General features: G+C 40.0%; 1 protein-coding gene across 1 annotated transcript; it reads right to left on the minus strand.

Moving 5' to 3' along the window:
* Positions 1-56,075: 56,075 nt before the first annotated feature.
* LOC142166027 (uncharacterized) lies at positions 56,076-108,278 on the minus strand. The gene is made up of 3 exons (XM_075224430.1): positions 107,962-108,278; positions 107,679-107,877; positions 56,076-56,171 (listed from the first exon to the last, which is right to left on the minus strand). The coding sequence occupies exons 1-3, from the start codon at positions 108,276-108,278 to the stop codon at positions 56,076-56,078; spliced, it is 612 nt and encodes a 203-aa protein (XP_075080531.1).
* Between the last annotated feature and the right edge of the window lie 35,901 nt (positions 108,279-144,179).

Genomic DNA, 144,179 nt, shown 5'->3' on the forward strand with positions numbered 1-144,179 from the left:
TGTTGAAGCATTCAGTCCCTAAGGTGGGTCGTTTAGCAAATCTCACGACCCTCCCGGAATAATAACGCGATAGCCTCTTTAAGCGCGTATTTAATAATTTTACCTTCCTTAATTCGGGTGCACATTTATGTGACCCAAATCCAAATCTCAACCGAGTCGAGATATATCGATAACCACGGGTACATTGATGTAACGTGGTTCGAGATATGTTTTCACGACGTTGCAATTCTCGTAAAAATAATAATAATGACAAAAGCGGTTAAAAGATAAAATTTGCACATGGTTCATAATTGTATTTAAAATCAGATAGTCAAGCCAAATATAGCAGTTGAGCGACCGTGATAGAACCACGGAACTCGGGAATGCCTAACACCTTCTCCCGGGTTAACAGAATTCCTTATCCAGATTTCTGGTACGCAGACTGTAACATGGAGTCATTCTTTTCCTCGATTCGGGATTAAAATTGGTGACTTGGGACACCCTAAATCTCCCAAGTGGCGACTCTGAAATAAATAAACAAATCCCGTTTCGATTGTCCTTTAATTGGAAAAACTCCCTTGTACCCTCTCGGGTGCGGAAAAAGGAGGTGTGACAGTAGTGTTAGCAAGATACGTTAGTGCACCAATTGCACTAAGATATGGTACTTCATGACCAAGTAGCTCTTCATTTTCTTCTTGAGGTCGGAATGAGTCCTTATTTACATGAAGTGATCGAACAACCATCAGAGTACTTAATGGATGTGCTCCATCCATGTAAAATCGTTTCAATACCTTTTCTATGTAGGCAGATTGATGAACAAAAATTCCGTTTGCGAAATGTTCAATTTGCAAACCAAGACATAATTTTGTCTTTCCAAGATCTTTCATCTCGAATTCTTTCTTTAAATAATCAATTGCCTTTTGGAGTTCTATAGGAGTTCCAATAAGGTTTATGTCATCAACATATACGGCAAGTACTACAAATTCCGATGTTATTTTCTTTATAAAAACACATAGGCAAATGACATTATTTATATAGCCTTCCTTTAATAAATACTCACTAAGACGATTATACCACATTCGTCCTGATTGCTTTAGATCATACAACGATCTTTACAATTTGATTGAAAATATTTCCCGGGACTTTGAATTATTTGCTTTAGGCATTTTAAATCCCTCGGGAATTTTCATGTATATCTGATTATCAAGTGAGCCATAAAAGTAGGTGGTAACCATATCCAGTAAATGCATGTCAAGCTTTTCATGGACAGCAAAACTAATGAGATAACGGAACGTTATAGCATCCATAACAGGTGAATATGTCTCTTCATAATTGACACCAGGCCTTTGTGAAAATCCTTGTGCAACAAGGCATGCCTTATATCTTTGTACCTCATTTTTCTCATTCCTCTTGCGTACAAAGACCCATTTATAGCCAACAGGTTTAACACCATTAGGTGTTTGGACTACAGGCCCAAAAACTTCACGTTTTGCAAGTGAATTCAACTCTGATTGGATTGCTTCTTGCCATTTTGGCCAATCACGTCTTTGTCGACATTCTCCAACAGATTGAGGTTCAAGATTCTCACTATCTTGCATAATGCTAGATGCTGTGAGCACGTGATTTTTGCCTCACATGAATTACTCCAAAAAGAATTTCCAAAATTAGATTTTTATCTTATTATTTGCTAAAATTAGGAATTACTGTGCAATTTGCCTGAGTGTTTGCATATTTTGTGCATATTTAATTTTATTAATGCATTGAAAATACAAAAAATATAACATCTGCATTTAGAATTTAGTTTTACATTTTTTGATTAATTAAATAAATTGTTATCTTACAAAAATGAAAATCCCCAAAAATAACGTATTTTGCATTTTAGTGTTTAATGTCAAAATTGTGTGATTTTCTTGGTATTTAATTATTGGTGATAATTATTATTTAGAGATAATTAAGTTAATTTGATAGAATGGTTTTGTTTGGGGATTAATTAAGTTTTTATTTTAATTTTGAGAGGAGAAAATAGTTTTGAAATAAATAGGAAAAGGAATGAATAAAAGAGAAATCGGAATTCTTGGGCCATGTTTAATTAATTCAAAGCCCAAATCAAATTACCCCAAAACCCGTCCGGTCCAGGCCCAAAAACATGCCCCATACCCGGTCCAAACTTCCAGTCTCTGAGACCATCGAAACGACGTAGTATACGGACAGAACTACGTCGTTCCGATTTCAACAGATCTCAACCGTCCATTCATCTACATCCAACGACCAGAACTTCGCCCCATCACCCGTATCCGACCCCGACCCATTTGCATCAGAGACCGATCCGATCTTTAATGTATCTAAATGTCGTCGTTCTATGTAGTCAAATGATCCAAGCCGTTGATTTCGTTTGATCGAACGGCCTGGATTCAATTCCACCCCCAATATATATTTATCCATACAAACCCCACTCCCCTCAGAACACCCCCCCTCTCACCCGTCTCACATCGTCTCTTCAAAGACGAGTAACCCTAGTAGACGCTACCCTTTCCACCGTTATCCAGTGGCGACGCCGACCCCAATCCGCCTGAAAACCACACCCCATAAACGTCACAACCTCCTCTACCCAAATCCCTGCTCCAGTTCCCTCGAACATCCCTAGAACTGTTCGAATCTCGATTTAAAGGGATGAACCCTAGCAACCTCCACCATTCACCACAACCTTCCGGTGGCGCCGCCGCCTCCAATCCCTACCAAATTAACAGCCTGAATCCACCTCACTCTCCTCTTCCCTAATCCATAATCCGTTACCCTCGAATCAAACCAGAACTTGTCGAATAATGAATATAAGTTTTAAACCTAAAACTGCAGAGTCAAGATTCGTTGATACTTTAAGCTAATTTTGACTTTATCTGTGTGTTCTTGATAAGAACACATAGTTAAAGTCAAAATCTGGTTTAAAAATTGAAGATTCGAAGGTTTTCTTCAATTACTACTGACCGGTGAGTTTTTGTCCTGCTTCTATGTTTATATTTTATTAGTATTATTCTGATGTTTGTCTTCCTCGTCTCTTTTTCCTTTTCTAGTTAATTTCAACTGAAATTCGATCAGTTCTCTGGTATAAATTATTTCTGTTCACTGTTTGTTTCTTTAGATTGGTTTTGTGGATTTGTTTCGTATAATTGGGATATCAATTTGTTTTAAGACTTTGAAATCGTATCTCGTTTAATCACTTAGTCAGAATAATTAGGATTAAGTTCAATAGTTTGGTTTAACTTCTGGTTTAATTATGTTGATAAGAATTGATTAGTATAAGTTTAAAATGTTCACCTAATTAAGAAGCTTCTCAATAGTGGTAGGGTTAGAATTACACTAATTAGGTTAAGTGGACAATTAAGAAATGAAAAGGTAAATTGGTAATGGAGAAGGCACTAAGCTGAATGCTTATTTAAAGGGGCTGAAAATACTGAAAAAGGGGGGACATTCTGAGAGACAGGGTGATAGAATCAGAAGTGAGGAAAAACTGAAACTACTAAAAAAAATTGCTACTGTTCCATTGAGCTTTTCTTTGATTTCTGAAGTTTTCGATTTCTGAAACACTTTCTGATTCATCTGGGTTTAATGGATGGAATTTGAGTTTGTAAAATCTTGGTTTGAAGTTCTGGCCGTGTTTTGTTGAGTATTGCACTTCATTTCTTGGTTTAAAGCTGGTTTTCTTGGTTGTCTCTGCTGCTGACCACTGTTCTTGCTACTGTTCTGCTGCTGTCTCCTCATTTCCTGTGTTGTTTTTTTTTCAAATTCTAGGTATTTTTAGATCTCTGAATACATGAGCTGCAAGTTCGGAGTGTTGTAATTGATTGGAGATTTCAGAAATGAATACTATCCTTTTCTTATGGGATGATAGCTATAATTTTTAGGAATTTCTGAAATAGTGCAATGTAATTATGATTTATTGTATTCATTCATATCCTTTATGTTACATTTTGTCTTAAGGTGGGTTTGGAGTTTGTTAATCTGTCGAGTTTACTTGTTAAAGCGATTTTGGCTAATTCTGTTGATAAAATGAGCATATGTGTAAGATAAAATCCATAAGTTCTGACTGTAGTTCTTTTCTTAGTTTCGTATCTATGTGAGAAGTTTAGCTTCAGATGGTATTGTGGCATGTTTGCTTCCCAGTAGAAGCATATTCCGTTGTGTTTGACTGATAGACTTTGGTAAAATTTCCTATAGCTACGTTTATATTTAAGCTAAGGGCTGTTTCTTTCGTTTGCTCCCTTCTTCAGTTGGCTTTATGAATGGTTGGATTAGCCACGTTATTTTGAGCTCAAAATCTATGCTATGGTGTCTATACTATTTATGCTTCAGCATCTATAATGAATACTTGTTTGGTTTCCATTTGAATAAAATAGCGCAATGAGTCAAGAAATGTTTATTTGAGTTACTACGCCGCCTGTTTTGTCAAGGGAATGAAGTGCTTCATTGTGATTTCAATTTTGTTTAAATCTTTTTCAAGTAGGTTAATTGTTTCACGTATTCAGAGATTCAGTATATATGGCTTAAGTATCTTAGATTGGGCTTTAAATTCCTTAGCTCTTAATATTAATGGTTGAGAAGTGGGTTCCTGGAGTTTGCACGGGTCACGTTTAAAGTCACATACGGATGTAAGGGCATAAAATAACAAGTTTAGTTTATTAGTGGGGTCGACTCATTAGTTAAAGAAATTAAAATTCCTTCAAGCTTTCCTTAATTAGTTAATTAGTTCTTTAATTGATTGGGGCGTGTCATTTTAGATAAGTTATAGTTAGTGGCCCTCAAAGTTTAGTCTAGTTTTCCTTTAAATTTGGGATCGAGGTGCGTCGTGCCAAATAAAATCTAAAATGCATGGCCCTTACTTAATTAATTTGAATCCTTAGAAATCGAGGCATGCCATTTAGTTGAATTTGTCATGGCCTTCGCAAATTTGAAAGTGCGTAGTTGCTTTAGGCGCGCTGTTTTAATAATACCTTTCTAAACTCGGGTCTGCATTTCATGTAACCCAAATCCAAATCGTGATAGCGTTGAATAAAATGTGTTTCGGATTGCGGGTGCATTTCATGTGGCGCGGTCCAAAGACATGTTTTAGACGACGCTAAATTTTCTTTAAAATAAATAAAAGCGGTTTTAAGTTAAAATGCACGTAGGTTCAAAATGTTTTAAAATCAGATAATAGGCTAATCATAACAGTTGAGCGACCGTGCTAGAACCATGGAACTCGGGAATGCCTAACACCTTCTCCCGGGTTAACAAAATTCCTTACCCGAATTTCTGTGTTCGCGAACTGTTAAATAGAGTCAATCTTTTCCTCGATTCGGGATTCAACCGGTGATTTGGGACACCATAAATCTCTCAAGTGGCGACTCTGAATTCTTTTAATAATAAATCCCGTTTCGATTGTCCTTTAATTGGAAAAACTCCCTTATACCTTTCGGGGTGTAGGAAAAAAGGAGGTGTAACAACTCTGGCGACTCTGCTGGGGACAACGAACCCAGAATCTCCGGTTCAGGGTTCAAGAATTTGAGCTTAGAATAACTGTTATATTTGGCTTTATCTGAACCTAATGTGCTAAATGCTGCTTTTTACCGCTTTGATATTGTTGAACTGTATATAAAACTGTTACGAAACCCTCTTCTCTCCGAGTCTTCTAAATCATCTGGGAAGTGTGCACTTCGTGTGACTTCTTTTATGTTAGAGTCATATCCCAATTTTAGAACGAGGTTCGGACAAGTTGCAAAGCCGGTGAAGCTTCTGTATTCCCAGTACACTGCCCCCCCCCCCGGCTCGAGCTGTCCGCTCGGGTAAGCCAGTTCTAGAACAATAAACCCAGGTTTTAAAACCTAGTATAACAAAACCTCATGCCGGATCCCTAGTAGGAACGTTTGTTTGTATCACGTGCATTTGACTTTGGAGACTTAACACATGGGTTGAGTCTGTCTAGGACATGTGTACCCGAAATAATCAAAGACCATACTGATGCATATTTTACGTGCTACTTGTGCATTTATTTGCTTTTGGGCTCGCATGTTGACCGGCTTTTGAATGATGAGAGAAAAATTGGAAAAGAAAAATAGCGGTATAAGAGTTGAGTGAGTTAATCACCTGTTTTGAAAAAAACCAATGTCCAAATAGTACTGAAACTCCGCCGAAATTTTTTTGAGAAAAATGAAATGAAAAAAGAGAGTTTTGTTTTCAAAAAACAGTTTTATTTGCCAAAACTACGCTCGGTCTGATTCATGAGGGGTCATGATACGTAGGCAATCTCCATAGGATTCGACCACAACCAAAAGAAAAGAATAAAATGGAAAAAGAAAAAAAAGGGAATAAAATATAGGCGTGAGTAACAATAAAAGGGAAAGGTCAGGAAAAGCCGGGATGACACAAGCAACCGAGCAAATACATGATAGAAATGACTAATTGCCTAGGTGCATTGCATTCCTATGTGCAGTTGCCTATTTGTTAAAACTCTAATCACTAACAAGTTTTGTTGTTATTATCCAGATTTCAAGCAGTTAGTTCACCTAAGCATACTGGCAACCCACCAATACCAAACCAGATCCAAAGGTGAAATAATCATGTCTATCCCAGATGTAGACACCAGTGTCATCGATCCTTCGAGAAAAGAAGAAGAGTTGGATGTCAACGCCATGAAAGAAGATATGTACAAATTGAAACAACAAATGGCCGAAATGTATCAGGCCTGGGATAAAGGACAACCGCCATCCGCTTACCCTTCTAACCCTACCTTCACTCCACCACCCGCTCAAACTCAGGATCATCCTGCCACCGATCTATCCCCGAGATTTCCCATTTACCAACACTACCGGGGCACCACTTCTCATACACCACAATCTCCACCCCCCTAAACCAATTCCATACCCTCCTCCACTAGTAACTCCTGTCTTCGTAGTACCTCCACCAGCTAAATGTTCCAGGCCTAGGACAATCAATACTACCCCTCGGAGCCCACTTTTAAAGCTCCAGAAACCTATTCCTATACTCCTCGCTTTGACTTCCCGATAGAAGCTGATAAACCATCCAAAAATCCTGAACATGAAGAGATGTTCAGGAAAGTCAAGAGCTTAGAACAATCATTCAGGGACATGCGGGGATTGGGAGGTCAAGTGAGTGTGGCCTACAAGGACCTATGTTTGTTTCCGAATGTTTAATTGCCGGCAGGTTTCAAGATGTCCAAGTTTGATCTATACAACGGGCACGGTGATCCAGTAGCCCACTTGAGGGGTTTATGCATCGAGATGAGGGGAGCGGGAGGAAAGGATGAATTGTTAATGGCTTACTTCAGTCAGAGTTTGAGTGGATCAACATTGGAATGGTATACCCGCCAAGACCACAGAACATGGTACACATGGGATGATCTGGCGCAAGCATTTTCTTGTCACTTCCAATACAATCTTGAGATCATTCCAGATCGACTGTCCTTGACTAAACTTGCGAAGAAGCACAGTGAAAGCTTCAGAGAATATGGTTTCCGATGGAGGGAGCAAGCAGCAAGAGTAGATCCCCCAATGAAGGAAAGTGAGATGGTAGATTACTTCCTACAGGCTTTGGAACCTACTTACTATGGCCATTTGGTCTCAGCTGTGGGAAAGTCATTCAACGAAGTAGTAAAGATGGGGGGCATGGTAGAAGAAGGCCTCAAGTTGAATAAAATCATGAGCTATTCGGCTATCAAAGCGACTACTCAGGCTATTCAGGACATCATAGGAGGGATTGGGAAAAAGAAGAGAGAGGAAACAACAATGGTTGATTCAGGAACTTGGTCCGGATCCAGAGCTTCACCTTACCACTACAATCAACCTCGACCCCACCAACAAACTTATCACCACAATCCATCCCAACACTACTATCCCCCACCAGAACCTCATTTTTCCGTCCACCATGCACAAGCATACAACCAACCTCCTGCCCACACTCAATGGCGTGATCCCGTCCTACAAAATACTTATCCACATCCACGAGCCTACCAAAACACTCCCGGACCAAGTTTCCGGCCTAGTAAAGCATTCAAGGGTGAAAGGTTGCAGAAAAAGAAAACCTTTACTCCGTTGGGAGAATCATACACTAGTCTGTTCCACAGGCTAAAACAGCTAGATATGCTAAGGCCGATACAGTCCAAACTGCCAAATCCTCCTCCAAAGAATCTTGACTATACTGTCAGCTGTGAGTATTGTTCTGGTACTTTGGGTCATGATACAGAGAAGTGCTGGCACTTGAAAAGTGCGATACAAGAGCTTATTGATACCAATAGAATTGAAGTTCAAGCTCCCGAGGCGCCCAATATTAACAGGAATCCAATGCCAGCCCACCAGGAGGCAAATATGATCGAAATAGTGCATGCGGAGGGAGATCCCCAGAAGCCATCACAGACCGTCATGATGATTCGGTCTAGTGGAGTCAAGACAGATGAACAATCAGCAGATGAGAAGTTGGTGCTCAAGCTGAGCAAAAAGAGTGTTGAGCCAGCTGTGGCAGTTGAGAAAGGGTCTTCGAGCAAGGTTGCAACGAAACAGGAAGGGATAAAGGTGATTGTACCAGGAGCGGTCAGCCAACCTGTCATAATCGTGGAAGGTGCCCGCGCAGATCGGGTTATTATCAAGCTAGTAACCTAGTTACCAATAATCAACAGCAAGGCCGTTCCTTGGAATTATGAATAAGTGGTAGTGATGTACAAAGGGAAGGAAGTCAAAGAAGAAGTCTGTAAAGCACAGGGTTTAACTCGCTCGGGAAGGTTTTTTACTCCCGAGGAGTTAAGAAGAGTAAAAGATAATCCGGCACTGGTAAAAAAAGCCGTAACTGAAGAGGAAGCAGAAGAGTTTTTGAGGAAAATGAAAGTGCAGGACTATTCAGTTGTAGAGCAGTTGAGGAAAACGCCTGCTCAGATCTCATTGCTCTCATTGCTAATCCATTCAGATGAGCACCGTCAGTCGCTGATGAAAATCTTGAATGAGGCCCATGTTCCCGACAAGATCTCGGTAAACCATCTGGAGAAGATAGAAAACAAAATATTTGAGGTAAACAAAGTTACTTTCTCCGATGATTAGTTGCCCGTGGAGGGTACCGAGCATAATAGGGCTCTTTATCTGACGGTAAAGTGCGAAGATTCTATGGTTACCAGAGTTCTAGTCGACAATGGGTCTAGTGCAAACATTTGTCTCTCCACGTTGAACAAGCGGAAAGTGGACAATGATAGAATTCACAAGAATAGCATTTGTGTTCGGGGGTTCGACGGCGGGGGCAAAGATTCAGTAGGTGATATAATACTGGAACTGACGATAGGGCCCGTTGAGTTCACTATGGAATTCCAAGTGTTGGACGTGGCAGTTTCTTACAATCTATTGCTGGGGCGACCCTGGATCCATGCCGCCAAGGCAGTACCGTCTACTTTACATTAGATGGTTAAATTCGAATGGGACAGACAAGAAATTGTGGTGTACGGTGAGGATAATATATGTGCCCAAAGTGATACCATCATACCTTTCATAGAAGTTGAAGACGATAAAGGGCCATTGGTATATCAAGTCTTTAACGCAGTATTAGTTGAAAAGATCCCAGAGGGGAAAAGCATTCCAGTTCCTAAAGTAACAGCCGCGTCAGTCATGGTGGTTTCCGAGATGTTGAAGAATGGCTTCATACCTGGCAAGGTTTGGGTGTTTCGTTGTAGGGCATCGTACAACAAGTGTCTCTGCCCAAAAACTTGGATACCTTTGGTTTGGGGTTTAAGCCCACAGCTGCGGATGTAAGAAGAGCCAGAAAGTTGAGGCAAAGGGCGTGAGTCCTTCCAAAGCCCATCCCGCGACTGTCCAGATCATTTGTTATGCCCAATGCCAGAAAGTGCCCAACAACAATAGTTACCGGTTAATTGGTTGATGTTGATGGAGATTTGGATAAGGGGTTCGAGAGGTTGTTCAGTGATGTTAACGTGGTGGAAACTGGAGAAGGATCAAGTCATGCGGATGTGTAATTCATTGGGCCAAATGCAAAGATCGGTAATTGGGAAGCTATTCCTCTTCCTACTCGGAAGGAGCTTTGGTAGTGGGCTTTGATTTTTCTTTCAGTTTATCTGGATTATTCCAGGGTTGTAATCTAGATTCTATGTTCCGTCCATTTGGATGTGTTAAACCCTGTTATCTTTAAAATTCAATGAAATGCAATTTCCCCTTTCTTTGTCATTCCTGATAATTACCTTTTTGTCTTTCTTTTATTTTCTGTACAGTTCTTTTTACGCTGGCTCTAATGACATGGCATGCATAAGGAATCCTCAGCCCAGTCTTAAAAATCAATTTGATTCCGAAATAATAGTTCAAGAAGTAGATTGTGACTACAAATCAGAATACGATGAGGATGAAACCTTCGAAGTGATTAGTAAGGAGTTAATTCAATTCGAAGAAAAACCCAAACCCAACCTGAATAAAACAGAAGCTGTCAATTTAGGGGACACAGATAATATCAGAGAGACTAAAATAAGTGTCCATCTCGAGCCAAAGATCCGGGAAGAGTTAATCAAAGCACTCATCGAATACAAAGATGTTTTTGCATGGTTGTATGATGACATGCCGGGTTTGAGCACTGATTTAGTGGTCCACAAATTGCCCATTGATCCAGCGTTTCCTCCCGTCAAACAAAAGTTGAGAAAATTTAAAACTAATATGAGTGTGAATATTAAAGAAGAAATCACCAAGCAGTTGGATGCAAAGGTTATTCCGGTCACTCGATATCCTGTTTGGTTGGCTAATGTCGTGCTTGTGCCGAAGAAGGATGGCAAGATCAGAGTATGCGTCGATTACCGCAATCTCAATAAGGCAAGTCTGAAGGATAAATTCCCACTACCCAATATCCACATTTTGATCGATAATTGTGTCAAGCGTGAGATTGGATCTTTTGTGGATTGCTATGCCGGGTATCATCAGATTCTAATGGATGAAGAAGATGCAGAAAAGACATCATTCAACACGCTATGGGGAACTTATTTCTACTGGGTAATGCCATTTGGTTTGAAGAACACCGGGGCAACTTACATGAGGGAGATGACTACTGTGTTTCATGATATGATACACAAGGAGATTGAGGTATACGTAGATGGCGTGATCATAAAATCAAAGCATCAGGCCGACCACGTTGGAGATTTAAGGAAATTCTTCTAGAGGCTTCATAGATACAACCTCAAGCTTAACCCTGCCAAGTGTGCATTTGGTGTTCCATCCAGAAAGCTGTTGGGGTTCATAGTCAGTCGGTGAGGCATCGAGTTGGACCCATCAAAGATCAAAGCCATCCAAGAATTGCCACCTCCGAGGAACAAGACTGAAGTGATGAGTCTGTTAGGGAGGTTGAACTACATCAGCAGATTTATTGCTCAACTCACAACAACTTATGAGCCTATTTTCAAGTTGCTGAAGAAGGATGCTGCGATAAAGTGGACTGATGAATGTCAAGAAGCATTTGATAAGATAAAAGGATACTTGTCAAACCCACCCGTGTTGGTTTCGCCAGAACCAGGGAGACCTTTGATTCTTTACTTGACAGTCCTGGAAAATTCATTTGGCTGTGTACTGGGGCAGCATGACATCACCGGCAGAAAGGAATAGGCCATATACTATCTTAGCAAGAAGTTCACGGCTTATGAGGTTAAGTACACTCATATGGAAAGGACATGTTGCGCCCTAACTTGGGTGGCTCAGAAATTGAAACATTATTTGTCATCCTACACTACTTACCTCATTTCGCGCTTAGATCCATTGAAGTATATCTTTCAAAAGCCTATGCCGACAGGAAGACTTGCGAAGTGGAAGATTTTGCTCACAGAGTTTGACATCATCTATATGACTCGGACTGCGATGAAAGCCCAAGCATTGGCCGATCATTTGGCCGAGAACCCGGTCGATAAAGATTAGGAGCCATTGAGAACTTATTTTCCCGATGAAGAAGTGATGCATATCGATGAACTGGAGCATATTGAAAAACCAGGCTGGAAACTTTTCTTTGATGGGGCTGCCAACATGAAAGGAGTCGGAATAGGAGCTGTGCTTATTTCTGAAACAAGGTATCACTATCTTGTTACGGCTCAGCTTCAGTTTTATTGCACCAACAATATGGCTGAGTATGAGGCTTGTATTTTGGGTCTAAGGCTAGCTGCAGACATGGATATCCAGGAAGTCTTGGTCTTGGGAGACTCGGATCTTCTGGTACATCAAATTCAAGGAGAATGGGAAACGCGAGATTTGAAGCTCATACCGTACAAACAATGTTTGAATGATCTTTGTCAACGGTTTCGATCAGTGGAGTTCAGGCATATTCCAAGGGCCCATAATGAGGTCACCGATGCTTTGGCTTCCACGGCGTCAATGTTGCACCATTCGGACAAAGCTTATGTCGATCCTCTGCATATTCAAGTCCGAGACCGACATGCTTATTGTAACATGATTGAAGAAGAACTTGATGGTGAACCTTGGTTCCATGATATCAAGGAGTACATCAGAATGGGGATATATCCAGTGCAAGCCACGGGGGATCAAAAGAGAACAATTCGACGGTTGGCAAGTGGATTCTTCTTAAGTGGAGGAGTTTTGTATAAAAGAACACCAGACCTTGGATTATTAAGATGCATAGATGCTCGACAAGCTACGACTGTCATGTCCGACGTACATTCGGGAGTCTATGGACCACATGTGAGCGGATATGTGCTGGCAAAGAAAATTCTCCGAGCAGGTTATTATTGGCTCACCATGGAGCAAGATTGTATCAATTTTGTGCGCAAATTTCATCAGTGCCAGATACACGGAGATTTGATTCATTCTCCACCATCGGAATTACACACAATGTCGGCACCATGGCCCTTCGTTGCTTGGGGCATGGATGTCATTGGACCAATTGAGCCAGAAGCATCCAATGGGCATAGGTTCATTCTGGTAGCCATTGATTATTTCACCAAGTGGGTTGAGGCTAAAACTTTCAAGTCTGTAACCAAGAAAGCAGTGGTTGATTTTGTTCACTCAAATATCATCTGTCGATTTGGAATCCCAAATGTGATCATCACGGATAATGGCGCTAATTTACTAGCAATTTGATGAAAGAGGTATGCCAACAGTTTAAGATTACACACCGCAATTCCACCCCATATCGTCCCAAGGCGAATTGAGCAGTTGAGGCAGCCAACAAAACATAAAGAAGATACTTCGGAAAATGGTAGAAGGTTCCAAGCAATGGCATGAAAAATTACCATTTGCGTTGCTGGGTTATTGCACTAATGTCCGTACTTCAGTAGGTACAACTCCTTATTTGTTGGTATATGGAACTGAAGCAGTGATACTTGCGGAAGTTGAAATCCCATCCCTTCGGATTGTCGCTGAGGCTGAGATTGATGATGATGAGTGGATCAAAACCCGTTTGGAGTAGTTGAGCTTGATTGATGAAAAAAGATTGGCAGTTGTGTGTCATGGCCAGTTGTATCAAAAGAGAATGGCAAGAGCATACAACAAAAATGTGCGTCCTTGGAAGTTTGAAGTGGGCCAACAAGTGCTAAAACGTATCCTTCTACATCAGGATGAAGCAAAAGGCAAGTTCGCCCCGAATTGGAAAGGGCCATTCATTGTGTCCAATGGTGCTTTATGTTTAACGGATATCAAAGGAAAATGCATAACATGACTATCAATTCTGATGCAGTCAAGAGATATTATGTATGATTTCTTTGGTATATTTGTTGATTGTTTGTATTTGGCATTGTTTCGAAGATTGGAATGATGAAGGCAATTTCTTCTGCTATCTAAACACTTTACCCTTTGTTTCCCCTTTTTGAGCCTTATTTATTTCTTCCATACCCCTCTTTTGGAATCAATAACGAAAAGAGAGAAAAGAAAGAAAAAAGAGAGATAAGAAAAGAAGCAAAAAGAGAAAGTACAAGAAAACAAAGAAATTCAGGTGTGAACTACGTTTGACCTGATTCCTGTTAAGGATATGTAGGCAGCCTCACAGCTCGGTCATAGTAAAATAAAAAGTCAAAAGATCCCCAAGCAAGAAACTGGGGCAGAAGTTGTGATTGTAATAAGAAATGTGATTCCAAAAGTTGTAATTCTAACCCATTTGAAGTTGTTTTCAGCCCGTTTTATACCCTTTTCTTTCCAAACATATCCAAGAACCCACATTGCTGTCTAAAGAAAGACCTCCCGATCAGTCTTCGAGAGATACCAAGTCAAGCAATGTAAAGAGAATTCATATCAGGGGCAACACTCCGGTTTAAAACAAGAGAAATCAAAAAATGAGAGAGTCTTATTGATGAAAACCCTCATGGGCATTATGAGACGCCGAAAGTCGAGAGAAAATAAAAATGAGAGAGTCTTATTGGTATAAACCTTCGCGGGCACCATAAGACGACAAGGAATTGAGGAATAAACAAATGAGAGAGGTTCGTCGGTGAAAACCCTTCAGGGCACTGCATGTCGAACAAGGTCCGTAAGTTGGCGGAAAGTAAATTGGGTTGTGGAGAGAACAAGTAAAACAATTGGAAAAGAGATTGGTTAAATAGACTGGGCTAATTAATCCAAAATGCATACCATGATCATTGGTGCCAGTGACTCCACTCAGATAGGTTCCTCTTCCTATCTCCAACAGTCATCCAAATTTGGATTTTCTTCTTTATTCTTAATTCTCAAAATCGTTGCATTTCATTGCTATTAATTTTTACTCCTTTAAAGCTCTCCCAAGGTTATCCTTGTTTCAACAAATAAGAAGGAATGTCAAAGTGTACTACCAGATTCAAAATTGCACAAAGCAAAATGCATGCTGAAGATAGTATGATGAAAAGTGGGACATAGGGTGTAAGCAAAGGTTAAATCGGTGGAATGGTTCAGTAATGCCATGGGAGATGTATGGTTACGAATAAAAGGGTCAGAAGTGAAAAACAACAATTGGGGATCCTACAGTTAAGGATCAGTCAGGAGATCAAAACAATTCTCGACCAGTTCAAGGCAGTCGGTCGAAGTAAAACATGGCAAAGAGAAAACCATCCCCAGCAAGAATGCCACAACTAACCACCACGTTTTAAACTGACAAGATTTTTCTTTGATTTGAAACAGGGGCAAAGATGGCATTTGTTTCAGGAAGCACCCGGTAAGGAAAGCAAGTACCATGCAGGTTTGATCGCAGAATTCTCAGGACCCTCCTGGAAAATGGGACTTAGTTTAAGATCTAAAATAATCATTGTAAGCACGTGATTTTTGCCCTATATGAGAATTACTCCCAAAAAATTCAAAAATAAAATGATTTTTCTTTGGTGTGCAATTTTGTGATATTTTGTGATATTTTGAAGAATTATTTGTATTTGTCTGTGCGTGTTTATTCGCTAAATTAATAAAAAATACAAAAATATGTCGCATTTTGCATGTAGGATTTAATTCTACAATTTTTAGTAATTAAAATTGTTTTACAAAAATTAAAAATTACAAAAATAGGCATCGTTTGCATTTTTAGCATTTAATGTCCAAATATACAATTTTATGCTTAATTAATACTTAATTGTGCGTTAATTGTTATTGGGAGTTAATTTGCGCCTTTATAACTTAATTTAGTTCTTAATAATAGTTTTAGTATTTTTATAATTTAGTTTTAGAAAAATAAAAGAAGAAAAGAGAGCGAAAATATAAAGAAAGTCGGAATTGAGCCTCTTCTTCAATTTCAAGCTATAGGCCCAAAAAATGGCTCAATCTTCCCTACGACCCAGTCCATTAACCCAACACCCCTTCTTCATTTTTGTCCAACACAAAACAAAACCAAAAAAAAAATAAAAAATAAAAAGTGAATTATCACTATTAATAGTTTTATTTTTTGTTTTTTTATATATATAAAAAAAATCCGAAAATATTTTATTTTATTTATTATTTTTATTTTTAAAAAAATATATATATATATATATATATATATATATATATATATATATATATATATATAGTAATTTCGGAAATGATTTTAAAAAAAATAAAAAATAAAAAAATAAAAAAAAGTAAAAGAATGTAGAAAATTTAAAAAAAAAGTAAAAAGTTTTAAAAAATTTAAAAGTAAAAGAAGGATGGAATTAAAAAATAAATATAAATATATCTGAAAATTTAAAAAATTTAAAGTAATTGAAAGTAGCATTTTTAAAAGAAAAAGAAAAGATAGTGGTTTATTTTTTAAAGAAAAGTTAAATAAAGTGAGATTCTCTTTTAAAAAAATAAAAAGTGGGATTTTAAATAAGATAAAGTAATTAAAGTTGGAATTTTAAAAATAAAAGTAAATAAAGGTGGGATTTCTTTTTCTAAAAAAATAAAAGCAATTTGTAAGTGGGATTTCTTTTAATTAAAAAATAATAAAATAATAAAAAAACAAATCTGAAAATTTCGAAAATTTTGTTATAAATAGAAGAGAAAATTTAAGAAGAAGTGTGGAAAAAAAGAGAGGAAAAACTAGATAGAGAGAAGAAAAAAAGAGGGGGCGGAGTGAGAAGTATACACCCGATATACATTCTGGATACACTGAATATACAGGGGCAGAATTCATTTTGGAGAGTTTTGAAGTTGAAAAAGAATAGTTACTGCTTCATTGCCTCGCTTAAGATCTGAAATAGTCAGAACCTTCCTGCCTTTTACTTCTTCACTATACTTGGAGTCGTTTATAGTCTCCTGGGTTTTCTGCTATTCCTACTGTACTGGTTTGCGATGTTGCTGAATCTGCTGTTGCTGTGTTATTACTGCTGCTGACTTCTCCTTCTTTTGTTCTTGTACTGCTGTTTTCAGGTACACATTTGTACAATCTCGGCTTGAAAAAAAAATGAAATATTAATCAGGCTTTGTTCCTGTTGAATTCCTCCTGTTTAGATTTGTGGTTGAATATAATTTTTCTTTCTTCGTATAAAGACGTAGTTGAATGATTAATGAATAATGAGGTTGCATATGTATACTTTCTTCATCTAATAATGTTAGTTTAAATTACGGAGAATAATTAATCTGTTTTGATATTATGGTCAATCTCATGTTCTAGTATTATTGAATAACAGAATATAAAATGAAATCAGTTTTTCTTTGTACAAACTCGATCGCAATTTTCCATTCGCATTAGCCGTAAACTAATAACTAATAAGTTACGTTTTTCAGCATGTAAATAATTAAGAGATTTTCTTTTATTTTATAGACGAACTTAATAGAAAATATAGTCATTGTAGGTTTATCCTTTAAAAATAAAAATGAGACGAGCCTCGCCAAATAAAACGTATAGATTGCGGGGCCCTCACAAAATGTATGGTTTAATTAGAATTCGGAAGGACCGTTTAGCGAATTTCACGGTCTTCCCCAAAATAATAACGCGATAGTCTCTTTAGGCGCGTGTTTAATATTTTACTTTCTTAAGCCTGGGTGTGCATTTCATGCGACCGGAATCCAAATCCCAAAACATCAAATAAAACGTGTTCCGGATTGTGGGTGCATTTCATGTGACGCAGTCCAAAGACGTGTTTTAAGCGATGTTCATATTTCTTTTAAAAACAATAATAATAAAGCGGTTAAAAGATAAAATTTGCACATAAGTTCATATTTGTATAAAATCAGATAATCAAGCCGAATATAACAGTTGAGCGACCGTGCTAGAACCACGGAACTCGGGAATGCCTAACACCTTCTCCCGGGTTAACAGAATTCCTTATCCGGATTTCTAGTACGCAGACTGTAATATGGAGTCATTCTTTTCCTCGATTCGGGATTAAAATTGGTGACTTGGGACACCCTAAATCTCCCAAGTGGCGACTCTGAAATAAATAAACCAATCCCGTCTCGATTGTCCTTTAATTGGAAAAACTCCCCTTGCACCCTCGCGGGTGCGGAAAAAGGAGGTGTGATAGCTCTGGCGACTCTTCTGGGGAATGATATCCCAGAACCACTGGTTCAGGGTTCAAGAATTCGAGCTTAAAATAATTGTTATAGTTGGCTTTATTTATTATCTGTTTTTTTACATGATATATGCCCAATGTGCTAAATGACACTTTTACCGCTTTAATATTATTTGAATTATGAATATATACAACTGCTACGAAACCCCCTTCTTTCTGAGTCTTCTAAATTTATGGTGCACACGTGCGCGTGGCCCACCTTTCTGTTAAAGTCATACCAAATAAGACGAAGTTGGGACAAGTAACTAGGCCGGGTAGACTTTCGTGCTCCCGGTACGTTGCCCCCGCTTCGGCTCAAACTGTCCGTTTGGGTAAGCCAGGGCTAGATCAATATGCCTCAGGTTTTTTCACTTAGAATAACTCAGCTTCATGTGGGATCCCTAGTAGGAGCGATTGTTTGCATCACGTGCATTTGACTTTGGAGACTCAACACAGGGGTTGGGTCTGTCTAGGACAGGTGTACCAAAAAAATGACCATCCGGATGCATCTTACTTGCTGCTACTTGCGCATTTATTTGATCCGGATTTGTGTGTTGACTGACTTTTGAATATCATGAATAATATTTTAAAATTGAAAAAAAAATAGCGGTTAGGGAATTGACTGTTTATTTTTGAAAAAAAAAACCAATGCCCAAATAACTGTCAAAACTCTGCCAAAATTTTGAGAAAATGAAAAAAAAATGTTTTATTAGTTTGTTTTATTAAAAGCAAAGGAAAAATAGAAAATGAAAATAAAAAAAGAGTCTTATTTTTAAAATGGTTTTTTTTATTTTATTTGCTTATGAAAATGCAAAAAATAAAAAAAATAAAAAATAAAATAAAATAAAAAAAGGTCTTTCATTATTTGTCGCATAATATATATATAAAAAAAAAATAAAAAAAGGTCTTTCATTATTTGTCGCAAATATATATATATATATCCGAAAAGTTTTTTTATTTCCAAAAGATATATATATCTTTATTTGTTGCAAAGAGTATTTGTCTTGCCAAGAAAATTCAAAATAAAATTCCAAAAAATATGTCTTGCAAAAAATAATATAAATATCTTTATTTTCCATTGTTGATAAAACAAAAATAATAAAAATGTTTTCTTTTAAGAAAAAAAAATCCGAAAATATTTTGATTCCTCTTTCAAAATTGAAAAGAAAATTCAAAATTCAAAAAATATTTTTTAGAAGCATTTCTTTTATCAAAAGTAAAATTCCAAAAATATTTTTTTTCTTTAGAATAAAAAAAAAAGACAAATGGAAATTCGAAAAAAAAACTTCCTTTTACTTTTGAAATTCTCAAAGTTCAAATCAAAAGAAAAGGAATTTTTACGAGTTTTTCTTTCAAAAAGAAATCAATCAAAAAAAAATATTTATACTTCCTTTGAGCAGTTCTTTCACAGTTCCAATAAAAAAAAATTAGTTCATTTACTTATTCACGAGGCCCGAACTACGCGGGTTTGATTCTCACCGGATGTGAGATACGTAGGCAACCCTCATCGGGTCCAACCCCCCCTTTTTGCTAAAATAGCCAAAAACCAATAAATAAATAAATAAATAAAAAACGTGTCAAAATTTTAATCTTGTCATAAATAAGTCGGGTGGTGTCCAACCTCCCCTTTTGCTAAAATATAGCCAAAAATAATATGTCAAATTTTAATTTTGTCATAAAGAAGTCGGGTGACGATGTTTTATCGAGACATAGCCGAATGTTCCCGAAAGGGACGCCGGAAGGCTGACTTTGCATAAATAACCACCTTTGGGTCATTTTTTAAGATTTGGTCCAATCGACCCACACAGCCTTAAAAATCTTCGTCCCCGAGGCGCTGAAGGGCCGTGTTTGCAACACCCGATTTTTATTGTAATTTGAAAAAAAAAAGAGTTAGTGGTCAGGTGAATACCGTTTGGATTTTTGGTCAAAATAAGTCGAGCCAGCTTCGACCGCGTCTTAAACGGTTCTTGCCGAAATAGCCTTAGAGTATCTTTCAGTTGTCGAAAGGTTATTTTCGTAAAAGAATAGACAAGTTTGTAAAGTGTCAAAATAATCCTCTCCGGCCTCAAAATTCATGTGAGATTTGGAAGGGGCCACATTTGCAAAAATAGCCGTTTGGTTGCATTTGTCAAACGGGGAAAGGAAGCTGGCCTTTCTTTTTTTGAGAGTATAAATCTTTTGATTAAAATATGTGGGTTGTTTGATTTTCAAGTTTGTAGGTAATCTTCAAACCATTGAAACCCAGTTTGTTTTAATATGAAAATTGAAAAAAAAATGATTAGTATTGTTCATCTTTTATTGGTCCGAACTACGCAAGGTCTGATTCATGCGGGGTCATGATACGTAGGCAATCTCCATAAGATTCGACCACCACAATAAAATATATATAATAAAATAAAATAAAATATAAGTGAATAAAATTTTCAAGAAAACTGGGACGACACAAGCAGTCGAGCAAATGCATAATAGAAAGGGGATATTTGTCTAGGAGCATTGCATCTCAACGTGTAATTATATATGTGTTAAATTCTCAAAACTAACAAGTTTGTTCATTTCCAGAATTCAAGCAGTTAGTTTCTCTAAAGAGTATACTGGCATATTATCATTATCACACGAGATCAAAAGGACGAATACCCGAAAGTATGTCTATCCCAGATGTTGACACAGGTATTGAGCTAGAGGAGATGGATGTCGGGAAAATGAAAGAAGAGATGTTTAAACTCAAACAGCAAATGGCTGAAATGTACCAGGCTTGGTCTACAGGGCAGTTACCCCTATCTTACCCAACTAACCCTGCTCCATCAATGACCCAAACTCAGGATAATATTACCACTGAATTATCCCCAAATTTCTCCATTTACCAACACTACCGAGGAACCACCTCTCAAACACCGCAGTCTCCACCTCCAAAACCAGTTTCATACTTTCCTCCACCTGTGACTCCTATTTTCGTAGCACCTCCCCCGGCTACATTCCACAAATCTCCTAGTGAGCCTACATTCCAGGCCCAGGACAACCAATATTACCCCCGGAGCCCACACTCAAAGCCTCCGAAATCCATTCAACTGCTCCTCGTTTTGATATCCCAACCGAAATTGACAAGCCAGCCAAAAATGCTGAACAAGAAGAAATGTTCAGGAAGGTCAAAAGTCTAGAACATTCATTCCGAGACATGCGGGGATTAGGTGGGCAAGTCAGTGTAGCTTACAAGGATTTGTGCTTGTTCCCAAATGTGTAATTACCAGTTGGTTTCAAGATGCCTAAATTTGACCTATACAATGGGCACGGCGACCCAGTAACCCACTTAAGGGGTTTCTGCAGCAAGATGCGAGGAGCTGGGGGAAAGGACGAATTATTGATGGCTTACTTCAGTCAAAGTTTAAGCGGATCAACTTTGGAGTGGTATACACGCCAGGACCATGGGAGATGGTACACCTGGGATGACCTAGCACAGGCATTCGCACACCATTTCCAATACAATCTGGAAATCATCCCAGATCGACTATCTTTGACAAAATTTGAGAAGAAACACAATGAAAGTTTCAGAGAGTATGGCTTCCGGTGGAGAGAACAGGCAGCAAGAGTGGATCCTCCTATGAAGGAGAGTGAAATGGTAGACTACTTCCTCCAAGCCTTGGAACCAACTTACTATGCCCATTTGGTTTCAGCGGTAGGGAAATCATTCAACGAGGTAGTGAAGATGGGAGGTATGGTGGAAGAAGGCCTCAAGACAAATAAAATTATGAGCTATTCAGCAATTAAGGCAGCTACTCAAGCTATTCAAGGCAGGGTAGGAGAAATCGGAAGAAAGAAGAGAGAGGAAGCAGCGGTAGTTGATTCAGGAATTTGGTCGGGACCCAGAGGTTCACCGCCTTACTATAATCAACAACGACCTCGCCAATCAACTTACCACCACAATTCATCCCAACACTACTATCACCCTTCAGAGCCCCATTCTTCCATTAACCAAGCCCAAACATATACTCAGCCTCCGGTTCGCTCGCAATGGCGCGCACCGGCTCCCCAGAACACACATACACCACTGCAAAACACCTATTCACCACCAAGAGCCTACAAGAACCCTCCAGGGACAGGTTTCCGGGGAAATCAGGCTTTCAGAAGTGAAAAAGTACAAAGAACATTCACTGAGTTGGGGGAAACCTATACTGCCGTGTTCCACAAATTAAGGCAGTTAGGCTTGTTGAGTCCTGTTGAGCCCAGATTGCCAAATCCCTTTCCCAAAAATATGGACCACTAGGTAAGCTGTGAGTATTGTTCGGGGGCTCTCGGTCATGATACTGAGAAATGTTGGAAGTTGAAACATGCAGTACAAAATCTTATTGACACCAACAAGATTGAGGTTCAGACACCAGAGGCACCCAACATCAATCAGAACCCGTTGCCGGCACACCTTGAAACCCACATGATTGAGCTAATGCACGAAGAAGGGAAGCTAAAGAAACCCTCACAAACAGTGATGATGATCCGTGTCGGTTCAAAATAAATGTTAACCAGTGGGAAAACGGTGGTATAGTTGGAAAAGGTGGATAACAAGCCAGTTATGGTGTTGGGAAAAGGGTCCAATGAGGCAGATGTATAGTTTGTGGGGTTGAAAGCAAAAATCAACAATTGAATGGCTACTCCTCTTCCTATACGAAGGGAGTCTTGGTAGTGGGCTCTGATTTTCTTTTTTGTTGTCTGGATTATTCCAGGGTTGTAATCCAAATCTTTCTTGTGCTCGCCAAAGTGTGAAACCTTGCTATCCCGTATTTTAACAAAGTGAAAGTTTTTTTTCCCTCATTCCGTATTTTGTTTTAATTTTTCTTCTTATTTTTCACTTTTGAACAGTTCTCTTTCTATTGGTTCTAATGACATGGCATGCACGACGGATCTTCAACCTAGTCTAAAAAAGAAATCAATCAATCTGATTTCGAACTTATAGTACAAGATTGTGATGATAAGTCGGAATACGATAAGGATGAAGCCTTCAGAAAAATTAACAGAGAGTTGAGCCAAGTTGAAAAAAAAAAGAGCCCAACTCAAATGACACGGAAGCCGTCAATCTAGGGGATGCGGATGACATCAGGGAAGCTAAGATAAGCATCCACATGGAACCAAACATCAGGGAAGAACTAATCAAAGCACTTACTGAATTCAAAACATTTTGCATGGTCATACGACGACATGCCGGGCTTAAGCACCAATCTAGTGGTTCAAAAATTGCCCACTGACCCGGCATTACCCCCGTCCAGCAAAATTCAGGAAGATCAAAACCAACGTGAGTGGGAAGATTAAGGAAGAAGTGACCAAACAGCTGAATACTAAGGTTATTCGGGCCGCTCGATATCCTGATTGGTGGGCTAATGTGGTACAATGTTAAAAAAAAAAAAACGGAAAATCCGAGGTATGTGTTGATCATCGCAATCTAAACAGAGCAAGCCCGATGACGCTTTATGATCCACAGATATCGAAGGGAAATGCGTCGACATGGCTATCAATTCTGACGCAGTTAAGAGATATTATGATTTCTGGTAATTGTAATTGTTGTTTGTTTGTACTTAGCATTTATCAGAGAATGAAATGACGGAGGCAATTCTTTCTTCTATCCAAACACTTTGACCTTTGCTTCCCCTTTTGAGCCTTATTTACTCTTTCATACCCCTCTTTTGGAATCAGTAATGAAAATGAAAAAAGTAATGATAATAAGAACAAAAGAAAAGTCAAGGATTAAAAAAAAGAGGAATAGGAACTACGTTTGACCTGATTCCTCAAAGAAGGATACGTAGGCGCATCACGGCTCGGTCATAGTGTAGCATAGTGTGCATAAGGTAACATATTGTGACAAAATAAAAATCCCCAAGCAAGAAAAACTGGGGCAGAAGTTGGCGCTTGTAATTTTGGCAAGAAAGTTTGATTCCAAGAGTTGTACTATTTTACCCCTAAAAATTACTTTTGAACTTTTGATACCCCCTTCTCCTTTCAGCCATACACAAAAATCCCTATTGATGTCCAAAAAAGATCTCCCGATCAGTATCTGAGAAGTGCTAAGTCAATGCAAATGGAAGTCGGGAATAACACTCTGATCCCCAGCAAAGAAGAAGATCATAAGTTGGAACTGAATTGATAGCCGAAAGAATCCCCAACAGAGAGAGTCATATCGGCAACACTCCAATTCCCAGCTGAAAAATAAAATAAAATGAGAGAGTCTTATCGGTGAAAACCTTCACAGGCACCATAAGGCGACGGGAGTTGAGAGAAATGAGAGAGTCTTATTAGTGAAAACCCCTCGAAGGGCACTATGAGGCGACAAAACAAGATTGGCGGGAAGGATACGCAAAGAGTTGAGTGCATGTTTATCCCCAGCAACATGAGGCCGTCTGGAAGGTTGATTGATACAAATAGACTGGGTTGATTAATCCGGAATGCGCGACATGATCGTTGGAATCGGTTATATCATTCAGATAAGTTCTTTTCTTTCCTTTTCCCTAGCATTTGTTCAGAAAGACTTCTTCTTTTTTCTATTTTTTGAAATCATCACTTTTTCATTTCTTGGTTTAAAAGACTTACCTTCCCAGCAGTTTGTTTTTGAAAAGGATTTTCAGAGCTTACTACCAGTTGCCAAAATGATGCAAAACAAAATGCGAATAGGACACGCCAAAGATAAGGCGATAAAGAGAAAAGAAGTTGGTTGCAAGACCAAATGATGAAAGGGCCCTAGATCCCAATAAGACCAAATTTCCAGGGGAAGTTGGAGAAAAACAGGAAAACAACAGTTGAGAAAATTGTGGACCTAATTCCAAGAGGGCCCCCGGCAGATCATCGAGATGTAGGAGCATCCCCGACAGATTTTCGACCAAGTTCCAAGAGGGTCGGACAACATAGAGTGGGGAAGGGAGAAAGGGAAAAAACCATCCCAGTAGGAGTATCATAACCAACCACCGGGTTTTTAAACTAACAAATTTTGTTTGGTTTGAAACAGGTAAATGGAATGGCAGTGAAGACCATAAGGGAAAATGCAAACTGGGGCAGAAAATTTTCTGGAAATCAGGTACCCATTTGGGGAAGAATAAAGATAGCACCAAGGAAGTGGTCTTTGAACCAGGGTTTCCCCCAACATAATAAGCTTCCAATGGAGGAAGTTGATCCCCAGCAGACAGAACAAAGAGATGACATTTGTGCTCAGAAAAGCAAAGAGCCATTATCCTTCCCAGCAGCTTCCAAAAGAATGAAGCATCGATTTGAAGGGATAAAATTCCCCAGCAGCGTTATCCTCAACAACGTTATCCCAAGAAGATAACACTTTTATCCCCAGCAGTGTTAAGAAAGAAAAAAAAAATTTGAATTTGAAGGAAGGAAAGAAAGGAGACTCCCTCAGTGGTATTATCCCCAGCAATCAGGCGTCCACCTGGAGAACAAGGAAGAGAAATGGAAGTATTAGCAGTCAGGCGTCCACCTGGAGAACAAGGAAGAACAGTTGAAGTATCAGCAATCAGGCATCCACCTAGAGAACAAGGAAGAACAGTTGAAATATCAGAAGTCAGGCGTCCACCTGGAGAACAAGGAAAAGCACCAAAACTGGGGCAGAAGATTTTCTGCCATTGTCGAAAATTTTCTCGGAAGAACGAGGAAATCAATTCAAGTTTTAAGAGATAGCAAGACAACACGATTCGAAGAAAAACAGTCGGAGGTAAGACAATTCCAAGATTTTGAAAATGGGATCATCCGCCCTCGAATAGGATATTTTGGGTTCATCCGCCCTCGAATAGGATATTTTGGGTTCATCCGCCCTCGAATAGGATATTTTGGGTTCATCCGCCCTCGAATAGGATATTTGGGTTCATCCGCCCTCGAATAGGATATTTTGGGTTCATCCGCCCTCGAATAGGATATTTTGGGTTCATCCGCCCTCGAATAGGATATTTTGGGTTCATCCGCCCTCGAATAGGATATTTGGGTTCATCCGCCCTCGAATAGGATATTTGGGTTCATCCGCCCTCGAATAGGATATTTGGGTTCATCCGCCCTCGAACAGGATATTTTGGGTTCATCCGCCCTCGAACAGGATATTTGGGTTCATCCGCCCTCGAATAGGATATTTGGGTTCATCCGCCCTCGAATAGGATATTTGGGTTCATCCGCCCTCGAACAGGATATTTTGGGTTCATCCGCCCTCGAATAGGATATTTGGGTTCATCCGCCCTCGAATAGGATATTTTGGGTTCATCCGCCCTCGAATAGGATATATGGGTTCATCCACCCTCGAATAGGATATTTTGGGTTCATCCGCTCTCGAATAGGATATTTTGGGTTCATCCGCCCTCGAATAGGATATTTCGGGTTCATCCGCCCTCGAATAAGATTTTATTTTTTAAAGTTGTTGAAATCAGGAGCCCCCCCTGAAGAACAGAATGTCGATGTATTGGTTGAAGTCAGGAGCTCGCCTGAAGAGAGGAATGACGATTATTTTCAAAGTTGTTGTTGAAGTCAGGAGCCCGCCTGAAGAGAGGAATGACATTCATTTTTAAAGTTGTTGTTGAAGTTGGGAGCCCGCCCATAGAACAGAGGCATACATTTCAGTCTTTAATTTTCAAGCATTGAACTTGGGAGCCCGCCCAGATAACAGAGGCATACATTTCAAGTCTTTAATTTTCAAGTATTAAAATTGGGAGCCCGCCCAGATAACAGAGGCATACATTTCAAAATCAAGTCAAAGGACAATAAAACAGAGGGTTACAATAGGAATCCCCAGCAGGAAACAATAAAATTCCCCGGCACCGGGAAACAGAAGGATGCAACAAGAGGTCACAGTACAAACTCAAGTACATGTGTCAAAAGAAGTAAAGCACCGAAAGAAATGCAAGCAGACAAGGAAGCAAGGCAACAAAAACAAATTGTACTCTAGCCTAGCTTCTTGTTTTTTTTAAGCACGGTGTAACAAGGAGATCGCTAAGCAGTAGTAATAGCATGCTACAACAGTAACATTGCAGTCCAATGGTAGTCCCAGCTACCAAAATTTCTCGAACTACATTGACCTGATTCTTGTTTAGCCCAGGATATGTAGGAAACCTTTGAAGCAAAGGTTCGGTCAAATCTTTTTCAAAAAATGCTTCAACGGAGTACTCGGATGGGCAAAAATCGCTCGCTTTATCTTTGCACGAAAACCCTTCGTGTCTCCGGGCAAAGAGGGGCAGCTGTAAGCACGTGATTTTTGCCCTATATGAGAATTACTCCCAAAAAATTCAAAAATAAAATGATTTTTCTTTGGTGTGCAATTTTGTGATATTTTGTGATATTTTGAAGAATTATTTGTATTTGTCTGTGCGTGTTTATTCGCTAAATTAATAAAAAATACAAAAATATGTCGCATTTTGCATGTAGGATTTAATTCTACAATTGTTAGTAATTAAAATTGTTTTACAAAAATTAAAAATTACAAAAATAGGCATCGTTTGCAATTTTTAGCATTTAATGTCCAAATATACAATTTTATGCTTAATTAATACTTAATTGTGCGTTAATTGTTATTGGGAGTTAATTTGCGCCTTTATAACTTAATTTAGTTCTTAATAATAGTTTAAGTATTTTTATAATTTAGTTTTAGAAAAATAAAAGAAGAAAAGAGAGCGAAAATATAAAGAAAGTCGGAATTGAGCCTCTTCTTCAATTTCAAGCTATAGGCCCAAAAAATGGCTCAATCTTCCCTACGACCCAGTCCATTAACCCAACACCCCTTCTTCATTTTTGTCCAACACAAAACAAAACCAAAAAAAAAATAAAAAATAAAAAGTGAATTATCACTATTAATAGTTTTATTTTTTGTTTTTTTATATATATAAAAAAAATCCGAAAATATTTTATTTTATTTATTATTTTTATTTTTAAAATATATATATATATATATATATATATATATATATATAGTAATTTCGGAAATGATTTTAAAAAAAATAAAAAATAAAAAAATAAAAAAAAGTAAAAGAATGTAGAAAATTTAAAAAAAAAAGTAAAAAGTTTTAAAAAATTTAAAAGTAAAAGAAGGATGGAATTAAAAAATAAATATAAATATATCTGAAAATTTAAAAAATTTAAAGTAATTGAAAGTAGCATTTTTAAAAGAAAAAGAAAAGATAGTGGTTTATTTTTTAAAGAAAAGTTAAATAAAGTGAGATTCTCTTTTAAAAAAATAAAAAGTGGGATTTTAAATAAGATAAAGTAATTAAAGTTGGAATTTTAAAAATAAAAGTAAATAAAGGTGGGATTTCTTTTTCTAAAAAAATAAAAGCAATTTGTAAGTGGGATTTCTTTTAATTAAAAAATAATAAAATAATAAAAAAACAAATCTGAAAATTTCGAAAATTTTGTTATAAATAGAAGAGAAAATTTAAGAAGAAGTGTGGAAAAAAAGAGAGGAAAAACTAGATAGAGAGAAGAAAAAAAGAGGGGGCGGAGTGAGAAGTATACACCCGATATACATTCTGGATACACTGAATATACAGGGGCAGAATTCATTTTGGAGAGTTTTGAAGTTGAAAAAGAATAGTTACTGCTTCATTGCCTCGCTTAAGATCTGAAATAGTCAGAACCTTCCTGCCTTTTACTTCTTCACTATACTTGGAGTCGTTTATAGTCTCCTGGGTTTTCTGCTATTCCTACTGTACTGGTTTGCGATGTTGCTGAATCTGCTGTTGCTGTGTTATTACTGCTGCTGACTTCTCCTTCTTTTGTTCTTGTACTGCTGTTTTCAGGTACACATTTGTACAATCTCGGCTTGAAAAAAAAATGAAATATTAATCAGGCTTTGTTCCTGTTGAATTCCTCCTGTTTAGATTTGTGGTTGAATATAATTTTTCTTTCTTCGTATAAAGACGTAGTTGAATGATTAATGAATAATGAGGTTGCATATGTATACTTTCTTCATCTAATAATGTTAGTTTAAATTACGGAGAATAATTAATCTGTTTTGATATTATGGTCAATCTCATGTTCTAGTATTATTGAATAACAGAATATAAAATGAAAGCAGTTTTTCTTTGTACAAACTCGATCGCAATTTTCCATTCGCATTAGCCGTAAACTAATAACTAATAAGTTACGTTTTTCAGCATGTAAATAATTAAGAGATTTTCTTTTATTTTATAGACGAACTTAATAGAAAATATAGTCATTGTAGGTTTATCCTTTAAAAATAAAAATGAGACGAGCCTCGCCAAATAAAACGTATAGATTGCGGGGCCCTCACAAAATGTATGGTTTAATTAAAATTCGGAAGGACCGTTTAGCGAATTTCACGGTCTTCCCCAAAATAATAACGCGATAGTCTCTTTAGGCGCGTGTTTAATATTTTACTTTCTTAAGCCTGGGTGTGCATTTCATGCGACCGGAATCCAAATCCCAAAACATCAAATAAAACGTGTTCCGGATTGTGGGTGCATTTCATGTGACGCAGTCCAAAGACGTGTTTTAAGCGATGTTCATATTTCTTTTAAAAACAATAATAATAAAGCGGTTAAAAGATAAAATTTGCACATAAGTTCATATTTGTATAAAATCAGATAATCAAGCCGAATATAACAGTTGAGCGACCGTGCTAGAACCACGGAACTCGGGAATGCCTAACACCTTCTCCCGGGTTAACAGAATTCCTTATCCGGATTTCTGGTACGCAGACTGTAATATGGAGTCATTCTTTTCCTCGATTCGGGATTAAAATTGGTGACTTGGGACACCCTAAATCTCCCAAGTGGCGACTCTGAAATAAATAAACCAATCCCGTCTCGATTGTCCTTTAATTGGAAAAACTCCCCTTGCACCCTCGCGGGTGCGGAAAAAGGAGGTGTGACAATCATGAGTAGCAGAATTTGGCATAAATGCACCCCAAAGGATTATAAGTGGAGCTTCGAAGTTTGCATGTTTGAGATACACTTTGGACATTACCCCAGAGACCTCGGATTTCAAAGTAATTTGGGGAGACTCTCATAGCCTCTATCTCTCGGGTTGGCCAACAAAGGGACCGAAAAGAACCCGTTTCCACTTTACTTCCTCAAGAAAGAATAAACACCATCTTTTCCCGCCTTTTTACCCCATGAGAACAAAGATTCTGACTTCTCTTCTTTCCCAGACTGGTGGCTATGATTTTCTGCTTCCTCAACTTTTTCCCTAAGCAGAAACACCATCTTTTTCCATCTTTTTACCCTATAAGAACAAAGATTCTGACTTCTCTTCTTTCCTAGACTGGTGGTTATGATTTTTTGCTTCGTCAACCTTTTTCCCCAAGAAGAAACACCATCTTTTTCCACCGTTTCCCCCGATTTAATTGGAAATTTTCAGGACCCTCCTGGATAATGGGACTTAGCTTTAATTCGAAATATTCATGAGTACAATATCTAGCATAAGATCTACTTTGTGAAAATATAAGTTGGTTTGAATTTTTCATTTTTTAAGACAAGACTCAATTCGAAACTTCAGGACCCTCTTGGAAAATGGGACCTAGGTTAAAATCCAAAACAATCATAAGTAGTAAATATAGGACAAATGTGCACCAAAAAGAATATAAATTGACTTCAAAGTTCGCATAAGAGTTTTCAGTACCCACCTGAATAATAGGACGTAACTTTAAGCATTCCATTAGATAAGTAAGTGTTGTTATAAGAGAGTACAATTTAGCATTGAAATTGTCATTCGTAAGGTAAGCTTTAATTCGAAATTTCAGGACCCTCCTGGATAATGGGATGTAGCTTTAAGACTGTCTTAAGTAAAAGATTCGATGGAAATTATACCCCTAAAAAATATAATGTAACTTTGGAAACTTGCTAGAGATTTTCAGGACCCTCCTGGATAATGGGATATAGCTTGCAGATTGTTAGAGATGTTTGGTAAAAGGATTCAATTAACACTTACAGATGCGCCCGGTTACCAAACTAGGGCAGAAAATTTTCTTTTGTTTTGTCTATTTTGTTGAAAGTCAGATACCCATCTGAAGAACAGGGAAGAGCAACACAAATGTTAAGGACAAAAAGCAGCTCAGGATCAAATAATCAGGAGCCTACCTGGAGAACAAGGGGAAAACAAATCAAGTTTCAAGGAAGATTGGCACAAGTATTGGTAATCAGGCACCCACTTGGAGGAACGAGGGAGAACAAGTCAAAGAAAGGCAGTTGCGAGAAGAAGATGGACCAAGTTTCAGAAATCAGGCATCCACTTGGAGAACAAGAAACGACAGTTGTAGTATCAGCAATCAGGCGTCCACCTGGAGAACAAGGAACAACAGTTGAAATATCAACAATCAGGTGTCCACCTGAAGAACAAAGAACAACAGTTGAAGTATCAGCAATCAGGCGTCCACCTGGAGAACAAGGAACAACAGTTGAAGTATCAGCAATCAGGCGTCCACTTGGAGAACAAGGGAACACATTTCAAGTTTCAACAATCAGGAGCCCACCTGGGGAACAAGGGAATATATTTCAAGTTCAGCAATCAGGTGCCCACCTTGAGAGCAAGGGAGTACAATTCAAGTTTCAGCTTTCAAGTTCTTATTGATATTTGGTAATATGATTCGGGTTAACACTCACATATGTGTCCAGCTACCAAACTAGGGCAGAGAATTTTCTTTGTTTTGTCTATTTTGTTGAAATCAGGAGCCCACCTGGAGAATAAAGGAATACATTTCAAATTCAGCAATCAGGATCCCACCTGGAGAACAAGGGAATACAATTCAAATTTCAAGTAGTCAGGAGCCCGCCTGGAGAAAGAGGGGAAGAAACAATTCAAGTTCGAGTAATCAGGAGCCCGCATGTAGAACAGAGGATATGCAACAATGGTCAAAGGAAGACGTTTAAAGGTTCAGCAATGAGGTGCCAGCCTGGAGGAAAGAGAAAGCATCTCAAAAATACAATTCAAGTAAGCAGCAAAGGAACTTCCGTTGGAAAACACAAGTCAATGAGGCAACAAGAATCACAAGATCAAGCTTAAGAAGTATAGAGTAGATCTTTGTAATGCATAGATCATATTTTAGTCTAGCTTCTTTATTTTTGTCATGGTGTAATAAGGAGGTCAGTAAGCAATAGCAGCAGCAACAACAACAGTAAAATCACAGCTTCATGGTAGTCCCAGCTACCGAAACTTCCCGAACTCCATTGACCTGATTCCTTTATAGCCAAGGATATGTAGGAAACCTTTGAAGTAGAGGTTCAGTTAAATCTTTCAAAAATGCTTTCCACAGAGTATTCAAACGGGCAAAAATCGCTCGTATCCGCTCACTTTATCTTTGCATGAAAACTCTTTATGTTTCCGGACAAAGAGGGGCAGCTGTGAGCACGTGATTTTTGCCTCACATGAATTACTCCAAAAAGAATTCCCAAAATTAGATTTTTATCTAATTATTTGCTAAAATTAGGAATTACTGTGCAATTTGCATGAGTGTTTGCATATTTTGTGCATATTTAATTTTATTAATGCATTGAAAATACAAAAAATATAGCATCTGCGTTTAGAATTTAGTTTTACATTTTTGGATTAATTAAGTAAATTGTTGTCTTACAAAAATGAAAATTCCCAAAAAATAATGTGTGATTTTCTTGGTATTTAATTATTGGTGATAATTATTATTTAAAGATAATTAAGTTAATTTGATAGAATGATTTTTTTTGGGGATTAATTAAGTTTTTATTTTAATTTTGAGAGGAGAAAATAGTTTTGAAATAAATAAGAAAAGGAAAGAATAAAAGAGAAATCGGAATTCTTGGGCCATGTTTAATTAATTCAAAGCCCAAATCAAATTACCCCAAAACCCGTCTAGTCTAGGCCCAAAAACATGCCCCATACCCGTTCCAAACTTCCAGTCTCTGAGACCATCGAAACGACGTAGTATAGGGACAAAACTACGTCGTTTCGATTTTAACAGATCTCAACCGTCCATTCATCTACATCCAACGACCAGAACTTCGCCCCATCGCCCGTATCCGACCTCGACCTATTTGCATCAGAGACCGATCCGATCTCTAATGTATCTAAACGTCGTCGTTCCATTTAGTCAAATGATCAAAGCCGTTGATTTCGTTTGATCGAACGGCCTAGATCCAATTCCACCCCCAGTATATATTTATCCAAACAGACCCCACCCCCGTCAGAACACCCCCCTCCTCTCACTCGTCTCATATCGTCTCTTCAAAGACGAGTAACCCTAGTAGCCGCCACCCTTTCCACCGTTCTCCAGTGGCGGCGCCGGCCCCAATCCGCCTGAAAACCACACCTCATAAATGTCACAACCTCCTCTTCCCAAATCCCTGCTCCAATTCCCTCGAACATCCCTAGAACTGTTCGAATCTCGATTTAAAGGGATGAACCCTAGCAACCGCCACCATTAACTACAGCCTTCCGGTGGCGGCGCCGCCTCCAATACCTCCCAAATTAACACCCTGAAGCCACCTCACTCCCCTCTTCCCTAATCTATGATCCGTTACCCTCGAATCAAATCAGAATTTGTCGAATAATGAATCTAAGTTTTAAACCTAAAACTACAGAGTCAATATTCGTTGATACTTTAAGCTAATTTTGACTTTATCTGTGTGTTCTTGATAAGAACACACAGTTAAAGTCAAAATCTGGTTTAAAAATTGAAGATTCGAAAGTTTTCTTCAATTACTACTGACCGGTGAGTTTCTGTCCTGCTTCTATGTTTATATTTTATTAGTATTATTCTGATGTTTGTCTTCCTCGTCTCTTTTTCTTTTTCTGGTCAATTTCAACTGAAATTCGATCAGTTCTCTGGTATAAATTATTTCTGTTCACTGTTTGTTTCTTTAGATTGGTTTTGTGGATTTGTTTCGTATAATTGGGATATCAATTTGTTTTAAGACTTTGAAATCGTATCTCGTTTAATCACTTAGTCAGAATAATTAGGATTAAGTTCAATAGTTTGGTTTAACTTCTGGTTTAATTATGTTGATAAGAATTGATTAGTATAAGTTTAAAATGTTCACCTAATTAAGAAACTTCTCAATAGTGGTAGGGTTAGAATTACACTAACTAGGTTAAGTGGACAATTAAGAAATGAAAAGGTGAATTGGTAATGGAGAAGACACTAAGCTGAATGCTTATTTAAAGGGGCTGAAAATACTGAAAAAGGGGGACATTCTGAGAGACAGAGTGATAGAATCAGAAGTGAGGAAAAACTGAAACTACTAAAAAAAACTGCTACTGTTCCATTGAGCTTTTCTTTGATTTCTGAAGTTTTCGATTTCTGAAACACTTTCTGATTCATCTGGGTTTAGAATGGATGGAATTTGAGTTTGTAAAATCTTGGTTTGAAGTTCTGGCCGTGTTTTGTTGAGTATTGCACTTCATTTCTTGGTTTAAAGCTGGTTTTCTTGTTTGTCTCTGCTGCTGACCACTGTTCTGTTGTTGTCTCCTCATTTCCTGTGTTGTTTTTTTCGAATTCCAGGTATTTTTAGATCTATGAATACATGAGCTGCAAGTTCGAAGTATTGTAATTGATTGGAGATTTCAGAAATGAATACTATCCTTTTGTTATAGGATGATAGCTATAATTTTTAGGAATTTCTGAAATAGTGCAATGTAATTATGATTTATTGTATTCATTCATATCCTTTATGTTACATTTTGTCTTAAGGTGGGTTTGGAGTTTGTTAATCTGTCGAGTTTACTTGTTAAAGTCGATTATGGCTAATTCTGTTGATAAAATGAGCATATGTGTAAGATAAAATCCATAAATTCTGACTGTAATTTTTTTCTTAGTTTCGTATCTATGTGAGAAGTTTAGCTTCAGATGGTATTGTGGAATGTTTGCTTCCGAGTAGAAGCATATTCCCTTGTGTTTGACTGATAGACTTTGGTAAAATTTCCTGTAGCTACGTTTATATTTAAGCTAAGGGCTGTTTCTTTCGTTTGCTCCCTTCTTCAGTTGGCTTTATGAATGGTTGGATTAGCCACGTTATTTTGACCTCAAAGTCTATGCTATGGTGTCTATACTATTTATGCTTCAGCATCTATAATGAATACTTGTTTGGTTTCCATTTGAATAAAATAGCGCAATGAGTCAAGAAATGGTTATTTCAGTTACTACGCCGCCTCATTGTGATTTCAATTTTGTTTAAATCTTTTTCAAGTAAAAGGTTAATTGTTTCACGTATTCAGAGATTCAGTATATATGGCTTAAGTATCTTAGATTGGGCTTTAAATTGCTTAGCTCTTAATATCAATGGTTGAGAAGTGGGTTCCTGGAGTTTGCACGGGTCACGTTTAAAGTCACATACGGATGTAAGGGCATAAAATAACAAGTTTAGTTAATTAGTGGGGTCGACTCATTAGTTAAAGAAATTAAAATTCCTTCAAGCTTTCCTTAATTAGTTAATTAGTTCTTTAATTGATTGGGGCGTGTCATTTTAGATAAGTTATAGTTAATGGCCCTCAAAGTTTAGTCTAGTTTTCCTTTAAATTTGGGATCGAGGTGCGTCGTGCCAAATAAAATCTAAAATGCATGGCCCTCACTTAATTAATTTGAATCTTTAGAAATTGAGGCGTGCCATTTAGTTGAATTTGTCATGGCCTTCACAAATTTGAAAGTGCATAGTTGCTTTAGGCGCGCTGTTTTAATAATACCTTCCTAAACTCGGGTCTGCATTTCATGTGACCCAAATCCAAATCGTGATAGCGTTGAATAAAATGTGTTTCGAATTGCGGGTGCATTTCATGTGGCGCGGTCCAAAGACATGTTTTAGACGACGCTAAATTTTCTTTAAAATAAATAAAAGCGGTTTTAAGTTAAAATGCACGTAGGTTCAAAATGTTTTAAAATCAGATAATAGGCTAATCATAACAATTGAGCGACCATGCTAGAACCACGGAACTCGGGAATGCCTAACACCTTCTCCCAGGTTAACAAAATTCCTTACCCGAATTTCTGTGTTCGCGGACTGTTAAATAGAGTCAATCTTTTCCTCGATTCAGGATTCAACCGGTGACTTAGGACACCATAAATCTCCCAATTGGCGACTCTGAATTCTTTTTATAATAAATCCCATTTCGATTGTCGTTTAATTGAAAAAATTCCCTTATACCTTTCGGGGTGTAGGAAAAAGGAGGTGTAACAGATGCAACATTATATGCAAAGACATAATCTACCACTATATCCACTCGATTCAAATTTGTCTCAATATCGATTGGATTTATTGATAGTTCCTTATTTTTTTGAGTCTCGATCTCAATGGATTCATCATGAATCTCAGAATTTATTAAATCATGGATTTCTTCGTGAGACTCTTTCATAGTGTCATTTTGATCATTCATTTTTCTTTTTCTAGGATTTCGATCCTTAGAACCTAATGGCCTGCCACGTTTTAGGCATGTTTTTGACTCATTAGCTATGACACTAGAAGATTGTCCAACAGGGACACCAATACATATTGATTCTCTGCAAGGATATGTGATTTTGTTATCCTTTTCAGATCCGTAAATGCATCTGGCATTTGATTTGCTATTCTCTGCAAATGGATAATATTTTGTACCTCTTTTTCACAAGTAGAGACACGTGGATCAAGATGAGATAATAATGAATTTTTCCACAAAATTTCCCGTTTGGTTTCACCATTTTCTCCCCCTAATTTTGGGAAAAGTGTCTCATCGAATCGACAGTCTGCAAATCGTGTAGTGAACAAATCCCCCGTTAATGTTTCGAGGTAGCGAAAAAGGGAGGGCGATTCAAACCCAACATATATTCCTAACCTTCTTTGGGGACCCATTTTGGTGCGATATGGCGGTGCTACAGGCACATATACTGTGCATCCAAAAATTCTCAAATGGGATATATTAGGTTCATGACCCAAAACTAATTGCAACGGGGAATATTTATGATAATTTGTCGGTCTGAGACGAACTAGCATTGCTGCATGCAAAATGGCATGACCCCAAACAAAAGTGGGCAACCTCATTTTTATGAGTAGCGGTCTTGCTATCAATTGCAGACGTTTAATTAAAGACTATGCAAGACCATTTTGAGTGTGAACATAAGCTACAAGATGTTCCACTTTTATCCCAATTGATAAGCAATAATCATTAAATGTTTGGGATGAAAACTCAGCAACATTATCAAGTCTAATAGACTTAATTGGATTATCAGGAAATTGTGCCCGTAATCGAATTATTTGTGCCATTAATTTTGCAAACGCGAGGTTGCGAGATGACAATAGGAACACATGGGACAATCTAGAAGATGCATATATTAAGACCATGAAATATCTAAACGACCCACTAGGTGGGTGAATAGGTCCACAAATGTCCCCTTGTATACGTTTCAAAAACGCAGGGGATTCAATTCCAACCTTTGTTGGTGATGGTCTAATAATTAACTTGCCTTGATAACAAGAAGGGCAAGAAAATTCATTATTTAAAAGAATCTTTAAATTCTTTAATGGATGCCCATTTGAGTTTTCTATAATTCATCTCATCATAATTGATCCAGGGTGTCCCAATCGATCATGCCATAGTACAAAAGTATTGGAATCAATAACCTTTTTGGTTTACGGTAGAATGTGCCTCAATTGCACTAATTCTTGTCCAATACAGGCCACAAGATAAAGATGGGAACTTCTCAATAACCCTCTTTTGGCCAGAGACATTCTTGGTAATGATGAGATATTCAAGATTATTCTCATCTATTGTTTTAATATGATATCCATTTCGGTGGATATCTTTAAAACTCAACAAGTTCCTCTTGGACTTGGAGGAGAACATTGCATTCTCTATGATAAGTATTGTTCCCTTGGGCAGAGTTATAGCAGCTCTTCCAGAGCCTTCAATTAAATTATACTACCAGAAATTGTAGTAACAACTGCCTTACACATACTTAAATGAAAGAAATATTTCTTCTCTTTGAATATTGTATGTGCCGTACATGAATCAATTAAACAAATATTTTTACAATTGAACTTTGATCCAAGTTTGCTTTGTGAAGTATCCATATTTGCTTCCCATGGTTTGACATACGAAAGAAATATACAAATAAACATTAGTATATTCTTGTCTATTAAATAAATTCGTGAATTTATTCTAGCATTTAACAAAAAAAATTGAATGAATTAATATGCTAAAACAATATCTATTGATTTATTGTCATTGACGTTGGATAAAACAATCTCTAATATTAGTTGTCCCTCCATCTGTAGATAACTGTGAAAATGTAATATGCTCTTAAAGAAAGGTAGATGTTCTTTCTTTTAATACAGGAGCTAACGTAAAAAGAGAAAACTCAAGAAAATACCGAACGAAATTAACATGCAACCTTTTGCAATTCAAAGCTCATTTTAAAGTTTCAGGGGAAAACGATTTTATCGTTATGTATATTTTGTTATATAGATATATTATATATGTAAAAGTATAGTATATCATAATTTCTGAAAACTACCATATTTTATTTAGTTGTTTCCGACAATAAAGAATACTAGAATTATATTTAATCAAAACGAACAAAGTCTATTTAATAAAACAAATAATATTAATTGATACTAATCACTACTACTCATGTAAAGAACTATGATTACATGATGTTTATTCACTAACTACTACGAACTGGCAAAAATAAAATTTAAACTACTCAATCATCTTTAACCACGTATCCATCACCGATCAAGTGGTCTATTTTCCCATCAGGGTGTTCAAAGAGGTCTGCCACATCTAAGTGGATGATGTCAAAATCATTGTCAGAGACAAAATAAGCTTCAGGGACTTTATTCTTTAGAGATGCTTGATAAAGCTCAACCAAATGTCTTGGTACACGACAAATATTTGCCCAATGCACTTTTCCACCACAACGATAACATTCAGTTTCTGAACCATTTGCCTTTGGCTTCTCGTCTTTCCCTTTCCACTTTTGGTGGTTATTTTTCTTTGGAGGGTGACTAACACCAAGAAAATTTCTTCCTTGTCCACGACCCCGGCCACGACCATGACCACGACCACGACCACGAATAGGGCCACGACCTTTTCCACGCTTAGCATAATGGGAATACACCTCATCCACTTCGGGCAATGCTGTAGACCCAGTGAGTCGATTTTCGTGATTTCTCATGAGCAAATCATTGTTTCGCTCAGCCACAAGGAGAAGAGAAATCAGCTCAGAGTATTTCTTGAAACCTTTCTCTTTGTACTGCTGTTGCAGGACCATATTGGAGGCATGAAACTTTGTAAACGTTTTTTCAAGTATATCATAATCAGTGATAGTATCTCCATAGAGTTTCAATTTAGAAGTAATTCTGAACATCGCAGAATTATATTCAGAAACAGACTTAAAGTCTTGGAGCCTCAGATGAGCCCAATCATATCGTGCTTGTGGAAGAGTGACCAACTTTAAGTTGTCATATCTTTCCTTTAAGCCATTCTACAAAACAAGTGGATCTTTGACTGTGAGATAATCTATTTTCAACCCTTAATCAAGGTGATGTTGTAAGAAAATCAAGGCCTTAGCACAGTCTTGGGTAAATGCTTTATTTTTGTCTTTAATGGCGTCTCCAAGACCCATTGCACCTTAATGGATTTCAGCATCCAACACCCATGTCATATAGTTCTTGCCCGAAATTTCAAGGGCAACAAACTTTCTTTTCATATTGTCAGTCATAATTAAAAAGAGAGAAAAGTTATACCTTAATCTTCTCAAAGAGCTTCTTGAGACGGTAGAGTCTCGTGCTGATAACGTGTGATGAAACAATAAAAGTAGAAGAACAATACTGCAGAGAAAGAGAGAGTAATTCTTATTGAATTTTGGGATGATTTACAATGAGGAAAGACCCCTCTATTTATAGGGGAAAAATGACTTAGCCATAAAGTAAAACTCTCTACAAGATAGACATTCACTCTAAATAGAATTCTATTCATAACAGTTTTACTTTTTTTTCCTAAAGTTTTTGCTTTTTGTTTGTTTGTTTGTAGAATTAGAGTTTGACCATGAAAATTTTAAATTTCATCTGAAGTTTTCAGAGTTTTTCGAAAATTTTAAAAACTCCAAAAAGTTATTTTTAAAATTTTTCACTTCAAATCACTCACAAAAATTCAAAAAGAGCTCCGAATTGTTTTCATGTCCCAATACAACTATAATTATCAAATACTATTTTCACTTGATTTTTTTTCACTTTTTTCGAAATTTCACAATTCTTATGTCCGAACGCCCACTATACCTGTTTGGCAAAAAAATTACTTTTTCAAAATCACTGTTTGATTATGAAAATTTTCAATTTTAAATTTCAATTGCAGTTGAATTTTGAAATTTTGGAAAACTCCAAAAAGTTATTTTTCAAAATTTTCATTTCAAATCACTCAACTTTTTTATTCAAACAACTTCAAATTGGGTTCATGTCCAAACATAACTCTAATTTTCAAATATTATTTTAACTTAATTTTTTTTCGTGGCACTTAGGTTCTTAATTTTCTTCGTGACCATATGTACTGTTCTATTTACTTTTGTCCTTTTTAGTACTAATCTTGTATAGAATTTCCACTGAAGTCTATGTCAAAATAGCATTCATGAAAAGAAATGTTAAAGACACAAAACAGATAAGTCATTATCACGAGGGTGACTGGTCAAATATAGCTAAAATCGTACTATCTGCTTTTACCCTTTACGGTGCATTTACTTCTTCTTCTTCTTCTTTTTTTAATCCTTTGAATTAAAAAATTAATGCGCTTACTCTTTTTTATTTCTTAATCTTATTATTATTCCGGTCCAAGTAGTAAAAGTAAGTAGTAAGTTAGGACGATTATATTGGACCACAAGCAACAAAATTGGTATTGTGACACGTCGTTGCCATAGTTGTTGAAATTCGAATACAAACACAAGCCGACGCAGTGGAAATTAATCAAGAAACATACCTTCAAGCCATTAATATTGTTCAAGCGATGTATGGAATTGTTTATGTAAAACTTGACAGAAAACCTATGAGCCTTCTAGCTTGTGCATATTATAGAATTTTAGACTGAAGGAGTCACACGCGTATTTATAGGTAAGCTAGGACTCTAAGGCAAATACTTTAGTCATAGGGACTTCTCCATAAATTATAATTGCCCTAGGGCCTCCTAATAAAAATTATTTTTTTCCATCAAAGAAAATACCATATATGCATAACTATAGAATATTATTTGATATATTATTTCCTTTGGGAGATAATGTAAATAATTTGTTACCTTATATGTGGGCCACACTAGAAGTCTCTAGAAGAGACGGTAAATTTCCAACATTCTCCCGCTTGGCCAACATATTAAAATCAGATAATCTTTTATGAGAGATAAACATATAATATGGCCATAGACTTTATCATTCAACTAAAAGTTATGCAACAATCATTTTAACTAGAATATATTATTACACGAATCATGACGGTCATGCTTTTAAACAAATACTTCCTTCCATGCATTATAATGCACAATACATTCTAACAAAGTGTCTAACAACTTTATGAATTAACTTAATATATGTCATTCAGAGTCTAACTTTATTGATACAATGATCACAAATAATACATGAAAAACCAAAAGTGTGCATTGTCATGTATATCAAAATAAACATAATGTCTAGACAAACTGTTAGAGAGAAAAGCAAGACTAAATTGAGCTACTAAGCCTCATATGGGTTACACGATCCTTGAAAATATTAGCCGGCAGACCTTTAGTCATGGGATTAGCAATCATCAAAGTAGTACTAACATGCTCAAAATTCACATCTTGCTTCTTCACATAGTCTCTAACCATCAAGTACTTTATATTGATGTACTTGTTTCAACTGCTATTTTTATTGTTCTTAGAGAAGAACACTGCAACTGAATTGTCACATAAGATTCTTAATGGCCCTGAAATGGAATCGACAATCCTAAGGCTGGAAATAAAGTTTTTTTAACCTCAACGCCTGTGATGTAGCTTCATAGCATGCTATAAATTCAGCTTTCATTGTGGATGTTGCAACAATGGTCTAGCTTGACACTTCTCCAAGACACAGCACCTCCAGCAAGAAGGAAAATGTATCCTGAAGTGGATTCACCAGTGTCTTTGCATCCACCCAAATCAGAGTCTGAATATCCAATCGCCTCCAACGAGTCAGAGTAACTTAAAATCTTTGGTTCCTTGCAAATATCTCAAGACCCTTTACCAGCTTTCCAATGGTCAAGACTAGGGTTACTTTGATATCTGCCAAGCATTCCTACCGCAAAAGCAATGTCAGGTCTAGTAATGACATGTGCATACATAAGTCTCCCAACAAGCAAAACATATGGAATATATTTCATTTGCTCCTTTTCCCAATGTATTTTGTGGACATTGATTCAATGAGAATTTGTCACCTTTAATTATGGGTGTTGCTATAGGTGAACAGTTCTTCATCCCGAATCTTTCCAAAATACTTTTAATGTAGACATTTTGAGACAATCCAAGTAATCTTTGGGATCTGTCTCTGTGAATATCTATGCCAATGACATAAGAGGCTTTACCCATATCCTTTATCTCAAAATTCTGGATAAGGAACTATTTAGTCTCGTACAACAATCCCAAATCACTATTTGTAAGCAAAATATCATCCACGTATAGGACTAGAAAAATTATATTTGCTCTCACTTATCTTAAGGTATATACAATGATCAATGATATTCTCCGTAAATCCAAATGAAGAAACAACATTATGAAATTTGATGTACCATTGGAGGAAAGCCTGTTTTAGCCCACAAATGAATTTATTCAACCTGCAAACAAGGAGACTTTTGTCCTTATCACAAAATCCTTCAGGCTGACGCATATATATCTCCTCCTCAAGAACTCCATTCAGGAAATGTCACGACCCAAAACTCCGACCAGGTCGTGATGGCGCCTTTCGTGAAGACAAGGCCAGCCGACACAATACCCATTTTAACCCTTTAATCATTAAGAGTCATTTTTAAGCCTTTAATTAAACAAATGTTTCATAATATAATTCTGAATGAATAGTGCAGAAATAATATACAACCCCGACATCGGGGTGTCACTAACCATGAGCAACTACCAAGGTCTGAATACAACAAGAGTCTAAAAATATACTAAATACAGTAATAAAAATGAGAGGAGGGAAGCAGTGCAACGAACGTCGTGCAACTACCTTGCTAACTCTAATGACTCCGCATCTGAGCAATCAACACCCGCTACCAGGTTCCGAAATACCTGAATCTGAACGCGAGGTGCAGGGAGTAATGTGAGTACTCCAACCTAGTAAGTAATAAGAGTAAATAAAGACTGAGCAGTAAGAAACGATGAATCCATGTTATGATAAACTCAGTAAGCACAACAAGCTTTCAAATCAGAATATGAGTAAATCGTCTCATTTAAAATTCAGCTTTTGGGTAAAAATCATTTGAAGATGCTTTCCAACAGTTTCAATAGAGGTTCAATACAATTTATAATTAAAGAGATAAAAATCATAATCGGCCCCTCGGGCAAAACATAGTTCGTATATAGCCCCTCGGGCAAAACAGAAATCATAAACACCTCCTATCATAAAAGTCTCAGTGGAAATAACAAAGCCAAATCAGTGATTAAATACCGAATATCTCATAAAAATTCCAGCTTAAATGAAAGTTGTTTAAAAACATTTGTTCAACATTTTCAACAGAGGCTCAATATAAAGAGGAGTGGAAACAACAATTTCATAAAAACAAGCCCCTCGGGCAAATCATCACTCATTTATGTATATAGCCCCCCGGGCAAGCCTCTCAGTCACTCGAGATTCAACTCTCATCAATCAGCGCTCACACTTAATAAGTACCATATAGTAACCACTGCAGCGCGTAGCCCAATCCATATATCGCTGCGGCGTGCAGCCCAATCCATATATCTCGTCGACAGCGCTCACTGGGGGTATGCAGACTCAGGAAGGGCTCCCACAACCTAAGTGCTATATCGCTGCGGCGTGCAGCCCGATCCAACATGTTGCGGCGATGTGCAACCCGATCCATACACACACTACTATACACACATACACACACACACACACACACACACACACACACACACACACACACACACATATATATATATATATATATATATATATATATATATATATATATATATATATATATATATATATATATATATATATATATATATATATAAATGTATAATCCTCACAACCAGGCCGTCGACCTCTCTCAGTTATTAACCTCACAATCAGACCCTCGGTCTATCTCAGTCATCAACCTCACAATCACTCGGACCATCAGTAAAACAGGGAACTCAGCCCAAACAGTTTTTACATTTTAAGAAGTAAAGTGATAAAATCAGATTTAAACAATAAACAGGTAAATCATGACTGAGGATATGCTTTCAAAACAAATAGAGTGGGGAAAAAATAGTGAAAATGCCCCTAAGGGTCTCAACAGGTAGGCACAAGGCCTCAAACATGGCATACAACCCAAAATATAATATCAATCTCTAAAATATGGAATATCATAAGATTTCAAATCAAATACGTGACTTAACAGTCATATGGGACGGACCAAGTCACAATTCCCAACGGTGCACAACTCCATGCTCATCATCTAGCATGTGTGTCACCTCAAAATAGCACAACGATGTGAAATCCGGGGTTTCAAACCCTCAGGACAGTATTTACAATCTTTACTTACCTCGATCTGGTCCAAATTCTAGCCCGCGATGCCTTTGCCCTCACGAATCAACCTCCGTATGCTCTAAATCTAGCCACGATCAGTACATAACTATTAAAATATGCTAAGGGAACAAAGCCCACTCGAAAATATCCAATTTAGATAAAAAATCCCGAAATTGCTCAAACCCGGCCCCCGGGCCCACGTCTCGGAATCTGATAAAAGTTATATCAATAGAATCCTCGTCCTCTCACGAGTATATACATACCAAGAACATCAAAATTGGATCGCCCTTCAAATTCCCAATTTACACTCTCTAAATCCAAGCCCTAATTCCCCAATTTTAGGCTTTAATTTCCACATATTTCATGATTAAACAAGTAAGAATCAACATAGGATCGAGTATAGAGTTCAAAAATCTTACCTCCAAGTGTTATCCTTCGATTCCCTCTCCAATCTTTCTCAAAAGATCCAAAAACCGTTTGACAATGGAGAAAATAGACCAAAGCTCGCGAAACTCACTTTAAAACATTCTGCCCCAGGTAAAATTACCTTCTTCGCGAACGCGACAAGTCTCTCGCATTCGCGTAGACCAAATTCACTGCCTCTCCATTTTTCCCTTCGCGAACGCGGACAATTTCTATGTGAACGCGATGCTTCGCCTTACCAGGCTTTCGTGAACGCGGTCCAACTTTCGCGAACGCATAACACATGGGCCTGGGGTGCCCAACGACCTTACTCCTCTTCGCGAACGTGACCCCAGTCTCGCGTTCGCGATGCACATGAAGCCTCCACCTTCGCTTTCGCGTCCCCTTTCTCGCGAACGCGTAAAAAAAAATATCAACATATAAAAACACCCTTCGCGAACGCGAGTCCCTGACCGCTAACGCGAAGAACAATTTGTCTGCAAAACAAAACCAGCAAAAACTGCCAAGTCCAAAGTCCAAATTTGATCCATTTAACCATCCGAAACTCACCCGAGGCCCTCGGAACCTCAACCAAACATGCCAACATATCCCATAACATCATTGAAACTTGTTCCAACCATCGGAACACTCAAAACAACATTAAAACACCAAATTTGCATCGAATTCAAGTGTAAGAAATTCCAATATCTTCCGAATTACGCTTTTGATCAAAACCCGACCAAACCATGTCCGAATGACCTGAAATTTTTGCACACACATCACAAATAATACAACAGAGCTACTACAACTTCCGGAATTCCATTCCGACCCCTATATCAAAATCTCACCTATCAACTGGAAACGCCAAAATCTCAATTTCGCCAATTCAAGCCTAAACCTTCCACGGACTTCCAAAATGCATTCCAATCACGCTCCTAAGTCTCAAATCACCTAACGGAGCTAACCGAGTCATAAAAATTCTGATTCGAGATCATATACAAACAAGTCAAATCTTGGTCAAACCTTTCAAATTTCAAGCTTCAAACTGAGAACTGTTCTTCCAAATTCATTCTGATTACCCTGAAAACCAAAACCAACGATTTACATAAGTCATAATCCATCACATGGGGCATGTCATGCCCGAGAACTGACGAGCAAGGTGCAAAATCTCAAAATGACCAGTCGGGTCGTTATATCCTCCCCCACTTAAACATACGTTCGTCCTCGAACGTGCCCAGAGTTGTTCTAAAAGCCAACCAATCGCTGAATAACCTTACCATGCACATACCCGGGGGTGATCCCGCGTCACCCTATCTCATATAGGTCCGATAACAGAATATAACTGAAATTTCACAATCCATCCTAGCCCATAAAACTTAGAACCACATTTCCACCACCGAAATCATCCACAAGATCAAAATCTCACATCTATACTCTGACTAAGCCTGAACAAGCTGTAATAACCCATACCCGCAACTTCGGTGTGATTACACGATATACCACATAACTCAAACGCTTGCAGCGATAACTTCTAATCACAACAGCTGCACACAACAACCGAATATCGATTGGAAACCTCCTATCAACTAAAGTCTTATTTCAACACTTTCATATACTGCCAATGATAAATGAAACACGCAGTAAGCCATAATCGTTTTCTCATATCAACCATTCATGAAGCTACTTCTCCTTTGGCAAAGACCATAGCAAATTTCTGCGCCGAACCTCGATGTTATCCTTCCAACATGATGAAATCAAATCCGTTCGCAGTCATTAAAGATCCCAACGATCTCATATAATCTAACACAACTACTCTGGTGACATTGATACATCAATACAGACTAAAGCCATGACTTGTGCAATCCGTGCACCAATAAGCCACAATCCGAACTTACTCAAATCATAAAAATGACTCAAATGAAAGAGTTGTACCGCAAGCTCACCGGTACCACCCCACACAATGCTGAGAACCTATCGCACATCATAGAAACAAAACACACGAATCTAACCCGCAGGATCATACCTCCACATAGCTTCGCTCTAGTGCGCGACCTCATCCAAACACTGGTCCACGTAAAAACACCTTACATCACTATGCTCAAAATCGACAGTCGTGCGTAATATGATGTCTAAAACCAAAGCAATCATCATCACCACCGCGAAGCAATTGATATAACATTACATATACCCGAAGGGACACCACCGATACGCTACCCGCCAAGCAATACCTGGTACTCTTCCTGCTCAAATTCCACTGAGAGGCTCCAATACACCGCACCACATGTGCCTATAACCGACAAAACCTAACATCCCACAACACGAAAAGATAACTCATATATCCCCCTGATTACTAATAGCTCAATAACAACTGAATCAACACATCCTTCACTAATGGCAACTCGAAGTCAACAAAGCCGTCTCGATGCAAAACACACATTCATATAGGTCTACCAATGAACCACACACCATCTCTAGTCACACATAGCAGATAAATAATCCTCCGAAGGTTCACAATGACTGAATCACAGCACACACTATCATCTGACTAACTTACCCACATCTTTGCCGTCCACAACCACGAGCTAACCTGTATATGAGAACTTCTAGTCTTCAAGTCCATAAAGCAAACGAGTTACCATATCTGATCCCAATTCCGCCGCTCGCATATATAACACACCTCTAGTACTCAATCATCTCATGAGAGGTACACCTATAATTCTTCCGAGCCACCAAGCAAACTCGAATATCATCCGCGATCAGACAAGATAGTGCCGCAATACCAATAAAGCATCCGTAACTCAAACACATCGCCCTTTTAGAAATGTTATACCCTCATCAAGCCACACCAATCAGTGATCTCATTTATCTAGCCACCTGAAGCTGCCCATGATATCTAAGAATTTGTGACCTTCCTTTAAAATCTGAACCGTGTCCTTACACATGCAAATCTCAATCCTACACAATATATCGCATAAACCGTACCATCCTAGGATCACCACGAGAACTTCATATCCCTTCCGGGCCACAAGAAGCTATGTACTCAATTAGCCAAGAACTTTCCATTGATCCCATCTAGAAGAAAATCACTATACATCCCATGCTCCTCACGCCAATAGAAAATGTACTCCTCCAAACCGTGGCAGAAAGCCATCAAGAACTCTCCGAATTTCATTTGCACAAAACTAAACCATCAGGACTAAATCCTTCTAACTCAACCAAGCTACGCAGACCACTAAAACCCAAGAGCATTGTCGCAAAGCACCTGTATAAACTCATTACCTTATAATCATCCAAAGAACTAATCATATCCTTACCACACCGATCCGACCTACTACCAAGCTATCCCATCTATACGAGTTCCCTTTTGATTTACCTTCAACTTGATACTCCTTCTTGCTATAACATCACCATTCCTCAATCTAGACTTACCACACGAGACCCAAGCATAAAGCCACACCGTCCTACGGTCCATAAGCCGCTGAATACCCTTTAGATATTCCCAACAGCACCACGTTCAAAATTCTTACCCTGAAGAGACTTCCTATGATCCAAAGCCATTACCTTCACCTTACTAATACTGATATATAGAATCCCATAATTAATATAGAAAATACAACAAGTCTTGACATCTTCCAATGAAAACTCAGTTTCTAGCCACACATACAACTTGAAAATACCCAATTATTGCATGTAAAATCTTGAACACATTAGAACTATTCTCGAGAGTCATCCACTCTACTCAAACCGCAATTAGCCCGATCAAAAGAACTGAACAACCTGTGCCTCATTAGCACTTCAGACATTGCAGAATGCAACCTTATCCCAATATAACCAAGCAACTTCCTGCTCTATGTACCAAGCATCCTTTACCAACGACAACACAAGACATTCCATGATTTTCATACACCTATGAAGCATAATATAACCTTTGTAAAAATTTTCCTCTACTCGAGCCATCCTCGGTCTCAATCTCCGTAGGCCATAACTGATTCACCAGTACGCCTCAAACTGGACCAACATAGCACATACTCGTGCAATCAACTAATCAAAAGAAGACTCCCACACTTAGCTCGAAGCCATAGATCAAAACACACTCAATAACGCATAACACATATACTCTATTGCTGCCATAAAACCATAGTGAAATTAAACTCAATCCTTCGTAAGCTTATGAAACACAGACCATTTGGTACTTTAACTTTTATGCAAATCTCGCATTTACTCTCATAAATGTTAAACCCACTCTCTTAAGCAACCATAATTTAAATTGCAACACCTATATTTTACTTATAAATGAGATCTTATAACAGACAACATAAGAATCACACAACCTTAGAACACTCCGCAGGAGATAACCCACATGCTTTGCCTCAAACTGGCATTTCTGTATACCTTCCACCGTCATAAACATTACGCAGTCACTTAATCTTCCTGAGTCTAAATTCATACCGCAATATGAAATTTACTTCACTCCCAACTAGAACACATGAAAAGATTCTTCACACACCTATAACTCAGGGCTATACCTCAAATCGAGATGAAAATCAAGTACCTAATAATTCTTCTATCCTCCAGTAGACCCTTCTCGTCGTTTCCAAATCATATGGATACACCTCAAAGTCATAACATACTCATCATATAGCTATCCAGTCATTACTCCCTTTAATAGGGACAAAACAGAACATATAGATCCAGAAGCACGCGCTCACGAAATCAACAGCTCAGGGCTCGAGCTATAGACAAAAATCTGGCCCAAGTCTTCCCGACTGGCCCAACATCAACACACAAAGATCACATCTCTCCCCTTGATCGGGGAATCACAAGCCATCAATGCATATCTGATACTGAGCGCTCATGCGCACATATGAACAGGGGAAGGAATTCAAAAAGTTACTTTTCAAGCCGAATCAAGGACACACGATAAGAATTCAAGAATGTGAAGTTTTTCCTAAAGGTTCTACAGCCTCCTTAGGATAAATATAGACGTCTCCGTATCGATCTGCGAGACTCTACTAAACCTGCTCATGACTCGTGACACCTATGTAACCTTGGCTCTGATACCAACTTGTCACGACCCAAAACTCAGACCTGGTCGTGATGACACCTCTCGTGAAGACAAGGCGAGCCGACACAACACCCATTTTAACCCTTTAATCATTAAGAGTCATTTTTAAGCCTTTAATTAAACAAATGTTTCATAATATATGTCTGAATAAAAAGTGTGGAAATAACATACAAGCCCGACATCGGGGTGTCACTAGTCATGAGCATCTACCAAGGTCTTAATACAACAAGAGTCTAAAAATGTACTAAATCCAGTAATGAAAATGAGAGGAGGGAAGCAGTGCTACGAACGTCGTGCAACCACCTTGCTAACTCTGATGACTCCGCATCTGAGCAATCAACACCCGCTACTGGGTTCCGAAATACCTGAATCTGCACGCGAGGTGCAGGGAGTAATGTGAGTACTCCAACTCAGTAAGTAATAAGAGTAAATAAAGACTGAACAGTAGAAAATGATGAATCCACGTTATGATAAACTCAATAAGCACAACAAGCTTTCAAATCAGAAAACGAGTAAATTGTCTCATTTAAAATCCAGCTTTTGGGTAAAAATCATTTGAAGATGCTTTCCAAGAGTTTCAATAGAGGATCAATACAATTTGTAATTAAAGAGATGAAAATCATAAACGACCCCTCGGGCAAAACATAGTTCGTATATAGCCCCTCAGGCAAAACATGAATCATAAACACCTAATATCATAAAAGTCTCAGTGGAAATAACAAAGCCAAATCAGTGATTAAATACCGAATATCTCATAAAAACTCTAGCTTAAATGAAAGTTGTTTAAAAGCATTTGTTCAACATTTTCAACAGAGGCTCAGTATAAAGAGGAGTGGAAACAACAATTTCATAAAAACAAGCCCCTCGGGCAAATCATCACTCATTTATGTATACAGCCCCTCGGGCAAGCCTCTAAGTCACTCGAGACTCAACTCTCATCAATCAGCTCTTCCACTCAGCACTCACACTCAATAAGTACCATATAGTAATCGCTGCGGCGCGTAGCCCGATCCATATATCGCTGCGACGTGCAGCCAGATCCATATATCTCGTCGACGACGCTCACTGGGGGTGTGCAGTCTCCGGAGAGGCTCCTACAGCCCAAGCGCTATATCGCTGCGGCGTGCAGCCCGATGCAAAATATTGTTGTGGTGTGCAGCCCGATCCATACACACGCACACACACACACACACACACACACACACACACACATATATATATATATATATATATTGGGCCTCAGTCATTAACCTCACTATCAGACCCTCGGTCTATCTCAGTCATTAACCTCACAATCAGACTCTCGGTCTATCTCAGTCATCAATCTCACAATCACTCAGACCATCAGTAAAACAGGGAACTCAGCCCAAACAGTTTTTCACATTTTAAGAAGTAAAGTGATAAAACCAGATTTAAACAATAACAGGTAAAATATGACTGAGGATATGCTTTCAAAACAAATAGAGTGAGGAAAAATAGTGAAAATGCCCCTAAGGGTCTCAACAGGTCAGCACAAGGTCCCAAACAAGGCATACAACCCAAAATATAATATCAATCTCTAAAATATAGAATATCATAAGATTTCAAATCAAATACGCGACTTAACAGTCATACGGGACGGACCAAGTCACAATCCCCAACGGTGCACGACTCCACGCTCGTCATCTAGTGTATGTGTCACCTCAACATAGCACAACGATGTGAAATTCGGGGTTTCAAACCCTCAGGACAGTATTTACAATCATTACTTACCTTGATCCGGTCCAAACTCTAGCCCGCAATGCCTTTGCCCTCACGAATCGACCTTCTAATGCTCCAAATCTAGCCACAATCAGTACATAACTATTAAAATATGCTAAGGGAACAAAGACCACTCGAAAATATCCAATTTACATCAAAAATTCCGAAATTGCTCAAACCCGGCCCTCAGACCTACATCTCGGAATCCCATGAAAGTCATATCAATAGAATCCTCATCCTGTCACGAGTCTATACATACCAAGAACATCAAAATTAGACATCAATTGCCCCTTTAAATTCTCAATTTACACTCTCCAAATCCAAGCCCTAATTCCCCAATTTTAGGCTTTAATTTCCACATATTTCATGATTAAACAACTAAGAATCAACATAGGATCGAGCATAGAGTTCAAAAATCTTACCTCCAAGTGTTACCCTTCGATTCCCTCTTCAATATTTCTCAAAAACTCCAAAAACCGTCCAACAAAGGAGAAAATAGATCAAAGCTCGCGAAACTCACTTTTAAACATTCTGCCCCAGGTAAAATTACCTTCTTCGCGAACGCAACCGGTCTCTCGCGTTCGCTTAGACCAAATTCAATGCCTCTCCATTTTTCCCTTCGTGAACGCGGACAATTTCTATGCGAACGCGATGCTTCGCCTTTCCAGGCTTTCGTGAACGCGGTCCAACTTTCGCGAACGCATAGCACATGGTCCTGGGGTGCCCAACGACCTTACTCCTCTTCGCGAACACGACCCCAGTCTCGCATTTGCGATGCACTTGAAGCCTCCACCTTTGCTTTCGCGTCCCCTTCCTCGCGAATGCGTAGAACAAAAATATCAACATATAAAAACACTCTTCGTGAATGCGAGTCCCTGACCGCGAACACGAAGAACAATTTGTCTGCAAAACAAAACCAGCAAAAACTGCCAAGTCCAAAGTCCAAAACTGATCCGTTTAACCATCCGAAACTCACCCGAGGCCCTCAAGGCCTCAACCAAACATGCTAACATATCCCATAACATCATTGAAACTTTTTCCAACCTTTTGAACGCTCAAAACAACATTAAAACACCAAATTTGCATCGAATTCAAGCCTAAGAAATTTCAAAATCTTCCAAATTATGCTTTTGATCAAAACCCAACCAAACCACGTCCGGATGACCTGCAATTTTGTACACACATCACAAATGATGCAACAGAGCTACTGCAACTTCCGGAATTCCATTCCGACCCATATATCAAAATCTCACCTATCAATTGGAAAACGCCAAAAGCTCAATTTTGCCAATTCAAGCCTAAACTTTCCACGGACTTCCAAAATGCATTACGATCATTCTCCTAAGTCTCAAATCACCTAACGGAGCTAACCGAGTCATAAAAATTCTGATCCGAGATCATATACAAATAAGTCAAATCTTAGTCAAACCTTTCAAATTTCAAGCTTCAAACTGAGAACTGTTCTTCCAAATTCATTCCGATTATCCTGAAAACCAAAACCAATGATTTACATAAGTCATAATCCATCACACGGGGCAAGTCATGCCCGAGAACTGACGAGTAAGGTGCAAAAGCTCAAAATGACCGGTCGGGTCGTTACAGGAAAGCTATTTTCACATCTATTTGATGTAACTCTAAATCAAAATGAGCTACTAATGCCATGATTATTCTCAGTGAATCCTTCTTTGATACTGGAGAGAAGGTTTCATGGTAATCAATGCCTTCCCTTTGAGTAAAACCCTTGGCTACAAGTCTGGCCTTATATCGTTTGATATTACCAGATGAGTCTCTTTTAGTTTTAAAGACCCACTTGGAACCTATAGTAGAGGATCCATTTGGTAATTTGACGAGATCCCAGTTATTTTGCCATAGATTCTAACTCTTCTTTCATGGCATCATATCAAAATGTGGAGTTTTTTGCACTCATGACTTGTGAAAACGAGCACGGATCATCTTTTAGTCCAATATCATAATCAAAATCTTGGAGATATACAACATAGTCACGAGAAATTGTTGGTTTTCTAACTCATGAGGATTTTCTTTCTCCCACTATTTTAGATACTTCTTCAGTGGGTTCAAATAAAGCGAGTTAATCTTCAAGTGTCTCATCAAGTGGTGGTGGATCTTGAACTTGTTCTTATTCAGATAATTCATGAGAATTTTTATGAGCAACATTCAAGTTCCCAATATATAAAGGTACTACAAGTGATTCCTTTATTTCTTCCAATTTCACCTTTTATGTCAAACTACTCCCACTTTCTTCATGTTCCTCAAGAAATTTAGCATTTCTAGCCTCAATAATTTTAGGAGAATGAGAAGGACAATAATACCTAAATCCCTTAGAGTTAACTGCATAGCCTATAAAATAACTGTTTATTATTCTTTCATCCAACTTCTTTAATTGTGGTTATAAACCCTCACTTCTGTTGGACATCCCCAAACGTGTAAATGATTTAAACTAAGTTTCCATCCTTTCTATAACTCAAAAGGTGTCCTGGGACAACCTTGGATGGAACCCTATTGAAAATATACACGATGGTTTTTAAGGCTTCACTCCATAAGGATAAAGGTAAAGTTGATCTGCCAATTTCACATCTTACCATGTCCATTAATGTCCGGTTCCTTCTTTCTGCCACACCATTTTGTTGTGGTGTTCCTGGCATAGTATATTGGGCAATTATACCTTCATTTTCAAGGAACTGAAAAAATGGATTCTTAACTTGTCCCTTATCTGTGTACCTACCATAATATTCTCTACCCCCATCAGTTCTTACAATTTTGATCTGAGCACCAATTTATTTCTCTATCTCTATTTTGTAAACTTTAAAAGCATCAAGTGCTTCTCATTTGTTAAACAGAAAATAGAGATACATATATCTTGAATAGTCATCAATAAATGAGATAAAATATCTCTCACCATTCAAGCAAGGATTAGAAAAAGGTCCACAGATGTCTGTATGTATGATCTCAAGCAATTGAGAACTTCTTTTGGCACCTTTAGTTGATTTGTTGGTTTGTTTACCCTTTATGCAGTCCACACAAGTCCCAAAGTCAGAAAAATCAAGAGCTTTTAGAACTCCATCATTAACTAATCTTTTGACTCTTTCGATAGAGATGTGTCCCAATCTCTTGTGCCAAATTCTTGATGAGTTCTTATTCATAATACATCGCTTAGTGCCAATTTCTTTGTCATGCAAGGTTAAAATATTGCATTGAAATGTGGGGTCTAGCTCAAGTTTATATAAATTTCCATTCAAATTTCCAAAATCAATAACTTTATTATCTTTCAAAAGTTTCACAAAAGGATAATGAAAATTCAAATCATATCCACTAATAGATAGTCTTGAAAGAGAAATTAAATTTCTAGAATAGTCTGGAACATAAAAGGTATTTTCTAAATCTAAGTGAAAACCATCTTTCAAAATGAGCCTATAAGTCCCCACGCCTTCCACATGTGAACGCTTCTTATTTCCAGAATAGGCATATTTTTCACTTCCTATCGGCTTCCTCTGAGTTAGAAAGCCCTGCATGATTTTGGCAATGTGAATTGTAGCACCAGAATCAATCCACCATGTATTATCAGAAACTTCAGTAAAATTAGATTTACAACATACAAAGGTAAAATTACCTTTTTTCTCAAGCCATTTCTTGTATTTCAGGCAATCTTTTTTCCAGTGTCCCTTCTTTTTACAGAAATGGCAAGCAGCTTTGTCAAATGTGCTTTTCTTCTTCATGGGAACACTATTGCCTTTCTTTGCCTTTCTCTTACCATGAGTCACCATATTAACACTTTCAGGTATCTCATGCTTCAACCTCTCTTCTTTTTGAACACACATGGTCAAAAGTTCATTGATTGGTCACTCATCCTTATGTGTGTTGTAAGAAATCTTGAATGGTTCATATTTCGCATGAAGTGAGTTGAGAATGAAATGCACAAGAAATGGTTCAGACATATCAACCTCAAGGGACTTGAGTAGCTGCGATGTCTCTCATCTCCATATTGTGTTCACGCACTGTACGACTTCTGTCGAAAGTCATACTTGAGAGTCTCTTCATAAGGGTGCTGACTAAAGGGTGCTAGCTAAAGCCTTGTCAGAGCTTACGAATTGTTCATCAATTGCCTTCATGTAAGTTTTGACCTTATTGCTATTAGGGATAGAACCCCTAATGCTTTGGCTTATGTGGGCTTTAATGAGCATTAAACTTAAGCGATTAGATCTCTCTCACTGCTCATAATTAGCCTTAGCTACTGGCGTACTTGATTCCATGGGAACAGGTGGTTCATCCACACGGAGTGCAAGGTCCATATCCGAGCACCCTAAAGTGAGAAGGATTTTCTCCTTTCATTCATTCTCCTTCCATTCAGCATAATTGTCACCAGAAAGCGTTGAAATTCGAGCATTCTCATAAAACAATAGCGGTAGGAAAAGCAGTAAGGACTGCAAAATAAGGATAAACATACATAAGCTATGAAGTACAATCCATCAAAGGTGAATCGCGTAAAATACCGATTCGAAGTAAATTCTAGACTTTCTTATGGGCAGAGGATGCAACACATGCATAGAATTTACTTTACTTTATTAGACTAGTAAACCAAAATATACAAAAATTAATCCGTACCTGTGGGCATAAGATTATTTTCAACTTAAAGGTTTACTATCTCATTCATATTAATCCCACCAAAAGGGTTACCTTCCTGTATGGCCGGGTTACCATTTTAATGAGATAATTGGACTATGTAGATGTCATTATAAATTTTAATCACTAGACTTTATGAGATTAAATAACTTAATTTCTTTTATATCAAGTACTCAAGATACTGTGGCTACTCCAAATACATGACACAAAAGAAATCACAAAATGACATCTCAGAATAATTAACTTTAAATATCAACTTAAGCAAAATATTGATTGGCTTTAGAATGGGCACACAAAATATAAGCATAACACTTATAAAGGCCCAACTATAAAATCTTAATTCTTATAATTAATCCAAACATTATAAGAATCTCTTTGACAACAACAAACAACAACAACCTAGTATATTCCCACTTAGTGGGGTCTGGGGAGGGTAGTGTGTACACAGACCTTACCTCTACCTTAGGGTAGAGAGGCTGTTTCCAAATAGACCCTCGACATCCTTTCCTCTAAAAACTTCCCACCTTGCTCTTGAGGAGACTCGAACTCACAACCTCTTGGTTGGAAGTGGAGGTTGCTTACCATCAGAGCAAATAAACATGTTCAGGAGTGACATGATTGCTCAAGTACTTATTTGAGCAAATATTTCTATCTAGGTCTATCATATAACAAAAGCAAATAATGATCATGAATTCAAAAACTAACGATATGATTCATGTTGCTAGAAGAGTAACACTTACGGGCCATCAATGATCATGGTTTACTAGAAAAGAATTATAAATAGGAATTTTTACCTCCTATAGCAAATGTTAAAATCTTATTTATTTTAAATAAATACCATTTAAGAAAATTATATTCTATAGATACCTTTTAATGTTTATAGCAAAATATTTAATTTTGGTTACCTCCTACCGCTAAGTCACTAAATACGCTATTCAGTTATACTATTTTCTTTCTCTCTCTACTTTGATACGCTATTCAATAATGAAAGCAGTAAGTTACGATTTTCTCTTGCTTTAACGAGGTAACAAATTTTCTTAACCCCCTAATGTATCAGATCTACTATGTTTTACCTATTTTTTCTAGATCTACTTTAACCGTTTGCAAAATCAATTAAAGATAAAAGGGACATGGTATATCTAAGATCTGTCTTCTTGACCTTGATTCTAAGATATGATTTTAATTTTATGTGATTTTGCCGTTGTGGCAGTCTTATCGGCGGTTGCTTCTGCTCAGGCGCGCCAAGGCGGCGCGTTTTTACTACCGGCTTCCGGTGAACGACGAATTTGCCGGAAATTAGGGTTTGTTCTTGAACAAAGACGACAGAGTTTGGGGCTGAGCAACTTGATTTTCTGTTAATATATTTCAATGTATTTTCATGTATTTCATTGTATTCATTGTCTTTTTTTCCCATTGTAATTCAATGTATCTCGTTGTATTCCATATATTTCATTGTATTCACTATCATTTTTTTCATTGTATTTCAATGTATCCCGCTGTATTCTTTGTATTTCATTGTATTTACTGTCTCTCTATATAGTATTCATATATTTTTTTTAATTAATATAATTTATGTATTCAGATGTATTGTATAATTTCTCTGAAGATTGCTATATTTTTGGGGTATTTTTCGGTTGAGAATCTTTTTTATAACTGAAAATACAAATTTTGTATGTTATAATTGAGTTTGTTGAGTTATATTAGGAGTCTATTATGTTAATTGATTCACTTTCCGTTTTAAAAATAGTGTAATCCCCTATTTCACATCGTGAATACAGTCGAATATAATATTTGTCCAACTGTAATCCCATGTTTCACTCCATGAATACAGTCGAGTACACTCAAATACAATAATTGATTAGCTGGACTTTCCTGATTCACGCCTATTTTTGCTATTGTATTCATGAATACAATAACTTAAATACATCAAATACATCTTATAACCACAATAAATGTATCTATAATCCGTAATATAGCTAATGATATCTATAAATGGCTAATTACTGCTAAAAGATAGTGCTTTATGAAAATTTTCCAATTAAATAACCTAGTACTAAGAGTATACTTAAAAAAATAGCCAAGACATTTGTTTTAACAAGTTCAATTACCTTTAAAGGTACTGTTTGCATAGAAAAGGATTTTCAGATCTTGTTACAATTTTCGATTAACATATCAAAAAAATTCTAAAGGGTTCAAGATCGGCTGAGTCCCATGTTCAATTATATAGTCTTGGTTTAAAAAGATTAAGGAAACAAATGCATAATCTAAACCAAGAGAATAATAAAAATGACAGCTCCAAACTTCGTTCCAGTATTTAAAGCACAATAAAGGAGTGGGAGACAAAATAACCGAGATACCAAGAATCTAGCAAATAACGTGAAACACTGAAATATATATCACCAATAAAAAGTTGTTTCCATCGTGATTTTATTTTAACCCATTCAAACTATTATTCGAAAATCGTAGACTATCATATGAACCAAAAATCATCGACTCAGTCATACAAGAATTTGAACCTTCATATATTGTATCAACAAATTTTACTAACACTGAACAAATAGCTAAAGGGAGGCTCTGATACCACATGTTAAAATTCGAATACAAACACAGAGTCGACACAGCGAAAATTAATAAAAAGTCGTACCTTCAGCCATTATTGTTCAAGCGTGGTATGGAATCGCCTTTGTAAAACTTGACAGAAAATCTTGGAGCCTTCTAGCCTGTGCGGGAGTGTACATAAGCCGGGTTGGTTCGGATTTTACAATTACCAAACCAAACCAATTGTGTCGGGTTATTAAATCTAAAGACCAAACCAAACCAAACAAATAAAACTCGAATTTTTCAATCTTGGGTTTTTTCGGGTTTTCGGGTTATTCGGGTTTTTTTCTGGTAAAATCTTCGTAGAACAAAATATATAACGTATGCTCAAAATATTTCTTTAATCCTAGTAATATACAACTATATAAAGTATTTTCCAAGAAAATAAGACAAAATATGAGATGTGTCATGGTATTATCCTAAAATATTCAACAATAAAAATAATAAAATTATGTAATATAAATATTACTAATTAAAAAGTCATAATAAAAATAAACATAATCTAAAAGTACTAAGTCATGCTAAAATAAACATAATCTATGAGATATGTCATGGTATTATCCTAAAATATTCAACAATAAAGATAATAAAATTATGTATATAAATATTACTAATTAAAAAGTCATAATAAAAATAAACATAATCTAAAAGTACTAAGTCATGCTAAAATAAATAGAATAATAAGGGGGTATTAATGACATGACTAAACGCTAAAGAAAAATAAAAACAGGTTATGCATTTTTATCTAAATTATTCCAAAAAAAAAATAGATATTCAATTATACATTCCCGTTCGTAATATTGAATTGAATGTCTTTTGTTAGCTTTAATTATTGATTTGATTTTGGTTTGGTCTTTTGTTAGCATTATTTAATTTACTAATATTAATGACTATAAAACTTATTGGAGCATTCAAAAATTCTAAGTCCAACCTTGAAATAATATCTTATAAGATAAAATTATGAAATTTTTAAGAAATATTTATAAATTACATCACAATAAGTATATTTATATATTAAATATATCTAAAATTTCTATACATTTAATGTCGGGTTGGTTTGGTTTCGGTTTGACTTTCTTTAGTTAAAACCAAATCAAACCAATTATGGTCGTTTTTTTTTCCAACACCAAACCAAATCAAACCAAACCATAGTCGGTTTTTTTTTTTCTCGATTTGACTCGGATTATCGGGTTGGTGCGGTTTGTTGGTTTCCTTTGTACATGCTGTGCCTATCGTAGGATGCCAGACTGATGGAGTCACATGCGTATTTATAGGTAAGTTAGAGACTTTTAGGCAAATACTTTAGCCCTAGGGACTTTTCCATAAATTATAATTGCCTTAGGGACTCCTAATAAAAATTATTTCTTTCCATCAAAGAAACTACTATATATGCATAACTATAGAATATTATTTGATATATTATTTCCTTTGAAAGATAAGGTAAATAATTTATTATTTTATATGTGAGCCACACTAGAAGGCAAATTTCTAACAATAGTATCTTGAGGATAAGTTAAAGAAGATAATTATACAAACAAATAGTTAAGTGTATGATAGAAAGCGAAAAAAATATTTATTTGATAATTAAGTGCAAGCTCGTAAATAGATGACTGTGAATAATTTAGGTGCGCTTAAAGTCGTAGAAGGCAATGCCGGTCTTTTCCACCAACCATCGATCAATATTGAAGATGCTACTGTGTATGTAGTTTTCCATCCGCGAGGCGGAAACGTCAAACGTCCATGTGATATACTATAATGCTTTATATGAAAAAGGCTAGAATTTAAGAGTGGTCCATTAATCTGACTTGGATTGGGCTATCTTTCTTTATAGATTGGTAATATGCGGTCCATTCTGCCCCCTCTACTCCTTGTATTAAATTTGTAGAGTTAGGTCTAGGCACTAACCGGAGGTAAATCAGTTTGGTCAAGTTCTAACTCGACTCATTTTGAAGCGAACTGAACCGAGCTCGAAATGTTTAGAATTGGGCCAAGTTCGCAAATATTCACTTTGAACAACTAAATGATAGTCAAAAGTCAGGTAAATTTAGCAAGTACATGGTTTAAAAACAAATAATTCGAGCATAGTCAAGTCTCCCAATGACCCTATTCCTATGGCTGTCCAACGGGCCGGGCCGTCCCGTCCCGTCCCGTCCCGGTCCCGTCCCGGTTCCGTCCCGTCCCACTTTATTTTAAACGGAATGGGCCAATGTTAAACAGGACACGGGATGGGACGGGACGACCATTTCGTCCCGTTTGTCCCGTCCCATTTCGTCCCGTCCCGTTCAACATGTCCCGCTTGTCCCGCCCCATCCTGTTTGTCCCGCCTGTCCCGCAAGTTTTTATGGTATATTTGTGGAATTTCTGTTGTATTTGGTATGTATAAAACAAATTCAACTTATGCACCAGCCATTAATTGAAATGATTGCAAAATTTAAAAAGTATTTTTTCTCTATTCCCCAAGTTTATTTAATTTTTACAATACTTAACCTATATTTAAAATTAAGAGGTGCAAAGGGACTTGTTAGTAAAATTTATCAAAATTTAGCAATTCAAGAAAATGAACAACCATCTCTCGAAAACTTCCAAGCTAACATATATTCTTGTGCTAGAATCTAGATCAATGTTTGATAAATATAAATCTATGGAAACAACAGGTGGTGAAACTGCTCCTTCTACTTCTAAGTTTAGAGTAGAAGTTCTATAGGAAGATATTAATTATATAACATGTTTTGATTCCTCTATTGATGATGAACTTGATTCTTAGCATCGGAGAATGCTTTTAGCGCAGCAATATTTCAAATCGAAGATCATAGAGGCCTAATTCAAACAGAAACCTTCCTAGAAGGTGGTTGCGTAGATTAGGTGCTCTTCAAAAGAATTATATTTGAATGTGAGATTTTAAAGTTCTATTAATAAAATAACAGGCTCTAAGCGTTGAATTTTTTTTATGAATTGTCTTAGTTACTTAATACTTTGAAATTATATTAAATAAATTATAACTCTATTATAAATTTACAATTACTAGAATATTTCATTACATGTCTATTGTTTTAATATTTTATAATTCTTTACTTAGTTTTCTAATTTCCGTTTTAACATTTAAGTTTATTAAATAAGTCAAAAAACTAGCCATTGCAAACTTTAAAAACTTAGTCATTTTCAAAAAAACTAGACATTTTTTTAATAAAAAAAACTACACTTTAAGGCCCGCGAACCCGTCCCGTCCCGTTCCGTCCCGTTCCATCCCGTTTGTTAGCGGGACGGGACGGGCAGACCGTTTCATCCCGTTTCGTCCCGTCCCGCCACCATCCCGCTTAAATATCGTCCCGTCCCGTCTCGTTAATTTGGTCCCGTCCCGTTAGGACGATGATACCTATTCCTATACCTTCATTGGAAAAATCAACACTGGTATGTTTCATATTAGAGTAGTGGACCACTATCGAGGTGAATCTAGAGTATAAAGGCAATGATATACGTCTTAATATGTATGTCTGACTTTTGAAATATTTCTTTAAGCTTATATAGAAAGTTCGAGATAATAGATAGAGCAAAATTCATTTATAGCCGTTCGGGCTAAATTTATAACACCCACTAGCCCAAAGTTACATTATACACCCAAAAAGTTATTCTAGTGGCTAGCCACCGAACTCACAAGCACCTGATTGGCCGAAGGCAACACTAACAATTTTTTTTGCACTTTCCCCATTTAGTTTTGCTTGGATTCTTTCTATATATCTTCTGTTTCCCAATCTTGTAGTATTACTTCAGTAAATTTTTCTTCCTCGCATGACCTCTTTTCGGCGAATTTCTAAAGATGCTCTTTGTCGGCCAAAACTAATAGCCCAAAGAATTACATTATTTTCCATTTGCAAGAATTTTGGCTTTTACAATACTCCCATCGAAAACATTGGAAGTATGACTTAAGGAGAATTACATCAATCATCAATGTTGCCAATTGGCAAATTTTGAGAGGGACATACAACTGTTTAAATTATTTTCTTGACAAGCTATAATCTTTTTTGGCTTACATGATATCATCAAATTAGAAAGAAAAGGAAACTTATGAAAAGAAGAATACAATTCTGGTTATAACTTTTTAAATCAGATATGCAATTGGTTATTTGATTTTTCAGTTATGTCTTGGTAAGTGGTAGGGTACAACCGTACAAGGAAGAAAGGTAGTGGAAGGTACGTAGAAAATAGGTTGTTACTATTCGTAAAATATACAAAATAGACTCTTATTGTACAATTTATATACAATAAACTGTCACTATACAAAAAATATACAAAATAGACTGTCACTATACAAAAAATATACAAATAAACTGTCACTATACAAAATAGTTGTAACTTTACAAAATATATACAAAATAGATGTAACTATACAAAATATATACAAAAAAACTGTCACTATATAAAAATACATGATACACTCCAAATACACAGTGTGCACACATTACACATACAAAACTGTATATATTTTATATACACTATTTACATATTAGAAAATACACATTATATACAATTTTGATACATTGTTCAAACAGATTATACATTCACGATACAAAATACATTTGGGGTACACAAATATATACACTTTAGATACACAAGCACACTCGAGATAGGCTCAATATACACCAAGGATACACTGTTGTACTTAGGATACAATATTTATAAATTGCAAAATAAATATTTATATATTGCGCCAGGCAGGGGTCGAACCTACGACCTTTAGCTTAGGAAACAAGCGCTCTATCCACTAAGCTGCATGCGCTTATGTTGTCATACTCATTCCTTTCGGCTACTATATGCAATACTTTTGGGCCGAAGGACCATTTTTTGTAAGTAGGACAAAACATGGACTATTAAAATTTTGAGGGGCTATAGAGGGTAGTTTTCCCTAATAGATACATGTGGACGTTCTACGACTTGATTATATGACGGTTCTGTTATTATCAAAACACTGACCCTGCTAGGGACGATTAGACGTATAGCATGTTCTTAAAAGCTTTTGAAAATGAAAAGGGCTTATTTTAAAAGTCTAAGCTTACTTGAAAGAACCCAAGTTTTTACTCGTTATGTTCGTGATGCTTTGAGTACTCCTGTTTATGTGTCCATACTCATGTGATTCCTTGAGTGCTCCTATTTACTTGAAAGAATCCAAGTTTTATAGATTGTGTCTATCGCTCATGCGTGATCTTCTAATTCTTGATATGGTAGACTTTGATGTTACCTTGGGTATGGATTCGTTGTCACCTTATCATGCTATATTGGATTGTCACGCCAAGATGGTGACCTTAGCCATGCCGGGGTTGCCTCAATTAGAGTAGATAGGGACTCCTAGCTATTCTACCAGTAGGGTTATCTCTTATGTGAAGGCTCGACATATGGACGAGAAGGGGTGTGGAGGATGGAGGTTATCTCTTATGTGAAGCCATGCTGGGATCTCTTATTTGGCCTATGTTCGTGATTCTAGTGCGGAGGTTCCTTCCATGGATTCAGTACCTGTTGTGTATAGACTTCTGCATTGATTTGGCTCCGTGCACTCAACCCATTTCTATTCCACCATACCGTATGGCTCGCCGGAGTTGAAGCAATTGAAGGAGCAGTTGCAAGATTTGCTGGATAAAGGATTCATTAGACCTAGTGTCTCGCCCTGGGGTGCGCTCGTATTGTTCGTGAAGAAGAAAGATGGGTCAATGAGGATGTGTATAGACTATCGGTAGTTGAACAAAGTCACTATTAAGAACAAGTATCCGTTTCCAAGGATTGATGACTTATTTGATCAGATTTAGGGTGCCAAGATATTTTCGAAGATTGATTTGAGGTATGGCTACCATTAGTTGAAGATTAGGGCATCCGATGTCCCTAATACGAAATGAGTTCCTAGTGATGTCATTGGGTTGACAAATGCCCCAGCAACATCTATGGATTTAATGAACCGGGTGTTCAAGCCCTACTTGGATTCTTTTGTGATTGTATTCATTGATGATATCTTGATCTACTCTCACAGTCAAGAGGAGCATGAGCAGCATCTTCGGATTGTACTTCAGACTCTGAGAGATAGCCAGTTATATGCCAAGTTTTCAAAGTGTGAGTTTTAGTTAGACTCGGTCACCTTTTTGGGGTATGTTGTATCGGCGGAGGGCATAAAGGTGGATCCTAAGAAGATTAAGGTAGTTCAGAACTATCTTAGACCTAGTTCAGCTGTGGAGATCCAGAGTTTCTTGGGTTTGGCGGGTTAAGATTGCCGGTTCGTGGAAGGGTTTTCATCCATAGCAGCCCCATTGACTAGATTGACAAAGAAGGGTGCCCCATTCAGATGGACGGATGAGTGTGAGTTCAGCTTTCAAAAGCTCAAGACTGCTTTGACTACGACGCCAATATTGGTATTGCCCACAGGTTCAAGATCCTACATGGTGTATTATGATGCATCTCGTATTGGGTTCGGTGCAGTATTGATGTAGGATGGCCGGGTGATTGCATACGCATCACGGCAGTTAAAGGTTCACAAGAAGAATTACCCTGTTCATGACTTAGAGTTAGCAGCCATTGTTCATGCGCTGAAAATTTGGAGGCACTATCTCTACGGCGTGTCGTGTAAAGTGTTCATGGATCATCAGAGTCTATAATATTTGTTCAAGTAAAAGGATCTCAACTTTAGGCAAAGAAGGTGGTTGGAGCTGTTGAAAGACTATGATATCACCATTTTGTATCATCCCGGTAAGGCCAATGTGGTGGCCGATGCCTTGAGTAGAAAGGTACTGAGTATGGGTAGCCTTGCGTATATCCTAGTTGGTAAGAGGCCGCTAGCAGCAAATGTTCATGCTTTGGCCAATCAGTTCATGAGGTTAGATGCTTCAGAGCCTAGTAGTGTTCTAGCTTGCACAATCCTCGGTCTTCCTTGTTTGGGAACATCAAAGAGTGTCAGTATTGTAAGCACGTGATTTTTACTTTACGAGCAATCGCTCCAAAAGAAAATAAAAATAGTAACAAATGGTTTCGCTGTACAAATTGTTCGAGTTTTCGTGACATGTGTTGTTAGTCACTTGTGGATCTGTCCATTTTTGCATTTAATCATTAACAAACAAAAATACAAAATATGTATGTTAGGATGATTAAACCATAATTCGGTCAGTAAAAGAAAATTCAAAAAATATATATATATATATATGTGTGCATCGTTCGTTCTAGGCTTTTAGTTAACTTACTTAAATAATTTTTGTGATAATTGTGTTAAAATGTCGCATTGTTGTTTAGTTTTAATTTCGTTATTTTTATTATTTATTATTTTTATTTTTGTTTTAAAAGAAAAAAATGAAATTAGAAAAACAAAAGTGAAGGAAATCGGTTTGGGCCAAAAATTAAACAAAATAACTGGCCCAACCAGCACTCAGGCCCAGTCCAAATCCGGTTGCCCAGACACCTCCTGAAACGACACCGTTTCAGGCCAATCCATCTCAGCCGTTCCAATCAATCCAATCCAACGGTCCAGGATAATTTTCAGCAACCCGTGTTCAAACCCGACCCAATAACCAATCCGATCCGACCCCTCACTTAAACCAAACGACCCCGTTTAACTACCAAACGACCCCGTCTCATTTCTCAGTATCAGATCTAAGCCGTTGAGATCATCTGATCTAACGGCTCAGATCCAATCAGCCTCCCCGTATATAAGCCTCCTATCGTACCCCGCACCCCCTATACCAACCCCACCCTTCAGTCATCTCCTTCCCCGAACCCTGAAACCCCCAAACCCTAACGCCGCCCTAGTTTCCCTTCCACCAAAAGCCGGCGGCACGAACGCCGGTGACCACCTCCTGAACACCCTAAGACCCCCTCACTCTCCTGAACATGGATCTGTTACTCCCTAGCCTCGAATCACTTTCGTTCGTCTCGAATCTTCATTTGAAGATTTGAGTCGAACCCGGATCTATGCCAAACCACCCCATCTTCATACCAGACACCCCCCTGACCTTCCTCGTGACCAAACCAAGCTTGGTTTGGTCCGAATCTACCCACAACTCCTTAAAAATCAGATCTGGAAATCCAGACCTTAGGACACATGCACCTGGGGAACCCGGCCAGTCTTGACAAGGGTTTGAGGTCTAATAGACCTTAATCAAGGTGTTCTCATGTGAGAACACCCTGATTAAAGTTTGTTCGGCCTCAAGGGTTCGAAGTTGAATCAGAATTTGGGTCATTTTTGATTTCAAACCTTTTTGGTAAGTTTTTCTTTCTTTTGTTTTAGTTTTAATTAAGCTGTCAGCATGTTCTGTTGTGTTTGTTTGTTATGTTGTTATTTTTATTTCGGATTTCTTCCATCTCTGTTAAAGGCCTTTTATTTGGTCGATTGTCTTCTGTTTGTTCTGAATACACTCTGTGATAAACATGATCGTCAGTTAGATTAATCGTCAAAGGAACTAATTCATATAGGCCCAGTAATTTAACAAAAGTTGTCTGATACCCTTTAGGTCCCCGAACGTATTGTTTATATGAGCGACTGATTATTACCTGCTATAATTAGTATAGTCGACTCGATAAATGTCGTTGATTAGTTTTCTATAACTAATGAATCGAATGAGCTAATAATGTCACAGGACTAATTGAACGTTGCCACTAACTGAATGCCCCAACATTGTTTAAAATGGTTTGTTTGCATTGTGAAAAATGACTGGAAAGGTTCAGTCCAGGCAGCCTTGAATTTGAACTTTCATCAGTTCAAAACTGCCCTGATGCTGCAATAGGCAGGGCAGTAATAATCAAGGTTAAGCAGGGGTATTCTGGGGTGTTAAAAAGGACCGAAAGATTAGTTTAAATGAGATGACAAGTAGGGTACTAATTTAGGATTAAACTAATACCAATGGGGAGCAAGACATGAGAGTATGGGGCTTAAAATGAATAATAAAATGATGCCCATAACTCTTGATTAAACAAAAACCAGGCGTGGGGAATAAAGGGGCTGGCACCAAAAGATGCTTAGGCATGGGCTTTAAGGGGTATGGGCAGACTGCAAGTTGCAGATGAGGGCAGCTTAGCTGCAGTTGGTCACTTTGGCTTATAAATAGGCCTGTGGAAAACTTAAAAGGGGGCTGGACTTTTTAGTCTTCAGAAAAAAGAGAAAAACAAAGTGAAAATTTTCAGTCTTAAGGCTAGAGTTTTAATCTGAAGAGAGGTTTACTGAGTTTAAAGAAAGCCGAAAAACATAAGTTAGTTTCCAAATAGATTGTAACCAAACACCATCTGAAAGTTGAACAAGAATTCATATTGGTCAAGCTGTCTTGGCCAAGTTCTGTCGTCTGCAGTGACTGAGCTGTTTGTTGGTTGCTGAACTGTTGGTATTTGCTGCATTGAACTTCTTTTACTTCTGGTGTTCATTACTCTTCGTCTGGAATTATTGGTTTGGCACTCGACTATTTGCTGGTTTCATTTATTCTGGGAATCATTGTTGGTTGTTCGTGGACTGTGGAAAACAATCTTGGTTGTTGGTTTGTTGCTGTGCTGTTGCTGTGTATCTGTTGATGCTGTGATTACTGCACACTACTCAACTGATCACTCTCCTTCTTCCTTTCCTTTCCTTACCAGGTACACAATTGATACCATCAATGTAACTGAGAGTTTGAGCATGAATGCAAAAGAGAGGACCTGCAGATTGTTTTTATGTATACATGAACTGTTACATTAAATGTCATAAAATAGTTACATTTTCGTTTGTATAATAGAAGTAGCCTACATGCTCAGTATATCAATGTAGGTTAATGAATGATAGTCATGTATGTATGCTGTTAGGTGAAAAACATTCCCAGGGTAATAGATTGTATTTTAGACTTAGTCTGATGGTGTAGTACATTCTATAATGTAGGCCAAAATAGGAAAACTACCCACATGAGTTAAAGTTCTTTCCCCTTTTGCTAGTTTGTCACATATAAACTGATAAAGAACAAAGAATCAGTTCTAGGCCTCAACCTCAGGAAGGCCGAGCCCAAATCGAAAAATCAGTTAGGCCTGTATCGGAAAAACAGGGCCCAAGTCTGGCCATCTCGCATGAGCTAGGTTTGGGCCCATAATTTGCGGCTAGTTGTCCATAAGTGCAGTCACGTTTTATTATTCTGTAAAAGCACTTTAAATCCGGTTTTATAATCAACTAAGGCTATTTACTGCTTTCAATTGATAGAGACAAACACGACAAGAAACGTAATTGCTATAGGATATCCTTTAAAAATAACAACAAGATGAGCCTCGATAAAAATAAACAAAACGCAGATGCGGGGCCCTTGTTAAATGTATATTAGTGAAGCATTTAGTTTCCAGGACGGGTTGTTTAGCAAATCTCACAACCTTCCTAAAATAACAATACGCTAGACTCTTTAGGACGCGCCTTAATAAATCTTACCTTCGTAAATTCGGGTGCACATTGATGTGACCCAAATCCAAATCCCAACGGAATCGAAATGTGTTTCTAATCACGGGTACATTGATTGTGACGTGGTTCGAGATGCGTGTCCATGACGTTGCAAATTCATTTAAAAAAATAGAATGAGATGAGCCTCGCCAAATAAAAATACAAATTGCGGGGCCCTCAGTAAATATCTGCTTTAAAAATTATTTGGACTTCGGGATGGACCGTTTAGCAAAATTCCACGGTCTTACCCAAAATAAATACGCTAGTCGCTTTAGGCGCGCCTTTAATAACTTAATTTCCTTAAACTCGGGTGCACATTGATGTGACCCAAATCCAAATCTCAACGGAGTCAAAGTGTGTCGACGACCACGGGTACATTGATTGTAACGCGGTTCGAGATACATTTTCACAACGTTGCAAGTCCTACAAAAATAACAGTGAATGATAAAAGCGGTTAAAAGATAAAAGTGGCACATAAGTTCATACTTGTATAAAATCAGATAACCAAGCCGAATATAACAATTGAGCGACCGTGCTAGAATCACGGAACTCGGGAATGCCTAACACCTTCTCCCGGGTTAACAGAATTCCTTATCCGGATTTCTGATACGCAGACCATAATATAGAGTCATTCTTTTCCTCGATTCGGGATTAAAATTGGTGACTTGGGACACCCTAAATCTCCCAAGTGGCGACTCTGAAATAATTAAACCAATCCCGTTTCGATTGTCCTTTAATTGGAAAAAACTCCCCTGCGCCCCGGGCGCGTAAAAAGGAGGTGTGACAGCTCTGGCGACTCTGCTGGGGATCAGACCCAGAACCACTGGTTCAGGGTTAAGAATTCGAGCTTAGAATAATTGTTATTATTCGGCTTTATTTATTATCTGATTATTACATGTTTTGATCCTAGTGTGCTAAATGCTGCTGTTACCGCTTTGATATTATTTGAACTGTATATAAACTGTACTGAAACCTTTCTCTTCTTACCTCCGGGGATGTGCTCACTGGTTGAGACTCCTTATTCTGTTAGTGTCATACCCTAAATAAAAGAGGCTCGGAAAGTTTCTAAGCCGGCTGGCCTTTTGGTTCCCGGAAAGGAGCTCCTTCCTCAACTCGAGTTGTCCGCTCGGGTACACTGTCTAGAACACCGACCCAGGTTTTGAACATAGAATAACGTGACTTCATGCCGGATCCCTAGTAGGAACGCTTATTTGCATCACGTTGCATATTACTTAGGGGACTCAACACAGGGGTTGGGTCCGTCTAGGACTAGCAACCTGATATGAAAAGACCATTCTGGTGCATCCTATTGTTTTCCGTGCATTTATTTGTCTCATGCCCGCATGCTGACCGGTGTTTGAATATTTTGAATATTGTGAAAAAAAAGGGAAATAACGGTTAGGAATTGATTGTTTATTGTTGAAAAAAAAAGAAAAAAAACAAATACTGTCAAAACTCTGCCAAAATTTTGAAAAGTCGTTGTTCTGTCTTTCAAAAAATAAAATATCAATAGAAATATATAGTTTGTCTCGTCATAAAAAATTAAAAAAAAAAAAGACCCTATTCTTAAAATGGTTTTTTTTTCTTATGAAAATAATAATAATAAAAAAAAAAGAGTCTTATTTTGTCTTAACTTTTATTATTTGTTGCAAATATATGTATATATATATAAGTGAAAAATTCAAAAGTTTTTCTTTACTTCAAAATGTATATGTATCTTTATTTGTGGCAAAAGTATTTGTCTTGCTAAAGGTCTAGAAAAGTCCTTTCAGGCTCCCAGTTTTCGAAACAAAAATCCAAAATATTTTCCGTTATTAACTTCTTTAGAAAGTTTTTTTTATATATATATATACGAAAATTCAAAATTCACAAAAAATCGCATATATTTTGTTTTTATCAGGATAAGTGTCGTTTGTTAAAATCTTATTAATAAATGTGCAGAATGAGCACGATGCCGAATGAACCCTTTTTAATCATGAGTAAAATTCCCCTCCAATTGCGGCTCTGGTGGAATGATTTGGGCAAAGAAGGGCATGACGAAATCAAGAAGTATCTGAAAGGCCTCACGAGTTTGTTGGATATCAGGCCACGAGGAGATATCATAAGGGCACTAGTCCCCCACTGGGATCCTGCGCACAATGTCTTCCGTTTCTCAGATTTTGAACTTACCCCAACTTTAGAAGAAATAGCAGGTTATATCGGCAGTGCTGAGACTCCTTTGAGACACAAATATCTGATTGCTCCAAGAGCTGTAGCAATACACCGGTTCCTGGACTCCTTAAAGATAGTCAGAACAATCCATAACCCTGACTTGGCAAAAGGTTTTTGCAGCATGAGTTTCATATATCAAAGATATGGTCACATAGGAGGATTCGACAAGCCAGAAAACCAGTTGTGCAGCAAAGGTAATCGCCAAAAGTGGGAAGAACATAGACAGATTGCTTTCATGATAGCTTTCTTAGGACTACTAGTATTCCCAAGAAAAGACGGGAATATTGATATAAAGATAGCAGGGGTCGTCAGTACGTTGCTCACATAGAGTGATAGTACGTTGGCGCCCATGATAGTATCTGATATATTCCGGGCACTCACTTCTTGCAAATCCGGAGGAAGCTTTTTCGAGGGTTGCAATTTGTTGTTGCAAATGTGGATGACCGAACACCTATGTCACCGAGCCCAGTTTCTGAGCCATGGATCCGCTGGAAAGACCTGCATAGAGGAGTTCTATACCAGAGTTAATGAAACCTACCTACCAGAAGGAGTCACAACATGGACCTCATATTTCCATACCCTCAACGCCAGTCAAATACAGTGGGCGCTAGGATGGTTACCGATCGACGAAGTCATATACATGCCAGCAGCCAGGCCCTATTTTCTCTTAATGGGACTTAAGAGCATTCAACCATACGCGCCGCATCGGGTTTTAAGGCAACTTGGGAGGTATCAGATAGTGCCGAAAGACGAGGATCTGAGCATCCAGGTAATCGAGATCAGTCCCGACGGCCAGTTTCCTGAAGCAAGGGTTCGTCAAATTTGGAGCCAATGTCAATACTTAGAAGCAAATACTTGTGTAATGAATCGGGCAAAAGGGGAAGTTTCGCCCGGGTATCAGGCCTGGTACAAAGGGGAGACATCATCTGGAAGACCGACCAAAAGATCTCACCTGCAAGAATTTGCCAAATCTTCACAAGAACAGTGGGGCTGGTTGGCCAAAGAGCAGGAATATCTTGTCAAAGCAGGCAAACTGAAGCAACAAGTTCAGGATATGAGGTTTGAGTGCCAATTACAGTCTGCTGCCCACAAGGGAGAAAAGAACAAGTTAATCAGAGAAGGCGAGATCCTCAAAGCTCAGATCCGGAGAATGAAAAAAGAGGCTAATAGCCAGCTGAGAAGCCGGGCGGATAAAAGATTGATAGCAGGGTTAAAGGATCAGGTTGCGGAATGCCAGGAAGATTTGGAAAAAGCCAGGGCCAGCACAGCAAAATTGCGAACCAAGTGGGCAAAGGGTGCGATGGCTCGGAGGCAGCGCCTGCAACGAGTCATAAGGGAGTATGAACTGAGCATCGGGACATTAAGGGAAACGAACGCCTCTCTTCGAAAAAGGATCCTCAAGCAAACACGAGATGCCCAAGCCGACAGAAGGCAATGCTACGATGCAATGGCCAGAATGGAAAGGCAAATGGAGATGTTCCAGGATCAGCTTGCCAACAATGCGCAAACACTGGGGTTGAACAACCAACAGATAAGGCATTTGTTCGCAGAAAGGGACAACATCCGGGGAAAGATCGATGAGATTGGGCATTACATTTACATGAGATGCCTGGCATGCGAGCAAAAGCCTCGAAAGACCCTCCTCGTTTCCATCATGGGTTGCGTCCACCGAATCATGAATGAGTTGAAAAACCTGCAGAGGGACCTCACAACAAGGGCCGCGGAAAGGCCGAATGATGCCTCGCGGGTCCCTAAGTTGGAAAATTAATCTTTGGTTGAGTCCTGTTTATTTGGCTTTGCCGCTTTTCCATATGCTGTTTTCCTTTCTTTTAGTCAAAACGGGTTAAGAACTGTGGAGTCTGTACTATTGCTATTCCTCGCTTGATGTAATTTGTAATAGCAAAATTTTGAGAATGAATTTAATGATTTCACAAGAATTGTGTGTTTCTTTACTTTAAGGCAGAACTACGCCTGGTCTGATTCACGCGGGGACGTGATACGTAGGCAATCCCCATAAGATTCGACCGCTTTTAATAAATAAATAAAAGAAAATGTAAATAAAATAAAACGCAGAGTTTCGCAAAATACTTTAAAAGAGACGAATGAACAAGCCGGGATGACGCATGTGGTTTGAAGCAAAGCATGTAGAAACGGTTAACTGCCTAGGTGCATTGAATCCTCTATGTGTTACGATCAAATCTGTTAAGCTCTAACACTAACAAAGTTTGTTGTTGTCTGATACCAGACAGTTAGTTGTTAAAGAATTCTGGCAACACATTCATACCAAACCAGATCCAAAGGACCGGTAGCAACAAGCATGACTACTTCAGAGAATAGTAATGAGGAAGAAAGGCCGATGAGCCAGTTGCTAAAAGAGGCAATGGAAAAGATTGAAAGGATGGGACTAGAGATGCATGCAATGCAGCTAGCCCTGGCCAAAACGCAAAAGAGCCCTAAGACACTGGGACACATGCTGGAGTACCCTCACTCTGGCCCTTCCACAAGCCGCCCAAATCCCCTCTATCATCAAGAAAGAAGCCCTCATGATTCCCAAGCTCCACCACCCCATCAACCTCTCCCAACACCCAATATTCCCATTTTTTGTGGGACATGCATCAGCCCCTTTGCAGCGAACGACCAGTGAGCCATTGTTTCAGGCTCACGATACACAATACTATCCCCCTGAGCCTACATTCCATGCACCCGAACCACAGGCTTACAATCCCCATCTGGAAGTACCGGCAGAGGTTGAGAAGCCGGTTAAGGCCCCTGAACAGGATGAAGTGTTAAGAAAGTTCAAAAGCCTGGAGCAATCCTTCAGGAACTTGCACGGGCTGGGCAATCAAGTCAGCGTGGCATACAAAGATCTGTGCCCTTTCCCAGATGTCCAACTCCCGGCTGGGTTCAAGATGCCCAAGTTTGATTTATATGAAGGGCACGGTGATCCCATGGCACATTTGCGGGGATTCTGTAGCAAAATGAGAGGGGCAGGAGGCAAGGATGAGCTTTTGATAGCTTATTTCGGCCAAAGTCTGAGTGGATCTGCACTGGAATGGTATACCAGGCAAGATTTCAGCAGGTGGTACACGTGGGATGATCTGGCGCAGGCTTTTGCAGGTCATTTCCAGTACAACCTGGAGATAGTCCCTGACCGTCTCACATTATTGAGAACTGGGAAGAAACCTGGGGAAAGTTTTCGCGAGTTCGGGTTCCGCTGGAGAGAACAAGCAGCTAGGGTCGATCCTCTCATGAGAGAGGGAGAGATGGTAGACTACTTTTTGCAGACATTGGATCCAACCTACTTTGGTCACTTGGTGACAACGGTTGGAAAATCTTTCAACGAGGTGGTCAAAATAGGGGTCATGATAGAAGAAGGTTTGAGGTCGGACAAGATCTTAAACTATTCGGCACTTAAGGCCACAACCCAGGCTATTCAAAGCGGCACGGGAGGTGCGCTAAGAAGAAAGAAAGAAGAGGTTTCCACGATCGAGGCAGGCAGTTGGTCCAGGGCTGGCAGGCCGCACTACAACCAACCCAGGCCTCACAGGTCAAACTACCCATACAACCCACCACAAAATTTCTATCCACCTCGAGAACCACATTGTTCCGTACACCAAGCCCAGGTATACACTCAGCCTCCGGTTCGCCCACAATGGCGCGCACCGGCTCCCCAGAACATATATGCACCACCACAAAACACTTACCCTCCACCAAGGGCATATAGAAATCCTTCAGGGGCAGGTTTCCGGGGAAATCCAGATGCCAGAAATGACAGGTTGCGGAAGCAAAGAACCTTCACCGAACTGGGAGAAACCTACACCGCTGTGTTCCACAAGCTGCGGTAATTGGGTTTGGTTAGTCCTGTCCATACTCGGGAACCAAATCCCCCGCCTCAGAATTTGGATCGTTCAATCAGTTGTGAATACTGTTCAGGGATGCTCGGGCACGATACCGAGAAGTGTTGGAAGTTAAGGCATGCCATACAGGATCTTATTGACACCAATAAGATCGAGGTCCAGACACCGGAGGCTCCTAACATCAACCAAAACCCACTGCCAGCGCACCACGAAACTCACATGATTGAGTTGGTGTGTGAGGGAGGAGAATTAAGAAAACCCTCACAAACAGTGATGATGATCCAAGCTGCCCCAAAAGAAGTCTTAACCAGTGGAGGAACAAATGTACAGTCGCAGGGAGAAGGCGTCAAGCCGGTAGTAATATGGGGGAAGAGCCCGTCCGTCATAGCAAGCAAACCCGAGCCAAGCAAGTTGGTAATACCAGGGATCCTGCCCACACCGGCAGTCATGTTGAAAGGGGTATGTGGAGAACGGGTGACCATAAAGCCGGTGGTCCAACTGCCAATGCTTGACAGCAGGGCTGTGCCCTGGAAATATGAAAAAGCAGTGGTGACGTACCAAGGAAAACAGGTGGAAGAAGTCAGTTGTGAAGCGCAAGGGCTGACTCGATCAGGTCGATGTTTTGCTCCGGTGGAGTTAAGAAAAACCAACCCAGTGGCAACCAAGAAGCCAGTGTCAGAAGAAGAGGCTGAAGACTTCCTGAGGAAGATGAAAGTACAAGACTATTCTGTGGTTGAGCAGCTGAGAAAAACACCTGCCCAGATCTCACTATTGTCATTACTCCTCCATTCCGAGGAACATCGTCGGGCCCTGTTAAAGATATTGAACGAGGCCCATGTACCCAGTGAGATTTCTGTAAACCACCTGGAAACCATCGCCAGCAAGATTTTCGAGGTGAACAGGGTAACATTCTCAGATGATGACCTGCCGGTGGAAGGTACGGAGCATAACAAAGCTCTATACCTAGCTGTCAAATGTGAAGACTCGGTGGTAACTCGAGTATTGGTGGATAACGGCTCAAGCGCCAATATTTGTCCATTATCCACCCTGGACCAGTTAAAGATTGACCGTGGAAGAATCCGGGAGAATAGCATCTGTGTCCGGGGGTTTGACGGAAACAGAACCGTCACTGTGGGGGATGTTGCACTTGAATTAACCATTGGTCCGGTCCTATTTACCATGGAATTCCAGGTGTTGGACGCCACAGTATCTTACAACTTGCTGTTAGGACGACCTTGGATTCATGCAGCTAAATCGGTGCTTTCCACCCTACATCAGACAGTGAAGTTCGAGTGGGAAAGACAAGAGGTCGTGTTTCACGGCGAGGATACAACATGCACCATGGGCGGAACCATTGTGCCTTTCATAGAGACCACTGATAACAAGGGTCCCTGGGTCTACCAGATTCTCGATACAGGGTCGGCCAACAAAATTTCTGAAGGAGAAATCATCCCGCACCCTAGGGTGGCTGCCGCAACAGTCATAATGGTATCAGAAATGCTGGGTAATGGGTTTGTGCCGGGAAAAGGCCTGGGAGTTGAACTTCAAGGGATAGTCCAACCTGTCTCCCTTCCTAAGAATCTGGAAACTTTCGGGTTGGGGTTCAAACCAACCGCAGCAGACAGGAAGCAAGCGCGAAAAATGAAGAAGAGGGTCTGGTTTCTGCCTAAACCAGTGCCACGCCTCTCAAGGTCTTTTGTTAAAGCAAGTGCCAAGGGGTCAGCGATCCCAAAGATTCGAGGACCTTTGATCGGTATAAATGAAGACCTGAATCAGAGTTTTGAGAGGCTGTTCGCGGATGTCAGTATGGTGGAAGCTGGAGAAGGTTCCAGCAGAGCAGAGATACAATTTGTGGGGCCTGAGGCCAAGACCAACAATTGGACGGTTACTCCTCTTCCTGTCCGAGGGGAGTCTTGGTAGTAGGCTTTGATTAATGTTTTGTTTGTTTGTTTGATCGGATTATTCAAGGGTGTAATCCAAATTTTACTTTCGTTTTGTAAAAGTGTGAACCCTTTTTATCCCGCAAATTTAATAAAGTTCTTTTCTTTTGTCTCATTTTAATTTTTGTCTTGTTCTTTTTCTTTCTGAACAATTCTCTTTTTACTGGTTCTAATGACATGGCATGCACAGCGGATCTTCGACCTAGTCTAATAAATCAATCTGAAACCGACTCAATGATGCAAAAGGTCGTTTGTGACGATGAATCTGAATGTGACGAAGGTGAAGCCTTCGAAGAAATAAACAGAGAACTGTGCCAATTTGAAGAGAAACCCAAGCCTAACTTAAATGACACCGAGGCTGTGAATCTAGGAGACGCTGATAACGTCCAAGAGACCAAAATTAGCATCCACATTGAGCCGAATGTCAGAACAGAATTGATCAAAACTCTCAGGGAATTCAAAGATGTTTTTGCCTGGTCCTATGATGATATGCCTGGATTAAGCACCAATTTAGTGGTTCACAAATTGCCCACTGACCCGGCATACCCTCCGGTCAAGCAAAAACTAAGGAAATTTAAAACAGAAATGAGTTTAAAGATCAAAGAAGAAGTGATTAAGCAATTACAATCGAAGGTCATTCGGGTCACTCGGTATCCCGAGTGGTTGGCCAATGTGGTACCAGTCCCAAAGAAGGATGGAAAAATCAGGGTATGCGTTGATTACCGCAACCTCAACAAAGAAAGTCCCAAGGACAATTTTCCACTGCCCAACATTCATATCCTGATCGACAATTGCGCTGGGCGCGAGATCGGATCCTTTGTGGATTGTTATGCGGGTTATCATATGATCCTAATGGATGCGGAGGATGCTGAGAAGACAGCGTTTATTACGCCATGGGGCACCTACTGCTATCGGGTAATGCCGTTCGGGTTAAAGAACGCTGGGGCAACATACATGCGAGCAATGACTGCAGTGTTTCATGACATGATACACAAGGAGATCGAGGTGTACGTCGATGATGTGATCATCAAATCTTGGCGTCAGGAGGACCATGTAGCAGACCTAAGGAGATTTTTCCAAAGACTCCGGAGGTATGATATCAAGCTTAACCCGGCCAAATGCGCATTCGGGGTTCCATCAGGAAAGTCGCTAGGATTCATCGTCAGTCGACGGGGGATTGAGTTAGACCCGTCCAAAATTGAATCCATCCGAGATTTGCCACCGCCAAGGAACAAAACAGAGGTAATGAGTTTGCTGGGTAGACTCAATTATATCAGCAGGTTCATCGCTCAACTCACAGCAACTTGTGAGCCCATATTTCGGCTGCTGAGAAAGGACGCTGCAGTAGGTTGGACAGCAGAGTGTCAGGAGGCCTTCGACCAAATCAAAGGGTATCTGTCTAATCCACCCATATTGGTCCCGCCTAAGCCCGGGAAACCCCTAATCCTTTACCTGACGGTCTTGGAAAATTCATTTGGTTGTGTACTGGGGCAACATGATGACACAGGGAAGAAGGAGCAGGCCATCTACTATCTTAGCAAGAAATTCACAGTGCATGAGGTCAAGTACACTCAACTCGAGAAAACGTGATGCGCCCTAACTTGGGTAGCTCAGAAGTTGAAGCACTACCTGTCTTCATATACTACTTATCTCATATCCCGCTTGGACCCATTGAAGTATATCTTTCAGAAACCTATGCCCACGGGAAGGTTGGCAAAATGGCAAATTCTGCTCACAGAGTTTGATATCATCTATGTGACGAGGACGGCCATGAAAGCCCAGGCGCTGGCAGACCATTTGGCCGAGAATCCCGTTGATGAAAAATACGAGCCCTTAAGAACGTATTTTCCTGACGAAGAGGTGATGCATACGAATGAGTTGGAATTACCCGAGGAACCAGGTTGGAAGCTTTTCTTCGATGGAGCTGCAAACGCAAAAGGGGTTGGAATAGGAGCAGTACTCATTTCTGAAACAGGACGACATTATCCTGTTACGGCTCAACTGCGCTTCTATTGCACCAACAATATGGCCGAATATGAGTCTTGCATTCTGGATCTGCGCTTGGCTGCTGACATGGATGTCCAAGACGTCTTGGTCTTGGGAGACTCGGACCTATTGGTACATCAAATTCAGGGTGAATGGGAAACACGAGATCTAAAGCTCATACCATACCGACAATGCTTGCATGATCTGAGCAAGCAATTTCGATCGGTAAAGTTCAAACACATCCCGAGAGTTCACAATGAGGTTGCGGATGCCTTAGCCACCTTAGCATCAATGCTGCACCACCCTGACAAAATGTATGTTGATCCTCTACACATCTAGGTCCGTGATCAGCACGCCTACTGCAATGCCATAGAAGAAGAAGCAGATGGCGAACCCTGGTTTCATGATATCAAGGAATACCTCAGGATGGGGATATATCCAGAACATGCCTCTGGGGACCAAAAAGAGCCCTTCGGCGTTTGTCGAATGGTTTCTTCCTCAGTGGAGGAGTATTGTACAAAAGAACCCCGGATTTGGGATTGTTGAGATGCATAGATGCCGGGCAGGCAACGACGGTTATGGCGGAAGTACATGCCGGAGTTTGTGGGCCGCACATGAGCGGATATGTATTGGCAAGAAAGATCCTTCGAACAGGGTGTTATTGGCTAACCATGGAACACGACTGTATCACTTTCGTAAGGAAATGCCATCAGTGCCAGATACATGGAGATTTGATTCATTCTCCGCCAACAGAGTTACATACGATGTCAGCACCCTGGCCGTTTGTAGCATGGGGCATGGATGTCATTGGGCCCATCGAGCCAGCAGCGTCCAACGGTCATAGGTTCATTCTAGTGACCATTGATTACTTCACCAAATGGGTTGAGGCTAAAACCTTCAAATCAGTAACCAAGAAGGCAGTGGTGGACTTTGTTCACTCCCATATCATCTGCAGATTTGGGATCCCAAAAGTGATCATCACGGATAACGGTGCGAATCTTAATAGCAGCTTGATGAGAGAGGTATGCCAACAATTCAAGATTACACACCGCAATTCCACCCCATATCGTCCTAAGGCAAATGGAGCAGTCGAAGCAGCCAATAAGAATATCAAGAAGATACTGCGAAAAATGGTGGAAGGGTCCAGACAATGGCACGAGAAATTACCCTTTGCTTTGTTGGGTTACCGCACTACCGTCCGGACTTCCATAGGCACAACTCCTTATTTGTTGGTGTATGGAACTGAGGCCGTGATACCAGCGGAGGTCGAAATTCCGTCCCTCCGAATTGTCGCTGAAGCCGGAATTGATGATGATGAATAGATCAAAGCTCGCTTGGAACAGTTGAGCCTGATAGATGAGAAAAGATTGGCAGCAGTGTGCCATGGTCAGCTGTACCAGAAGAGAATGGCAAGAGCGTATAATAAAAAGGTGCGCCCCAGGAAGTTTGAAGTAGGGCAGCAGGTATTGAAGAAGATCCTCCCACATCAGGTCGAGGCAAAAGGCAAATTCGCCCCAAATTGGCAAGGGCCTTATATCGTGACCAGAGTCTTGGCCAATGGTGCTTTGTGTTTGACAGATGTCGAAGGTAGATGTGTCGACATGGCTATCAATTCAGATGCAGTCAAGAGATATTATGCGTAATTTCTTTAAATTATGGCAATTTTGGTTTATTTGTTTGTATTTGGCATTTGTTGAATAATGAGATGACGGAGGCAATTCTTTCTTCTATCCAAACACTTTTAACCCTCGCTTCCCCCTTTGAGCCTTAAGCAAATTCTTTCAATACCCCTCTTTTGGAATCACTAATGGGAAAGATACAAAAAAAAAAGAAAAGAAAAGAAAGGAAAAGAAAAGAAAAAGAAAAAGAAAAGGAAAAGAAAATGAAAAGAAAGAAAAGAAAAATCAAGGAATATAAAACCGTGGGAACTACGTTTGACCTGATTCCTCAAAGAGGATACGTAGGCGCCTCACGGCTCGGTCATAGTATGCATCATAGCAAATATATGATGCATAATGTACATAGTGTGCATAATAGGCACAATGTGCGTAACGCACATAGCTCAACATAAGCATAAAAGATAAATTCCCCAAGCAAGAAAACTGGGGCAGAGGTTATGTTTTAAGTTCCAACAAAGGTTTGATTCCAAAAGTTGTAGCACATCACCCTTCAAATTTGTTTTCATTTTTATAGCCTTTCTTCAAACCCACACCAAAACCAACATCAACATCCAAAAGACCTCCCGATCAATATTCGAGAGATGCCAAGTCCGGCGAATAAGACCGAGAATAATACACTGATCCCCAGCAAAGAAGAGGATCGTGAGACTGAGAATGAATTGATAGTCAAAGGAATCTCCAGAAGAGAGGGTCGTATCTACAACGCCCCGATTCATCGAAAGAAATAAAATGAGAGAGTCTCATCGGTGAAAACCTTCGCAGGCAGCGAGAGGCGATGTAAGATGAGGGATATGAAATGAGAGAGTCTTATTGGTGAAAACCTTCGCAGGCACCATAGGGCGCCGGGAGATGAGAGAAAAGAGAGAGTCTCATTAGTGAAAACCCCTCGAAGGGCACTATGAGGCGACACGACGAATCAACAGAAGCTACCACATTTGCAACAGCATGGACAGTCATTTATCATCCCCAGCAAGTCAGACCATCTGGCAAATCGATTGATACAAATAGACTGGGTCGGGAATCTATGGTGCACGTCATGATCACGGGGACCAGTCGTGTCCTCCAGATAAGTTCTTTGGATTGTCTCCTCCCACAAAATATTGGTTCAGAAAGTTTTTCTCTTTTCCATATCTTTATTTCTTTTCCTAAAATGTGTCTTGAAAGGATTTTTCAAAGCTTACTACCAGAAACCGAAGGGGAATTCATCCCAATGCAGGATAATACAAACAGTCTTAAGGGCCGGTCCCAAGCAATGCAGTGATTGTGCCCGGAAATTTTGGAAGAAGTAAGCTCCAAAAGGGAGTGGTTCCGGGAGTTAGAAGCCGACTCCCACATCATGTGTTTAAAGAAAAAGCAGAAAAGGGGATAAATTGAAAACCAATCCCCAGCAGGCTAGAGACCCCTAACAGGCAACTTTGCCCGCCAACCAATTATGGGGACAAAGAGCAAGAAAGGGGGAAGAGAGAAAGACGGCTCGCCAGAAAGGCACCCTCTACCACCACTATTAAAACTGATTAAATCCTTTTGTCTGCTGCAGGAAAACAAAGGATTGATGATGGCAGCAAGATGCAACGCCATGGAAGTCACCAAAAACCGGGGCAGAAAATTTTCTGCCGATTGTCGAAAATGTTCTCGGAAGAACAGGGAAACAATTTCAATACTTTTAAGTTCTAGGTCGCCCACTAGTATAATGCGGGAATACTTTTAAGTTCTAGGTCGCCCACCAGTATAATGCGGGAATACTTTTAAGTTCTAGGTCGCCCACCAGTATAATGCGGGAATACATTTAAGTTCTAGGTCGCCCACCAGTATAATGCGGGAATACTTTTAAGTTCTAGGTCGCCCACCAGTATAATGCGGGAATACTTTTAAGTTCTAGGTCGCCCACCAGTATAATGCGGGAATACATTTAAGTTCTAGGTCGCCCACCAGTATAATGCGGGAATACTTTTAAGTTCTAGGTCGCCCACCAGTATAATGCGGGAATACTTTTAAGTTCTAGGTCGCCTACCAGTATAATGCGGGAATACATTTAAGTTCTAGGTCGCCCACCAGTATAATGCGGGAATACTTTTAAGTTCTAGGTCGCCCACCAGTATAATGCGGGAATACATTTAAGTTCTAGGTCGCCCACCAGTATAATGCGGGAATACTTTTAAGTTCTAGGTCGCCCACCAGTATAATGCGGGAATACTTTTAAGTTCTAGGTCGCCCACCAGTATAATGCGGGAATACATTTAAGTTCTAGGTCGCCCACCAGTATAATGCGGGAATACTTTTAAGTTCTAGGTCGCCCACCAGTATAATGCGGGAATACATTTAAGTTCTAGGTCGCCCACCAGTATAATGCGGGAATACTTTTAAGTTCTAGGTCGCCCACCAGTATAATGCGGGAATACATTTTAAGTTCTAGGTCGCCCACCAGTATAATGCGGGAATACATTTTAAGTTCTAGGTCGCCCACCAGTATAATGCGGGAATACGTTTAAGTTCTAGGTCGCCCACCAGTATAATGCGGGAATACTTCTAGCTCTAGAAATCGGAATCAGTCATCCCACCTAAAGACGGAAGGGTACAACAGAGATCCCCAAACGGGAAACAATAAAATCCCCAGCACCAAGAAGCAGACAACTGCAGAGGCAAGCGCGCAATTCAAAAGGAAAAGAGAATGCGTCTCAAAAGAAGCGTCTCAAAAGAAGTAGTTTGGGAACGCTATGGCATGCCCAACATAACAATTCTGATGAAAAGCCATACCGCTGAAGAAACCATTGAAAGATTTAAGGAAGAAAGCCATGTTCCCAGCAAATCAAGCAAAGTGATGAGAACTGACATTCAGAAAAGGTGAAGGACCAGCATCATCTCCAAGTTCACAAAATAAAGGCGTCAGAGGAAAGAATTAGCCGACAAGAAAGCAAGACAACAAGAACAAGTGGGAGATAGATGAGATCTCATACTCTAGCTTAACTTCTTGTTTTTCCTTTTAGAGCAATGTAACAGGGAGATCGGTTGAGCAGTAGCATCCTACAGCAGCATGCAACAGCGCACAACAGCAGCAAGCAACACAGTCACACGGTAGTCCCAGCTACCAAAATTTCCCGAACTACATTGACCTGATTCCTGTTTCAGCCCAGGATATGTAGGAAACCTCTGAAGCAAAGGTTCGGTCAAATCTTTTTCAAAAAATGCTTCACACGGAGTATTCGGACGGGCAAAAATTGCTCGCTTATCTTTGCGCGAAAACCCTTCGTGTCTTCGTGCAAAGAGGGGCAGCTGTAAGCACGTGATTTTTGCTTTACGAGCAATCGCTCCAAAAGAAAATAAAAATAGTAACAAATGGTTTCGCTGTACAAATTGTTCGAGTTTTCGTGACATGTGTTGTTAGTCACTTGTGGATCTGTCCATTTTTGCATTTAATCATTAACAAACAAAAATACAAAATATGTATGTTAGGATGATTAAACCATAATTCGGTCAGTAAAAGAAAATTCAAAAAATATATATATATATGTGTGCATCGTTCGTTCTAGGCTTTTAGTTAACTTACTTAAATAATTTTTGTGATAATTGTGTTAAAATGTCGCATTGTTGTTTAGTTTTAATTTCGTTATTTTTATTATTTATTATTTTTATTTTTGTTTTAAAAGAAAAAAATGAAATTAGAAAAACAAAAGTGAAGGAAATCGGTTTGGGCCAAAAATTAAACAAAATAACTGGCCCAACCAGCACTCAGGCCCAGTCCAAATCCGGTTGCCCAGACACCTCCTGAAACGACACCGTTTCAGGCCAATCCATCTCAGCCGTTCCAATCAATCCAATCCAACGGTCCAGGATCATTTTCAGCAACCCGTGTTCAAACCCGACCCAATAACCAATCCGATCCGACCCCTCACTTAAACCAAACGACCCCGTTTAACTACCAAACGACCCCGTCTCATTTCTCAGTATCAGATCTAAGCCGTTGAGATCATCTGATCTAACGGCTCAGATCCAATCAGCCTCCCCGTATATAAGCCTCCTATCGTACCCCGCACCCCCTATACCAACCCCACCCTTCAGTCATCTCCTTCCCCGAACCCTGAAACCCCCAAACCCTAACGCCGCCCTAGTTTCCCTTCCACCAAAAGCCGGCGGCACGAACGCCGGTGACCACCTCCTGAACACCCTAAGACCCCCTCACTCTCCTGAACATGGATCTGTTACTCCCTAGCCTCGAATCACTTTCGTTCGTCTCGAATCTTCATTTGAAGATTTGAGTCGAACCCGGATCTATGCCAAACCACCCCATCTTCATACCAGACACCCCCTGACCTTCCTCGTGACCAAACCAAGCTTGGTTTGGTCCGAATCTACCCACAACTCCTTAAAAATCAGATCTGGAAATCCAGACCTTAGGACACATGCACCTGGGGAACCCGGCCAGTCTTGACAAGGGTTTGAGGTCTAATAGACCTTAATCAAGGTGTTCTCATGTGAGAACACCCTGATTAAAGTTTGTTCGGCCTCAAGGGTTCGAAGTTGAATCAGAATTTGGGTCATTTTTGATTTCAAACCTTTTTGGTAAGTTTTTCTTTCTTTTGTTTTAGTTCTAATTAAGCTGTCAGCATGTTCTGTTGTGTTTGTTTGTTATGTTGTTATTTTTATTTCGGATTTCTTCCATCTCTGTTAAAGGCCTTTTATTTGGTCGATTGTCTTCTGTTTGTTCTGAATACACTCTGTGATAAACATGATCGTCAGTTAGATTAATCGTCAAAGGAACTAATTCATATAGGCCCAGTAATTTAACAAAAGTTGTCTGATACCCTTTAGGTCCCCGAACGTATTGTTTATATGAGCGACTGATTATTACCTGCTATAATTAGTATAGTCGACTCGATAAATGTCGTTGATTAGTTTTCTATAACTAATGAATCGAATGAGCTAATAATGTCACAGGACTAATTGAACGTTGCCACTAACTGAATGCCCCAACATTGTTTAAAATGGTTTGTTTGCATTGTGAAAAATGACTGGAAAGGTTCAGTCCAGGCAGCCTTGAATTTGAACTTTCATCAGTTCAAAACTGCCCTGATGCTGCAATAGGCAGGGCAGTAATAATCAAGGTTAAGCAGGGGTATTCTGGGGTGTTAAAAAGGACCGAAAGATTAGTTTAAATGAGATGACAAGTAGGGTACTAATTTAGGATTAAACTAATACCAATGGGGAGCAAGACATGAGAGTATGGGGCTTAAAATGAATAATAAAATGATGCCCATAACTCTTGATTAAACAAAAACCAGGCGTGGGGAATAAAGGGGCTGGCACCAAAAGATGCTTAGGCATGGGCTTTAAGGGGTATGGGCAGACTGCAAGTTGCAGATGAGGGCAGCTTAGCTGCAGTTGGTCACTTTGGCTTATAAATAGGCCTGTGGAAAACTTAAAAGGGGGCTGGACTTTTTAGTCTTCAGAAAAAAGAGAAAAACAAAGTGAAAATTTTCAGTCTTAAGGCTAGAGTTTTAATCTGAAGAGAGGTTTACTGAGTTTAAAGAAAGCCGAAAAACATAAGTTAGTTTCCAAATAGATTGTAACCAAACACCATCTGAAAGTTGAACAAGAATTCATATTGGTCAAGCTGTCTTGGCCAAGTTCTGTCGTCTGCAGTGACTGAGCTGTTTGTTGGTTGCTGAACTGTTGGTATTTGCTGCATTGAACTTCTTTTACTTCTGGTGTTCATTACTCTTCGTCTGGAATTATTGGTTTGGCACTCGACTATTTGCTGGTTTCATTTATTCTGGGAATCATTGTTGGTTGTTCGTGGACTGTGGAAAACAATCTTGGTTGTTGGTTTGTTGCTGTGCTGTTGCTGTGTATATGTTGATGCTGTGATTACTGCACACTACTCAACTGATCACTCTCCTTCTTCCTTTCCTTTCCTTACCAGGTACACAATTGATACCATCAATGTAACTGAGAGTTTGAGCATGAATGCAAAAGAGGGGACCTGCAGATTATTTTTATGTATACATGAACTGTTACATTAAATGTCATAAAATAGTTACATTTTCGTTTGTATAATAGAAGTAGCCTACATGCTCAGTATATCAATGTAGGTTAATGAATGATAGTCATGTATGTATGCTGTTAGGTGAAAAACATTCCCAGGGTAATAGATTGTATTTTAGACTTAGTCTGATGGTGTAGTACATTCTATAATGTAGGCCAAAATAGGAAAACTACCCACATGAGTTAAAGTTCTTTCCCCTTTTGCTAGTTTGTCACATATAAACTGATAAAGAACAAAGAATCAGTTCTAGGCCTCAACCTCAGGAAGGCCGAGCCCAAATCGAAAAATCAGTTAGGCCTGTATCGGAAAAACAGGGCCCAAGTCTGGCCATCTCGCATGAGCTAGGTTTGGGCCCATGATTTGCGGCTAGTTGTCCATAAGTGCAGTCACGTTTTATTATCCTGTAAAAGCACTTTAAATCCGGTTTTATAATCAACTAAGGCTATTTACTGCTTTCAATTGATAGAGACAAACACGACAAGAAACGTAATTGCTATAGGATATCCTTTAAAAATAACAACAAGATGAGCCTCGATAAAAATAAACAAAACGCAGATGCGGGGCCCTTGTTAAATGTATATTAGTGAAACATTTAGTTTCCAGGACGGGTTGTTTAGCAAATCTCACAACCTTCCTAAAATAACAATACGCTAGACTCTTTAGGACGCGCCTTAATAAATCTTACCTTCGTAAATTCGGGTGCACATTGATGTGACCCAAATCCAAATCCCAACGGAATCGAAATGTGTTTCTAATCACGGGTACATTGATTGTGACGTGGTTCGAGATGCGTGTCCATGACGTTGCAAATTCATTTAAAAAAATAGAATGAGATGAGCCTCGCCAAATAAAAATACAAATTGCGGGGCCCTCAGTAAATATCTGCTTTAAAAATTATTTGGACTTCGGGATGGACCGTTTAGCAAAATTCCACGGTCTTACCCAAAATAAATACGCTAGTCGCTTTAGGCGCGCCTTTAATAACTTAATTTCCTTAAACTCGGGTGCACATTGATGTGACCCAAATCCAAATCTCAACGGAGTCAAAGTGTGTCGACGACCACGGGTACATTGATTGTAACGCGGTTCGAGATACATTTTCACAACGTTGCAAGTCCTACAAAAATAACAGTGAATGATAAAAGCGGTTAAAAGATAAAAGTGGCACATAAGTTCATACTTGTATAAAATCAGATAACCAAGCCGAATATAACAATTGAGCGACCGTGCTAGAATCACGGAACTCGGGAATGCCTAACACCTTCTCCTGGGTTAACAGAATTCCTTATCCGGATTTCTGATACGCAGACCATAATATAGAGTCATTCTTTTCCTCGATTCGGGATTAAAATTGGTGACTTGGGACACCCTAAATCTCCCAAGTGGCGACTCTGAAATAATTAAACCAATCCCGTTTCGATTGTCCTTTAATTGGAAAAAACTCCCCTGCGCCCCGGGCGCGTAAAAAGGAGGTGTGACAAGTATGATGACCCCCATTTGCTTGTCCTTAAGGACACAGTGCGACACAGTGGTTCCAAACAGGTTATTGTTGGAGATGATGGGGGTTTTGTGGTTGCAAGGTCATATTTGTGTGCACAATGCGGATGGGCTTCATGAATTTATTCTTGAGGAGGCCCACAGTTCTCGGTATTTTATTCATCCGGGTGCCACCAAGATGTATCAGGACTTGCAACAACATTATTGATGGAGGAGAATGAAGGAGGATATAGTTGCGTATGTTGCTCGGTGTCTGAATTATCATCAAGTAAAGTACGAGCATTAGAGGCCTGCTGGTTTGCTTTAGAGGCTAGAGATTCTTGAGTGGAAGTGGGAGCGCATCACTATGGATTTTGTTGTTGGACTCCCACGAACTCAGAAGAAGTTTGACGTGGTATGGGTCATTGTGGATAGGTTGACCAAGTCGACACATTTCATTCCAGTGGCAGTTACCTATTCTTTAGAATGGTTAGCTGATATCTGCATCTACGAAATCGTCCTTCTTCACAGTGTGCCCATGTCTATCATTTCTGATCGAGGTACGCAGTTCACCTCTCACTTATGGAGGGCCGTACAATGTGAGTTAGGCACGCGGGTTGAGTTGAGTACATCATTTCATCCCCAGATAGATGGGCAGTCCGAGCACACTATTCAGATATTGGATGATATGCTTTGCGCTTGCGTTATGGGTTTTGGCAGTTCTAGGGATCAGTTCTTGCTGCTTGTGAACTTTGCCTACAAGAACAAGCTCCCTATGAGGTATTATACGGGAGGTAGTATCGTTCACCAATTGGATGGTTCGAGCCCGAAGAGGCTCGGTTGTTGGGTACCAATTTGGTTCAGGATGCCTTGGATAAGGTCAAGATTATCCAGGATCGACTTCGTGCTGCTCAGTCTAGGCAGAAGAGTTATGTCGATTGTAGAGTTTATGATGTTGCATTCATGGTTGGAGAGAGGGTATTGCTCCGGGTTCACCCATGAGGGGTTGGGCAAGTTGAGCCCTAGGTATATCGGACCCTTTGAGATTCTTGAGAGAGTGGGTGAAGTGGCCTACAGGCTCGCATTGCCACCTACTTTGTCAGGAGTCCATCCGATGTTCCATGTGTCCATGCTCCGGAAGTATCACAGTGATCCGTACCATGTGTTAGATTTTAGTTCAGTCCAATTGGACACGGATTGGACTTATGAGGTGGAGTCGGTGCCTATTCTAGCCTGGCAGGTCCAACAATTGAGGTCTAAGAGTTATCTTTCAGTTCGAGTGCAGTGGAGAGGTAAGCCGATCGAGGTATCCATATGGGAGTCCGAATCGGACATGCGGAGTAGATATCCATACCTTTTCACCAGTCTAGGTACCTTTCTATGTTCGTTCGAGGACGAATGTTTGTTTTAAAGGTGGAGAATGTAATGACCTGATAGGTAATTTATAGTTTTACCCTTCATTTTTGTTCTCCAAGACCTCAAATAGCTCCATTTAGCCTACCTCGATTTGCCTATTCAATCCGTGTCCTTTTTCGAAAGTTTTTTATGTGAGATATTGATAAAAATGTAAAATTTTGCCTTAAAACTTATTTGAGTTGACTAAGATCAACATTTTGTAAAAGCGGACTCAGATTAATACTTTGACGGTCCCGGTAGGTCCATATCGTGATTTGGGACTTGGGCGTATGCTCGGAATCGAATTCAAAAGTCCCTAGCTTGATCTAACGTAATTTGTTGAAAACTTGCAATTTAAAGGTTTAAAGAATTCTTAAATTTGACCGTAAGTTGACTTTCTTGCTACCGAATTCAGATTTCGGTTCTGGAACTTGGTATAAGTTCATTTCAGTATTTATGACTTGTCTGCAAAATTTGGTATAAAACAGAGTTGATTTGACGTGGTACGGACGTCCGGCTGTAAAATTGTATGTTCTTTAGTTTCTTTGAAAATATCAATCATTTTGATATTCGATTCATAGTTCTAGGTGTCATTTTGGTGTTTTGATCGTGCGAGCGAGTTTGTATGATGTTATTACACTTGTGTGCATGTTTATTTTGGAACCCCTAAGGCTCGGGTGAGTTTCAGACTCGTGGTAGAGTGTTTGAAAGAGTAGGATTTTTCTGGTTTTGTGCACAGGTCTCAGACCTCAAATTTGCAAGGTTAGGATTGCAATTGCGATAGGTTTTTATTTGCGAGAAAATTCTTCGCATTTGCGATTAGGGGTTGGCAAGGGAGCTGGTTCGTAATTTCAATCAAATTGATCGCATTTGCAGAATGCCCAAGTTCGTATTTGCAAACAAAATCATTGCATTTGCGATGGCAGCAGAGATGCGACTTATTCGCAATTGCGATAGATTTCTCGCATTTGCGGGGTTCGCAATTGCGAACCACAGGTCACAATTGCGACATTTGCGCCTGGATAAAAAGTTGAGAAGGCGAGATTTAGCTTATTTTTGACAAACTCTCAACTCTAAACACCCTAGAGGAGATTTTTTCAAGAAATTTTCTTCCTAAATACATTGGTAAGTGACTTTAATCTATTTCTTTTAAATTATCCATTATATTTCTTATGATTTCAACATCAAATCTAGGATTTTTATGGTAGAAATTAGGGATTTGGGTAGATCTAGAGTTTTTTGTAAATTTGGGATTTAGACCTCGAATTTAGGTTGAATTTCAAAACTAATTACATAACTGGGCTCGGGTGTGAATGGGTAATTGGGTTTTGGTCCGAATCTCGAATTTTGACCATGCGGGTCTGGGGTTGACTTTTGTTGACTTTTTGAAAAAAGTGTAAAGGTCTTAGGTTTATGTATTGTAATTAATTTCCCTATCATTGTTTGTTGATATCAAGTCGCTTTTGGTTAGATTCGGTTGGTTCAGAGGCAAATTTTAGAGGAAAGGCCCTGGTTGATCCTTGATTTGCTTGTAGAGCGAGGTAAGTGTTAGGTCTAACTTTGATTTGAGGGAATTAGGAGCCCTTGAGATATGTGCTATGTGAATTACATGTGGAACGACGTATATGCGAGGTGACGAGTGAATATACGCCGCCAGAATAGTTGTTTTCATGCTTTCCCGTATTTTATTAATTATATCATTCCATATCTTAACTGTTACATGTCTTAGTTGCTTTCTATGCCATAACTTGTTACTTGTCATCTAATTACTCTTGTATTGAAATGCTCGTTTCTTCCACGATTCCATGATTAATTGCTACCTACCTTACTTGTCTTACTTGTACACTATAATTGTCGTATATTTAGTTTGTTTTGTTGCTTAGTATTAATTGTAGCATTCCTTGATTTGGTACGAGGTTCCTTTATGACTTTGCTTTCATATTCTTTAATCATAGATATTCTTGTGATTTGAGTTGTTGAGTTGATTATATTTATTGATTTGTTTATGGATCGGGTTGCACGCCACGATGGGTAGAATAAGGGAGGATTGATATTGATATGATGGGATCGGGTTGCATGGCGCAACGAATTTTATATGTGATTTTGATATGGCAAAATAAGGGAGGATTATGATATTGATTATGATTATATGGTGGGATCGGGTTGCGCACCATAACGGATTATTACATGTTAATTCTTGATATTAATATGGTGAAATAAAGGAGGATTGTGTTTGTACGGTGGGATCAGGTTGTGCGCTGCAACAGATTGTGTGTTTTGTGTTCATTGTTGTATTGTTCTAGCTTTTGGTGTTTTCATACGAGATTCTGAGGACTGGTGTTTTTGGTTTTGCTGATTTCGAGGATTGAGGTTATTTTCATAAGTTAATGACAATGCCCAACTATGCCTTATAAAAAGGACTAAGCGGTCGTTGCAAATATAATCCGGTTTACAAGTCCGGAGTTGAATCCCACAGAGAACTAAGGCTTAGCTACAGTTGTGCAATATTGCTAAGAAACACAAGTCCAAATAATTTTCTAGTTATAAAGATTTGATTTTTTTATTTCTACTAATTAACTAATAAATATTATAAAGCAGTAAAATTATCAACTAACAAGGATGAAATTCGAGACAAGACTAAGGAGGTCTAAAGTTATGATTTACCCAATTGTCGGAATCCTTCCCACTGTGTTTTCTATAATTTCGTCTAAGTATTATTTATCGATCATGAGTACTTTGGTTGTCGTAATTCTCTCTCGAGCAACTACCATAATTTACTAGATGTATTTTATCGAACTACACTAGGTGGCACTAATTCACCGCTCACTACGATCACACTAAGGTTTCGTTATCTCTAATCCACCCTTTAAACCCTCCGTATTGATCTCTCACATACGTTAGGAGTGATGTTGTTCAACAACTACCTAAATATGTACTTTCTCTCAAGCAGTACACACTAAATAGGCACAGTCAATTGATAATCATTCAATCAACAACAATAAATACGTAGTTGAACAAGTAGAGAAATCCAACGGCTCAATTATATAAAACCATAATAAGAATTTATCCTCTAAAAGGTTCCATCAAAACCCTAGATAACAAATTAGCTATTCATAATAGTAAGTAAAACTACAATACTAGAATTCATAACCAATAATAGAAATAGGAAGGAAGTGAAAAACTCGTAGAAGAATTCTCCGCCTTGCTCCTATTGTGTTCTTGCCTCCTTAGGTCCAAAGTGTGTCAAAAGTCCTCAAAATAGCGTTTTTACATGTATTTATACCAAGTAGGATCGGGCCCAGACGAAAATACCTTCTCCCGTGTGAAATAGGACAATAGCTCCGTAAAATTTGCACAGGCGCGCTGCATGGGGCGACGCGCCATGCGGTGTGCTTGTGGGGAACTTCAGAGAGCATGCAATTTGAGGACATCAGCAATTTACACAGCCGCGGCGTTATGTGGCTCCCTATGCGGCGCGAATGTCGAAATTTAAAAAAATGTAAAACACGAAAGTTGTATCTCTTTTAAATATCTTTCCAACGATATATTGTTGAGCCCAAACGGATTTCTGAGAAAAAAGTTATGTGTATTTTACTAGACAATGCGCAGTGTGCTTGCTCGATTCTTCGTTTCGTTCTTAAAGTACACTATCATCCGCTGATCCCCCAACACGATCCCAACTTAATCTTTGGTATTTTACTCAGACTTCAAAGCTCTAGAATAGCTTTAATTCATTCCATAATATCTACATAGATCGGAATCACTCCTACAAGGCATAAAACACATATTTAGTACAAAACACTAGCGATTAAAGCTCAAACTCAATTAAAGTGTAGTAAATTAGAGTGTAATAAGCGACTAAAATACGTAATTATAGCCTATCATCAGTTAGATAGCTTTGTATCCTTAAATTCATTTCCGCAATGTGTTAGGCTTACCTAGTCATAGAGACTAGGTGTCGTCACGACAGTTCACGTAGGGAAAACTTGGGTCGTGACAAGACATTATCTGTTCGAAATACGAATTCAGACAGGAATAACAAAATACTCTGAAGGAGATTCAGTTGGCTGCAGGTCGTAATATGGAGTCGGTTGTACTTATAATACACTCTGCACTTCTTGTGCAGATTTTGAAGTCGGTCATAGCAGCGATCAGTAGATTGCTCGGATTTATTGCCTGACGGAGACTTGAGGTACAACTGCACGACGTTCGCGGCCCTGAAGTCCCCATCTACCTGATTCTAGTTGTTTATTTTATTTCGGACAGTCATGTTTTCATTCAGACCATTGTGTGTATTACTTAGTCGCTTGTGTACTTGTGGCACCATTTCTGGAATTGTATTTAGATATCGTGGTTGTTATGATTTTCTCACTCTATTTCAGTTTATTCAGTTCTTGGTTATTATTTAATTTGAATGGTTAAAAATGGCTAAAAACTATTCTAATATTGGCTTGCCTAGCAAGTGAAATGTTAGGCATCATTACGGTTCTGAAGGTGGGAATTTTGGATCATGGCAAAATACTCAAAATAACTGGTTGTATCGTTACAATGTTCTTCAGGAGTTCATTCTTTCACTTATTTGGTTAATCAAAAGTAGAATGTTTTTACTTTGGCATTATGCATTAGCAATAGTACAACTTAGGAGAAAGCTTTTTAGGAAGCAAAATAAGTATAGGGGTACCAAAGACCAGGGTAATAATCCTATTTCCGCTCGTTAATTGTTTGTCATACTAACCTGCTTGAAAGTTCAATCCTTTTGTGAAATTGTACTGTAGGATTAAACTTTCAAGCAGGTTAGTACACTTCTACTCAAAACTATAGTGTTTATCGAAGGAAAACCAAAGTTACTTAGCATAATAATGCTCCTTCTCAGAACATTGGAAGTGAGTTGTTTGTTGATTTAGGAGATTAAGAAATAAGAGATAGTGGAAAATTTGAATTAATATAAAACAAATTAGGTGAAAATAATGATGATATTCCTATTAACAATAATATGTATATTTCCTCCTTTGAATGGGCTATTTCCTCATCTGATTTTCAATCAAGAAATGGTCTTCCATGACAAACTTGACTTGAAGGTACCAACAAAATGTGATATGCAATTAGCGTGCATATGTAAGTCTTGCTCTATCCACACGGTAATAGCCTCAGTAATGCAATGAACAGTAAAAACTTAGAAAAACCATGCTTCTTCATTGCAATCCATGCGGTCAACAGAGAGTAGATTATATATTTTGCATACATGTTTAGTAATGATGAATTTATATAAAATTTTATTACGTCCATTATTTTTATTTACTTACAACCAGTGGCGAATCCAAGATTTCAAAGTCGTTGATGCTCGAGGATAAGAGTTCTGAAAGAAAAGGAAAAACAAGTTTAGTTGTGGATGCTCACGCAATGCTTATTTAAGTTTTTTTGTTAATTGGCTATGTAAATCTACTTGATCTAGTCAAAGACAATCATAATGCTCTATGTAGATCTGCCGTTGCTTACAATTATTTGCAATATTGTATACAGTGGAAATCGGGGATACCCGATTTTATTCTTCGATGGAAAAAGTGATACCACATCGGAAGGCCAGGACGCCGAACTGGAGGTTGAAGCTCCTTTTCAATGTCGAGGTCGATATCATTTACTGAGGTCAGAAGAAGGCATGCTTCGAGATGATACCATTATGATTCAGTAACGGCAAGAGCGAGATACCCGCAATGGATGGAGATCACGGGGTAAATTTCAGAATGGATTGGTCTTCGGCGGTTAGAAAACTGTCAAATATGATTTCTTACTGTAATTAGAAGTATACATTATTTAGGACTCCCTATTATATAAAGGAGGATCCCATTCATTTGTAATACACTGTTACTAATAAGTAGATATATGCTCATTACTTTCTTGCTATTTCATTCACTGTTCATCAAAGTTGCTTTATAATTTACTCTTCCTATTATCACACCTCGAGACTATCACAAGTCGAGGTCGAGATTTGGGTTACACATTGGTTTGATCTATTTTATTCTTTAATTTATCTATTTAGTTCCTTGTTTATCAGTTGTCATTGAATTAAATCACATATCCTTAAAACCACAATACAAGTTTAATTGTTACTCGAATTTTAGGGTAAACAGTTTGGCGCACACTGTGGGGCTAAGGATAATAGTGACTGTTCAGTTCTGATTCTGCTAACACACATTATTTCACACTTGTTCTTGTCAAGTATTTTTGCTTTCCGATTAAAACATGTCAAACTCACAAAAACGCACCCGTGCATGGTGACGATGGTCTCGGGTTTCACGCGGAAAAGGACAATGTAATTTCTCCAGGAGCTGGGGTGCCATTGGTTAACCTCGGGGGAGTACCGGTTGCCTATCCGGTCGATGTCAGTTAGCACATTTCTTTGAATGCGGACTTAGGCGCGGACCCCGAGGGGAGTGTGCGCATGGAAGGCCGATCTGGTGGCCAAGGAACACATGGCGTAGGAAATGGGGGAGTTAGTCTCCAGGTAATATTTGAGATTCTACAGGCTTAGTAGGCCGCTATTGCTCAACTTCAAAGTCAACATAGAACTCCGAGTGTGGCTGAGCCGGAAATCACTCGCCATACCGAGCCAATGCCTAAGAGGTCAAATGTTAACAGATCAGGGATTGATCCTGCGATTATGAAAATGCTCGAGGAGCTCACCAAAATAATTGAGTCGGGAGAGAAGAAAATCAAAGATAATGATAAAAAGTGGAAATATTCAACTCCCGAGTTGATCAGATACCGGGGCACCCCCAATCTTAAAAGGGTTTGGATTCGAAAAAGTTCGTGTAAAAGCCTTTTCCCCAGAGTGCGGCTCCGAAGCACATTCCTGAGAAGTTTTGTATGCCGGATATACCCAAATACAACGAGACCACCGATCCAAATGAACACATCACTTCGTACACGTGCAGAATAAAGGGAAATAACTTAGAAGACGATGAAATCGAGTCCGTTTTGTTGAAAACATTTGGGGAAACTTTATCAAAGGAAGCAATGATTTGGTATCACAACCTGACACCAAATTCCATAGACTCATTTGCCATGTTAGCAGATTCTTTCATGAAAGCACACGCCGGGGCCATAAAGGTCGCAACAAGAAAATCGGACGCTTTCAAGATAAGATAAAGGGATAACAAAATGCTGAGGGAGTTCGTATCCCGATTTCAAATGGAACACATGGAGTTGCCGCCGGTCACAAATGATTGGTTCGTTCAAGCTTTCACCCAAGGGTTGAACGAGCGGAGTTCAATAGCATCACGACAGTTGAAACAAAATTTGGTCGAGTATCTGGCTATAACTTGGGCAGATATGCACAATCGATATCAATCAAAGATCAAGATCGAGGACGACCAACTAGGAGCCCCTTCCGGTTTAGTACATCCAAACAGGTCGGCAGTTAAAATCCAGAGGGACGTCGATAGAGAGCCAAGGTCGAATAGAGAATGATATCAACCATATACCACAGATCGAAGGAACAATGGTTTAGGACTCAATCAACCCTGGGATGATCGAAGAAGTGATCAAGGGCAGAATTCTCGGGGACTTGTGAGCAAAAGTGGTTTTGATAAGCATGTCGATCCCGTGGAGGCACCTCAATTATCGGAGTATAACTTTAGTATCGACGCATCAGGCATTGTATCTGCAATCAGAAGGATCAAAGATACTAGGTGGCCCATACCCATATAGATTCTTATTAATTATAAGATTAATTATCTGCGAGGTGGGGAAATTTTGTACCTTATTGAACAAAATCTTGTGCAAATGGATTTCAAGGTAGTAGACCTTCCAAGTTCGAGTGGGCCGCTTGGTTAGGAGCGAAATGGGATCCCAGTTGACCTTTGGATATAACAATTAATTGGGCTCATTAATTAGTTGAGGTGTGCCATATTAGCCAAATGTATATTTTACCTCATAAATGTCATGATTCAATAAAGCTTTTACTTTTTAAGCTTTTAATATCATATATTTTAAAAGTTATTTTTCTTCAACTTTATACCGAGTCAAACTAGCTCATTTAAATTGTAATGAAGAGACTAATAGTTTGTAACCATTTTTCCAGAGGGGAAGGCATATTTGCTAACTTTGCAGCTACCACCGAAGGCTCATTACACTAGCTTATAGTAGTAGTCAGCTGACCCTTTCTCTTCGGGTTCTTCAGATCCATCATAGAATACCAAGAGAAAGGCTTCTTTGCTCGAACCTTTGTGTCAAAATCCTTCCCAAAGAAACCCAAATTTGATGTGCAAGTATCATGGCGCGCATGGTCACAAAATAGAGGATTGCAGGAAGCTGAGGGAAGAGGTAGCCCATCTATTCAATGAGTGTTATCTTTGAGAGTTTCTCAGCGATTGAGCTAAGAATTATTTCAGAGAAAAGGACGCCAACAGGAAAAATGAACAGGAGGAACCCCAGCATGTCATTCATATGATCGTCGGTAGGGTCGATGTTCCACAAGGACCCATATTCAAATGCACTAAGGTGTCAATCACTAGGTAAAAAGGAACCCGGGATTATTTGCCCGAAGGCTCCTTATCATTAAACAATGAAGAAGCAGGGAGCATTTCTCAGCCACACAACGACGCTCTGGTAATTTCTATTTTATTAAATAAAGTTCAAGTTAAGCGTGTTTTAGTGGATCCAGGTAGCTCAGCGAATATCATCCGATCGAGGGTCGTGGAGCAACTCGGCCTACAAGATCAAATTGTGCCCGCAGCCCGGGTCTTAAATGACTTCAACATAGCCAGTGAAACAACTAAAGGGGAGATTATTTTGCCGGTGAACATGGCCGGAATCATTCAAGATACTAAAATTCCACGTGATCGAGGGCAACATGAGGTATAATGCCCTACTTGGAAGGCCTTGGATCCACAACATGAGGGCAATCCCCTCGATTCTCCACCAAATGATGAAATTTTCGATGACGGACGATGTTAAAATAGCATACGGGGAGCAACATGCTGCAAAGGAAATGTATGCGGTCAATGAGGTAACACCGATATCAATACTATCAACTTCGGAAAGGTCGAGCATCAAAGGTAAACAGGAAGCCAAATAGCAATCACAGCCGCCAGCCTTGGCCGAATCGGTAAAGCAGGAGATAGTAGAGGAAAAGGAGGATTTTCTGACCCCTCGAACCTTTATTGTTCCCGAAGACTCCGACGCCACCAAATCAACGGTCGAAGAGCTGGAACAGATTATATTGATCGAATACTTTCCCGAGCAAAAGGTATACCTGGGAACGGGGTTAACCCCTGAACTCAGGAAAAAGCTTATTCAATTTCTTATTGATAACATGAATTGTTTTGCTTGGTCCCATTTAGACATGACAAGTATCACACCTCCTTTTTACCACACGAGGGGAGTATATAAAGGATATTTTCCAAGTAAAGTGACATAAATTGAAATGAGATTATTTATTTATTTTTTTCTTTCAGAGTTGCCACTTGGAATATTTATTATGGTGTCCCAAGTCAGCGGTTTATATAAAATCCCAAATCGAGGAAATTTTCGTCTTTATTTAAAAGTCTGCGAACCAGAAATTCTAGATAAGGAATTCTGTTAACCCGGGAGAAGGTGTTAGGCATTCCCGGGTTTCGTGGTTCTAGCACGGTCGCTTAAACTATTAATAATTGGCCTATTATCTGATTTACTATACATTTTAAACCTATTGTGTATTTTTAACTTTATAACCGCTTTTTAATTATTTTATGGAATTATTCTGGAACAAGTTATGATTGTCGTACACTTGTTTGTTTGATACACATTGCGAATCGTATCACGGGAACCGTACCCACGATCTACAACATGTTTAATTTATTAAAATTATTATAAGTTATGGCCGGGTCACATAAATGTACCCCCGAATTTGAAAAATTAGGTATCACAACTATGTCACGGGAACCGTACCCGTAATTGTGATAATTTTATTATAAACGCGCCTAAAGCAAGCTACGAATGTTTAAAAGCATTTTTCTACATTAATAAGGATATTGATATGAGGTCCATAGACTATGTGATTGGATTGTGAATGTCACACCTCGATTTATTTTTTTAAAAAAGGTTTTACTTGACTAAAGCAGACTACAAATGTTCAAAAACTAATTTGGCATTAAGTATCACAACTATGCCACGAGAACCATACCCATAGTTGTGATAGTTTAATTACGTGCCTAAAGCAAACTACGAGTGTTATATGATATCATTACAACTTAAATGAACCAGCTTTAACAAATCAGGCCACGGTCGATTGGATCCAACATTGTATAAGGGAAACCAGTGATTACCTAACATAATTTTGACAAAAATGTTAAACTTAAAAATTATTTGCATTGCATGAAAAACTGGAAAGAGTTCAAGCACCGCATTGGAATCTCACGATCCTTGCTAAATATAGATGTGCACAAATCAGCGATTTTTCGAACCTCTGTACTAGCTATTTTAAGCCATATATCAGGAACAAACAAAATATCCTAAACTGGAGCAATTCAAGTTAATATGTACTAGTCCTAGATATGCTTAAATGAAATGGGCCCAGTTTCAAATTCTGAATCAAGACAATATTTGGGCTGCTGTAAAGAAAAAGGCTGAAACAACTTATAATTTAAACTAAATACATTTTATACACTACCAATGGTAAATAGTTTCATAAATAATTACAGGCCTTGAATTAAATTAAGAAAAGTAATCTGTATAGGCTGAAATCAAATTAATTTTTGAATCCGCCTAGTGATAAACTTAGCAACAGTTTTTGCCATGTTTTTGAAGCTGCCTATCATTCACAAAAGGCTAACCAACCAGTGGCTAGATTTGTAAATCTGGACCTCATGCCAAGCACTCACAAACATCCTGCACTACCAAATGCCAATAATACCCAAGACAAAGTGATTTCCAAAAGGGGAAGGCTTTACACAAAAGACAATACTGTAATTTTAAACATTTAGGGAATTTTTTGGATTTCAAATGTATTTTAACAGTCCAAGGCTAAAAGAAAAAATAATAATTTTAATGTTGTTTCCTACTCTATTAAGGTTTGAAACATTCAAACATCTGATGCTTTAAATAAAACTAGAAATATCAGTGTTACTTCACCTTAAGTGCTCAAACTTATGCAAGCAAAATCCATGACTAACACAACATTAACAAACAAGCTCCTAGTTATATTACTGTTACATGTTGTTAGATAGTAGACATGGTAGAAAACATTCAAACAACATATAGATCACCAGATTAACAGGTAGAATATTTAACAAGTATGTAATCAATCCAAAGTTACAAATATGATGATATTTATGGCATTCCAACAACTATTACATTTGATAAGAATGGAATTAGTACCTTAACAGCCACATGTATAACAAATATTAAGAAATGTATTTCTGACTTTGGAGAAAAGCAAACAGGATCTCAGCTTCCACTAGTAATTAGAGAAGAAATCAAAGTCTTCGAGACCAAATGGAGGTCATACAAAATAGAGGAAATAGAGTTCAACAACCTAGAAAACAGCAGCAACAAAACACACTAACAACAAAGAACAACTCCAGATTCAAACTCCATTTTTGAGGTATCTTAGGGATTCTATGTGTGCTTTCTATTATGAATGCCAGAGAAGAAGGATGCAAGAGTTTTCTGTGTATTCAGAGGATCCTTTAGAGTGAATATATTGATCAAAATCTGTCCCCAAAATCAGTAAAGGTCTTTTCCTTTTATAGAGTGTATAAAAACAACATCAAAAGGCATCTTCTGCCCTGAATTCCTAAAATGTTAGATAGTACAACATCTTTTAACAGTTGTTTGTCCTTTTTCCCACCCAATTTCAGCATTTTCAGGCTAAGAATGGGGACAACTGTCCTATACTAGAACATTCTGATATTTTCTCATTTAGAACTCCCAATTTTAGCTTTCTAAATTTTGCTTATTGCAATTTTAATCTATTTGACCTAAATTCTGATTGTTTAATTAACCATTAACCCCTTCTAGAACCTCCTAGAACCAACTAGGCCATTATAGCCTTGGATTCCCTAAATTGATTTCCAATTAACCCTTTAAGGTTTTCAATATTACCCTTTCAAACTCCTTCAATTCCAATCGGCATTCAAACCTCCCACCTCAAACAATGAAAGCCAAATCAAAGATAGACCAAAACAAAACAAATTGTCAATTTAACACTTAATTAAAATCTGAACTGACTGAAACTGATCTAATTCACCTAACAAATTATAATTTACGAATGAAGATTACAATTAGGCTAAACATACTATCATCAAGCCAAACTAATCAGCATTATGTAAAACAACAAAATGATGATTGGTCAGAAAAAATGAAAATAGAAGAAAAGAACTGTTAAACCAAATTGACCAGGGAAAGAAAATTGAACGGAAGGAATACCCGAGGGTGAGAAACTGCTAATTTCAAACGATCCAAACTGGGGTCGATATCATCACACAAACAACTGATTCTTGATCAGAGAAACTTGTATAGTGGCTGCATGTTACGATAATGACCCTAGCTTGGCCGGAGAATGTCGTCACAAGGCTATGGGATTCCAGTGGATGGTAAGGTGGCTGACCGGATTCCGGAGGCTTGAAAAGAAACAAACCCAACGTAGGTTTATTTCTCTTTCCAAGGGAACTAAGTTTACGTAGATGAGCCGGCTTGAACAAACAATATCAAAGAAAAGAGGCAGAATATGGTTTTTTGAGAGATGATGTTAGGGGGCTTAGAAAGAGGAGGGGACAAGGATTATCTAGTGAAGATTTGAGCTAATTTGGAGGTATTTAGGGTAGTGGTTTAGGGCGGCAGCGCCGGAAGGTGATTTACAGTGGCTAGGGTTCTATGGAGACATATGAGATGAGAGACTGAAGGGATTCAGGGGTTTGGGGGGGGGGGGGTCTCGTTCAGACACTTTTAAAGGGGGAAGGTCTTCAGTTCCCAACCGTTAGAGTTAAAGTGATCAACGGACGGGATTTAGTATATGCAAAACGGTGTCGTTTAATATATGGCCGATATTGGGCTGGGTAATGGGAACTAGGCCGGTTGGTTTGGGGGGGGGGAATTTGGGCTGATTTGGGTATAAGAATTAGCCCAATATCCAATTAAACCCTTTTCTTCAAATTCTTTTCTTATTTCCTTTTTCTTTTTGTTTTTATTTTCTTTTTCTTTAATTAAAAATTCTAAGTTAAATTCCTAAATTAATCTGAATTATAAAATTAAGCTAATTATCTAATTATAATATTTATAACAATTACTTGATTCGAAATTAAAAGAGAAAAATCACTAATCTAAAAATTAAAAGGTAAAAATGTTAAAATGAGTCATTTTTGTGATTTTTATTTTTAATAAAATAATTAATTAACTAATTAATCCTAAAAATATAAAAACAAAAATCTAAATGCAATGCATGGTATTTTTGACATTTTTTAATGATTTTTAACAAAATTAAATGTGCACAAAAATGCAAACAATTAATAAAATCTTACAAAAAATCATATAAAATAACAAATAATTGGAAAAAATCTATTTTCTTTGATTTTATAGGAGTATTTCATATAGGGCAAAAATCACATGCTCACAGCTGCCCCTCTTTGCTCGATAACATGAAGGGTTTCCGGGCAAAGATAAAATGAGCAATTACGAGCAATTTTTGCCCATTTGAAACTTCATGAGAAGCATCTTTTGAAAAAGTCTAACAGAACCTTGCTTCGGAGGTTTCCTACATATCCTTGGCTATAAAGGAATCAGGTCAGTATAATTCTGGAAATTTTGGTAGCTGGGACTACTGAGAAACTGTGATTTCACTGCTGTTACTGCTGTTTCTGTTTGCTGAGCTCCTTATTACACCAAAATCAAAAATGAAAAGCTAAACTATCTAAGCCTATCAACTACGAGTTACAAAATTCCTATCTATAAACCTTCTAGAGCTTGATCTTGAGTCTTGGTTGATTCTTCTTGCAGACTCTGATCCGAATCTTGATGCTCGTTAGCTGCAAACACTAGTTCGTTCTTCTTTAGCTTTCTGGATCAAGGCGGGACATGCAAAGCTCGTAACTTCAATCATATCTTGAGCAGTCCGCATCTTTTCTCCACTTCTGCACTTAAAGTTCACTTCTTTCTTGTTCTTATTTTATTTTATTCTGGATTGAGACTTCTTCTTTTGGTCATCTCGAACCCTGTGTCTTGAGGTGTAACCTGCTCAGACACTAAAACAAACAAACGAACAAAATTTTCTGCCCCAATTTTCACTAGGAAAATTTCGTGAGTTATTGTAACAAAATTTAAACTATTTCTTTATTGAAAGCAATTAAAATCGGGATTTTGTATCCCTGAGAAAAGAAGTTAGGGAGTGGAGACTCTATATCTACAATGAAATCAACTGGGGATCGGAGGCCCTGAGTTGGGAAGATTACCAGGTTATGCTAGAAAAATGACCAGGGTATGCCGGAAAGATCCTCGGGTTATGCCGGGGAAGGTCATCAGGTTATGCCGGAAAGGTCCACGGGTTATGCCGGAAAGGTCCACGGGTTATGCCGGGAAAGTCCTTGGGTTATACCAAAAAAGGTCCTCGGGTTATGCCGGGAAGGTCCACGGGTTATGCCGGGAAAGTTATCAGGTTATGCCAGAAAATGTCCTCGGGTTATGCCGGGGAGGTCATCGGGTTATACCGGAAAGGTCCACGGGTTATGCCGGAAAAGTCATCGGGTTATGCCGGGGAGGTCCATGGGTTATGCCGGGAAAGTCATCGGATTATGCCGGAAAGGTCCACGAGTTATGCCGGAAAAGTCATCGAGTTATGCCGGAAAAGGTCCTCGGGTTATGTTGGGGAGAGTCATCGGGTTATGCCAGGAATCAACAAGGGAGTGGGGCCCTATACTGGAAAAGACTACCAGGTTATGCTGGCAGCGATTAGGGAATGATATCCTATGTTGGATAAAACGTAGCTAGAGATTGGGGACCCTAGGCTACCATGATTTTTTGAATTTTTCTTCTTCTTTTTTTTTTTTTTTTCTTTTTTCATTTTATTTAGGATAAAGAATGAAGAGTTTAAAAAGGGACTTCCCTTTTCGGGTCAACTTTTGCTGCGGAACCATTTTGGTTTCTGCGTAACTTGCTTTTATTGCACCTGCTTCTTGTGAGATTATTTTGGACTGCACCTGTTTTCCTGTTTTCAAATCAAAAAATAATTTTTCAGTTTGAAACGGTGGTTGGTTTTGTGGCTTTGATTGTTTTGATCACTTGATCTCGGTCCAACTCTTTCGATAAAAATCTCCATTGCATTCTAGCTTTCTGGAGATCGGTTTCCTTTCTAAACCGATGGATCTTTACTTTCCAAAATTCTGCGTGACGGTTAGCCCGTGTGGGGGCTTTGGCCTTTTCTCCTTATTTTGCCTTTATGGGCACTTGACTTTGGATTTCTTTCCTTTTCAATAATTTTAACTCTGCGGCATCGGCCATCATGGCCAGTCGAGATCGACTTGATGCACCTGCTGAGGCTGGGTGCTTTTTCCTTTCATTTTAACTTTTGTCAAACAAAACCCTATAAAACCAATTTTGCCATCTTTTCTTTGTATTAGTTTCGTAGGAGAATTAGACCGAAAGGGATTCAAAGAAAAGTAAACAATGGGCAGGATAATGAATTTAAACGAGAAGTGTCCCTTTCAGGGAAAAGAAAGAAAGATTTATCTGGAGTGCATGTAGACTTCAATAGACATGACATGCTTCTTGGACTAGATACCTGATCTGTGCAAACCATCCCATTCTCATAAAACCCTTCATAATCCATAACCGAGAAACCTTGCTAGGACTCTTATCAGAACCGATGGTTGTAAGTGATTCCTTTTTCGATCAGTGGTGCCCTTTGCGGGTTTTCACCAACCATCCTCTCTCATTTCTCTTCTCACCGTCTCCTTATAGTGCTCTTTGTGAGTTTTCACTAACAATACTCTCTCATTTTCAATTTCTCTGCTCACCATCGCCTTACAGTGCCCGTGTGGGTTTTCACCAATAAGACTCTCTCATTTTATTTCTCTCATTTGATTGTATCAGATCCAAGTAACCAACATCTTTCTATTTTGAACATCTTCACCGATTGATCAGAAGGACTTGAACATGATTAGGGTAAAAAAACGTTTGGATTGAATTACAACTTTGGAACCTTTTTGGCGAACCGTTACCAAACCATTATAACTTCTGCCCTAGTTTCAACAGGGGAATGTGGATTTTTGTTTTGGTGTGACTGAACCCCAGAGAGAGGCTTCCTACGTATCCTTTCAGAATCAAGTCGAACATAGTTCAGGGAACTTTGTTTTGATTTTTTTACAAATGTTTTCGGGTTCCAAAGAGGGTAATCAAAGAAAGGTAACCGACTCAAAAGGTTAGCAAAGGGTTAAAGTGTTTGGGGTAGCAAGAATGAAAGCATTCGTCAACCAATCAGAGAATCTTTGTATCACAGAATGGTTAAACATAATACCTTTTGACCGCATCTGCATTGACAGCCATTTCAGGGTCATTTCCTTCAATGTCTCCCAAGTATAACGCCCCTTTTGGCAACAATTTTCTTATAATGTATGGACCTTTCCAGTTTGGAGCAAACTTTCCTTTTGCTTTCTTGTGATGCAGGAGAATACGTCTCAAAACAAGTTGCCCCAGTTCAAAATTCCTTGGCCACTTTCTTGTTATAGGCACGGGCCATTTTTGTTGATACAACTGCCCGTGGAAAATTGCGGCCATCCGCTTTTCATCAATTAAGGTCAACTATTCTAAATGGGTTTTGACCCACTCGTTGTCCTCAATCTCAGCTTCAATGATGATTCAGAGAGATGGAATTTCAACTTCTGCGAGTATTACGACTTCAGTGCCATAAACCAATAGATATGGTGTTGCTCCGACTGATGTGTGCATAGTTTTGCGATATCCCAACAATGCAAATGACAACTTTTCATGCCATTGTCTAGAACTTTGAATCATTTTCCTGAGGATCTTTTTGATGTTTTTGTTTGCTACTTCCACAACACCATTAGCTTTGGGCCGATAAGGGGTAGAGTTCCGATGTGTGATCTTAAATTGTTCGCATACCTCCCTCATCAAATGATTGTTCAAGTTTGTATCATTGTCCGTAATGATAGTTTTAGGAATACCAAAACGACAAATAATGTTGTAATGCACAAACTCCACCACTGCTTTCTTAGTGACGGCTTTGAGAGTGACTGCTTCGACCCACTTTGTGAAGTAGTCAATTGAAACTAAAATGAATCTGTGCCCATTTGAAGCTTTCAGCTCGATTGGCCCAATAATATCCATCCCTCAAGAAACAAACGACCATGGTGCTAACATAGGGTGTAATTCTGAAGGCAGTGCATGAATCAGGTCACCGTGTACCTGACACTGATGACACTTTCGGACAAAACTGAAGCAATCCTTTTCCATAGTCATCTAGTAATAACCTGTCCGAAGGATTTTCTTTGTAAGGACGTATCCATTCATATGGGGTCCACACACTCTTGCGTGTATTTCATTCATGATTCTTCCGGTCTCTTGGGCATCCACACATCTTAAAAGGTTGAGATTTGGAGTCCTTTTGTACAAGACCTCTCCGCTCAAGAAGAAGCCACTGGCAAGCCTTCTAATAATTCTCGTTTGGTCTCCACTAGCTTGCTCGGGATATTCTTTTGTTTTTAAGAATCTTTTGATATCATGATACCATGGCTGAACGTCAGGCTCTATTTCAACTGCGCTGCAATAACCATGCCTTTCTCGAATTTGGATTTCCAGTGGGTCAATGTGGACATTTCCTGGATATGAAAACATCGAGGCCAAAGTAGCTAGTGCATCGGCTAACTCATTGTGAAACCGAGGAATGTACCTAAACTCGACGAACTTGAACCACTTGCTAAGATCTTCCACATGTTGCCTGTATAGAAGAAGCTTGACATCTCGAGTTTCCCATTCACCTTGAGCTTGCCAGATAATCAAGTCAGAATCTCCCATGATTAACAATTCTTCCACATCCTGATCGACTGTCATATTCATGACCATAATGCAGGCTTCATACTCGACAGTGTTGTTCATGCAGAAAAATTGAAGCCAGGCTGTGGCCGTATAGTGCTGACCAGTGGGCGGAATCAAAATTTCCCCAATCCTGACACCTTTTGCATTTACAGCTCCATCGAAGAACATTTTCCAAGCATTAGTGTCCTCTAGAATTACCTCAAATGAATTTACTTCCTCATCCGAAAAGTAAGTACTCAAAGGCTGATATTCACCATCAACAAGATTCTCAGCTAAGTGATCCGCCAAAGCTTGAGCTTTCATCGTTGTACAGGTGACAAACTATGTCGAACTCGATGAGCAGGATTTGCCATTTTGCTAACCTTCCTGTAGGCATCGGCTTTTGGAATATGTAATTCAAAGGATCCAATCTGGTTATGAGGTAGGTGGTGTAGGCCAACAAGTAATGCCTAAGCTTTTGAGTGACCCAAGTTAGGGCGCATCAAGTTCTTTCCAACAAAGTGTATTTGGCTTCATAACTAGTGAACTTCTTGCTCAAATAGTATATGGCTTGTTCTTTCTTCCCGGTCACATCGTGCTACCCTAGAACACATCCAAAAGAATTCTCTAATATTGTCAAGTACAAAAACAAAGGCCTTCCCAGCTCAGGTGGAACCAATACTGACAAATTTGACAAATATTCTTTGATTTTGTCGAAAGCTTCGTGACACTCGCCTGTCAATCTAATTGCCGCATCTTTCTTCAAAAACTTAAAGATAGGCTCACACGTGGAAGTCAACTGAGTAATGAATCTGCTGATGTAATTCAGCCTACCCAGCAGACTCATAATCTCGTTCTTGGTTCTCGGAGGAAGGAAATGCCGAATAGAATTTATCTTTGTTAGATCTAGCTCAATGCCCCTCCAACTGTCTACAAACCCCAAAAGTTTCCCAGATGGTACTCCAAATGCACACTTAGTTGGATTTAACTTCAAGTCATACTTTGCAGACGCTAAAAGAACATTCTCAAATCCCACACATGGTCGTCTTGCGTTCTTGATTTAATGATCACATCGTCCACATACACCTCAATTTCCTGGTGCATCATGTCATGGAAAATTATTACAAGGTCATGCCGTTCAAATCTCGATAATCAACACACACTCGGGTTTTCCCATCTTTCTTTGGCACTATGACTACATTAGCCAACCATGTGGTGTATCGGACCACTTTGATCACACCCGCTTTTAGCTGTTTGGTGACTTCTTCTTTAATCTTGTCACTGATATCCATTTTAAAATTTCTTTGCTTTTGTTGGACAAGGGGATAACCGGGGTAATTTGGAAATTTGTGCACCACTAAATCAACACTCAGTCCTGGCAAATCATCATAGGACCAGGCAAACACGTCTTTGAATACGAACAAAAGTTGGATCAATGTATCCCTAGTTCTTTCATCAGTGTAAATGCTTATCATGGTTTCCTGGATCTCTTTCGAACTACCCAAATTAACTTGCTCAGTTTCGTTTAAGTTTGACTTAGGCTTATTCTCAAATTGTTCCAATTCTCTGTTTATTTCCCTAAAAGCCTCATCTTCATCATATTCTGGTTCTTGGTATATTATTTCACAGTTAGACAACATGTTAAGATTTGGGCTTAAAGTCCGCAAACATGTCATGTTATTTAAGTCTGCATTATTAGAACTAAAAGAAGAAATAAGAAAAATAACAAAATCAGAAAGAATAAATAAAGAGATTCATAAACGATGAAATATTGATTTCATTTTATTGAATTTGAAGATAGAAGGGTTTACATTGGAATTTTAAAGACAATAAACTAAAGATATTCGAGTTACACCCTGAAATAACTCGGAATGCAGAAAAGATGGCAAGACTGAACTATCGGGATTCCCGCCTGACTGGGAACGGAGTAGCCTTCCAATTTTGAAGTTGGGCATTGGGCCCTATATACTGCACCTCAGCAGTGCTTGAGCCTTCACCCAGCTGGATCATATGAGCCTCATATAACATTTGCCTCATTGCCCCACAGATGTCCTCAATTTCTTCGGCCGTGAAGGCCTCATCCTCTTCCTCTATGTATCTTGGTTTAACAAAAGTTCTGGTGAGATGCAAGACTGGCTGAGGTAGAACCCACCCGTCATTCTTATGTTCTTTAGCCCATTTCACGTCGGTTTGTAGCTTGGAAACCGACATTAAAGAAGTTCTCACTGGCAGTCAAGGAGATGGGCTCCGTAATGCCTTGCAAAGATGCCCCGAGCCCTTTTCCGGGCTTGTAGCCATGCCTGATCATCTCACTGGCAACCATGATTGATGTGTTGGACAAAAAGGGTTGAGGACACGGGGTTCCTTCTTCACATTGGTCTGCGACCACAATCTCAAAAGCTTGGTAGACTATGTGCTCTCTACCTTTTTTAGCCTCCAGAAATGGGACTGAAGGGTCCCAGTAAATTGATTGCTCATCTTCTCCATGAACCACGATTTATTGGTCTTCATGATCAAACTTAACCATATGGTAGAGAGTACAAGGTACAACTCCTGCCGCATGGATCCAAGGCCTTCCTAGGAGAAAATTGTAGGAGGTGTCCATGTCCAAAACCTGAAATGTTACTTCAAAATCCACAGGGCCGATGGTTAGGATCAAATCAATCTCCCCTATTGTGTCTCTCTTGATGCCATCAAAAGCGCGTGCACAAACATTGTTAGGCCTGATTCTCTTAGTCCCAATTTCCATTCTTTGCAAAGTTGAGAGATGGCAGATGTCAACCCCAAATCCGCCATCCAACATGACTATTTTCACGTAGTATCCTTCACACTTAACAGTCAAATGAAGAGCTTTGTTGTGGGCAGCCTGATAAGTAGGGATTTTAACGAGTTTCATGCTCCTTCTTGCCTATTCTTTGATTATAAATCATTACAAAATAGTCCCAAAAGGCTTATAAGTTGTGCTTGATTGCAGGTTTGATCGACAAAGTGACGAAATGTCAAAGATCGGCTCAAAAGGAGTGAAACCTGCTCAAGTATCAAAGACAAAGTAAACTAAGGGCAAACAGGCCTAGTTCGGACTGCACAAAGTCGAATGCGTCCGCACTAGGTGATTCAGAGAGATGGCAAAACCAGGCTCCAGGCAACGCGGCCGCAGTCCATATTGCGCGGTTCGCGGCCGCACTGCCTTGTTGTGCAGTCTGCGGAAGAGAGATTCAGAGAGATGACAAAAACCATGCTTCAGGTAACGCGGCTGCGGTACACATTGCGTGGTCCGCGGTAAAGGTTCTGCGACCGCACTACCTTTTTGTGCGGTTCGCAGAAGAGATATTCAAAGAAATGAAAAATGCCAATGCGGTCCGCGGTCATGGTTGTGCGGACCGCGACAGCTGCCTCCGTGACCGCGGTCCATTCTACGCGATCCGCGAAGCCCAAGTCAGAGAGCCCAAGATTGAAGTCCAAGAGCCTAGCGCGGCCGCAATCCATTTTATGCGGCCCGCGCTAACCCCGCAGGGGTATTTTTGTCCAGTTTTTTCAGCATAGTATAAATAAAATATTTTACCATTTTTAGGTCATTAGATATATCCAGAACTTAGCTGCGCTCGTGGGAACTTCATCTGTAGCCATTTTTGGCATCTTAACTTCAAATTAACGATAGATTCTTGTATTTTAATTTAGCATTTAATTAATATGCCTTGTTCTTCATCTATTTCTCTATTTTCTCCTTCAAGCATGAGTAGCTAAACCCATTAGCTAGGGTTGTGGCTCAACCCTAGTGTGGGTAATTGATGGGTGTTGCCATCTATTGTTAGATTGACTATGGGTGTTTGTTATTTGGGTCAATTTTATGGTTTAATCTATAAATTGGTGGTTGCAAACACTGGTTTGTGCTAAGTTGACTTGACTCTTCTTGAGAAAGAGAGCCTAAGTCTCCAAAATTGACCCAACAAGGAATTGGGATAGACTCAAGAGAATTGATAGTCCCAATTAAAGGGTTAAACCTCGAGAGATAGTTACCCAACTTGAACCCTAGTTGCTTGAGCTAATTTGCCTACCCGTTTGGTCTCGAGGGAGTCAATTAGGCAAAATCACTCTCCCTACCGAGAGGTGTGAGAGTGGGTAATATTGTGCAACGGTTATAGCATAAGCCCCAATTATGTCAATCGAACCTTAGTAACATCTACCCGTCAATTAGCCACCTAGGTAATGTCACGACCCTAGTGTCTTTCTTCCCATTAGATACACCTTAGCAATTATCTCGTAGCATAATCTAGTTTCAATTAATAATTTGATAATAGTAGTTTATAATCGAAAACCCAAAAATGTATGGAAGTGACATTAGGAACATATACATAACTCTAGTCGAGATAGATACTCGACTCCATTCCTAGCTCCCTATGGAAATCGATCCCGACCCTCATATCGGGTAAAAGATATTGTGACCCTCTTTTCCTACCTTTTAGTAGTGTGGAGTTGGCAGCGATCACTTTTTGGCGCCGTTGCCGGGGAGCTAACGGTTTTGGCTATCTATTTAGTTAGTTTTGTGTATTGTTCTTCTTTCTTTCTTTGTTACTTACTTGTTTGTGTCATTACTCAGGTACCAACATGGCTTTAAACAACGCTAATGATCCTCTTGGAAATGTGATAGCGGGGGATGAGGTAGATGATCTTGTGCAAGATGAGGTGCCTCTTGCACCTTAAGGTCAACGGAGAGGCCGGAATGCCAATGCTAATCCAAATGACAATATTCCTGACCCTCCCCCAGTTCCTCCAAGAGTGGCTCCCAGAGTATTACCGAACCAGGTCTACGCAAGTGCTATTGTCCCACCCCGAATCCGGGCGGGCAACTTTCAGATTACCAATGTGATGTTGACCTTACTTGAGCAGCGTGTGTACTTCACGAGCGCTGCAAATCAAAATGCCTACAAATATCTCAAGAAGTTCACAGATACATGCTGGGGGAGAAAACAGACGAATGTATCCGAGGATGCGTTGAGATTGAGACTTTTCCAGTTCTCACTTCGGGGAAAGGCATTGGATTGGCTCGAGAGACTCCCCAACGATTCCATCACAACTTGGGATGAGTTGGCGGATAAGTTTATTGCCAAATTCTTCACTCCTAGTCATATGGCGGCACTTCGAAATGAAATACTAGCCTTCAAGCAAGAGCCAACGGAACCTTTGCATGAGATTTGGGAGCAGTATAGAACGATGGTGAAGGAGTGCCCAAATAATGATATGACCGAGGTCATGATCCAACAAACCTTCTACCGGGTCATAAATACTACAAATTAATGTATTGTTAACCAATTGGACGGGGGAAATTTTATGAAACTTTCTTATGAGGAGGCATGTGATGTACTTGATGAAATGGCGGATGATCACAGCGGACTCAACCTAAGGAAGAGTGGGCGCTAATACTTTTACCCAATAGCGGTATCGGGGTCAATTTTCCACAGGGAGCTTCAATTTGGAGTTGAGTGTTTGTATGGTCTAGGACTATGTTTTAGCTCCTAATTGATCTTCTAACATTTTTGGTTTTCTTTTGATTATCAACTACAATTTATCAACTACAAGTTTAAAGCTAAGTTAGGCTAAGATATAGATTCTAAGTTGTATGCAATATAGAGAAAGGCACTAGGGTCGTGGCATGTACCTAGGTGGTCAACTAACGGGTAGAGATTCCTAATGCAAGAATGATGAATATGGGACTTATGCTATAACCGTTGCACTTTTGTACCCACTCTCACACCTCTCGGTAGAGAGAGTGATTTTGCCCAATTGCCTCTCTCGAGACCAATTGGGTAGGCCAATTTGCCCAAGCAACTTATAGTTCAAGTTGGGTAATTACTCTCTCGAGGTTTAACCCGTTAATTGGGACTACCATTCTCATGGGTCCATCCCAATTCCTTGTTGGAATTAATCTTGGGGTCAAAGACTCTCTTTCTCAAGAAGAGTCAAAACTCACTAAGCTAGACTTAGTGTTTGCAACCACCAAATCTTAATGAAAACATAAGATTAATCCAAATAACAAATACCCAACATCATTCATGCACTAAACAATCACACCCATTAATTACCCGCACTAGGGTTGAGCCATAACCCTAGCTAATGAGTTTAGTTAGCCATAATAGAAACAGAAATTGAAGAAATAGTAGATGAAATTGACATAATAATTAACTACAATGTTAATCTGCTCAAATCCACGTTAATACTAGAAGAAATTGCCCAAAATGGACTAAAATTATGAAGTCTCGAGTTCAGCTGCTATCTGATAAAAAACCAAAACTGAAAACTGCACCTAAAAAGTAAAATGTTCAATTTATACTACACAGGAAAAACCGGACAAAAATACCCCTGAGGGTCTGGCGCGGACCGCGCACAAATGACGCGCGGTCGCGTAGGGGTTTGGGTCTTCATATCTTGCTTCTGACACTAGGGATGCGGATCGCACAAATGTGACGCGCAGCCGTGTAGGGTGTTTCCACGCGGACCGCACTGATTAGGTGTGCGGCCGCGTGGACTTTTGTCTTGAATGACTGAGTCTCTGACACTCTTGGGAGCGGACCGCGTGGAAAGGAGCGCGGACCGCGGGTCTTGACTTAGAAATTGCATGGTTTCTGAACTATCCTGCGCGGCCGCGTGGCAAAACAGTGTGGACCACGCAAGTTGACCTTGAAATAGCCCAGCCTCTGAACTCTCCTGTGCGGCCGCGTGACACATCAGTGCGGACCGCACAGGTCATTTTGTTCCCCACTTCAGTTGTCCTTTGATACTTGGCAGATTTCACTCCTTTTTGAGCCGATCTTTGGTATTTTTCATCTATTCACTCCCACCTGCAATCAACCACAACTTGTAAGCATTTTGGGACTAATTTATGGCAGTTAATGCACAAAGCTTAGGTAAGAATGAGTATAAAACATGTAGAAATCACAGTTATCAACTCCCCCAAGCTTAGACCTTTGTTACCCTCAAGCAAATAAATTGAGACCTACCCTTCAATGGAAAACACCCAAGTAATTCCTGTTTATCCTAAAGTAACCTCAACAAGCATCAATTGGGACTAACAATTGCCCTCAATGAGAATGCATCATTAACACATTTAAACTTTGAAAACTTGTGGATCAAGTGTGACACAAGAGCATCAAGAGTTGACACATTTCATCAAGGAACCTTTCTCAATTTCTTTGGTCATTGTGGAACCCAAACTCACACATCCTCGACTTTCCTTAAGTGAACCTCACCTTTTTAGAGTATTTGCACACAAATCGAGGTGAATGGACTTCTCTCTCATCTCTCACAAAGAAAAGGCCCTAAGTCCGGCTCTAAGTACCATATGCTTGCCCCTTATTTAAGTATCCACTAATGTAGGCTTCCCTCAACTCAAGATCATATAGGGATTTTGAGGAGTCATTGTGAAGGCTTTGGGTAAAGATAGGACATGTTTTTGTTCAAATGAGTTCAATCTTCCCTTAAACACTTCTTTTGATTTATTTTGGCACACTTTCTTGACTCAATTGAGTAATTCACTTCTTTCAAGGGGTTAGAGAGACACATTGTCACTCTTTCTTTTGCAATTCAAACTCTTTCTCCTTTTTACCACTTTTCCACACCTTTTTCACTTTTTTTTTTGTTGTCATTGGATTCCCTTTTTGGTTCTTATTCATTTTTGTCTTTCTTTTTGTCTTTTTCTCTTTTTCATTGCCTTCCTTTTCTTTTGCTTTTGCGCCTTTTTACCACATTGATGCCTTTCTTGTCTCTCCCCCCAAACTTAGACATTTGCCATTTACTCAAGGGAAGATTTGGGTGCCAAGAGAGGGTCTCATTAAGAACGGGTATAGGCTTGTAGCTTGGTTCATGAAAGAAAAAGGTTTAAGGCTCAAAAGGGGTGAACTAGGGATCATTTCATTGGTAGGTCATGGAAATTGTTCAAATTTTGCATTTTGGATCAAGGAGAGCCTATAATCACGTCTCAAGTCAAGTTCCACCTATGATTTCGCCTCAACAAACATTCAGGGCAAGTTCTAGACCATCGGCTCGGTACTTGGGCTCACGATTCGAATTCTCACTGCACACACTCAAGGATTGCCAAAGACGGAGTCGAGGGCCCACAACGACCTTAGATATGATTCAAGCGCACAATGGCCCAAAATGACCACATGATGATTGTTTGGTCAACACAAGAGTCTCAAGGCCACAACTTTCACCATCCTAAACACAACATACAACCATCTACAACTACGAATGTGCTGAAAGTAAAAGAATATATACAGTAATCCAACAGTCAATCAAAATAGTAAGGCCACACCCCCACGAATAAAAGCTAGCATTGTCCCCAATGCTAACTATCAAAATAAGCACCAAAATGAAAGAAAGGATATAGAAAGGCCCCTCAAGCCTCACCCGTCACCTTGTGCTGGTCAGTGGCTCCTAAGTCCTCTGTACTGGCGGGGACCTCAGACTGGTCCCTGGCCTGCTGCTGGGACAGGTGCCTGCTCAAGAACTGGCTCATCAACTGGTGGGCCAGAGGGACTCTCCTGAACCGGTGCTACCTCAATCACAACTCCCTTAGTGCTAGGGAGTTTCCTCTTCTTCCTCGGCCTCTGCTCCTCCTTCTATACCTGTGCTACTGCTGGCTCTACAGCCGGATCCCCAAATAGTAGGTTAAGTGGAAACTGATTTGCCATGAGCTTGTCCACCTCCACTCTCAACTGTGTCATTGACTCCTTGGACTGGCCAGGTGCGGTGGAAGTGGATGCCACATTCTTCTTGCCCCTCTTCGGGTTGTATGGACCCAACTGACTATACCATGAGTATGGGGCCACCGGAGGTACCTTGACATCATATTTCTTTTTCTTCACTTTCAATTCTCTGAAGTACAAAGAGAGTGTGTTTGGGAAGGGGTACTTTGTTTGGGTCTCATTACCAACTGTAGAAATTACTCTCGACATAATATTACCCATATTCAGAAGGAAACCTGCCATGATAGATGCTACCAAGACATCACGAGGAAGGGGAATGGAGTGATCATGTGTAGACGGGTCAAGTCGACTACACACAAAAGTCAACCACCCTTTGGCTTCAAAGTTCAGGGTGTTCCTAAAGATCTTTTCTTATGCTTTCAACTAGACTGGGACTATACCCGGGGCTGCCAAGTGCTCGACCAACCAAGGACAAACCTCCTCTTTCATTGCTAGCTTTTCTAAATATTGTGATTCATCCTCTTCTTCGAACCCCAGGAATTTATTCAATGATTTGCCATCAAACACAACTGTCTTGTCCCTTACTTTAGTTGTTTTTGAGTCCCGAACTACATGGTGAACATTGCTGTAGAACTCCTTCACTATATGCTCATTCGCCATCTCAACACGTTCTTTGAAAATGCCCCAACCCTCTCTAGTGCGGAATTGTGCTTGCACATGAGGGTTGAGAGGGACAAGATCGGCATCTATGAACTTCCTTTCCGGAATCAGTTTCCTTTTGGGCCACCACTCCCGGAATCTGTGGAAAGCAACCTCACAACAAACCTGTCTGCCCATGCCTCCGGTTTTCTAGTACGCTCTATCCCCCCGACCTGTGGCTCACCTCCGTCAGCATACCCTCCACTCTCCCTTGATAATGAAGCTGTGGGAGATGTGGAGTATTGCTCTTCTTCTCTTGCTATGGACTCATTAGACAAGTCCGAGATGACATTAACCGACTTCTTGGAGGAGGCTATATTACCATGATCCGGGGAAGGGGAATCATGGAGCTGAAATAAAGTAGACATGTGGGTGGGGGCAGACTCCGAGGTAATGCTCTGTGAAGGTGCATACTCACTCCCCGTGGAATGAGATGCAGCTCTATCAGCTTCCCGGATTATCTTCCGGGTTTTCTTTATCAATTCCCTGGTTTTTGGAGTGAGTTTCACAATCCGCTTGCTTTTCCCCCCTCGGGAGGAACCACCTCTCCCGGGTTGTTTTTCTTTGCCCGCTCGTTTTTGAACCATTGTCTGCAAGGAATACATGTCTAACATTGTTAGTAGAAGCACATAAGGTGGAGTAGACAGTTCAGTTGAATGCAAAAAGTGTAGAAACAGTGACACGGACAGAGGGGCACGGACCGCACCAAAAGGCACGCGGTCTGCGCAATATACTGACACCCACACATACATTTCTGAATAAACCGACACGGTCCGCACTGATTTGGACCGCGGAAGCGTTGGTTCAGCGCGGACCGCACAGAAATGGTACGCTGTCTGCGCAGGTGAAATACCCAAATGTTGACCTCTCTGAACTCTTCACACGCGGTCCGCACTGTTTTGGACCGCGGCGGCGCTGGGCTCACGCGGACCGCACATAAATGCATGCAGACCGCGCAGAGAGGTTCATCATCTCTTAACCAGAGTCACGCGGACCGCGCAAAAATGCTGCGCGGCCGCGTAGGGCTAATTTAACTGAGCCGGGTGTTTGTTCAATTAAATCCAATTTTTGTTCACCTTTTTGGGGTCCTAAGTGTTCCTACTCAGTTATTTAACAAGATTCCATGCCTATGATTAAACAAAAACACACAAAAATCTAATCTAACAGTTAAACTAAGAAGAAAAAAGACGAAAGTAAGAAGTTACACTAGTAGAAAGCAATTAAACGAAACAAAAACTAGACTATTATTGAAATGAATGAGAGTTGTTACCAAGGATTAACGAGATTTCAACTATGTGCACAATTAGTCTTGATGAACAGTGAAAACTATAGCTCAGGTGCAAATTTGGCGAAAAGGTTAAAATGAGGCCCAAGGCCTCTATTTATAGAAAAACCCTGGGACCCAGTACCTACCTACCAGTGCGGTCACACAAAAAGGGACACGGACCGCGCTGGATTGTGCATCCTACACATTAGATGTTCAATCCACGCGAACCGCACTGTTTTGGTGCACAGCCGCGTGGGACTTTGTCAGAGACTTGGTAATTTCAGCCATCCCAGCGCGGACCGCACTGCTTTGGTGCGCGGCCGCATGGGACTTTGTCAGAGAGCATGTAATTTTGTGTCCTCCAGCGCGGACCGCACTGTTTTGGTGCGCGGTTGCACTGGGTCTTCTGGGACTTAACCCTTCAGCTGCTCAAACCTACGCGGACCACACTGTTTTGTTGCGCGGCCGCGTAGGCAATATTCAAACACTGCGCACTTTTGACCTGCACCGGTTCAACATTATTCCTGCAACACTTCACAAACTATCAGCTCAAAAATCCTACTCTACAACAGAAAAACAAAGAAAAAGAAAAAGACATGGGTTGCCTCCCAAGAAGCGCCTGATTTAATGTCGCGGCACGACGCATGTTACCATCACAGTCATTTCAAATAAATGAGTGCCACCACGTGGCTGTCATAAATCTTGCCTAAATAATGCTTGACACGATGCCCATTGACCCGGAAAACTTCACCATTCTTATTTTTGAGATCAATGGCACCAAAAGGAGTTACACCAAGCACTTCAAATGGGCCGCTCTACTTAGACTTCAACTTGCCCGGAAATAACCTCAACCGGGAGTTGAAAAGAAGAACCATGTCACCACTTTGAATTCCTTCCCTCGGGCATACTTGCCGTGAAAGTGCTTCATCTTGTCCTTATACAAGGACGAGCTGGAGTAAGCATGAAACCTAAACTCATCAAGTTCATTCAATTGCTCAACCCGGAGATTTGCAGCGACATCCCATTCTAAGTTCAACTTTTTCAGGGCCCACATAGCCTTATGTTCCAATTCTACCGGAAGATGACAAGCCTTCCCAAACACCAACCGATACAGTGACATACCAATCAGAGTCTTGAAAGCTGTACGATAAGCCCAAAGAGCATCATCCAATTTCTTCGACCAGTCGGTCCTATTTGCATTGACAGTCTTGGACAAAATACTCTTGATCTCACGGTTGGACACCTCAACTTGGCCACTCGCTTGAGGATGATAAGGAGTGGTTACCTTGTGATTTACCCCATACTTGGCTAGCAAAGAGTCAAAAGCCCGGTTGCAAAAATGAGAACCCCCGTCACTGATGATAGCACGTGGAGTGCCAAACCTCGTGAAGATACTCTTTTTCAATAACGCCACCATGCTTCGAGCTTCATTATTTGGCAAAGCTATGGCCTCAACCCATTTCGACACATAATCAACCGCTACCAAGATGTAGGTGTTGCCACAAGAACTTACGAATGGTCCCATAAAGTCTATCCCCCAAACATAAAAAATGTCAACCTCTAGAATCGTGTTAAGGGGCATCTCATCTTTCTTCGAAATCCCTCCGGCACGTTGGCATTCATCACATCTTTTCACAAAGTCACCGGCATCCTTGAACAAAGAAGGCCAATAGAAACCACAACTCAACACTTTAGACGCCGTGCTCGCCCCGCCATGGTGGCCACCATAGGGCAAATAGTGACAAGCTTCCACAATACTCAATTGCTCTTCTTCGAGAACACACCGGCGAATTATACCATCGGTGCAAATTTTGAAAAGATACGGCTCATCCCAATAGTAGTCCAAACAATCCCGCTTGAGCTTCTTCCTTTGGTTAGAAGAGAGCTCATACAGAACCATACCGGTAACAAGATAATTGGCAATGTCGGCAAACCATGACATGTCTAGCATTGAAACCGAGAGGAGTTGTTCATCTGGAAAAACATCATTTATCTCAAGGCCATCCAAAGGCCTCCCTTCCTCCTCCAATCGAGACAAGTGGTCCGCCACTTGATTTTCACTACCCTTTCTATCAACAATCTCCAAATCAAGTTCTTGAAGAAGAAGCACCCATCTCATTAACCTCGCTTTTGAATCTTTCTTCGTCATCAAGTACCTAAGGGAGGCATGATCGGTATGAATAATCACTTTGTCCCTCATAAGGTATGGGCGAAACTTCTCCATGGCAAAAACAATGGCAAGCAATTCCTTCTCGATGACCGTGTAGTTCCCTTGAGCTTCATTCATTGTCTTACTTGAGTAGTACACTGGATGGAACATTTTGTTGATTCTTTGGCCCAAGACCCCCCCCCCCCACCGCAACATCACTAGCGTCGCACATGAGCTCAAAGGGCAAGCTCCAATTTGGTGCGGTAATGATGGGGGTAGTTGTCAACTTTTGCTTTAGAAGCTCGAAAGCCTCCATACATCTCTCATCGAACACATATTTGGCATCTTTCTCTAGCAATTTACACAACGGGTTAACTACCTTAGAGAAAAATCTTTGATGAATCTTCGGTAGAAACCCGCGTGTCCAAGAAAACTCCTCACCCCTTTGACAAAAGTAGGGGGAGGGAGCCTTGAGATAACCTCAATTTTCGCCTTATCAACCTCAATCCCTCTTTCTGAAATTTTGTGACCCAACACAATTCCTTCTTCTACCATAAAATGGCATTTCTCCCAATTGAGAACCAAGTTTGTGTCTTCGCATCGGGCCAACACACGATCCAAGTTTTGCAAGCATTCACCAAATGAGTCCCCAACCACACTAAAATCATCCATGAAGACCTCCAATATGTCCTCCACCATGTCGGTGAAGATTGCCATCATACATCGTTGGAAGGTCGCCAGTGCATTACATAATCCAAATGGCATTCGAGAGAAGGCGAATGTGCCATAAGGACATGTGAAGGTTGTCTTTTCTTGGTCTTCCGGGACAATGAGAATTTGGTTATAGCCTGAATACCCATCCAGAAAACAATAGAAAGCCCGGCCCGTAAGACGATCAAGCATTTGGTCCAAGAACGGCAACGGGATATGATCCTTTCTAGTCACCTTGTTCAACTTCCGGTAGTCCATGCATACCCTCTAACCCGTCACAATATGAGTCGGACTTAGTTCATTGTTTTCATTGGTCACCACCGTCATTCCTCCCTTCTTTGGCACACATTGTACCAGAGAAGTCCACGAACTATCAGAAATTGGATATACCACACCGGCGTCAAGCCACTTGATGACTTCCTTTTTGACCACCTCTTGCATGGCCTCATTGAGTCTCCTCTAATGTTCAAGAGACGACCTAGCATCCTCCTCCAATATTATCTTGTGCATGCAAAACGCGGGGATAATACGCCGAATATCCACCAAGGTCCATCCAATCGCCCGCTTGCGCTTTTGAAGAACCGCCAATGTGGCGTCAACCTACACGTTAGTCAAGCAAGAAGAAAGAATAACCGGCAAAGTGAAATTAGGACCAAGAAATTCATACCTGAGGTGAGGAGAAATTGGTTTCAACTCCAACACCGGTGGCTCCTCAATAGATGTCTTGGTGGGTGGAGTTTTGCGATTTTCAAGATCAAGAGATAACTTCCTCGGTTCATAAGAATATGAGCCCATGCCATGTAATGCGTTCACACACTCCACCCTTCCAGCATCATCATCAACATCCATGTTCAATAGCACGGCCTCAAGTGGGTCCTCAACATTTGCCATTGCGCTTGTGTCATCCACTATCACCGCCGTGACAATGTCAACAAACGAGCATACCTCGGTGCTATTTGGTTGCCTCATTGATTTGCACACGTGGAACACCACTTTTTCATCTCCAACACGGAAGGTCAATTCTCCCGCTTCCACATCAACCAAGGCCTTCCCCGTAGCTAGGAAGGGCCTTTCAAGAATGATAGGCACATCGAAATCCACTTCGCAATCCAAGATCACGAAATCGACCGGCAATATGAACTTATCAACACGAACAAGGACATCATCAATAATCCCCAAAGGCTGCTTCATTGACCGGTCCGCCATTTGAAGCCTCATAGAAGTTGGACGAGGTTGTCCGATACCCAAGGTCTTGAAGACCGAATATGGCATGAGATGATACTTACCCCCAAGTCACATAGGGCTTTTACGAAATCGACACTTCCAATGGTACATGGTATTGTGAATGCTCCGGGATCCTCAAGTTTCGGAGCCATAGAATGCACAATTGCGCTCACTTGATGGGTCATCTTGATTGTCTCTCACTCCATTGATCTCTTTTTTGTAACCAAATCTTTCATGAACTTTGCGTATCCCGGCATTTGCTCGAGTGCCTCTACCAAAGGCACGTTGATAGTCAAACTCTTCATCATTTCAATGAATTTCTTAAATTGGTTGTCACCCTTTTGCTTGGCCAACCTTTGAGGATATGGCAGAGGAGGTCTAGGCAAGGGTGCCTTAGCTTTTGGCACCACTGGTTCGGGCATATCAATGACGTGTTCCCTAGACGGGTTCACGGCCTCTTGAGTCTCCTCCTCACCCTCATCAATTTCAATTCTCACATCATCACTTGCACTTTGTTCAACAACATCCTCAACTACCAATGGGATCTCATCATTTCGTAACTCATCTTCATCTACCGTAACTTGGTTTCCTCGTGAGGCATGCACATCACCGCCTCTTCCACTTCGCGTTGTCACTGCCATCACATGATTATTTTGCCCACCCTTGGGGTTTACTACCGTATCACTTGGTAGAGCACCCATTGGGCGAGTATTTAAAGACTGAGAGATTTGGCCTAATTGCACTTCCAAGTTCCGGATAGATGTGTTATGCGAAGCTAATTGGGCCTCAAAATCTTGGTTCTTTTTCATCATCTACTCGAACATGCTTTTAATCCTCCCCATCTCGCTTCCGAACGAACTCGGACCTTGAGAAGGAAAGGGGGGTGGATTGTTCGGTTGTTGGTACATGGGGCCCCTTTGAAAGCTTTCCCCCCGGTTGCCTTGGTTCCCGCCATTGTTCCACCCTCCTTGATTGTTGTTGTTGCCCCAATTATTGTTATTACCATGCCAATTTCCTTGGTTGCCTTGATTACCCCAATTGTTGTTTTGGTTGTTGTTATTCCAATTACCTCCGCCTTGTTGTTGATTTCCCCAATTACCTTGAGGACACCATTGTTGGTTTGAGGAGTTACCTCTATTCCCTTGATAGTTGTTGACATATTGGACCTCTTCGCTTTGATCCTCATAGCTCTCATTTGAATAACCACCACCATCATTGTTGTTGTCATATTGTTCACAATTACCTTGAGGTTGTTGCCCTCTTTGCCTCCTTTTCAACATAGAAACACCTTCCATTGCATTGACTTGGCGCGGGTTTTGGACTTGTTGCAATTGTGCCTTTGCTAGTTGATTCATAGTTGTTGTAAGCTCGGCTATAGCTTGGCCATGATCGTGCAATTCCTTGTGCAAATGGATGACCGTAGGGTCACCTTGGGGCACGTTTGCTCGGCTTTGCCATGCCGAAGAGGTGTCGGCCATTTCATCAAGTACATCACATGCCTCTTGGTAAGAAAGTTTCATAAAGTTCCCTCCGGCCAATTGGTTCACAATGCATTGATTTGTGGTGTTGATGCCCCGATAAAAGGTTTGTTGAATCATAGCCTCGGTCATGTCGTTATTAGGGCACTCTTTCACCATTGTTCTATATCTTTCCCATATCTCATGCAAAGGTTCCGTTGGCTCTTGCTTGAAAGCTAGAATTTCATCCCGAAGAGCTGCCATATGACTTGGAGAGAAGAACTTGGCAATAAATTTGTCCGCCAATTCATCCCATGTTGTAATAGAATGATTGGGGAGCCTTTCTAACCAATCCAATGCTTTACCCCGAAGAGAAAACGGGAAAAGCCTCAATCTCAACGCATCCTCGGACACGTTTGTCTGCTTGCTACCCCAACATGTATCCACGAACCCCTTCAAGTGCTTGTAGGCATTTTGATCGGAGGCACCCGTGAAATAACCTCTTTGCTCGAGCAAGGTCAGCATAACATTTGTGATTTGAAAGTTCCCCGCCCGGATTCGGGGAGGAACAATAGTACTGGCGTATCCTTGATTTGGTAAAACTCTGGGAGCCACTCTCGGCGGTGCCGGAGGAGGGTCTGGAATGTTGTTGTTCTCATTTGCATTTATATTGACATGTCGGCCTCTCCGTGGAAGTTGAGGTAAGACCTCATCTTGTTCTAGATCCTCTACCTCCTCCCCCGCTATCACATTGCCGAGAGGGTCATTTGCATTAATAGCCATTGTACCTGATTGATCGACACAAACAAAGTCAGTAAATAAGAAGGAAAGAGAAGAAAAACACAATACTAGCTACACAAATAGTCAACACCGTAAAGCTCCCCGACAACGGCGCCAAAAAGTGACCGCAGCGAACTCAACCTAAGGAAGAGTGGGAGCTAATACTTTTACCCAATAGCGGTATCGGGGTCAATTTTTCACAGGGAGCTTCAATTTGGAGTTGAGTGTTTGTATGGTCTAGGACTATGTTTTAGCTCCTAATTGATCTTCTAACATTTTTGGTTTTCTTTTGATTCTCAACTACAATTTATCAACTACACGTTTAAAGCTAAGTTAGGCTAAGATATAGATTCTAAGTTGTATGCAATATAGAGAAAGGCACTAGGGTCGTGGCATGTACCTAGGTGGTCAACTAACGGGTAGAGATTCCTAATGCAAGAATGATGAATATGGGACTTATGCTATAACCGTTGCACTTTTGTACCCACTCTCACACCTCTCGGTAGAGAGAGTGATTTTGCCCAATTGCCTCTCTCGAGACCAATTGGGTAGGCCAATTTGCCCAAGCAACTTATGGTTCAAGTTGGGTAATTACTCTCTCGAGGTTTAACCCGTTAATTGGGACTACCATTCTCATGGGTCCATCCCAATTCCTTGTTGGAATTAATCTTGGGGTCATAGACTCTCTTTCTCAAGAAGAGTCAAAATTCACTAAGCTAGACTTAGTGTTTGCAACCACCAAATCTTAATGAAAACATAAGATTAATCCAAATAACAAATACCCAACATCATTCATGCACTAAATAATCACACGCATTAATTACCCACACTAGGGTTGAGCCACAAACCTAGCTAATGGGTTTAGCTAGCCATAATAGAAACAGAAATTGAAGAAATAGTAGATGAAATTGACATAATAATTAACTACAATGTTAATCTACTCAAATCCACGTTAATACTAGAAGAAATTGCCCAAAATGGACTAAAACTATGAAGTCTCGAGTTCAGCTGCTATCTGATAAAAAACCAAAACTAAAAACTGCACATAAAAAGTAAAATGTTCTATATATACTACATAGGAAAAACCAGACAAAAATACCCCTGAGGGTCTGGCGCGAACCGCGCACAAATGACGCGTGGTCGCGTAGGGGTTTGGGTCTTCATATCTTGCTTCTGACACTGGGGATACGGATCACACAAATGTGACGCGCGGCCGCGTAGGGTGTTTCCACACGGACCACACTGATTAGGTGTGCGGCCGCGTGGGCTTTTGTCTTGAATGAGTGAGTCTCTGACACTCTTGGGCGTCGACCGCGCGTCTTGACTTAGAAATTCCATGGTCTCTGAACTATCCTGCACGTTCGCGTGGCAAAACAGTGCGGACCGCGCAGGTTGACCTTGAAATAGCCCAGCCTCTGAACTCTCCTGTGCGGCCGCGTGACACATCAGTGCGGAACGCACAAGTCATTTTGTTCCCCACTTCAGTTGTCCTTTGATACTTGGCAGATTTCACTCATTTTTGAGCCGATCTTTGGTATTTGTCATCTTGTCGCTCAAACCTGCAATCAAGCGCAACTTGTAAGCATTTTGGGACTAATTTATGGCAGTTAATGCACAAAGCTTAGGTAAGAATGGGTATAAAACATGTAGAAATCACAGTTATCAGCGGGTACTTCTTCAGCATGGCAGAGTAGAGCAAATGTGCCTCAAGGTGACCCTACGATTATCCATTTGCACAAGGAATTACATGATCATGGGCAAACGATAGCTGAACTTACCACTACGATGAATCAATTGGCTAAGGCACATTTGCAACAAGTACAGAATCCTCGCCAAGTGAATGCCATGGAGGGTGTTAGTATACTTGTCAACAAGAGAAGGCAAATGAGGCAACAAAATCAAGGAAATTCTGAGCAATTTGTTGATTAATATGATGGGTGTCAAAATGATAGTTATGATGACCAAAGCGAAAAGGTACAATATGTCAACAACTATCAAGGTAATAGAGGCAACTCTTCAAACCAACAATGGCGACCCCAAGGAAATTGGGGCAATCAACAACAAAGTGGTGGCAATTGGAACAACAACCAAAACAACAATTGGGGTAATCAGAACAACAACCAAGGCAATTGGAATGGAAATAACAACAACTGAGGCAACAAAAACAATCAAGGCGGGTGGAACAACAATAGAAACCAAGGCAACCGGGGGCAAGGCTTTCAAAGGCCCCCAATGTACCAACAACCGAACAATCTACCCCTTTCCCTTCTCAAGGTCCTAGTTCCTCTGGTAATGATATGGGTAGAATTGAAATGATGTTCGAGCAGATGATGAAGAGGAATGCGGATTTGGATGCACAGTTAGCTTCTCACAACACCTCTATCCGAAACTTGGAGGTGCAATTAGGCCAAATCTCTCAGTCATTGAATACTCGCCCGAAGGGTGCTCTACCAAGTGATATGGTAATGAACCCGAAGGGTGGAAATAACAATCATGTGATGGCGGTTACAATAAGAAGTGGGAGAGACGGTGATGTGAATGCCTCAAAGCAAAAGCAAGTTGTGGATGAAGATCTTGAGTTGCGGGATGATGGTGTACCTTTGATTGTTGAAGATGTGGTTGAAGAGAATGTGAACAATGATGTGAGGATTGATATTGGTGAGGCCGAGGTAGAAACCCAAGAAGCCGTGAACCCGTCTAGGGAACACATGATTAACATGCCCGAGCCGATTGTGCTAAAAGGCAAGGCTCCTCTGCCAAGGCCACCTCCACCTTATCCTCAAAGGCTCGCAAAGCAGAAGAATGATAATCAGTTGAAAAAGTTCATTGACATGATGAAGAACTTATCTATTAATGTGCCTCTGGTGGAGGCACTTGAACAAATGTCGGGTTATGCAAAATTCATGAAGGACTTGGTTACAAATAAGCGTTCTATAGAATGTGAAACTATTAAGATGACTCACCAAGTTAGTGCTATAGTGCATTCAATGGCCCCGAAGCTTGAAGATCCTGGTGCTTTCACCATTCCTTGCACCATTGGAAGTGCGGATTTTGCCAAAGCTCTTTGTGACTTGGGAGCTAGTATCAATTTGATGCCCTACTCGGTTTTCAAAACCTTGGGTATCGGGTAACCTAGGACAATTTCAATGAGACTTCAAATGGTGGATCGATCGATTAAGCGACCTTTGGGCATTATTGATGATGTGCTTGTCCGGGTGGACAAATTCATATTGCCGGCCGACTTTGTGATTTTGGATTGTGAGATGGACTATGAGGTTCCTATTATCTTGTGCAGACCTTTCCTTGAAACGGGGAAGGCATTGGTTGATGTTGAAGCGGGTGAGCTCACTTTTCGAGTGGGAGATGAAAAGGTCGTTTTCCACGTTTGCAAATCTATGAAGCAACCCAATAGCACCGAGGTGTGCTCATTTGTAGACCTTGTCACAGCAGTGATTGTGGATGATACCAATGCTATGATCAACGTGGAAGATCCTCTTGAAGCAATGCTCTTGAACATGGATGTCAATAATGATGCTAGTAGAGTGGAACATGTCAATGCCCTACATGGGATGGGCTCATATTCTTATGAGCCGCGAAAGCTATCTTTGGATCTTGAAAATCAGAAAACTCCACCAACAAAGCCATTAATTGAGGAGCCACCGGTGTTGGAGTTGAAGCCACTTCCTCCACACCTCAGGTATGAATTCTTGGGTTCAAATGCTACTTTACCAGTTATTCTTTCCTCTTGCCTTACTAACATACAGGTTGAGGCCACTTTGGTGGTGCTTCAGAAGCAAAAAAGAGCAATTGGATGGACTCTAGCTAACATTCGGGGAATAAGCCCCGCATTTTGCATGCACAAAATCATCTTGGAGGAGGATGCAAAGCCATCCTTAGAACATCAAAGAAGATTAAATGAGGCGATGCAAGAACTGGTAAAGAAAGAGGTTATTAAGTGGTTAGACGCCGGTGTGGTTTATCCTATTTCTGACAGTTCTTAGACTTCTCCGGTGCAACGTGTGTCGTAGAAGGGTGGTATGACTGTGGTGATCAATGACAATAATGAACTCATCCCTACTCGCACGGTTATCTGGTGGAGATTATGTATGGATTACCGGAAAGCTAAACAAGGTGACCCGAAAAGATCATTTCCCATTGCCATTCCTTGACCAAATGCTAGATCGTCTTGCGGGGCGTGCTTTCTATTGCTTCTTGGATGGTTACTCGAGGTAAAATCAAATTTTAATTGCCCTAGAGGACCAAGAGAAGACAACTTTTACATGTCCTTACGACACATTCGCTTTCTCTCGAATGCCATTCGGATTGTGTAATGCTCCGGCAACCTTCCAACGTTGCATGATGGCTATTTTTACCGATATGGTGGAAGATATCTTGGAGGTTTTCATGGATGATTTCAGCGTGGTTTGGGATTCTTTTGATGAGTGTCTGAAAAATTTGGATAGAGTATTGGCCCGGTGTGAAGACACAAACCTCGTACTCAATTGGGAAAAATGCCATTTCATGGTTGAAGAGGGTATAGTGTTGGGTCACAAAATCTCAAAGCGAGGAATTGAGGTTGACAAAGCCAAGATAGAGGTGATTTCAAGGCTTCCTCCCCCTATTTCTGTCAAAGGGGTAAGGAGTTTTCTTGGGCACATGGGTTTTTACCGGAGGTTCATCAAAGATTTTTCCAAAGGGGTACACCCTTTGTGCAAGTTGCTAGAGAAAGATGCAAAGTTCTTGTTCGATGAGAGTTGTATGCAAGCATTCGAGCTTCTCAAGCTCAATTTGACTTCTACCCCCATCATTACCGCACCAAATTGGAGCTTGCCTTTCAAGCTCATGTGTGATGCTAGTGACATTGCGGTTGGGGCTGTTTTGGGCCAAAAGATCAACAAAATGTTTCATCCGGTGTACTACACAAGCAAGACCATGAATGAGGCTCAAAGGAACTATACAGTCACCGAGAAAGAGTTGTTGGCTATTGTGTTTGCTATGGAAAAGTTTCGACCTTACCTTATGGGAGCCAAAGTTATAGTGCACACCGATCATGCTGCCCTTAGGTATTTGATGACCAAGAAAGACTCCAAGGCGAGATTGATGAGATGGGTGTTACTTCTTCAAGAGTTTGATCTAGAAATTGTTGACCGGAAGGGTAGTGAGAATCAAGTGGTGGACCACTTGTCCCGTTTGGAGGAGGAGGGGAGGCCTTGTGACGGCCTTGAGATCAATGATTCATTTCCCGACGATCAACTCCTTGCGGTGTCAATGAAGGATATGCCATGGTTTGCCGATGTTGCCAATTACCTTGTGACCGGAATAATCTCGTGTGAGCTCTCTTCTAACCAAAGGAAGAAGCTCAAGCAGGATAGTATGGATTTCTATTGGGATGAGCCATACTTGTTCAAGATTTGCACGGATGGTGTGATTCGTAGATGTGTCTCGAAGGAAGAACAATTGAGTATCTTAGAGGCTTGCCATTCTTTACCCTATGGTGGCCATCATGGTGGGGTGAGGACCGCCTCGAAAGTTCTTAGTTGTGGATTCTATTGGCCTATCGAGTTCAAATATGCAGGCGATGTGGTGAAGAGGTGTGATGAGTGCCAAAGAGCAGGAAAAATTTCATAAAGGGATGAGATGCCTCTCAATACGATTCTAGAAGTGGATATCTTTGATGTTTGGGGCATCGATTTCATAGGTCCATTTGTTAGATCTTGTGGGAATACTTACACTCTCGTGGCGGTTGACTATGTCTCAAAATGGGTTGAAGCCGTGGCTTTGCCTAATAATGAAGCCCGGAGTGTTGTGGCATATCTTAAAAAGAGCATCTTCACAAGGTTTGGCACTCCTCGTGCGATTATTAGTGATGAGGGGTCTCACTTTTGCAACAAGGCTTTTGACACATTGCTTTCCAAGTACGGTGTCAATAATAAGGTTTCTACCCCTTATCATCCTCAAGCTAGTGGTCAAGTGGAAGTCTCCAACAGAGAAATTAAGAGCATCTTGTCAAAAACTGTCAATGCTAATATGACCGATTGGTCGAAAAAGTTGGATGATGCTCTATGGACTTATAAGACGGCTTACAAAACTCCGATTGGTATGTCTCCATATCGGTTGGTGTTTGGAAAAGCTTGTCATCTTCGGGTTGAGTTAGAGCACAAGGCCATGTAGGCTTTGAGGAAGTTGAATTTGAAATGGGATGTTGTGGCAAATCTTTGTGTTGAACAACTCAATGAGCTCGATGAGTTTAGATTCCATGCCTACTCAAGTTCATCCTTGTATAAGGATAAAATGAAGTACCTTCACGACAAATATGCTCGGGGTAAGGAGTTCAAGGTTGGAGATATGGTTCTCTTGTACAATTCCCAGTTACGTCTGTTTTCAGGTAAGCTCAAGTCAAAGTGGAGTGGGCCATTTGAAGTTGTGTTTGTGACCCCATTTGGTGCTCTTGATCTAAGGAACAAAAATGGTGAAGTTTTCAGAGTTAATGGGCATCGGGTCAAGCATTATCTTGGAAAATTGGATGATAGCCACGTGGTAGAACTTCTTCATCTAAAGTGATGTGATGGTAACATGCGTAGTGCCGCGGCGTTAAATCAGGCGCTTCTTGAAAGGCAACCCATGTCTTTTTCTTCTTGTTTTCTTTGATTTTTTTTGTAGTGTAGATTGATTTTTGAGCTAATTGGTTGTGAGATGTTGCAGGGATTGTGTTGATACAGTGCAAAACTTTCTGGAAAAATTGAACAGTGTCTGAAGTTGCCAGTGTGTCCGCATTGCACTTTGTACAGTCTGCACTGGTGAAGGCCAAGTGAGGTACTCTCTGAAGATTGCCACCGCGGCCGCATTCCATTTAGTGCGGGCCGCGGTGGACCTCTGCGACCGCGGTTTTTTTTGTGCCGTCCGCGGAGGTTGCCTTCTCAAGCTTCTTCTGAACTAAACCAGCGCGGTCTGCGGTCCGTTTTGTGCGGCTGCGCTGGTAGGTACGACCGGGCCCCACAAGTTTTTCTATAAATAAACCTCAGGAGTCACCGGTTACCCTTTTCGAAAATTTGATTCTCAGAGACCTAAAAAATTACTGTTCATCTTCCCTCTTCTTCGTAGTAGCTTGTTTGCATTGTGTTTCTTCACTTCTTCTCAGATATCTAGTAACAATTCAACCATTTCTTGTTATTTTAATTATTTTATTTCATTTTATGCCCTTTTCTATTAATTGTGTAGACTTTTTTCCCCTCGTAATTCTTCAATTTTGATGATAGTTTAGTTTAACTGTTAAATTTTGTGTGCCTGAGGAGTATTATTAACTGGGTAAATTGAGTAGGGACAAAGTTAGGTGAAAACTTGAACAAAAAGGCAAAACCCATGAACCCTAACTCAGTGCCTTGGCTAAGCACCCTCCGCGGACCACGCTCCCTTTTGTGCGGTCCGCAGTGCTGTGATGCGGTCCGCATTACCACTTTGTGCGGACCGCAGTGCTTATGTTCTGAAAGCTTGACTTGTTGCGTGCTGTCCCACGCGGCCGTGATGCCACTTTGTGCGGACCGTGGTGGTGAGATTCAGAGGATGAATTTTTAGCACTTACCCCCAATGCGGACCGCAGTTGCTTTTATGCGGTCCGCGGTGCCTTCAGTGCGGCCGTACTCCTTTTTGTGCGGTCCGCGGTGCACTGTGTCTACAACATCTTCTGCAACTTTTAGGGCTTCTATTCTGCAATTCATTTTGCACAACTGATTCACTGCCTGTGCTGATACTAACAAAGCTAGATGTTTGTGCTTGTAGAAAATGGTTAAACAACAAGGCAAAGGCTCGAAACAACCCGACTGAGGTGATTCTTCCCGGGGAGGGAAGCAAAGGATGGTAAAACTCACTCCCCAGGCTAGAAAAAACATCAAAGACATGAGGAAGGCCATAAAAGTGGCTAATAGAGCCATTGACAACTCGAGGAGTGAGTACGAGCCCTCCCGGGAGATCTCTTCAGATTCAGTCCCACTATACATCCCATATCCGGAGAGGGCCATACATAGAGACATTTTTCCCTCGTCCCCCGATGCTCAAGCTTTAATCAACATTTCTTCTAGGTCGTCTGAGGGCTCAGCAGCAGGTAGTGGGGATGAATACTCTACCTCTCCAACAGCTTCAATATCTGGAGAGGGTGCTAGAGGTGATGAGGGAGATGGGGAGTTACCTGGGGGTGGTGTGCCTCAGGTTGGGGGTATTGACCGGACTAGAAATCCCGCTGTTTGGGAAGATAGATTCGGCAGCCAGGTGGCATTCCACAAGTTTAGGGAATGGTGGCCGACACGAAAGTTGATTCTTGAGAGGAGCTTCATTGACAGAGACCTTCTACCCCTACACCCCAATGTACATAGACAGTTTCGAGCTCGAGTGGGTTGGGAGCACTTTAAAGATAATTGTGTGAAGTCGAATAAGCACATGGTCAAGGAGTTTTATAGCAATGTGGCCCACATCTTGAAGGGAACTAAAGTGACCAAAGTGCGAAACAAAAATGTGGTATTTACTGGGAAGGCACTAAATGAATACTTGGGGTTCAATGAAGAAGATGAGTCCCTTTACAATGAAAAGTTGGCAATGGGCGAGGAGGTTCGTCCGTGGTTAGCTTCATACCTGGAAATCCCAGGTACAGTTCCGGAGTGGTTGCAAGTAGGGGTCAAAATACTTCGGAGGACCTTAAACTTTGAGGCTAGGGGGTGGTTGACTTTTATGTGCAGTCGGCTCGACCCCACTACCCATGATCAGACTATTCCACTTGCCCGAGCTGTTCTTGCTGCATCTATTATGGCGGGATACCCTATCAACGTGGGCAATGTGATGTCCCGCGTCATTTCTGCAGTGGGGGTTGAGCATGACCGGAACTACCCTTTTCCCAGCACCCTCACTATGTATTTCCGGGACCTGGAGGTGGAGAAGAGACCTTTTGACATCAAGGTCAAACCTATGGCTCGGTTTTTGTGGTATAGTTTGAAGCGGTCAGATAACCCCAAGGACAAGAATTATAAGCCGCCTACTTCTGCCCCAACTGGCCAGTCTGAAGAGTCAGTGCGGTAGAGCCCTCCACTGAGCCTGCCTCCACAATTGTTGACATGCCTCCCAGACCTTCCACTACTGCTTGCCCTCTACTTCAGTTGGCCTGGGGATTCCATCTTCTCGGGCCCATCCTATCACCGCCCACCAACTGAGCCAGACACTTCATAGCTTGAACAACTGGATGGCGACTGCTTCGTCCAAGTTGTCTACATTGACCTCTACCATTGCAGCTCAGTCGGTACCACAGCCAGTTCAGGTGCCCCAGTCTATCGAGGATTCACTTAAGGAGATTCTTGCCAACTAGTAGAAGATCTTTGAGTCTTAGGCTGCCTTGGCTAAGGTAGTGGATTCATATGGCAAGGCCCTGAAGGAGCTTGCCAGAGAGCACAAGAAGCTGCGCAAAACACGGGCTTCCAAGGAGTCTCTGAAGGAGCTTAGAGCAGATGTGGATAGACTGAAGGCAGACCAGCTGCCTTTAGATTTGCTATTTAAGGACCCAGCTCCAGCAGTAGTACCAGTAGCAGAGCCACAGCAGGAGCAGACACAGAGGCTTCCTAAGAAGAAGAAGAAGCTCTCTAGTGCAGATGAGGCGATTATCCAGTTGGCGGACACACCGAAGGCTTCCTCTAGTCAGCCATAGGATGTTCCTGATATTCAGCCCATCCAGGTCTAGGCCCCAGTCCCATCAGCTGAGCAGCAAGAGACCGAGAACCAGTCTAAGGTTTCCGCGCATACAGAGGACCCGGGGACCATTGATGATCCCATGCAGACGGACACGTCTTAGGGAGTTCCCATATCCTTTCCTTATACTTTTTGGTGCTTATTTGTTTAGTTGGGATTGGGGACAATGCCAGCTTTTACTTCACAGGGTGCGCCCTACATTTTTGGATGACTGTATATATTGTTACATTTTATGTCTTTTTGATCTTCTATTGGTCTGTATAAAACTTTACATTTAGCTACTTTTATCGCATTTTTTATCTTCCCTTTGGTCTGTATATAAAGTTACATTATTGTATATATTCATCCCCCGTTGTATATTCAAATCCCCTATTGTACATATTTATTCTATCTTCTATTTTTGTAAAAGTTCCTCGTTTTTAGCTTCTTAGATAGGCTCGTAGATTTCTGTTTCGTTTTTGGCGCTTCAATAAGCCTTTGGTTTTCTTAATGCCACGGTTCTTTCCAAAGGTGGAGTATTGTGTGAACCGGGTGGCTCTTCCCGATGATGGATGGTGTGACAACCTTCTTAAGGGTTTGAGTCCGTTTTTGTTTTTATTTTTAGTAGCTTATAGTTAAGGGTACCTCAAGCAAAGCTTCACTTGGGCCTAAAACATTTGCCTTTGATCCCATGATCAAAGACAAGTTGTTGTGTTTAGGATGGTGAAAGTTGTGACCTTGAGACTCTTGTGTTGACCAAACAATCATCATGTGGTCTTTCGGGACTATTGTGTGCTCAATCGTGTCTCAGGTTTTTGTGGGCCCCCGACTCTATGTCTTTAGCAATCCTTGAGCTTGTGTGGTGAGAAATCTAATTGTGAGTCCATGTCTCGAGCCAATGGTCTAGAACTTGCCCTGAATGTCTGTTGAGGCGAAATCCTAAGTGAAATTTGGCTTGAGAAGTGATTATAGGCTCTCCTTGATCCAATGTTAGTTGGACAACTCCATAGCCCACCAATGATATAATCCCTAGTTAACCCTTTTGAGCCTTAAAGCTTTTTCTATCAAGAACCAATACTATAAGCCTATAGCCGTTCAAAAATATACCCTCTTTTGGCACCCGATCTTCCCTTGAGCAATGACAAAAGTTTAAGTTTGGGGGGGGGGGAAACGAGAGAGGGAACAAAGTGGTAAAAGGTACTAAAGCGAAGAAAAGGAAGGCAATGAAAAAGAAAAGAAAAGAAAAAAGACAAAAAGAAAGCCCAATGTGAAAAAGAATAAAAAGAGATTCAAGAAAAAACAAAAGATAAAAACAAGGTGTGGAAAAAGTTGAAAAAAGAGAAACGTTTTGAAGTGCATAAGAAAGAGTGACATTATGTGTCTCTAACCCCTTAAAAAGAAGTGATATACTCAAAGAGTCAAGAGAATTGTGCCAAATGAATCAAAAGAAGTGCTTAAGGCAAGATGGAACCCATTTAGACCAAAAACTTTTCCTACCCTGAACCAAAAGCCTTCACATTGACTCCTCAAAAGCCCTATATAATCTTGAGTTGAATGGCGTTTACATTAGTGGATACTTACATGAGGGGCAAACATATGGTACTTAGAGTCGGATTTGTGGCCTTTCCTTGAGAGAGATGAGTGAATTCCCATTAACCTCGGTTTGTGTGCTAATACTCTAAAAGATGAGGTTTGCTTAGGGAGAGTTGATGATGTGCGAGTTTGGGTTCCACAATGACTAAAGTAATTGAGAGAGTTCTTTGATGTAATGAGTCAACTCTTGATGCTCTGGTGTCATACTTGATCCATAGTTTTTCAAAGTTTAAATGTTGTGAATGATTCATTCATATTGAGGGCAATTGTTATTCCCAATTGATGCTTGTTGAGGTCACTTTAGGATAGTTGGAAATACTTGAATTTTCCCTTAAGGGGTGGGTCCTATTTTGTTTGCTTGAGGACAAGCAATGGCTTAAGTTTGGGGGAGTTGATAAGTAGGGATTTTAACGAGTTTCATGCTCCTTCTTGCCTATGCTTTGATTATAAATCGTTACAAAATAGTCCCAAAAGGCTCATAAGTTGTGCTTGATTGCAGGTTTGATCGACAAAGTGACAAAATGTCAAATATCGGCTCAAAATGAGTGAAACCTGCTCAAGTATCAAAGAAAAAGTAAACTGAGGGCAAATAGGCCTAGTGCGGACCGCACAAAGTCGAATACGGCCGCACTAGGTGATTCAGAGAGATGGCAAAACCAGGCTTCAGGCAATGCAGCCGCAGTCCACATTGCATGGTTCGCGGTGAAGGTTCTGCGACCGCACTACCTTTTTGTGCGGTCCGCGGAAGAGATATTCAGATAGATGGAAAATGCAAATGCGGCCGCACTAGGTGATTCAGCGAGATGGCAAAACCAGGCTTCAGGCAACGCGGACCGCGGAGCCCAAGTCAGAGAGCCCAGAATTGAAGTCCAAGAGCCTAGCGCGGTCGCGATCCATTTTATGCGGCCCGCGCTGACCCCGCAGGGGTATTTTTGTCCAGTTTTTCCAGCCTAGTATAAATAGAACATTTTACCATTTTTAGGTCATCAGATATATCCAGAACTTAGCTGCACTCGTGGGAACTTCATCTGTAGCCATTTTTGGCATCTTAGCTTCAAATTAACGATAGATTCTTGTATTTCAATTTAGCATTTAATTAATATGCCTTGTTCTTCATCTATTTCTCTATTTTCTCCTTCAAACATGAGTATCTAAACCCATTAGCTAGGGTTGTGGCTCAACCCTAGTGTGGGTAATTGATGGGTGTTGCCATCTATTGTTAGATTGACTATGGGCGTTTGTTATTTGGGTCAATTTTATGGTTTAATCTATGAATTGGTGGGTGCAATTACTGGTTTGTGCTAAGTTGACTTGGCTCTTCTTGAGAAAGAGAGCCTAAGTCTCCAAAATTGACCCAACAAGGAATTGAGATAGACTCAAGAGAATTGATAGTCCTAATTAAAGGGTTAAACCTCGAGAGAGTAATTACCCAACTTGAACCCTAATTGTTTGAGCTAATTTGCCTACCCGTTTGGTCTCGAGAGAGTCAATTGGGCAAAATCACTCTCTCTACCGAGAGGTGTGAGAGTTGGTAAAATTGTACGACGGTTATAGCATAAGCCCTAATTATGTCAATCGAACCTTAGTAACATCTACCCGTCAATTAGCCACCTAGGTAATGTCACAACCCTAGTGCCTTTCTTCCCATTAGATACACCTTAACAATTATCTCGTAGCATAATCTAGTTTCAATTAATAATTTGATAATAGAGTTTATAATCAAAAACCCAAAAATGTATGGAAGTGACATTAGGAATAAATACACAACTCTAGTCTAGATAAATACTCGACTCCATTCCTAGCTCCCTATGGAAATCGATCCCGACCCTCATATCGGGGAAAAGATTTTGTGACCCTATCTTCCTACCTTTTAGTAGTGTGGAGTTGGCAGCGATCACAGCCCCTTCTGGAGGCAAGTCATTTCGGCTGAATAAGATCTGGTTGACTTCAAAAAATTGTTCCGCCATTCTTTCCAATTGTTCAACAGTGGTCTCCACCGGAACATATGCCTCATTAAGGGTTTTTATCAGCACTTTCTGATGTTCACTCGAGCTTATGAGTAGAGACAAAAGTGAAACCTGGGAAGGAGACTAGCTTTTGGTCAATTACATCGTAGTCTACAGTTTTCATCTTTAAAAAGAATTCCTCTGCATCTTCAGCACTGACTAGCTTTTTAAGCGGAAAACGCTTCTGTTTAGCATTACTCACTTCTTCCAGATTGAGGTTCTTCCTAGACGGGTTTGTTTCATTTACTTCTCCCATGATTTCTTTTCCCTTGTATGTCACTACCGCTTTGTTGTAGTTCCAGGGGACGGTAGTGGGATCCTTCATGGGCTTCTATGGTGCGCGGCTGATAACCACGGGCTCAGTCAGCCTGGGTGAAATTACCGGCCCCTGCGCCACATAAATCCTCTTTGGTATGTACATCTTTGTTACCGTCAGTGTAACCTTGTTTTGCTCAAACCTTTTGGGGGGGGGACTCAACACAAACTGTTCTTTCTTGGGTGCCCTGGGAACATATAGAATGGCATCTTTAGGAGGTACTGCCCCGGTCTTAATTTCCACAATCTTTTCTACGCTTTGAGGAATGGGATTGTTTTTCTACTCATCCTTATCTTGATTTGCTGCCATTTTAGACTTCTTTTCAACATCGGCAATAACAATGATAGCTTTCAAAGCCAGGTCAAACTTTTTGTCTTCACAGATCATCCCAATAACTGACCCGTTGTTGTGAGCTGGTAATGGGTTGTTGGTTACATTGGGGATCTCTTCACCCCTTAACACTACCCGTTTTTGTTGTATCAGGTTTTTAACCGCCCTTTTTAGGGTCCAACGGTCCTCGGTGGCATGCCCTTCTACTCCAGAATGATAAGCATATCGGGTACCGTGTCGGTAGGAGGGCGACTTTAGGATTTGCTTATTTAGAGGTACATGCTGCAACAGACCCATTTGGACCAACTTTGGGAAGAGGCTGGAATATAATTCACAGATGGGCGTGAAATTGGTTCTTCTGGGTGGCTCATGGGCACGGGCATTATATGGAAAATTATTTTGTGGGGGACGAGGATTATATGGAGCTTGGTGAGGAGGGTTATTTCTGGGAGGTGGAGCTCGGTTCTGGTTATACTGTTATTGTGGCCAAGCGTATGGCTGGGCATTCATCACTACATAGGGCTGATGAGTCATGGCGTAGCCACATCTTGGTGAGGGTAATAATGTTGCGGGGTGTTTGAGGATGAACCGAAGTAACCTCGGGGTTGATGGGGGTTTCTTAGACCTGAGGCCATCATTACCACTTCTTCTTTCTTTTTCCGGTTTGTCGCGCCCCTGACCCGCTCTGTATTGCTTGAGAAGTAGCTCTTATAGCCGACTGGCTCAGGATGCAACCTGTTTTCAAACCATTTTCTACCATTTCCCCAATCATTATGGCTTCCGCAAATGGCTTGCCCATAGCGGACATCATGTTTTGGAAGTAATCGGCCTCTTGGGCTTGCAGGAAGACACTGACCATCTCGGTCTCATCCATTGGGGGTTTCGCCCTAGCAGTTGCTCACGACACTTGACGGCGTACTCTCAGAAGCTCTCCGAAGACTTTTTCTTGAAATTAGACAAAGAGTTTTCATCCGAAACTATGCCCACGTTGTACTGGAACTGTCTAACAAAGTGTCGGGCCAATTCATCCCATATGTTCCAGTGGGAGATGTCTTGGTCCATTTACCATTTGGACGCAATTCCAACTAGACTCTCCCCGAAGTAATCCATTAGGAGCTCTTCTTTTCCGCCCGCTCCCCTCAACTGATTGCAATACCTCTTGAGGTGGGATATGGGGTCCCCATGTCCGTCATACTTTTTGAACTTGGGAGTCTTAAAACCGATGGGCAAATGAACATGCGGGAACATACATAAGTCAGCGTAGGATACACTATTCTAGTCACTTAAGACTTGTATATTCTTGAGGCTTTGTTCCATGCTTTTTATTTTTTGAGTGATTTCCTCTTGCTTGGGATTCTTTATAGCTCTCTATTGTCATGCGGTAAACTCATACCGAGGTTGTTGAGAGTAAGAATTGGTGGTGAAATGAACCGTGTCCGATGGAAATGGTGGTATTTGGAAAGTAAAGGATGACGGCACAAAGCTTGGCCTGGGTAATGTTGGTTATGTCGTGTCCGAGGTTAGTATTGCGGTAAATATATTAGAGGCCACTCCCAAAATCAGTGCCTGGAGGCGAACCTCAGAAGGTGTTTCGGCGAAGTGGGCTGACATGGTGGGTATCCAAGTGGGGTGTTTGGGTAATTTATAGGGATGTTGGAGGTTCCACTTGTCCTGGGAATCAGCTCGGGAAAACTAGGTATTGCGCTAGGCGGCTCTATGTCGTTAGACCAAGCATCCCACATTTTCAACATGCGGAGATGCAGTGCCCTGTTCTCTTCAGCAGTTTCTGAATCTGACGTTGGAATAACCGACAATGGACTATCCTCTAGGATGGGAATTGTTGGTAGATGACTCTCTGGCGACATTTCGACACTTCCTTTGGATCTTGTAAAGTAACGGTGCAAAGCCAGGTTACCACAAAACCAACCACCTTAAAATCAAAGCCTGGTCTCAAAGCATACACAACAAACTGATTATTTTGAGACAATTAAAAAATAGGGTATTGCACGTTGGGGAATGCAATGCACCTAAACCATTAAATGTGTTTCTACATGTTTTGCAACAGTTGCGTGTCTCATCCCGCCTTTTGTTTATCTCATAGGTCTTTGCATCTTTATTTTCTTTTTGGCGCTTTTTTTTATTTGCTCTTTTTTCTTTGTACTCTCTTTCTTGCCTCATTTTTTCTCTTATTCCTGTTTTCTCTCTTTTCTTGTTTTCTCTCTTTTTCTGGTTTTCTCACTCTTTCTGGTTTACTCTCCTTTTCTAGTTTTTTCTTTTTTCTGGTTTTCTCTTTTTTTTTGTGTTTTTCTCTTTTCGCCATATTCTCTCTTATTTGAGTTATCTAAAATTATGACCGGATCCGATGGGAATTGCCTACGTATCACGATACCGTGTGAATTAGATCATCACGTAGTTCAAGGAATAAATGCAGAAATAAAAGAAAGAAACAATTTCGGGTTTTTTTCAAATTTTTTCATTAAAATAAAAACTTCTAATTTTTTTCTATTACAATGACTCCATCATACCTTTCTAATAATTGAAAAAACAGACTCGAAACAGACTCTAGATATGGAAACTGAAATACAGACTCGAAAAGAAAATCAAGAGTACATAAGTGCTTCCAAAACTACTCCAGGGGCTCGCGGGACATCAGTCGGTCTTGCCACGGGCCTACGTGAAAGATCTCCTTTGAGGCGGTCCAGGTCATTCATTATTTGGCAAACAAAGGTCATCACTGCGGCGAATAAGGTGGATCTAGTCATGTCCTCATATTCATGACATTTCATGATGATAAAGTCAGTAATTGCTCTAACCCTTTCCCTAATGATGCCTTTCTCTTGGAGAAAGCGTCCGATTTGTTGAGACCTGGCTTCCAAAACTTGGGTGTCATGATGGTTTTGCCCCTGCAACTGTTGCATGTCCTCTTTTAGCCGAGACATCAGTGCATAACAATGTTCCCTCTCTGCCTTAAAGTTCTTTGCTTGTTTAGCCATTTCATTCTCAAGGGTAGTTAGCTTTTTCTTCAGGCTCACGACTTCTCTATCATATTTCCGTTTTATTTGCTGAACAAACTCTGCCCGTCCCTCTACGTTCTTTGCCAACTGTGCCCGGGCTCTTGCCAGACTACCTTCGGATTTTTCCAAATCATTCCTGTACTCACATATTTTCCTCCTAAGACCATTTATGAGTCTTTCATCCGTTTGTTTCCTTTCCGGATTCTCGGCACCTATCTTCATTCTTTGGATCTGGGTTCAGAGGACTTCATTTTCTTGGGCCAACTTCTTCTTTTCACCATCATCTGCAGCAGCTTGTAAACCATTATTAAATTTAAGATCCCTGATTTGCCCTTGCAACTTGCTTATGGTGGCCCTATATTCATTTTCTTTGGTCAACCAGGCCCATTATTCTTGCGACGCTTCAACAAATTCCTGAATGTGAGGCCTTTTGGTTGGCCTTTCAGGTTCGGACCTTGCGGTGAACTTCTTTCTATACCAAGCAATATAACCAGGCGAGACCTCGCCTCTAGCCAGGTCACGTACTCGGGTGTTTGCTGTCAAATACTGGCCCTTGTTCCAAATGTGACGAACCACTTCTTCATGAAACTGACCATCAAAGGGGATCTTAACTGCATGAACACTAAGATCCACATCGTGGGGAACTACCTGACATCTTCCCAACTATCTCCAGACCCGTTATGGGGCATAAGGCTAGATGCCTCGAAGGCCCATTAGGAGGAACTAAGGACCGGTGGCAGGCATGTACACAATTTCTTCCCCAAGAAGCCAACCCAATGCCCACTCTATCTGTCATGCAGTTGTGAGCACGTGATTTTTGCCCTATACATGAGTTATTCCCAAAATTCAAACAAAACTATTTCTTTGTTAGTTTACAATTTTTGTGAATTTTGTGGCATTTTTTGGTAATTGTTGCATTTTATTTGTGCATTTTAATTCATACGAAAAATACAAAAAAAATATGTATTTGTATCTAGGACTTAATTTCATATTTTAGTATTAATTAGGAGTTAATTTGTTTTAGAACAAAATGTGAAGAAAATAACAAAAATAGTTCATTTTTGCATTTTTAATTGTTTAATTGTGAATTCGTCCCGAAATAGTTTTAAAATAATTTTAGGAATTAATTAGTTTAATTTTAAAATATATTAGGACTTTATTTTAATTGTTGCAATTTTATTAAAATTAGAAAAATACAAAAATATATACAAAACGAATTACAAAAATAAATAAAAAAAACAAATGAAATAAAAAATGAAAACAAAACACATAAAAAGGGCTGCCCGAATTGGGCCAATTTCAATTTATTTCGTATGGCCCAAATCATTTCCACCCTCCCAGGGCCAAATATCGCCCTACCCGGTCCATTTCAGTGCCCCCAAAACGACCCCGTTTAGTGCACGATAGATCCTGGCCGTCGAGGTTATCAGATCTAACGGCCAGGAACTCACCCTTGTTATTATATAAATGTCCGAAGATAACCCACCCTCTCTCAGACCCTCCCCCCCTGTCCATCTCTAACCTAAACCTAAAAAACTAGCCGCCCCCATATCCTTTCGTCGGAGCTCGCCGGCGGCGACGACGCCAATTACGCCAATGGCCACCAAAATAACACCCCAAACTCCCCTTTTCACCCTCTTTCCGAATATGCAAATGGCTTCCCTCGAATCCACCCAGAAAGCTTCGAATATCCATTTTAAATTTTCCGGCCAAGTCGCAACCTTGTCCAAACCGGTCCAAATTCACACCCCATGCTCCTCTACCCTTCCTCATCTCCAATCCCCAGTTAGATGTCTTTGAATGTCGTCAGTTTGTCTCGAATTTAAATTTGAATTTGGGCCATAAAACCCTAATTTGCTAAAAGTTGAGGTCTCCTTGATTTCGGGCTATAATAGCCCTTAATCATGTTAGGGATAATTATGGTCTTAAATTCCGAGGAAATTTGGGTCAGAAGCAACCTGGGCAAGGGCAGTCCGGTAAGTGTATTTTCTTCTCTTTTGTTGTTTTTGTTTGTTTAACCTTCTTCCTTCTTGTGTTCTCATAGCGATTAAATGTTAGTTTAATTCCCGGTAGTTTTGATTATTTTCAGTTCTGATTTTTGGTTTTAATCTTGTGCTTAATTTTTCCTTTTGTTGGTTTGTTTCGAATTCTAGTCGAATTAATAGTATAATTTTAGGATCGATTTGTTCTAACTTAGTAAAATTCAGGTAGCAGCTTAGCCTTCTGTTTTAATAATTTGTAGTTAATTTCGTTTGGGTTCAATTAGTGTTAGTTT

Source organism: Nicotiana tabacum, chromosome 11, assembly GCF_000715075.1.
Source record: "Nicotiana tabacum cultivar K326 chromosome 11, ASM71507v2, whole genome shotgun sequence".
NCBI classification, from domain to species: Eukaryota; Viridiplantae; Streptophyta; class Magnoliopsida; order Solanales; family Solanaceae; genus Nicotiana; species Nicotiana tabacum.

Excerpts from the sequence above, each read along its gene's own strand:
- LOC142166027 (XM_075224430.1), bottom strand. The coding sequence starts at position 108,278 with ATGAAAGCTCAAGCTTTGGCGGATCACTTAGCTGAGAATCTTGTTGAT. Across the intron at positions 107,878-107,961 it reads GATCAGGATGTGGAAGAATT|GCAACATGTGGAAGATCTTA; the intron begins GTTAATCATGGG and ends TCTTCTATACAG. Across the intron at positions 56,172-107,678 it reads CAGTTGAAATAGAGCCTGAC|TCCTTACTGCTTTTCCTACC; the intron begins GTTCAGCCATGG and ends CTTATTTTGCAG.